This window comes from Schistosoma haematobium, chromosome 3, assembly GCF_000699445.3.
Source record: "Schistosoma haematobium chromosome 3, whole genome shotgun sequence".
Classification (NCBI taxonomy): domain Eukaryota; kingdom Metazoa; phylum Platyhelminthes; class Trematoda; order Strigeidida; family Schistosomatidae; genus Schistosoma; species Schistosoma haematobium.
The window spans coordinates 20,836,721-20,980,899 of record NC_067198.1 but is presented as its reverse complement, the minus strand read 5'-3'; the positions used below and the strand labels follow the sequence as shown (position 1 = coordinate 20,980,899).

The 144,179-nt window shown below is 32.1% G+C and overlaps 2 protein-coding genes across 3 annotated transcripts; one reads left to right on the top strand and one right to left on the bottom strand.

The window, feature by feature from the left end:
* Positions 1 to 27,293: 27,293 nt before the first annotated feature.
* On the top strand, positions 27,294 to 138,040 carry DAG1 (Dystroglycan 1 (Dystrophin-associated glycoprotein 1)). Of its 2 annotated transcripts, XM_051213254.1 has the most exons (19): positions 27,294 to 27,366; positions 49,604 to 49,832; positions 56,549 to 57,116; positions 60,674 to 60,742; positions 64,960 to 65,046; positions 70,611 to 70,695; positions 77,395 to 77,635; positions 79,344 to 79,821; positions 82,969 to 83,019; positions 91,332 to 91,412; positions 95,238 to 95,346; positions 114,717 to 115,018; positions 119,652 to 120,083; positions 125,107 to 125,187; positions 126,082 to 126,190; positions 129,327 to 129,592; positions 131,221 to 131,715; positions 132,715 to 133,149; positions 137,524 to 138,040. In XM_051213254.1, exons 3-19 carry the CDS (start codon positions 56,693 to 56,695, stop codon positions 137,913 to 137,915), a joined length of 4,137 nt encoding a protein of 1,378 aa, XP_051069218.1. In that variant the 5' UTR covers positions 27,294 to 27,366; positions 49,604 to 49,832; positions 56,549 to 56,692; the 3' UTR covers positions 137,916 to 138,040. The 2 variants fall into 2 exon arrangements, with proteins under 2 accessions (XP_051069218.1, XP_051069219.1); XM_051213255.1 differs by lacking the exon at positions 95,238 to 95,346 and having other exon boundaries at positions 131,221 to 131,706.
* On the bottom strand, positions 123,036 to 123,506 carry MS3_00005229 (uncharacterized protein; the record flags this gene model as incomplete). Its single annotated transcript, XM_035731620.1, has 1 exon — positions 123,036 to 123,506. One exon carries the CDS (start codon positions 123,504 to 123,506, stop codon positions 123,036 to 123,038), a length of 471 nt encoding a protein of 156 aa, XP_035585735.1.
* Positions 138,041 to 144,179: the final 6,139 nt, after the last annotated feature.

The following is a 144,179-nucleotide window of genomic DNA, read 5'->3' as shown; positions in this document are numbered from 1 at the left end:
TATTTAAAAAGTTAAATCGAAGTTTTATCTAATGATCATAACTTTTGAACTGACTATATTTTATCTGTGAGAGATGGAATAAACGATTCTGATTGTAATACGATAGTAACCTTCAGACACTTATATCATTTTTACTAAATGGCTATTTTGCACAATGATCAATTTATTGACAATAAAGCACTGACATGAACAGTAACTAAAGTAAAAACGACAAACCAATAAAAACTTATTCATAAAATAGTCTTGAATGAGAAAAAAAACAGAATAAAGCAAACATCTAGACTGTATGTATAACAAGAGCTATTGTTCTACAGTGATATCCAGAGATCTATGACTATCCAACACATTATGTTAATTTTCTCTCAGTCTAAAGTAAATGTCTGAGTTGAAATAAATTACCACAAAACTGGGTAAGACAATAATTTATGAATGACCTTTAAGTGACGCTAAATTGACCATCAGAAAGTCCACCTACTTATTAGAACTAAATGAGAGTTATAAACCAGTTGCAATTATGATTTACAGTTGATGGTTAGGGTTACAAATTAGATTAAGGGTTTTCATCATGAACTAATATCAGCTAAAATGCCAAAAGGCTATTTCACCAAATGAATGAATGGATTTTGCTCCAAAATTCAAGACCTATTATCTTAAATCTGATTGGTTCGTCCACAAATTATAGTGTCCACCTAAAACTGTTCAATAATTTAACTCTTACAAATTATACTAATATACCATATGATTTCCTCTTATATTGTATGAGTAAGTTTATAGTTTTCATTAAAAAAGTATATAGTTAAATTGATTATCAATACCGATAATCATTAGTCAATTGTTTACCATTTTATTATTTAACTAAGATATTTTCATAAACGACCTTTAAAATTCAATGTACCCACTAAAAAATCGGTTATTATTATTATCAAGTATATCAATTTCCTTCTAGTTGAATAAACATAAAAATTGACCTATTTTTAACAATAACAACAACAGTAACAACAAAAAATGCTTTTAGTGACTATTGATACATCCTGTTTAACGGTGATTAAAAAGAAAAATTTAAAAAATTTCTTTTTTTTAGCGGAAAAATGAAACATACAGAAGAGTTATACTAATATATATTAAAAATGTAAATCAATAATATATAAAGATATAACTATCAAATGCCCATAGGTAATAGACAGAGGTCGATAAAATAAACGGTAATGAACCCAAACAATATGAGATATGAAAAAAAATTGAATATTGTCCTCTATATAACCTCTTTTATTTGTTTTTACAATGACGGTTCGTAATAATAATATTAATAATAATAATAGCTAGTTACAACTTATTTGACTGTTTCTTCTATCCTCTTTGTATACACTGATCTTTATTTATGCTAAAGCTTCAAATTCATTTAACTGTAATTTAAATAAAATCCATATTTAGCCCATATTTAAAAACAATGAAGAAAAAGTACTTGACGACAATTTCATCAATATTTTCATTTATTTTTCTACAAGATTTTTCTATTGGTTGTATCAAAGTTTATAATATCACACGAAGTACACCTCGTTTCAGAGGCATTTAGACAAGTTTCTGTATTAGAATTTCATTGAGATAGTTCAATCAACAGGACAGAAAAAACAGACCAAGATTAGTTACTAATCAGAATTTGATTGTTTGTCAAAATCTATCTTTTAAAGATATTTTTTCTTTACAGAGATTATAGTTTATGAGTTTTTGTAGATATTATTCTTAAGTAACATGGCTTATACTGATACTGTTCTCCGGAATTTATAGTTTCATTATAGGAACATCATCCTACCGAATATGTTCCATGTTTTAAATCCAAAATTTCTGGGATTAAAAACTCTTCATAAGTAATAAGCTTTAAAAAGTATTGTTTTCTATGCATAAATTTAATGATCCACTTAAGACCAATAAACACAAACCATTTTTGAGAATTTAGGGGTTGATATAATGTATGGGAAGATTGGGATTACAGTTAACAATTACCCCTAAAGTACACCATGTCTGCCTGCCTCTAATAGAAAGATATTATATGTAGTAAAAAGTTAATAAAATAAAATGAATCATGAAAATATATCCTGTATAGTTGTTTGTAGTTTAAAGAAGTCCTATGAAATCTTTTAATGCATGAATTCGGAGCATATATGTGTAAGCATGAACATCATAAACTATATTTATTGATCTACATACTAAATATCGTGTATACTGACTATCTGTCGAATAGTTCTATTCTATTTTTGTTCCCCATTTTTTTAAACATCTAATTATATCAGACATTAATTATCTTAATTTTTTCAATGTAAACACACCTTCACTAACTTTACTTAAGCTTAGAAGATATTTTGATGATAAATAAGTCTTCACAATTGATTGATCACTGGATGGCGATCAATGTCATGCGTGTCTAGTCCTTATTAGTGCAGATCGAATGCTATCGACCATGTTACAATGTGGTCACCAGCCTAGATGACTCGACACTGCGTACACTATTGTGAAATTAGATGGTGGTTGGAGGTAGTCGACAGGAAACCCTGGACCCGGGTTTCGATAGCATTCGATCTGCACTAATAACGACTAGACACACATAATTGTGATTACATCTCATTTCTACAGGAGGTCGGTCGCGGCTTGGATAGCTCAGTGGTAACGTCTCTGACTGTGAAGCTGGGTCACACGAGATGGAATCCGCCAGGGAGCACCAGTTCCCTCAAGATTACAGGTACACCTTGCTGATGAGTGCCAAGTAGCACGAAACCCGGGTCTAGGGTTTCCTGTTGACTACCTCCAATCACCATCTAATGATAAATAAGTCTCTATAAGTTACTTTTAATATAAAGATATTACTTAATTGATTCAATGCTTACTAAATTTCATTATTCTCTTGAAATATTAATCTGTTAATTTGTTTGTTAAATATTTCAATCTTAATATGAAGTATTCGAAGCTATAATTCTAATTACTATGAATGATATGTTTTATGATATAAAACTAATGAAAATTAAACATGACCATTATATGATATTATGAATTCCAAGGAAATGAAAATAAACAATTAACATTTTGCTTTATCCACATAGAATAGAAGTGTTGATACATATTAGAAAATGTCAGCTTAATTGAAACTTTAAATGTTACATTGTAACTTAACCTTAAATTTCATTTTAACTATACAAATAACTATGGATATATGCATCAATGACAAATGATATAGACATTTTGTTTATATGTTTTGTTATTGTTGAGATATGTATAAAGGCGAAATTATTGTCAACTCTGTTCATTTGTTACAATTCATTATCAGAATTGTCATTGTTTTTTGTCCGAGATTTTTTTCTCCAATTCGTGTGACATTTTTTGTTGTTGTTTTGCTTTTTTTTTTTGAAAACTTATTTGACAAGGTAACATACTATTCAGAATGACAAAAAGCATAGTACCTTGAAATTGCATTGTAATGCTTCACTTTGAAAAAGGATATTGAAAACTCCTATAAGAAATAATCATAATGAAACTATTTATTATATAATCTGTCTATAAAGAATTATGTTGATTGATTGAGATCATGACTGAGATCATGAATCGATCAGTGTTAGACTGCCATTGAAAACTTGGAAGCATTGGACGGTCATTTCGTCCTAGTATAAGACTCCTGCGTAGTGCGCGGGATTCGAACCCAGGGCCTTTGGTTTCGTGCGCAAATAGAACGAAATGTTCGTCCAGTGCTTCTAGGTTTTTAATGGTAGTATAACATCACTTGATTCATGGTCTCAATCAAAAACTTAATCTCCATAACCCCAAACTGACAAAATTTTATCATGTAATTTCAGTTTCACTAATTCTTCTATTGAGTTTTAAATTAATTGATAATAATACATAACTATGATGATTATAGACAGCTTTTTATGTAACTCTATAAGCATAAATCAGTACAATGAAATTGGGACTGTTGCCAACTCAAGACAATTTATTTTCAAATTTAACGTCAAGTATACTCTCTAATGATTTGAAATCCTCCCACTCATTATCACTATAAATAAAAATACTACGCAAATTGGAAAACTTATTCCTTTGATACCGAGCATAAGACATTTCTCGTGATAATACAACAATTAAAGTCTATATAATACTCCTATTTTGGTTTTAGTTTATTTGAGGAACAACTGCTTAAATCACGGAAATAAGCATTTTATGACGTCAGTTAAATAATTATCCCTATACGTAAAGTCTTTAATATACAGAATTAGATTGTTACGTAGTAAGATTTTCAAGTTATCTAAAACACTCTGAATATCAATGATATTGTTGATTGAGTAAAATTTGATCATATACAGCATGAATGTTAAGTTAAAGCTTGTTAATAAGATTCCCATTTGTCATGAAATCAGAGTTATAATTTCTAAAGTAATGAAACTTTATAACCACTTTTTTTCATGATCATCATAGAATTTCTTTACAAAATGCTTAGATTGTGCATCTTCATCTCTAGTGTTAGTAGAAATCACCTACAAGTGATAAATAAATATTACTGTGTATTAACTGTTTTTTGGTGTAATCATTTTTCTCGGGTTAAAATCTCAGGCTTATTTAAATTATCAGTTTCTAGGAGAACTATCGAAGGATCTAACTGCTTAAATCGTTGCAACAACAAACATCCTAATGTCGTTTTCTCGTCACCACCATATGATGAACTTTTGAAAACGCAAATATTGATTTGGACAGTGTATGTTCTTTTCTTCTGCAAGGTCCATATCATTCTGACAAGCGAGTTTTAAAATGCATGGGATTTCAGTGTTGTATATTTATATTGTTAGTCAAATATCGAATGAAAGTTTGACTAGCGAGAGGTTTCGATCTCATAAATCTTATAATTTATTGGCAACTGAGCTTTAAATGAAAAATTCTCATACAAATTTACTTATATATGTTTTATATATATTGTGATTCTTTCTGATTTTCTAAATAAAATGTCATGTACGTCGTACCATATATCCATCCATTATTCTTTTCTTTTTGTACTAGAATAATAAATCTAGACTGTCAGAAAGTTATTCAGATAACCTGGTTTGTATCTCACGTCGTAGATTCATAACGGCAATCCTTTTATGTATATCTTGACGATTGTTATATTGCGTATTATTTGCCGACGCTGTGATAGGGTAGAAAAAGAGGTTAGCTTATGACAAGACAATGATTTGAACGAACGTTATACAGGATTAGGATCTGTAGTTTCATCATTATTCTTCGGTTGAGGATAAACAAATAGTGAAACTCAGTGACATAACATTTAATCCAATATGACTCAGTATAGAAACTGTTAGTGGTCCTACTGTAGTTTTATCTTACATTCTTTAAGAAAGTAAGAGAAACCTTTTCAACAGAACAATTTTCTTTTGTTTGCTTTTTTCAATGCTGGACGGTTACTTCTTTTATAAACTATTCACGTTAACTTATTTTTATCTAGTTATTTACTCACTTTCATTATATTCCTTCTCCTTTCTTCGTCCTTGCATAATTTCATTTTCTTATTTATGTAGTGCATTTATATCTTGATGTCTAGCTGTACAAGTATCTATATGCTATCAACAAAAAACGGACTATAGATATTTCTGTTTATATATATTTCTACTTGAAGATATGATCGATCACATATGAACTCAGATAGAAATAAGGGTTAAAGTTACCGCCAAAATATAAAAAATTTTTTACTTAACTATTAAAAGTATATTTTATGGGCAGACAGGTAAATTTCCAATGAAATTCACTATTGTCATTGTATAAACTAGAAATTTTAAGAACAAGATCGAATAAATAATTGATCACTAGTATAGGGGTTGTGGAGATTATTAAGTTTTTGATTGAGATCATGAACCGATCGATGTTAGACCATCACAATTGAAAACCTGGAAGCACTGGATGGCCGTTTCGTCCTATTGTGGGACTCCTCAGCAGTACGAAACGGCCGTCCAGTGCTTCCAGGTTTTCAATTGTGATGGTCTAACATCAATCGGTTCATGATCTCAATCAAAAAAATAATGGATCATATTACAAAGTTTAATAAACTAAGATGTAGTTCATTCATAATAAAAATATTAATTTAGATGTACATTTAAATATAGCAGACAAAGTAAGCCTATTCAGGGTATTCACGTGGGAAAAATGGATAATAATAATAATAATAACACCTAGCCAGTAACATTGATCCTATTTATAAAAATTTGTCACTGTGTATTTGTGAATATATATTTTCATAGTTGAAGGAAGAAATAATTAACATAATGCAACCTATTCATATCTAATCAACAATGAGTATTGCATTGACATTATATTAACTATTTTCAAACATTTTATTTAAGTTCTATCGTTTCTCTTTTACTTATATGAAACATTTATTTTATTCTCTTCATATTCTGTTCACATGACAACTATTACTATACGACAATTCCCTAATGTTAGGTTGTTTTTTTTTTTGATTCACGTATATTCTACTGATTATATCTTACCGCCTTGCAACAATATATTTTCACACATAGAACAAAAGTAACATATACACATACAATTGTTTCAATGTTTTAATCAGTCGTTTTGTCTACACTTAAATTATAATCTACACCAAGTCCGTTACTTTTTTTACCTTTCGCTAACATTAAATAACCTAATCGCTTATAGTTTGTGACAATTTTTTGAATTAATAATGATAGAGTTTACAAAATAAGTGTTCACTCGAATAATACTTGTTTCATTACTATGAAAAATATAAGTAGTACGTTACTATACATGGACGAATATTACACAACTATAACGTCTCATGAAAAAAAAGTAATTAACAATCAGTAATTGTAAAAACATTTCTGTTCTTTGTTTAACTAATTTAAATTCCAGTAACAGTTTTATGTGGTGAAATTAATAACTGATTGTTAAGGATAAATTCGAATATAATAAGCAAAGATGGTCAACGCACATCAATTACATCAATGTACATTGATACTTAATCAATAAACTCGAAGGACTTCTCAAAGAAAAGTTTGTTGAGTGAATAGTTAGACAAAATAGCAAATTATGTTTTCAACTTTACAAATAACTGAGACAATCTCGACGAATATAATGAAGCGTATTGACTATATTAATGTAATCCACAATAAATAATAATTCACAATTATTTAATTTTAATGATAACGACGTTATTGATGTATTGAACTATGATTAAGTAAATGAAATGTTATTGTTAGTTATAACAATTTTGTTCTCATAACATAAGTTGATTGGTTTCACATGATAGTTGATTGATTGTTTAGTTGTGAGTTGATCAAGTCTCATGAGAAGATGCTTTTGCTAAGAAATAAATCTTGCTCTAATTATCGTTTCTTTTTCTTTAAAGTCAAGACTTGTGTTTTTTTCATAAAAGAAGAATTGTATTATAACCAATCTGGGTAAATTATGTAGTGTAGACAGTTGTCATTAGATAAAATATATACTACTCAAATAGAAAAGTGTTTTTTTCTCTTTTATCAACGAATAACACGGTCACTATACTGATGTCACTTCTTTATTATATAAGTAGTAATCAACGAGAAACAGTTTACAATTGGAAGTAAATTATGATAAAATCCACTTAAAGCATATAATTTTCTGGTTGATTTACTTATTTGCATAAATGAACTAAGACAATAATACGTTAAATGATTTGAACATGATATATTTTCCCAAAAATGATTCCAACTTATAAATATAAGCTAGGGATATACACATCAGATTACTAGTAATAAGTCAATGCACATGCCAGCGAAGAAAGAATTACTAGGAACTATTTGTTTTAATGAACTTATTAGTTAAATTAGGCGTTCGCGCACAAGACTGAAGGTCGTAAATTAGAGTCTTGCGTATAGGATCTTGGATGTACACTGCTGAGGAGTCCCATGCCGGGAAGAAACGGTATTTTAGTGCATTCAAGTTTTCAATGGTGATCTAGCTTAGATCGTCTAGTGACTTCAACTGTGAAAATACCACAATCTACACAAACCCCCAAACTGAAGAAACAGAATTACTGATAACCACTTGTCCTCATGAATCTTGTCAGTTAGGTTATTGCGCAAACATACACATTATACAAAAATAAATAGGAATTTTATTTAAAAAACTTATGAACATAACTCGATTCTGTACAAAAGATGAAATAAGTAGTTTTGTATTATTACTGAATCCGACTTCATAATCAAACAAAAGGTATTTAGTATTATGTGGAATATTACTGCTATTACTAATGCTACTACTACTACTACTGCTCTTTTAAAAGTAATGTGCAGCACAATATCGTTTTTAGATGTTGGAGCGTTAACTGAACAAGCAAATTTCATACTGGAACATAATAATTGTTTATATACTATTGCATAAGATTTCATAGTTTATATCACGGACTAATGTTAGACAGTTACCGAAAGTCAGGAATCAATGGACATCATTTTTCTTCCAGTAAGGGACTGCTAAACAGTTTACATGAACAAACAAGTTTTATGAAAATTTATCCAATGTAATGAAGTACCGAAAAATTCATCTTCCTGTTCATCGAGATAATACGATCGTGTAATCTACCTGAAATGTTTTCTGATCATGCTTTTCAGAGGAGCAATGAAAGCTTCTCGACTAAACCATTCAGTTCAGAATACGAAACTCCGCCAAAATATAATCATTCTTAATATGTTAAACAATGAACTGGATGTTTCAAAATTATCAAGTCAAATCTTAGTACTGATCCTTACAATATCTGTGTAATCTGTAGTGTTTTTGACTAGGTTAAACATGAAAACTTCTTAAAATCAACATAATATATTGTGTAATTACATCATTCATCAAATAACTATTACAAAAGATCCTATTACAAGATTATTAGTTGTTTACAGATTTATTGTTCTCTTCTCATTACTAAATAACATAAAGTTTTTTTCTCACTCGTTAAGCATAGTTTTGTCAGATTAACTGGTATAAAGCTTCTGTCAACCCCCATATATATAATTTTTTCTATTTGTGATGGAAAGCTCATATATAAGTACACATACCTATACACATATATGTTGTATAAATGTTTACTTTGATCCATTGTTAATTTTTGTACACAATATAAGTATGACAAATAATTTCAAACAAAAAAAAGCAACCAACAGACATTGAAGAAATGACTGAATAAATGTGTATGTTTTCTACATGGTAGAATGAACAGCGATAGATTAATAGAGTTGGAAAATGTATATACTCACAAATAAACCTAAATAACTGAATAGAACCTCTATTCCTGGTATTATCATCGTTATTTGTGTTGAAATAGGTCATATCAACACTAGTTATATATATATATACCCATATTTATATAACGGAACCGAATATATAAACAGGGAAACATTTTCCCACTAATAATCAAATGAATGAAATCAAGGGAAAGTGAATTAAACACATCATAAACATCAGTGAATTGTTTATATTGTTGTTTTTCAATTTTCTTTATTTATTCGAGTAACTCCCTTTGTTCTCTATACACATTATTAATGAATAGGAGAGTATTATATTATAATTCATTCATTGTAATAAATCATCTCATTAAAAAATAAAATAATGTAATAATTAATTTTTATTTGTTTTGGATAATAGTAATTATTCACATACCATACTATAGAACTATAGTACAGTATATATATATATATATATATATATATATATATATACTACACTATACTGTACTATAGTTCTATAGTAATCAGATAGTTATTTTTCAGTGGTTTCTGTTCGATAGCTTAACTTATCAATATCATTAATCCAATCGTCTAAGTGATACTGTAATAAACAATAAAAATCTATAGTTTATGATATGAACGAATATGAATTAAATAGATTTTATTTTGTTTCCTTTAAATTAATCTAAATACGAATGAATCTAATATATATCAATCTTGTATAGTGTGGAGTAATCTTCAACTAGTTTCAGCAATAGATGATTATATGATTGACTTGCTTGTAGATCTATAATATCAATAAATTAGCTTTGATATGATGTTTAAAATAAAAGTGATAATAATTATGAAATCAAGTTGATACTAAATGTAATTTCAATCATAAACATTAAAAGAATACTGATTTAGAACAACTAATATAAATAAAATTCACCATTTGAAGTGTTGTGATAATGTGAAACATTGATTGAATACAATTATTTAAGATCATGAATAAATGAATGTTAGATCACCATTAAAGATCTGGAAGCCTTGGACGGCTGATTCTTCCTAGAACGGAACTACTTAACAGTGCACATTCCTGATCCCGCACGAGGGATGCGAACCCAGAACCTTTGGTCTTGCGCATTGACGCCTAACCAGTTCTGAAGAAACGCATACTAGAACGAAAAGGTCGTCTAGTGCTTCCAGATTTTCAATGGTGGTCTAACATTGATCGATTCATGATTTCAGTAAAGAACTTAACAATCTCCATAACCCCACACTAATGAATACATTTAGTTTCATTTTAAACATTTTTAATATTTTTTGAACTATTTCTTTTGATCATCATTCTAACTAAAACACCACTTGTTTGTTCAATATAATTAACGATAAAATTAAATTAATACACTTTATTGGAATCATTTAAATATTATACAACTAACCTTATTTAATTTTAAATATTGTCTAGTTTAATTGTAACTTTCAAGATTTAAAGTTATTCATTTTGTGTTATACTCCTAAATATTAGTCAATAATTCACATATTACAGTAAATCAGTTACTTACTTGCTTACTCCTGTTACCTCTCGTGGAGGAGCATAGGCCACCCACCAGCATGTTCCATCCAACCCTGTCCAGGAAAATCCTTTTAAGTTGTTTCCAGTCCCTATTCATACTTTTCATATAGACTTCCATTTTCCGACGCCATGTGTTCTTCAGTCTCCCTCTTTTTCACCTCCCTTCAGGATTCTAAATGTGGGCTGGCCTCATGATGCAGTTTGGTGATTTCCGTAACGTATGGCCTATACACTTCCATCGTCTTTCCCTAATTTCCTCTTCAGATGGAAGCTGGTTTGTCCATGCCCATAGTAGATTGTTGCTTATGGTATCCTACCAATGGATACTGAGTATCTTGCATAGACAACTGTTCATAAATGCTTGTACCTTCTTGATGATGGTTGTAGTAGGTCTTCAAGTTTCAGCCCCGTACATACAGTAGAACTGCTTGACTTCCGTATTTAGGATTCTAACGTTAATGTTGGTTGACAGCAATTTTGAGTTTCATACGTTCTTCAACTGTAGGAATATTGCTCTTACTTTTCCGGCCCTTGCCTTCGCATCTGCATCAGATCCCCCTTGTTCTTCGATGATGTTGTCCAGGTATGTGAAAGATTCCACATCTCACAGAGCTTCTCCGCTAAATGTGGTTGGGTTGGTGTTCTCTGTGTTGTATTTGAGGATCTTAGTTCTCCATTGTGTATGTGGAGGTCTACTGATGAAGAGGCTACTGATGCACTAGTTGTTTTCGTCTGCATTTCTTGGTGTGTATCGGATAGAACGGCCAAGTCACATGCGAATTTCAAATCGTCTAGTTGCATCTAAGCTGTCCATCGTATCTCATGCTTCCTCTGAGATGTGAAGGTCTCTATAATCTGGTCAACGACCAAAAATTAATCAGTTAATCAACAGATATTTCACCTAGTGATATTCGCCAACCTGCCATCGCTAATTATATTATTGACAAGTAAACAATTAACAATTCATACGCTGATGGGTTAAACGTAATAATTATTAGGCACAAACACATAAAGTATTGATTTTAATTGTTAAAAATCAAAATCCTAGACACCTAGGTAAGCTCGTAATGCAGGACGAAACGGCCGTCCAGTACTTCCAGGTTTTCCATGGTGGTCTAGCTTCAATTCACTCATGAATTCAACTATTACATTTCATGATGGTTGACAGTTTTAATTAGTAGTCAGTTAAGTGAATTGTTTGTTAGGTTCATAAATTAACTGGTAGATTTAACACCATATATATATGTATTTCTACTGGAAATAGTCAAATTAAACAATGCTAAACAATATTTACAAAACTGTAGTATTTATTTATTTGTCATTGCAACAGTATGTATATGGTTGCATTTTCGTTTGACAACTCACGTATTCCTTTCTATTGATATGTGTGATTAGTAAACAATATTAAAAAAAGAACTAGCTGATGAATAAATGAATGATTAGATTTGTGAAGTCAAAAACGTAAATAAACAGTCATTTATTTACTGAAATATAGAAATAGGTTTGAGTTAACAATCAAATCATATGATCTTTTTTTACCCTTGTCAAGACCTAATCAATTTAGGGTGTTTATTTTGCCTTGGTTACTTATTTCTTCTTCGTCACTTATACCCGATCCTATCTTGAACTTTATAAGATGCATTTCTGTTGCTTTATGTAACTCATGCATACACGTTAAATATTACTATGTATAATTTATCTTTGTCAAAAGTTGTATCAACCGTGAAATTTATTATAAATGTTGTTATATAAATGACCAATAAATTTTTTGACAGCTAGGTTTGACAAACACATGAATTGGTCTATTGTCATAAACTTTGATTTTTGTTTTGCAAAAGAACTGTTAATTAAGTAAGCTTATAAGTAAAAAAACAATGATCAGTATGGGGTTATGGAGATTGTTGAATTTTATTGGTCGTTCAGTGCTTCCAGGTTTCAATGATAGTCGAACATTGATCGGTTCATGAATTCTCTGGAAAAAAAATCAGTTGACGAGGCAAATTTTGATGTAATATTCTTTATTATATATAACTGTAATGAACAGTGCATTAATACTAATAATATTCAAATATACACAGTGGCTAATGATAGGATAGAGATCTCGAAATCTATTATTGGAATAAATATTTAGTTCCTAAATCAATTTTATAAAAATATCCTCTATTTCAAATGACTTCTCGATGACATTTTTTTATAGTTTAGAAGTGATATCTGTTATGAGGGCTTGAAGACTAGAAGGTTTAAATGAGTTGGATTTGAAAAAGATGTAGGTCACAGAATTCTAAATAAACTATTTAAAAGACTTCCTGTTTATCTCAATACATAAAGGTCTCACAAGTAATCTTTTTTGTAAGGCAATCTATGGGCACTGTCTCGGAATCAAGGACTAAAAACAAATAAACATGTTACTATTAACAATTTATTACCGTGAACACCGGTTGTCAATAAAAGAACGTCATAGTCATATTGTATTAAACCCGCGTTATGATAAGCGAACCAGTCTACATGAAATTTAACATAACAAGATGAATGGAAATCAAACAACAACAGTTTTTTCTAAAACATTTTATTTATGTATATCACTGTTTACGTATTGGTACAACTAGAAATATAAAGTTTATGTAATTCCATGGAGTCGTGCAACTGACTAAACAGACTTAATTACCATACTTCTTGTTCTCCACTGAGAATCAGTTGACCTTTTGTTTAGCTAATATTGTTTATTTGAGCTACCCATTATCTTCACACAACGTTTCAGATGTGATATCTTGGTAATCAAAGCGTAGCTAGTTCTTAACCTCAAATAAAATCTGTACACTCTAGAAGATGTTTAATATAGTTACGAGAAAAATGGATAACTGTTACTTTGCCAACTTATGGTGATAAAACTTGTTATCTGACTAATTTTAAGTCAGCTTTTATAATCTGCTATTCTTGTCAAATAAGAACGCATCCTATGTTGACCAACATAAATGAATATTGATATGTCTTATCCCGAACAACTCGTCAACATTCACACGTATCATAGTTTTAAATAACTGTTCGTTTCACTGTGCATTCTGGAATTCATTAGTTACTATTTCCATTTCAAATAGTCGTATTTCCCATATTATATTTAATTACACTGCAACGAGACAAGTTTTGTGTAACATATCCATCGAAACATAGGGATAGTAAATGAATACTAAGATATTTATCCATTAGTAAGGAAATAGATTATCTAGTGTATAAAGCTTTAGTCTGTATTCTTTTCCTGTTGGTTTATTGTCTTCTTTTCTCTTCGTTGTCACTGTTATTCTTATTGTTTTTGTATTTACTGGTTAGCTTTGATTATTACAACTTATTTTCATTTCATATTCAGGTCATTTCCTTAATCTTTTTTAATAGTTTATTACATAGTCAATTTGATGTTGAAAAGAACATAGATAAATTATCTCAATCAAGAATACAATGTGATTGACAGTGAAAAATACTACGATTTTATACATTGAATTTCTACAGTACATCCTTTTTCCATTCTCTCCATTTAGTTTCGTCAATTTTTTTAAATTACCAGATAGTAAGCAAAGCTAGTTATAATGTTAAGACATAAAGGGAGGAAAGAGGGTAGTTGAATTTCCTGAAAAAGTATACTTATGTGGTTCATGCTATTTATGTTGACAGATAAAAGTAGTATGTAACACAAATCAGAAGTAGAATGCATACCGGCAGAATATTGAGAAGACTCGATTGAAGAGAACAGAAAGGAAACGAAAGGTTACTGTAATAACAACAGAATTATAAAGAATCATGAAGCATGTAAGGAACAACTGATGGATGTGCAAATTATATATTTATAATATGATTTTCATATTTTGTGAAAGTACTCTGCAATTTTACATGAAACAATAAAATTGGTTTTCCCCACCTGAGTTCGTCATTCACTACATATATACGCTACCTTATTAGATATGATGAAGAAATTGTTCAGTTTTTCATTTTCACTGACGGAATGCTTATTTTAGTAGGTTTTGCAAAGGTAGGTCAGGATATATATTTCTAGATGAATATATATATATATATATATAATTGATTTGTGACCTCTGTTACATTCATATAGTTCTTGGTGCTGATCAAATTCTATCGACCAAGTTGCAAATAGCTCACTAGTATAAGTAACTCAATATCACATGTAATATGATCTGACGTTAGGTGGTCAGAGACAATGAACAGGGAACCTTTCTGCATTCTTACATTCATCATTATTCTGACATGATGATAGTAAGATTCAACTATAAAATTATTTATACCATTTGTATGACAGTATATAAACGCAATCAAAACAATCAGTATCAGTAGGAAGATTCAACAAACCAATACGAAAATGTGTTAAATTTCATCCCATTTGTACAAGCTAGTGGCTATCTGAACTCAGTAGCTAAGTGGACAACGTGATGATATTTGAAGTGAACTGTACTGGGTTCGAGTCTTGGATTGAAGATGAACTCTGAAATCCAGGTACATTCCGCTGACAAGTCTCAAACAGGATGAGACGCACGTTTTGGATTCTATTGGTAGCAATAATCTATTTTTGCTTACAATCAACTATTGTCGATTCAAACTTTTATAATCTTTACATTTCTGATAAAGCATAAGATCAAAATTAATACTTCGATTTCTTTGAACAATAGTCTCAGAGTTTAATCTTCTCCTTAAAATAGCTTTAAAGATGAAAATAGTTTATCAGATAGATAAAGCAAAATTAACATCAGTTATTAGTTTTATATTATCATAACTGATAAATCTTTACTAATCCTCTTATAATAAAATAAATTTGAATATATTAGTTAATGTTATAAGTTATCATCACTTGAAACGTCTCAAGGAATGTCTCATGAATTCTACTTTAAGATATAAGTATGTATATTAAATAGTTTAGATTAAATAGATTTTCTGTTTAATAATCAATATGTGCGTAATTAAAAAGTTGATTTGAGAGCATTACAGCCGGACGGTCTATTTGAATAACTGGGCTACTTGTTCTTGCCATCTAGATATTTCAACAATTAATCTGTTTCCTTGTTTGTTTTAACAGATCATTACGTCAATTAATTGTATAACCTATTCATTTGCGTTTGTGAAAAGTTTACAACCTTTCACTATACAAGTTACAAAAATTTACAAACAGAGACATCGAGTTGGCTGGCAATGTGCATTGAAAAGAATGAATATTATTCAGATGTCAACTTCTGAAATGCTAATATCCAACTAGCGATCACTCAATATTTGTCGTGAATATCGATTATATGTAATTAACACTTTATTCTAACACTAGGACATAAAGTTCTTCCATCAATAATAAATACAAAAACTTAATATCAGCGTATCTAATAGAAACCTTCAAATTATATAACTGAATCTAATGGTTACACTAAAGCTCATAATATAATTTTTTTTCGAGAATAAATGAAATCGTATAGAATGTAGGAGAAAGACTCGATTTTCTTTGATAAATTTCTTTAAATGCTTTGGTTCTACCTACCACATGTTCATCTCTGACTAAATGTAATAGGACTGAGCTGTATATTGATTTAGTTTGACCAATTCAAAACCACGATGCTATATGCTCTTTAACTGGTCTGCTAAGGCTAATAAAAATTTAATTGAAAACAATATGGTTCGCTTACATAAGCTGTTTTAATTCACAATGGGAATTGTTATTACTTTATTAATTCTCTAATGGGAAATAAACAAATTCACATTCAATGGACAATAATGTATATTATTATTATTTTCTGCTTAAAATAACATGTCTAATTAAATTATCGGTTCATGATCTCAATAAAAAAACTTACCAATCTCCACAACCCCTAAACTGATAATTACCATGTGCTCACTGGTGACTAGCTTCATGAGAAAATTCTCGGAGTTCTGGTGAGAAACCGTGACCAGTGAAGCTAATCCATGTCTGGTAGAGATAGGTGTCTACCTCAGTACAATGAAAGATGGCCACGCAACTACGTGGATTGGTTGAGGTTAGACATTAACACCATTGGATGCCAGCTCAGTGGTCCAGTAGGTGAAGCGTCCTCGAGCGAGACTGAAGGCCCTGGGTTCGAATCACGCAGGGGGCGAGGTCGTGGACGCGCACTGATGAGGAGTCCGACAATAGGACGAAACGGCCATCCAATGCTTCCAGGTTTCTAATGGTGGTCTAACATCAATTGGTTCATGATCTTAATAAAAAAAACTTAACAATCTCCACAATCCTTAAACTGATGGATTATCATTATTGGTTTATGTAAGAAGTGAACCATATTATATTTTATCCTCTAGTAGAGTTCGTTTAATAATGATCCAAACTCATTAAAATTGAAATTTCATGATTTTCATCAAAATATCATATAATAATGTTATTCAAGATTCTCATTGTTTATTTGAGAGTAACAACATATATAAATGAATCATAACATTTTCGATTAGATTGTCATCGAACTTGACTTTAACATAAAGTTTCATTCATATGGATATACGGAACCAGTCAATGTGATTTATAAGTCAATGATTACAATAAAATAGATTGCATAACTATATATATATATATATATATATATATATATATATATATATATATATATATATATATATATATATATATATATATATATATCTTGTACCTTTTATATTAAAGTAAACCCTTATGATGATCTAATTGAAAATACATTTGTTTACTTATATATGTTGTTCTAGTAATGTAATTACCTTTAGCGAAATAATTTTAAAAAGAAAACCTTTGTTCATTTAAACTACTTGTATTAGACAACAACTATACTGAGTTTTAAATTAATCTACCATTGAAGATAACATCAACTTGGCAAATAAATTACCCTTGAGAGTAATTAAATTATTATCTATCCCAATAAATGAAATGTTCTATTTAATACAGGACAAATATATTTGAAATTTCACAAATGAAAACACTAACATAATTTTATTTAAGTAGTTTATTATAAGTAGATAACAATTTATTGATATTGAACTCCACTGATTAATCTTCTGAAATATGAAATTTAAAAAGAAAGATTCTCAAAAACGTATTAGTAGTTGAATCTATAAGATTTATGATATAATGTCAAATTCTTCATGAACACCATAACGCTTTTGTATCTACTGGCAATGAGAAAAAATAACTAACATATAGACTTCTAGCTAAACCCCTCAGTAAGAGGCAGAAAAATAGAGAATCCTTTTCAATGTGATTGTAAACATTTAGTGGTTAAGTGCTCGCGCGCAAAACCAGTAGGTCCTGGGTTCGAATCTCGCAGGGGGCGAGGTCGTGAATGCGCACAACTGAGGAGTCCCACAATAGGACGAAACGACCGTCCAGTGCTTCCAGGTTTTCCATGGTGGTCTAGCTTTAACTGACTTATGACCTTAACCATTGAAATTACTATAATATCCACAAAACCCATCTGATATTAAACATTTATTTGTTATTATGTTTTCTCAATGAACATTTTAAACAGAGAAAACTTATTTTATGAAAATAAACATTAATCAGCATAAAATGTTTTTACAAAATACGAGTCAAAATTTGTGTTATGAATTTAAGTTGCGGTCGATTTTTACCCTGTGCTAATTGTTGTGTCCTTGACTGGAAAATTAGAGAGCAGCGTACTTATCGATCGATTACAGTGACACGTAAACACGAACGGACGGCCTAGAGTCTCGATTGGTCTCGCTTCCCTGTCTAGCCCAGTCAGTTGAGTCCAGAACACAAGCCACAGCCTCGGAGATATGAATCATTATATTTCAAACATACTTTTTTTATATACCAATCAAGCATACCACATCGTACCATAAAAATAGAAAACATTTTGTACAATACTCAACAAGTGAACAGATATCGACCAATAGGAAATGTCCATTTAAAATCGAAGGACACCATTGGACTTAACATGATAATTATTGGTCTATTCCTCCACATCCACAACAATTTGAAAAGTCTGTTGTGATTAGAATCGTTTAAAAAATATAAAAAGATTACATAATAAGCAATATCATGTACATAATTTAAGTGCATAGTTTATACATGACTGAACAGTATCTATACACATACACAATTTCCATGAGAAGTATTTTGAATGATAAACATTTCCAAAATATATGTATGTTGCATAACTCCGCCTGCAGCTCTTATAGGGTTGCTGCCGGTCCCATGCCCGGGTAAAGGAGGAGGGTTGGGCATGGGGTTAGCGTCCCCATCCCGTAGAAAACTAACTCGCTAAAAAAACGCTTACCAGAAAAAATAATCCAAACCATTTTAACTCTGCTCTGGGAGTTAGAAGGTCTTTATTTAGAAGAATTATGACGCTTCATGGTGAAAGCCGAGTTCCTTCGGAAGCGACGAGGTCGATGCCCCTTCTAACAACCAGAGCAAAAATTTTTATAGGTACATGGAACGTTCGAACAATGTGGGAAACCGGGAAGACCAGTCAAATATCAATGGAAATGAGGAGATACAACTTAGCAGTACTGGGAATCAGCGAAACCCACTGGACCCAAGCTGGAGAGAAAAGGCTAGCTACGGGAGAGATGCTGCTTTACTCCGGTCACGAAGAGGACAATGCTCCACACACTCAGGGAGTCGCTCTTATGCTGTCCAAAGTAGCACGAAATGCACTTGTATGATGGGAATCTCACGGATCCAGAATCATCAAAGCATCATTCAAAACAAAGAAGGAGGGGATCACAGTGAATATTATCCAATGTTATGCACCCACCAATGATAGCAACGACGAAATTAAAGATCAGTTCTATGAGCGGCTGCAGTCAATCATTGAGAAATGCCCAAGGAAGGACCTAACTATTCTGATGGGAGATCTAAATGCCAAAGTCGGAATAGACAACACTGGATATGAAGATATTATGGGACGACATGGACTGACTGGGAGAGAGAAACGAAAATGGAGAAAGATTTGCAAATCTATGTGCATTCAACAAATTAGTCATAGGGGGCACAATATTTCCACACAAACGTATACACAAGGCTATATGGATCTCATCGGACCACACTACAGAGAACCAAATAGATCATATTTGCATCAACAAAAAATTCCGAAGGACAATGGAAGATGTGAGAATCAGGAGAGGTGCTGACGTAGCTTCAGATCACCACCTAGTTGTAGCCAATTTGAAACTGAAGCTAAAAAAGAACTGGACAAGTGGACAAACAGCAATACAAAGGTTCAATACAGCCTTCCTTCGAGATACTGTCAAACTCAATGAATTCAAGATAGCTCTCAACAACAGGTTCCAAGCCTTACAAGATCTACTGAAAGAAGAAGAAACTACTATGGAGGACAACTGGAAAGGCATCAAGGAAGCATTAACTTCAACGTGTTAAGAGGTTCTCGGTCTAAAGAAATACCATCATAAGGAGTGGATCTCTACAGAAACACTGGACAAGATCAAAGAAAGGAAGAACAAGAAGGCAGCAGTTAACAACAGCCGAACACGAGCAGAGAAAGTCCAAGCACAAGCTGAATACATAGAAGCAAACAAACAAGTGAAGAGGAGCATTAGAGCCGACAAGAAGAAATATGTGGAAGAACTAGCAACGACGGCAGAAAAAGCTGCTAGAGAAGGAAATATGAAACAGCTTTACGATACAACGAAGAAACTATCAGGGAAATACAGTAAACCAGAGAGGCCGGTCAAAGACAAAGAAGGCAAGCCAATCACCGAAATTCAACAACAGCGTAACAGATGGGTAGAATACTTCGAGGAACTCCTGAACAGCCCGGCTCCAATGAATCCACCGGACATCGAAGCAGCACACATAGATCTTCCTATAGATGTCAATCCACCAACTACGGAAGAAATTAGAATGGCCGTCAGACAAATCAAGAGCGGGAAAGCAGCAGGACCCGACAACATACCAGCTGAAGCACTGAAGTCAGACATCAAAGTAACTATAAACATGCTTCACCTTCTATTCAAAAAGATTTGGGAGGAGGAACAAGTGCCGATGGACTGGAAAGAAGGACACCTCGTCAAGATTCCAAAGAAAGGAGATCTGAGCAAATGTGAAAACTACAGAGGCATTACACTACTGTCAATACCAGGGAAAGTCTTCAACAGATTGTTGCTGAACCGGATGAAGGATGCAGTAGACGCCCAACTTCGAGATCAACAAGCTGGATTCCGTAAGGATCGGTCGTGCACAGACCAAATTGCAACACTACGGATCATCGCCGAACAATCAGTTGAGTGGAACTCATCACTATACATCAACTTCATCGATTATGAAAAGGCATTCGACAGTGTAGATAGGAAGACATTATGGAAACTTCTTCGACACTACGGAGTTCCTGAGAAGATTGTCAATATTATCCGGAACTCATACGACGGACTACGGTGCAAAGTAGTGCATGGAGGACAGCTGACAGATGCATTCCAAGTAAGGACCGGAGTCAGACAAGGCTGTTTACTCTCTCCCTTCCTCTTTCTTCTGGTGGTCGACTGGATTATGAAGACCTCAACATCTGAAGGAAAACACGGAATACAATGGACAGCTCAGGATCAATTAGACGATTTGGACTTCGCAGATGACCTAGCCCTCCTATCACGTACACACGAACAGATGCAGATGAAGACAGCCAGTGTAGCGGCAGTCTCTGCATCAGTAGGCCTCAGCATACACAAAGGGAAAACTAAGGTCCTCAAATTCAAAGCGGAGAACAGCAATCCAATCACACTTGATGGCGAAACTCTGGAAGATGTAGAGTCCTTCACATACATGGGAAGCATCATCGATGAACAAGGAGGATCCGATGCAGACGTAAGGCGAGGATCGGCAAAGCAAGGGTCGCATTCCTACAATTGAAGAACATATGGAACTCAAAACAACTTTAAACCAATATCAAAGTAAGAATCTTCAATACGAACGTCAAGGCAGTTCTACTGTATGGAGCTGAAACTTGGAGAACTACAACAACCACAATCAAGAAAGTACAAGTATTTATAAATAACTGTCTACGCAAGATACTCAATATCCATTGGCCGGATACCATCAGCAATAGCCTTCTGTGGGAGAGAACAAACCAACTTCCAGCTGAAGAAGAAATTAGGAAAAGACGATGGAAATGGATAGGACATTGCTTACGCAAATCGTCAAACTGCATCACGATGCAAGCCCTAACTTGGAATCCTGAAGGGAAGCGAAAAAGAGGAAGGCCAAAGAACACATTGCGTCGGATAATAGAAGCAGATATGAAAACGATGAATTACAACTGGACGGAGCTAGAAAGGATTGCCCAGGACAGGGTTGGATGGAGAATGCTGGTGAGCGGCCTATGCTCCTTCACGAGGAGTAACAGGCGTAAGTAAGTATGTATGTTGCATACTTCAGTATAATTAGTATATACACTAAACGAAACATTATCAAATATGACTACTCAAAATGATATGAACTACTGATTTTTTGAATAGTATACTTGTTATCATTGTACTGTTTTCTAAAAGCAAAACAAAGTAAACAGATATAGAAAACAGGTATCTAGTATTATAATCAAAGACGGGTTTTGTGGATATTATAGTAATTTAATAGTTGAAATCATGAGTCAGTTCAAGCTAAATCATCTTGGAAAACCTGGAAGTACTAAGCGGCCATTTCGTCCTAGTATGGGACTCCTCAGAAGTGCGCACCCACGATCTTGCCTCGTAAGATTTAAACCCAAGACCTATCTGTCCCACGCGTGAACGCCTAACCCCTAGACCATTGATTTGGCCGGTATCCAACTGTGTTATTGTGTAACTTCAACCAATCAACGAAATTGAACTGTACATTATCTCACAACAGATCCGTTTGAAATCCAAAAATTGTATTCATTTTCCAACTTTTCTAATTCTCTTGATTTCATCAAAGATCATCATAATTGTTTCAGTAATTACTTCAAATACATTATTCTAAATTAATCAGTGAAGGTTTTTTGTAACATCATTTTCTTGACAAATAACAAAATGGATTTAGTGTTTGAAATGTTTTTTAAAAAATAGAAAACTTTTATTCATTAGCTTTTGAAATTTAAGTTAAACTAACTTAGGTGTCTGGGAAAATCCATTACTGGTTAACTTTGTTATCTGAAAGTTATTCATTCTATCCAACACTATTCAAAACCAATATTGAATTTAAATATATTCTTTTAAATGGAGTCCAACATTTTACTTAGAATTTATGGATTAAGTATGCATTCTTATTTCTGCTAGATACTTGAACAGATAATATTATAAATAGAATCAATGATAATATTTATAAGATTAACGAAACGATTAGTTCGGAATAGATAGTATTGTAGTGGACGAGAACACAAGTAGGGGACAACGAAATGTACTTTAATGTAACATTACAGAATGTCTTAGTAAAATCTGAAAACCATACAATAAATAATTCATTTACAAAATATCAGTCAGTCGTCTCAGACTTGATTATTTTTTCGTTCATTCTATTTTCTTCGATTTTCCTAACCTTCTACCACTAGGTATTTCACTTTCGATTGATGATACATACTACGTATATCAGTCAACATTAGTGACACACATCATAGTATCTCATATGAGGGATATGATTTACTTCAAACGAGTTAAAAAGATAATACTCTGTATTTTAGTGGCCTAGACTTGTTTTTCTCACATTGTATTACTTGTGAATACTTACTTTAATGAAGTCCTGCAAATTCTGAACTTATGAAAATTTACATTTTCAAAAAGAAAATGAACTTATAAAGATAGATCTATTGATATGACAAATTAAAAAAAAAACTAGCAATAGAAGATTTTATAAGCATAAATAGATAATGGCTAGTAGCGGAATCCAGGACGTGCGTTTCGTCCCATTTGAGACTCGTCAGCTGGATGTATATAATGCATTTATGCCAATATGAGACTGATCAATTACAGTCCTAAATAACAGTGGGAAGATACAAGTAACCAACACCAAGTGAATTTAACAAAAGATTTTCCTGCGATGAACAAATCAAGATTTGTATTATTTGAACGTAAAAATGTAACTGAACAGCATATTCTATAACATGAATCCAGGAGCTTAAACAAATATAAGTAAATTGAAACTAGATTAAAACACGAAGTTCAGTGAAGGGATCTCTTTTCAACGAATTTATTATCAAGCTGTACAATCGTATATATATGAAAATTTTGTTTTTGTAAAAGTACTAATTCCGTGAGGAAATGTAAACACAGTTAATAAAAAGGGTTATAATACTAGATTACGTAATACGAATAATGACAATAGATTTAGTGAATATAATAAGATGATGAAAATGTTTTTGTCATAATAATCAAAGGTCATAGAGGTGTAAAAAATAAATAAGGTGATATGATGAGCATTTACGAATAAAATAATGAGAATATAAGACAGATGCAGTAAAAAAAATAATAATAGGATAATCAAAATAATTAAGGCCAAGGTAGCGATAATGATAAGACGTACTTCTTTTGTATGCATAGTTCTGGTTTAAGCTCCTGGATGGTAAGAGCTTCGGCTATTTTTAAGAGTTGGATACGAAGAAATCTGGGTAGATTTGAACGAATCATATAAACAACCTTAAAGTCAATTTGTGGATCTGTAGTATGGTTATAGTCGATTAGGTGTTCAAGTATAGAACTCCTAACTGATTTCCTTTCACTAGATGTAAATTGTGGGTGTTAATGCTTGAATCATGACAACGCAGTTTATTGAAGTATTATATATATATTTTTTTAAACGTTGCAAATTATTAACCTAATATTATTATTGGTTCCCTAAAGGCATTTGATTTATAATAAATTTGCTTTAAATTGAATTGATAAAAAGCAATGAAAACTGATTTGTATTTTGAGCTTTGCAAAACGTAGATTAATAAAACTGTTCATATTTAGGATGGTGGTTGGAGGTAGTCAACAGAAAACCCTGGACCTACGTTTCATGCTAATTGACGCTCATCAGCAAAATGTACCTGTAATCTTGAAAGAACTGATGCTCCCTGAAGGATTCAATCCCGTGCCACCCAGCTTCACAATTAGAGATGATACCACTGAGCTATTTGTACCGCTACTGACTTCCTGTATGACTGAGATGTATTTACAATTGATTAATAACTGGGCGGTGATCAATGTCATGTATGTCAGGTCTTTATTAGTGCTGATTGGATACTATCAACTACCTCCAACCACCGTCTTATCTCAACATAGTGCATGCAATGTCGAGTCACCTAGACAGCTGGAGACACTGCAACTTGGTCGACAGGATTCGATCTGCACTAAGAAAGAGCTGGCACACATGACATTGATCACTACCCAGTGATTAATCAGTTCTGTCTATATTTATTCATTCAATAAACTTTGTAGGTATTTACATTTGGTTTAAGGAAATTCATTGTATATGTCAGTGAAATAGTAAAATCCAGTTCAATCGTTCAAAACAATAACTGTTTATTTAAAAGAAATTAATTATTACATATAACTAACAAAATCAGTTCCTATTGTTATAGTGAAAAAATGTAAAACAAAAATTGCTAAGGTTTCATCATTCTTAATTTTCGATAACATACGTTGATTTCCGAACATAACTATACTAATCATTCAACGTAGACAATAAAAAACATTTACGGAAATAATAAATTAATATGATATTGTTATATAAGTGAAAAGATTAAACAACCTCAATGATGAGGTCTGTAATTAAATGGTAGTCAGGGTAGATAATTAATCCTAACTACATGTTTTTGTAACTCTTGAATAGACTATACTTTAGGTAAAATAATGAAATCAAATCACTACATTGTGTACAAAAATAGGTTTTTCTTATTTAAAGTAAAACAAAATCAGTGTCATGGAATGTATGAACATTAGGGATTATGGATTTTTATCTAGATCTTTGTGCCAGTTACAAGAATTTAGACTGAATTTTGTTTCATGGATTCAAAACAATTCACTTATCAACTAGATGATAAAACTAGAAAAAATGATATAGTCTCATTATTTTAAGTAGAAAATTAAATCTTTCTATCATTATACTTATTAACCTATTGATAACGTACATTATCATAAAAGACTTATTATTTCTTACATCGAAATAGGTAGTTTTATATTGGAAAGAATTTATAATTTTCTTCATATGAACTGTTTTTTTGTATTTATAGTTTGATTATATTGTGAAATCGAATGGTTAGAACTGAAAACTGATTATAGTTCTCGGTCATTAATAAGATGATTTTTACATTAAATGTAGTAAAATTAGCCTAAATGAGAAAGCTATAATCAATTAGTCTACTGGAAACTATATTAAAAGTCTAAAACTACAGTGAAGGAAAATTGAGATAAGATGGTGGTTGGAGGTAGTCAACAGTATACTCTGGACCTAGGTTTCGTGTTACTTAGCCGACGTCAGTAAGGTGTACCCGTAATCTTGAGGGAAATGACGCTTCCCGATCTGCACCAAGAAAGACCTGACATACATGACATTGATCACCACCCAGTTATCAATCGAGTGTTAATACATCTCAGTCTTACAGGATGTCATTAGCGGCACGAATAGCTCACTGGCAACATCTCTAACTCTGAAGCTGGGCGACACGTGGTCGAAGCCATCAGGGTGCATCAGTACCCTCAAGATTACAGGTACACCTTACTGTCGAGTGCCAAGTGGCACGAAACCTAGGTCTAGGGTTTTCTGTTGACTACCTCCAATCACCGTCTCATCTCAACTTAGTGTATACAATTTCAAGTCACCTAGACTGCTGGTGACATTGCAACTTGTTCAACAGAATACTATCTGCACTATGAATGACCTGACATACATGACTTTCATCAATACCCAGTGATCAATCAACTGAAAATTGAGGTACATAATAAATGTTTTTTAAAAACAACTATAAAAAACCGACTTGTTTTAACTTCTGTAAAATGAATCTTTTGTAAATATTAGTAACTACACAGCTAATAATATCCTCATATATTTTTTATATCTTTCTTTTGGTTTTTACTTTTCTATTTTTTTCTTTGTTGTCGACAGGATTTCTGGAATTTACCCAATTGTATTCAATTCATTTCAACTATGAATAAAACTGAAAAAATCAATATAACACTCAATGGATTATGCTTTCAATGTGATACAATAAATATAAACAATCACTTATCTTTTAATGAAAATGTTACACAACTTAATAAACCAATATTTAATAAATCAATTGATTATAATTATGATTATGTAATTTATTTAAATAGTTACCATGTAAATACTCATTTAACATTGAATATTCATTCTACTCATTCAAATACATCATTACATTATGCATTAGTTAATTATAATAAACATATATCAATGAAATGTTTTAAACAATCACCAACATTATTATTATTTATATTCAATGTACAAATATGTAATTTAAATTATATAGAACGTATTGAATTAAAGAATATGATAACAATATTTATGGATTTAATCGATATTACATATTTTAATCATTCCTTAATTGGATCTAATCATGATCATGATAATAATGTTCATTTAATTTTAGAATCATCAATAATTTATGAAAGGTAAGAGGAATCATATAATTATGATGAATTATAAAGAGAACAAATCAGATTTTGGATTTTGGTGCGAAATTCATTCAATTATTTGTTTCAATAGTGTGTTTGATATTTTAGTTGATATCAGTTGGTGATGAAAACCATAAATCTAAATCTTAATCCTTATTATCAAATGTAAATTAGAAACCTTATTGTTTCATACCGGTTTATAACATTATTTAATCTCAGTAAGTAGGTGGACATTTTGAAGGTTAATATAGATTCACCCAGAAGTCATCCATAAATAATAGTGTAAGCTTAGATTTTTTTGTTTTGTTAATAATAATTTCAGCGGTCAGGAGTATTATTACCTAAAAACGTTATTTCATCTACTGTATATTAGCCACATAAACTATATTTTGAATCGTTTAAAGATGCCCATCGTATTAAAAGACTAGTATTTGAACGTAGAATATTCTTTCCGATGAATTCTCATCACGTTCTACAATTATATATCTAAATTAATAACCCGAAAAATGGTCAGTTTAATGACAAAGTAAATCGTTTAAAGCATGGGAATTTAGGATATACTTTGCCATTAACCTGGCCATTTTTCGGATTATTAATTTGGATATATAATTACTAGTATGTTTTTTAAATATTTGGTCATTGGATAGACTGTAATCATCTATGTCTTCATTATAAACACATTTTATGTATTTTTAAATTACTAAATGATATTATTCAGTCAAATGTACTCACCTCAACTACCAATTGTTAAGCATAGTATAAGCGAAAAAAATTATTAGCATGTCATAATAACAGATAAGTTTTTTGTTGCAAATACATTTTAATATTAGAACTATAAGAAATACATGATTATAAATAGACTTGTATAACTACTCATTTTCTCAAGAAAACCTTTACATATCTCGATTCTATTGAATCGATTGATCGAATGTAGGCAAGTCAATAGTTGAGAAATGTTGACACTTTTGAATGCGTACCACATGCAAATTTATGCTTTAATAAAAACAATTAAGACGATAAAAATAATATTGTGTATATGCCACTGAAGATGATGAACGAAGCTTTGTGTTTTAAGTTATCACTTAGTCACATTTTACAGAAATTATTACTTCCGGTCATGGTATATCCTTGTTTCATGTTTCAATTATATACTTGGAATATTATACAATCAACAATGAATTTTAACTATTAATAGGAAATATTTCCATTCACGTATTAGCTGCATAAAAAGATTCTTGAAAAAACCAATACAAAATATTTGAGATTACTCTTAAATACTAAAGTAAAGCACACTTATAAAACAATACTGCAATGCACTGTATATCGTCAAAGCTTTATAAAGTTATTCAGTGTTTCTTTTACTCTAACTACATATTTTAACTTGTTAAAATATAAAATGTTAAAGTTTTTCCTATTAAGTAAAAACAAAAGCTGTTTTCGCTTGCTAATCACTTTATTAGTTCATATCTGAATGGGTTTTGTGGAGGTTTTAGAAATTTCACTGGTTGAAATCATGAGTCAATTGAAGCTAGACCATCATGGAAAACCTGGAAGCACTGGACGGCCGTTCCGTCTTAGTATGGGACTCCTCAGCAGTGCGCATCCACGATCCCACACCCCACGAGATTCGAACCCAGAACCTATCAGTCTCTAGATACAGTCTTCTATTTTAAATATACATATATATCTTCCGTAAAATAGGCAAACTTATAGATTACATACTCCATTTGCAAATGTTCCATCAATTGTCCCAAGCTTCATCGTTCCTTCATTGATATTACAATTATTCTCTGTTTACATTCTCAATCTCTTGATCAATTTTCTTTGATCATTCTATCAACAGAAACAGTTTAATGTTTGAATCTATTTAATTGAAACGTATCTCTTTTAGTTATAAATGATCTTTAGTGTTTTCACTGATTGAAATCATGAGTCAATTGAAGCTAGACCATCATGGAAAACCTGGAAGTGCCGGAAGGCCGTTTCGTCTTAGTATGGGACTCCTCAGCAGTGCACATCCACGATCCCACACCCCACGAGATTCGAACACAGGACCAATCAGTCTCGTGCCAGGCGCTTAACTAACTAGACCACTGAGCTGACCGGCATCCAACGGTGTTAATTTCTAACTTCAACCAATTCACGAAGTTGCGCCACCATACATCAATGTATTCAGTGAGTCGATATCTCACAACAGACCTGGTTGAACTCCACTGGTGACGGCTTCTCACTAGAACTCCAGTAGTATCTCTTGAAGTCAGTCACTGTTGATGAGTCTCATACTAAGAGGAAACGGCCGTCCAGTGCTTCCATGTTTTCCATGGTGGTCTGACTTCAATTGACTCATGATTTTAACTAGTTTATATCTTCCTAACGGAAATGTAGACATTAATAAGTAGTAATTTTCCAAAGTTTCTTCAAATTTATTTTAATTTCATGCAAGAATAAGTCATGTGGAATTCAATCAAATTTTAATTACCTATAGCGTTTCATCTCTTAATAAACATGTAATAACTATGAATGCATATGACACTCAAATAAATTAGAAAACAAAACAAACAAACAACAAAACAACAACAACAACATTAAGTTATAATTTTGAAATTCATCCCTTTTATATCATTAAATTTTGTTTTGAACAATAAAAAAATTATTTTTGTTTTTTGAAGGTCATAAAACTTTTTTGTTTATTGTTGTTATTACTGGTATTGGATCGAATATGTTAATGAAAAGTAGCAAATAAAATATAACCACCTCAGGAGAAAATGACAAAAGAGGCAAAGTTACACAGAGAAGGCTTAGAAATCTTCAAAAGAAGACAAAAATCATCTAAACATATATATATTGTTTTAATGTGTTTGACGTCAGCCTAAATCGAAGCCTATTCGAAGCAATTAGTATCTGATAAATTTGCCTCGTGTAATAAGAAGACGATTATCAAAGCTAAATGACATATTAGCGCAATATATTTCGAACAATCTAACCACACATATACTTGTAAGAACATTTATATATAAAATTAATATATCAGCTAGACTAGAAGTGGAGGCTAATAGGGGACAAGGATAATAAAGATAATAATGTGAAAAACAATTTGAAGCCTCATCACGCCAGAAAGTTTTTCAATTATTTAAAACATTTAAGAATTTAATAGTTGAATTCGTGAGTTAATTAAAGCTAGATCAAAATGGAATATCTGTAAGCACTGAACAGCCGCTTCGTCCTACTGTGAGACTCATCAACAGTGCAAATTCACGATCTCGCCTCCCAATATTCGAACTCAGCACCGATCGATCTCGCGCGTGAACGCTTAACTCCTAGGCCACCAAGTTGGTTTTTTGTTAAATCAAAATATACTTTAAAGCAACAAATATCATCTCTACGAGATAATGCTATTTTATTGAATCTATTATTTTTCATCTTTACCTAACAGTATGATAATTATTAAACAACTTAGAAATCTGGGTAAGATTTGAAGAGTTTTTCTTTATGATAATAAAATCCTTACATTCCAGACGTAAGTCATTTCATTAAATCACCTGGCAGTTGGACCAATTAATTCTGACTCAGTGGTTTGGAGATAAATCCTAAAAGTTCAAGGGTTGGTAACAGTGTCTACTGCTACAATATCGGGAGAAAAAAACTGTCCAGTGTTCTCTGGTTTTCAGTGTCTATATAACTGAAATCAATCCATGATCTAGATTGTTAACGAAATAAAAGATCCACATGAACAACTTAGCCTTAAAGAAAACTTTGCGGATTAAAAACAGATTATTTCAGTCTTTTCAGTTTCTCCGCCGCTTTATTAAATTGTAATATTCATTAGACTGTTACTACCTAGTAAACGTCCTTAAAATCAATTCATTATAATATCTTTATTTGTATGAGTAACCTGTTGTAGGCAGCTTAAAATAATGATTCGGTGATTGACATACACTGATTAATGCAAGGTTTTCATTCATTAGTTCATTGTCACATACTTAAGTACATAAGAAACCAACTACTGATATATTTAAGATAACGGCATGTATTTGCGTCAAAAGCATTTTCCATGACTTGTAATTTTGAAAGTGCAACGAAATAAAAAACAATTTTTTTGTTATAAATGTAAACATCGATTCGATCCAGTGAAAACCAGTTTTATCTCAACATTGTTTGAGGATACATAATAATAAAACAAGTGCTAAGTTAGAAAAGTTGTATGATGTAGATAAATATTCAATTCTGAAATCGAGTATTCAAAATCATTCTTGTATATATAAATGTGGTGCATCTTACTTATATTTAAAGACGTAAGTATTATGTAACACCAATCAGAGATAGAATGCCTGGTAGCGGAAGGTTGAGAAGATCGAATTCAAGAGAATGAGAATGTAAACAGAAAATAATTGTAATATCAATGAAGGAACGATGAAGCTTGGGACAATTGATGGAACATTTGCAAATGGAGTATGTAATCTATAAGTTTTCATATTTTACGAAGATATATATGTATATTTAAAATAGAAGACTGTATCTAGTATAAGTCTGATAAAAGAAACTATAGACTGTTTTCAAAAAATAATATATGATTGATATTTATATCTGATAATGTAATACGTTGATTCTAGCTCTCGTGATTCATTTACCTATATGCATTTATATAGTCCTCATTTTTTGCATGATTACCTACTATGAAATAATTAAAATGAATAAATTACCACAGTCATGGAGACTAGAGATAAGACAGCAAAAAATATTTTTCTAACATGAAAGAAGAATTAGTCAAGTAATTTGAAGCAGTATCTTAATTGAATATCCTTACAAAAATTTAGAGCAACGATGAACATATAAAAAAATGATCTCTCATAAATGACTTCAAAACAAGTCTGAGAAGTAGATTTGATCAATACCATCTATCTGATAATATAGACATACGTATACGCACTTTAGTAATTTCAACTTCAGATACTACAACATAGGGTTACCTTTAATATTTACACACACACTTTCACTTTAATTAATATCACTTTGAAATGAAAATTGTCTACCAATAGTTCTTGATGAGTGAACATATCATAGTAAAACGTAATTTGAAATTATCTTGTGAACTAGGCACTTTCCTATTATTGTCAATATTTCAGACACATACCATTATTATATGTGAAAATTATATTTAAAATAATCTCAGCGATTGAAATTTAAAAGAATTCCAACATTGGATCCAGATATCTTGTCTGGACTTCTTCAGGGTAATAATCAAAATCATCAAAAAATATATAGCTTTTTAACAATCAAATCAGATCAAATCTATACTGTGTTATCCAATTATATTTGGATGTTGTTCTGATTATTACCCTGAAACAAAATTCAGACAAGTTATCTGGATGAAATGTTGGAATTCCTTTGAATTTCAATTGCTGAGCTTATTTCAAATATAATTTCACATATAATGACTTCCCTATACTCGGTGCCCAATTTTTGTCAAAATATTCGTTCTAATCTTGACGAATATTTGCATAAACATACTTATCTCAGACTTATACTAGATACAGTCTTCTATTTTAAATATACATATATATCTTCCGTAAAATAGGCAAACTTATAGATTACATACTCCATTTGCAAATGTTCCATCAATTGTCCCAAGCTTCATCGTTCCTTCATTGATATTACAATTATTCTCTGTTTACATTCTCAATCTCTTGATCAATTTTCTTTGATCATTCTATCAACAGAAACAGTTTAATGTTTGAATCTATTTAATTGAAACGTATCTCTTTTAGTTATAAATGATCTTTAGTGTTTTCACTGATTGAAATCATGAGTCAATTGAAGCTAGACCATCATGGAAAACCTGGAAGTGCCGGAAGGCCGTTTCGTCTTAGTATGGGACTCCTCAGCAGTGCACATCCACGATCCCACACCCCACGAGATTCGAACACAGGACCTATCAGTCTCGTGCCAGGCGCTTAACTAACTAGACCACTGAGCTGACCGGCATCCAACGGTGTTAATTTCTAACTTCAACCAATTCACGAAGTTGCGCCACCATACATCAATGTATTCAGTGAGTCGATATCTCACAACAGACCTGGTTGAACTCCACTGGTGACGGCTTCTCACTAGAACTCCAGTAGTATCTCTTGAAGTCAGTCACTGTTGATGAGTCTCATACTAAGAGGAAACGGCCGTCCAGTGCTTCCATGTTTTCCATGGTGTTCTGACTTCAATTGACTCATGATTTCAATCAGTGAAACTACTAATAATCTCCACAAAACTCCTGATCTTTAGTGTATTCATTTGTTTATTTATAGAAATTCACTGATCATTAATATTATGTCTTTGTTTTGTAAAACATTGTTAATACTTAACATTTATATTATTCTCATGAGAAATTAAACATCTGAGTATGTAAAACATACTCTCTCTGTTCAAATCTTTGTCATTTTTATTTTGTTTTGTTAAACTTATTACATAAACCAATAGTAAAGGGTTATTGGTTTTGTTATTAATTGTTTATATTGGATTATGTTAATTTATTTTAATATTTATTATAAATATATGTGTTGATCAACATTATTGTTAAATTGCTTTGTCTCAATAAACTATTTAGGTTCAAAATAGAAATGAAATGAATCAAAATATTGTTGTAGAATAGGAAAAATTCTGTTTTGCACTTAGTATTGTTTGCTTGTATCAACGCATTGTTGATCAGTCTGTTGTTGACATATGTGCATCTTGTGAGGATTGCCTTGATATTGGCTTAAGTCATAAGCTTTATAAACAAAGATGGAATGAACATCAACTGTGAGATGCAGGTACATTTAGCTAATGAATCTCAAATAGGTCAGAACCGCGCATCCTTACTTAAGAAGTTAAAATATTTTTTTGCACTAACAAAACAATTTTGAAGTGATATAATCATAACGCAACTGTAGTCTATTGTTACAAAAAACCACATATTCATCTACATAAACATTCTTATAATTGAATAAATGGTTTGAGATTAAGCGTACACCAAGTATATAAGAGATACAACAAATAAATATGTTTTTTTCTGTAAAGTGAACTCAATGAATAAACTTTGAGTAATCCCAGCGTCTTTTCTAGCAAACAGGTTGGAGCTTCATCAGGAAAATATACAAAAGAATTTCAATTGTTTATGTGCAGTTTTCTCATACAAAGTATTCATTTACAGTGGTTTAGACAAATGAAAGTTAAGTCTGCTGATTTCTTGGACGAGGATCAATTCATTAATAATGTTTCATCTAAATGTGGATTAATTTTGATTTAGTTATCTATTCTCTGAAGAAGTGGCTTACACTGAGTCACGAAACGTCAGAAAATCTAATTTTTATACTCATTAGGGTATTACAAATATATTAATTTATTTATAACAATCCACTCAATACTCAATTTATTCGATCTGTCAAGTCAAACCTTGATGATGATACTTATTATTATTAGATTATTATTATTATCAGATTTCAATATAATTCTGTCAGAACTAGTGAAATCCTTTGACATTTTATTTAGATGCATCATTTAGATGGTGGTTGGAGGTAGTCGACAGGAAATCCGTCAGGGAGCACCGGTTCCCTCAAGATTACAGGCACACGTTTCTGACGAGCGCGAGGAAGCACGAAACCCGGGTCTAGAGTTTCCTGTCGACTACCTCCAACCACCATCTAATCTTACAATAACGCACGCAGTATCGAAGTTACCAATACTGGTGGCCACATTTCATCATGGTCGATAGCATTCGAGCTGCACTAATAAGGACTTGACACACATGACATTGGTCACCACCCAGTGATCAATCAATTGTGAGATACATCATTTATTACACCATTGTGTTACTGATATGATAATTTGTATCTTAGTAAATATTAACGTGTGTTGTTAAGATGTTTCATTTTAGTTAACTTGCAAACGTGTCAACTGTTAAACAAATGTGGTTTTTTTGTTGGCAGTACTGCTAGTTTGCAGACTGTTATGTTGGTAACATTTTAAAACAGAATAAGGTAAAGTATTGTGCTTTTACACATAGTAATATAACATGTAATTGATCATTGAAATGCATCACCGAATGTATTTTAGTTCAAATCATTTGCTGCATAATAAACAGAGAACAACTAGCTAATAACTTGAAAATTCCTATATCTAGAGAAAAATTTAATCTCATACTGTAGTCAACCGAACACGGGTGAGGACAATCGAATGTATTTAACACAAAATTACAGGACTTGTTAATAATATCTAACAATCATAAAGTAAATGCTTAATTTTCAAAATGTCCATCGGTTGTCTCAAAATAACTCAGACTTCATTGTTCTTGCATTTTCATACAAATTGCATCCTGTTTCCATTCTTTACTGTTCGATCCTCTTGTTTCTCTGCTGCCATACCTTCTATTCACGAATAACATCATACACTACTTATGTCAATATAAGTAACACACACTACAATACCACTGAACATTAAATGTTTTTCCTATTTCAAAGCAGCTAAAACAATATATATGAATTCCGTTTTGTTCTTTACAAAGATTTCTATTTTAATCCCGATGATAATATATCGATTGGTGAATAATTGTTAAACAAGTTCCTTATGTTCTGATGAGAAACTAAGACAAGATCAAGTTTTTACTTTAAGAAATAGATAAGACTCAGTTAAGACTGAAATAAGTATCGTCAGATTTCGAATTACTGATTTCGAAGTGTCATACTTACGTAAGATCTACAAGTTTTCTGTTCGATTTCATAAGTTTCTAAAGGAGCACTTTGATGAAAAATACCATACTAGTTTATAATAGATCATTCCATGTTTTTTGACTACCATCAGTTCTTTAGTGTGAGTCAACCAAAACTAATTTCAAATTCAAGATCCTTAGACTATGCAAATGATTATCAGAAACATGCATCAGCTGGTTAGATATTTATGATTTTATCAAAAAAAAAATTAGGATTTTAATCAAGTTTAATGATTAATATCTCGTTGAATGTAATATATATTTAATCAGTTCGTAATCCACGTATTCTTCTAATTTAAACTGTTTCAGAACAACGACAAAGCATTTAGCGTATCATTTTTATTATCTTTAATCGATTGGAACCAAAGAATACATTTAAATTACAAAAGATGGTTATATTTGTCATGCCAAGTATCCAATACGTTGAATGTTTATCCCTATTCATATATCTTCAATTATCCTGTAATATTAATAGTTTAGTCACTATTATTATTATCATCATTATTGTCATGATTATCTCCTATCATACAATTCAATTTTACATAGCCGAAATTGAATTAAGTTATCTTTTCAAAAATGGATATTTTTTTACTATAATAACCAATGTATATTTTATAATTAATGATAGAATGTCGTGATAATTTATCAAATAAGAATCATTTATCTGAATATGGATAGTTTTAAATGAATGTTCAACGACTTCATTTAGCTAAATTGTTTTTATGAGCTAAGAAACAAAATTAATGTCTACAACTCACTATTATCTAGTTGGTTTTAAGTTAGTCAGATAATGATTTTGAAATATCATAACTTTCAAGAGTGTTTATAAGTTATTTTAGGTCTATTCAGAATAAATGGATTTGTCGTCTTTCAACTATTACTTTTTTGTTGTTGGTTATATATGTGTATATTATTATAAAACTAATGCGATTTCCGAAAATATGTTATACCGAAATTACCAACAGTATTCACTTATGATAGTTGTTTAAACAACTTTTTTTGAAAAGGAGGGCATTTTTATTTTACTTGATGAAAAACTCACCTAGGATTTTCGACAATCCAAAGCAATTCCCAGTTTTCTGTAGCTCAATTAAGAAGTAACATTAATACTTATACAAAAATGAACTAATTTGTTGCCGACAAACAAGTTTTTTTAATTTCAGTCTCAAGCAGTAGTAAGTAAAGTCGTTTGATATGAAATCATCATAATATGCCTAATCTTAAGTCATAAATATTTTGTCATATATCTTGAAGGATTATTAGCCTATCGTAGATTGAGATCATGAATCCATCAATGATAGACCAGCACTGAAAACCTGAATGCACTGAAATGGGTTTCTTAAACAGTGCTCATCCACGATCCCCCACCTAAGATTCAAACCCAAGATCTTCCGTCCTGCACGCGAAATCTTAGCCTCTAAATCACTGAGCCGGCATCCAACGGTGTTAATGTTTACCTTCAACCGATCTAGTTCTAGTGAGAAGCCGTGACCAGTGGAGCTAATTCGTGTCGGGCAGAGACAGATGTCTAATTCAGTACAATGGAAGATAGTTGCACAATTTCGTGGATTGGTCGAGGTTAGACATCAACACCGTTGAATGCCGGCTTAGTGGTCAAGAGTTTGAGCGTTCACACGCAATACCGAAAGCCCTGGGCTCGAACTCTGCGAGCGGAATCGTGGATGCACACTGGTGAGTCGTCCCACAATAAGACGAGACGACCATCCAGTACTTTTAGGTATTCACTGGTGGTCTAACACTAATCGGTTCATGATCTCAATCAAGAACTTAATAATCTCCACAACCCCATACTAATAATCCCTGAATAATCTAATTTTATACTCAGAGTAAATATATTTTCTCGTAATATCAGTGGTTCCTAATGAATTATCTCCATTATTACTTTAGTTTTATAAGTTTCTATTCAAATAAATGTAGGTTTATGTTAGAAAAGAAGTGGTTTATTCGTAATCAGTTGACAAAATATTAGACATGTCATTCATTATAAATCTTTCTATTCAGATACATTGTTATAGCTGAGAATAGTTATACAATTTTACATGATTATTAGATTATTAGATGCTCAATTACTTAGAGATTTACTGACTAAATCATAATATTCAAGAACATATTTATATGAACTTTTCATTATGAAAAACTATAAGAAAAGAGAGACATTACCTATTTAATGTAACAATTATTTTGTTTTATTACTTATTGAATATTTCCCTCAACTATCCTTTTTGTTTCTGCCTTGAGAAAAGAAGAATCAGAGACGTAATAGAAAAAAAAGCAAGACTATTTTATTATTCATAATCATGTGTTATTACATAAGTGTAATCTACACGTGAATATTCATTTGTAATTTTTATAGAATAATAATCCCATAGAGTATCGATTTCAACAATAACAAAAAAAAACAGAAACAAAATGCGCGTTCTGAATTTCATTGCGACCCACCATTCATTTCTGCTTATCATACTTATGACTTAGAGAAATATCGAAGTAATCCACATAGGATATACATATGACAATACGAGATTGATTGATTGCAATCGCAAATATCAATTAGATGATTGAAACAACTTATACGAAATTGAAAAAAACAAACAAACAGAGAATGTTAGTTAACTTAGCATTATGTAACATTAGGCTTTCCAAATTGAGTAATTATGATAATCACTCTACTGAATGAATAATAAATCGTATATTAGGGTGAAGTATTACACTTAAGATATTAAACTATGTGGATTTGTTTTATACATTCACAATGAATCAAGTATGTCGTACAAAAATGTCCGAGAGATAAAGAAATTTCTTTCAGAATAAAACTCTTAAAATATCTTTGACTGATGTGTATTAACTTCTTAATTAAATTGATAAACTGTGATTATGAGTGTTTCATACATATTGCAGTATATTTAATAATGAATGAGACTTACATTATCTTAACCGAAAAAGTTACCTACTTGTTTTGTGGCTGCAACCAAACATTGGTCGTCTCATTATCATTTATTATAGATAACATCAGCTCAAAGGTAATGAACTTGAATTTAGCTTGCTGGTTCCATCCAACCTGAGACTAGTCAATCAAATGTGTAGATATCCCGGCGTTGATATTCATACTGAAATGTGAATCCAGTACAACAAATTATGCCCTAAACTACTAAGTTTAGAAGGAATCGATAAGTTACATTCGTTTTGCAAATGTGTACAATTTCATTAGATAGATCATTTGAATAAACTACAAAAACCATTTTGCAAAGATTACAAATAAGTTTAGTTAAACAACGTTAGTTGAAGTAACTGGTTGAAGTGAACATCAAATTAACTTCCTTGATTGATCCGTTTATATTGGTTTAAAGAAAGCATATTTTTGATGGAATTATAGGTTGTTTTACAGTGGATAAGTAGACGAATATAATACAGCTTTAACTTATAAGGTATACAATCTGTTATAAAAAAATTACGAATTTTTATTGTACATCATATAAATGTTGAGTGTAAACAAACTCTTTGTGATATAACTTAAATACAACTTTCAGAGTAGGTAAATTAAGCCAGAAAGTCAAATAGGGTAGGAATATGATAGTCAGATCACTTCTCTGAAAATGTATAATCAAGTTAGTTAAAATAGTTGAGTGAAATATTTATATGTATATTATAAAAATGTCTCTGAATCTTCTCTATATTCTACCAGATCAGCTGTATATGTATACTTTTCAATCTTTCCTTGGATAAAAGAAGCAACAATCAATTAATTTGTCACTAGATTTAAATTAGTAATTTAGGCTTAAGTTAAAACTTTTCTGTCTGGTGATTTGTTAAATTCACTTCTTTACATTCTTAGCATTTATTTTACAGTGTTCACAGAGGATTGATCATTCACGAGCAATTTAAAACGTATACTATATGAATAACATTCCTATAAATGATACAAAACATTAAGTAACTTTCAAACTAATAAGTCAACTCAATTTTACTAAATAAGAATTACATTTTCCATAAACCTAATTAATTTGTTAGTTTATCGAGCAGTGAAATAACCAAGGAGTTTTTCATTCATTATCATAATTTGTGTTGTTTTCCTAAGTGAATGATTTCCATTATAAATATAAATAGCGAAACAAGTGAAAAAAATATCCATGTGACTCCTCATAGGTTAGATTTCACCATCAATATAAACATGGAAATTATTAAGAAATATGGTAGGTTGGATAGTTGATTTATTCTTGTATAAGAACCCACAGCAGTGCATATTTACATATCTATCAGAGACGGGGCTTATGAACTTAAAACTCTTGGCAATAAGGTTCATAAATGGAATAAATTATAAATTCCATTTTGTAAAGCTGATAAACTTAAAAGACAGTGAAAAGTTCATGAGAAATGATTATCTTTAAATTATCGACTATAAAATAGTTAATACTTTTGCGCTTTTTAATTGATAGAATAATTTAATAAATATCTTTCTAGATTGTTGTAAAAAATAATGTGTTTAAGATTTTTGGTTGAGTTCATGAATCGGTCAATGATAGACTACCATTTTGAATCTGGAAGGTTTGGCCAATCACTTCGTCGTATTATGAGACTCCTCAACAGTGCGCATCCATGATCTCACTCACGAGTTTCTGACACAAGATCATTGGTTTCACACGTGAACACGTAAACTCTAGACCACTGAGCTGGCCAGCATCCAATGGTGTTAATGTTCAACTTCATTACTAAGGATTCCCATACTAGAACGAAACAGTCGTCCAGTGCTTCCAGTTTCTCAATGGTTGTCTAACATCAGTCGATTCATGATCTCAATCAAAAACTTAACAATCTCCACAACCCCATACTAAATGTTTAAGATTTGTTGGCAATAATAATTACTTTTTAAGTCATATAGATAACTTCAAATGATGTGTGCATTAACTTTGTTGTAGAGGTATATATGCATCTAAAACCACTCTATGTCGAATCAACTGATTTACAGAAATATAAAACAGTTGATATAACTGTTTGCAAAATATTTATATATTGTAATATCATTAACAAAATATTTTCCATCATATATCTCCTCTCACTGTTTCTAAGCAATACCGAGTCACAAGAAATCTTAATCTCTGTGTAACACAATAGGTCAAAGTAGGCTAGGTGAGATTTTATACAACCAGTTGTTACTTGCCATTCTCAGCTAATAATATTACTAACCAGTACATATAAACAATATACTTTAAAATGTCTTAAACACTTTAGCCTTTGATTATGAAAAGTTTGTTAGATCTGATGTAAATGCAAATTTATTTAACCCATAACATACTCGAATATCATTTTTTTTTACTGAATATTTGACCACTGAAGAAAAATCAAATGAAATGATACTTAGGCAACTTATAGGTGACCACATATAGATCACAAGCTGATTTGAAGCTAATAAGACACAAATTATATTCCAATTTAAAAGATTAAATACATCATCAAGTGGATCTAACTTTTAAAAACATTCATTGGAAGATGATTTAGTCATCTTTGCTTGTATTTTTTTTTTACCTTCTTTTGATGTTCTTTTTACAGAAAGCTTCTTTATACTCTCTTGGGAAATTTAATCTGTTTGTTTAGGAAATACGAATTCACATCAAGAGGACTGAGAAGAGAGAGAAATTAATTATTTAATAAATAGAAAGGATTGATTAGATGAAATATGTAAATTGTAAACGAAAACAAAATCTACACTCATCCAAGCTTAAATTTGTAAAAATAATACGTTTTGCTTAGTTTGTCTATCTACTTTCATTCTAAATAGTCTGCCTTATTATATGGTATTAGATGTCCATACATTCAGACTTATTCTTATCATATAGAATTCATTGAATTTTGACAGCTCCAAACTGTAGAAAATGTCTATCGTATGTATCCTCCTCCATGAACCTTTCACATATAAGTATATCTAGATAACTGATCATATAAAAAGAAAGAATATGACCACTGATTATCATGATTTTAGATTACCAATGAAACATGGGTTAACGATTGATATTCTTAATACATCAATGTACACAGTAGATATAATATAACAGTCCGAGATTTATCAGTACTAATTAAATACATATTTACAAATAAATATTCAATTACTAACTTAGTCTGTGATTCATTACAATATGTATAATAATAATGAATATGATCCTTTGATCGACTATGAATAAGGTGAAGCAAAATAAATACATCGATCAAAGAGGTAGAGTGTGACTAAGCTTAGAAGCAAATCACTTAATTTTTGTGTTATTAAACGCAATTAGTAGCTATAATCACTTTAATTCAACGATATTTACCAAACGAGGTATAATTAATCGTGGATGTGCACTGTTGTGGAGTCCCATACTAGGACGAAACAGCCGTCCAATGCTCTGAGATTTCCATGGTGGTCTAGCTTCAATCGACTCATGATTTCAACTATAAAATAATTAAAAAAAGCCAATACAGGTCACATATTTTGAAATTTTCAAACACTGAGACAACATTTGTAGAGTAAAATAGATTGATCTTACTTTATAGCTTTTCATCAGTCACAGACAGTCTAGCATGAGATTGGATGATTATAATCATCAGCAAAAGTTTAACATAATTAGTCAATGATGTTAAGATGAATGTTTTAGAAAATATCCATGATGTAAAGTCATCGAACAAAATGAATTCGATTTATTCTGGAATCTTTTTTTTTATTCCTTGATTGTTTAAATTTATCAAGGGAACTGACTACATAATATTTCTTGGGCGTTTATTGGACTTATTGGTGACCGCTATGTGACTTACTATTCTCAAGTTATTCTCAGTCTATTAGTTATAGTTTCTCACAATCATAGCCACATTTTGCTTGAACTTGTACAAATGTTATTTTCTGTTTTATGATGTGACGTAGTCTGCTTTTGCTTGTATATAAACCAAGTATGTCTGAAATATATGAATCGATAAAACAGAGGCTGATATTGGCGTTCTGGACTTAACAGACAGGTGTAAGCGGTAAAACGACTAATTGGAACTCTAGACTGCCTTTACTGATGTATGTGACATTAGTTTGGTTTTCTAAGGAAATAACACTGTTTATTTTCAATTTTATATCTAAAAGGTATATTTATATAACATTACATTACAAAGTTAATCTGTAATTATTCTATTGTTTGACACTCCATGAATTATTTCGCATCTCTGAAATAAAAAGATGTCATCATACTATAAGCACTTCATTTGTTCTTCAATGCCTAATACCTGTATGTGTATTACAATTAATAATACAAATAATTTGATATTATATTTGCATATTATATTAGAGAAATCTACTAGAAACTTGACCAAATTTAAGTAGCTGAAAAATTCCTATCATAATAAAACACCGATATATGAATAAAGAATATACTTTTCAATAATTTCTCATCAGGTTCTACAATTATATATCCAAAGTAATAATCCAAAAAGAATTATAGTAAATGAAATTTAAATTAATGAGGAGTTATATCCACCCTTTTTAAGTGTTATCAAAAGTTTTGTTACTATGGTAAAATTATTAGTAGAGAAATAAATGAGGTTGATTGAATGAAAAGTTTTTTTATTACTAAGACATCAGCCTACTGATATGCCAAGGATCAAATTGATCAATTAAAGTTTTCTTGTGAATTGTAAATGGTCAAGTATTTAATAAAGATTATTTTTAAGGTTTACCGTAAAACATCCATATTTCTAGAAAATAAGTAATTTTTTTTAGTATAGAGGGATAGTAGAGATTATTTTGCCTATAGTGTTCTTTATAGACTAATCAGACTGATTCCTCAATAGTGTGCAATCCCATACTAGATCAATAAAGTGATCTAGTACTTGCTAGTTTCAGTAGTTGTTTAACTAAGACCAGTCCACAATGTAAACAAAAATGATTAACAGTATGAGATTACATGACCATCTACCATTGTCTTCGGTTTGTAACTGCCTCACATCCGACACGGACTAACAATTAATATTCTATTTGAATTTCTTAAATAAATAAATCCTCCTATTTGTGAAAACAGTTTCTTAGCAACTACCTAATATTGTGTTCTCACAATGTAACTCACTATAAATCATTTTGTATTATTATGATATATTTATTGCAATGATATAGTTAAATAGAATGGAATTTTCAGAGCCAAATTACACATTAATTATTGTATTATTTGTGCTTACTTTTACATTATAAACTGAAATGATAATCTATAAGTCAGGATGTTTATTTCAATTTGTTTTAAGTATCAAACTACTAATCAACATAAATTTCACTATAACTTAGTCATATTCTATATTGTATCATTTTATGTTCAGTTCTATATGAATAATGAATATTGATAAATGATTCTTTCCTCTGATATTAGAATACATATAAATCATGAATATCACTATACTAAGTTACCGGTAACACTAATACTACTTTTATAATAATAAGCTGTTACAGTAACAGTGTATCAGAAAAAAAATTAGGTGTCGGCCAAAATAACTCTTTCCATTTATCATTATTATTATTCTTAAAACTGTTATGATTAATATTTGAGTAAATCGATTAGCTTTGTCTAACAGCTGTATGGACAATAAGAAATTCACATGGAAATTTATGATAAGAAAAGGTAAAAGAGAAGAAAGAAATGTTTCACATTATCCATTAGTTTAAGTTCTAACATTTTCTGTACTCATCTTTTGATTTAGACTATTCAACTGGACAATATTAATAATAATATAGATTTCTTTTATAAGAATTAACTATACATTTAAGGCGGTAGTTATACATTAGGTTATAGGAGATAAACGTTCCGAAACGAAACAAATAGTATGTGAAGTTGACATAAATAATCTTTTAAATAAAGAGCATAAACTTGTATTCAGATAATAATATATAGGTATTTCGATAATGTAATGAGATGAAGTTTAATAGAATTATGTGATATACTTTCGCAATACATTTTGAACAATCTGACCACACACATATACTTGTTAAGACATTTTTTATATGAAAATTAAAATGTCAACTAGACAGGTTATAGGTAAGCCTTAACAAAGAAAGAAATAAAGTACACAAAAACAATGTGATAACCATTCTGGATAATAAATCAATATTACCAGGGTGGGTTAAGAGTAAGAGCAAATTGTTTTTGAACGAATAAAGGGGGTTTCAGTTTCTGTATAGCCAAGGCTTCAATAAACCTTACTATACATCTTTGAAGGCTTTTGTACAACACAACAAGTGATGACTTGATGTCAATCTTATGACCAGTTCCAATCAAATGTTGCACAATGGACGCAGACGTCTGTCTATCCTATGATCTTATTCGACCATTGGAATTCATTTGTTTCTGCATCCATTTTGGTATGTGTTCACCCACCCTTAATTGTGGATCACGACTGCTCCTTCCTATGTACGTATTTCCGCACATATTTATCTAAATAATGTTTTTTTTCAATAAACATTCATTGCTGGATAATATATCCATTTTAATATTTCTTAAAAGGAAGCACATCTTTAAACGATCTGTTCTTTTAAAAAGATGCAGCAGTTATTATTGGAGTATAGTGTAAGCGCAGTTGTTTCACAGATTCTCTTTAGTTGTTTACGACACGGAAAGAATAATATTAACTGTTAAGAAAACGTTTATATATTATATGTGAGAAGAGTTTTCATTGGAACTGGATTTGATATGTAGATGTTTATCTAATGAAGGACAGCAGTAATGGAAGAATTGAAAAGTTTGCTCGAATAATTGTCTATTTCTAAGTTAAATATATGAATATTCTGGAAGAAAAAAGTGCGGCGATTTCAGAAGAAGGCTTTGTAGAAATGAGAGATTAGTTTCACATTTTACATAATAATTAAATTAGAAAATAAAAATTGAGTACCTGATTAAAGCTCAAATAAGAAGTAGGGAATAGAAAATTATAGTTACGATCATGGAAAAATGTGGTATGTAACCAACACTTGTAGCCTAGATCATCAAGGATTTTCTTTAGCTGAACAATTAGAACCTTCATTTTTATCCTCTACAGTTTAAATTAAATCCAACTTGTGAAAAATTATCCAAATTTTACTCACCAAAATCTTGGCTTAGCAACCTCCTTGTCACTGATAAAAATAGAGGCAGCGATAAATGCCACATATTAGGTTTTAGAAACACGTATTGTATATAACACTGTAAGAATCTGTTTAGCTAATAAGATTTCATGATTAAGGATAAATGCGTAAAGATTTCAATGATGGTTGACTTCATTGCTAAAAATATCTAAGACTCTTATGTTTGTAGATTTAAGACGTTCAACTTAATAACAGATTATAATCAATAATATTGATGACATCAATTGATAATTACTCTTCTTCAAGGGCTTAGAAACGTATCAGAAACAATGAGCATCAAATGAAAGTACGCAGTTGCAATTTATCTAAAATCATTTAAACATTGTCAAAAATGGTATATGCGTATGTTGAGATTTCATGTTCAAAAACATAGTTTGTGTATTTATACTAGAGGTGTGATCATAAAATGATTGTAATTAGGCATTATAAAGGGTTATAAATATCTATTTTAACTATCGAATATTTCATTTTTTTTGTTAACACAACAAAATAAGTGAACCCTACTAAAAAGTGATTAGATATATGTGGCCACTGAATTAACCTTAAGCAACACTCGACAACAAGTCAATTTATAAAAAAATTATTTAATCCATTTATTTACTAGTTAGATATTAAAAATAATTCATTTTCATAATATATAATTCGGTATGTTGTCAGTTTATTCGGTTCACATTCACTAATTGTTACTTTATGCTGATTTAGAAATTTACATTGGTGAAACTAGAATTTATAAATGACCTTTAAGTGATACTATGGTAACCTTCAGAATTTCCGTCTAGTAACTAGGAATAAATGAAAGTTATAGACCAGTATGAGGAATTCGAATCATGATTTCGCAGTTGATGGTTAAGGTTAGGAATTAGATTTAGGATTTTTAACACAAATTGACATCAACCAAAATGCCATAAGGCTATTTAGCCAAATGGATGAATGAATTTCGTTCCAAAATCCAAGACCTGTTACCCTAAATCTGATTGGTTCATCCATAAATTATAATCTCGCCTATATTTGTAAATAATTCTTAATGTAAATGTGAATTAAACAGACAAGCAGTTATACAAAATGATATTACAAACAGTATCAACTTTTTTCATTCAAAACTATTTAACCAAGAAATTAAAATATTGATTTGAAGCCTCAATGTTATCCGCATAACATGAGAAAGATTATTATGATTCCGTTTAATAAAATTGGTACATATGCGCTCACTAATGACTGGCTTCACGAGGTATATCCTGGAGTTCTAGTGAGAAGCAGTGACCAACGGAGTTCAACTAGGTCTGTTGTGAGATAGTAACTCACTGAAGACAATGGTGGATGTGTCGCTCAATTTCGTGGATTAGTTGAAGTTAGGCATTAATACCGCTGGATGCCGGCCATCTCAGTGGTCTAGTGGTTAAGTGCTCGCGCGCAAAACCAGTAGGTCCTGGGTTCGAATCTCGCAAGGGGCGAGGTCGTGGATGCGCACTGTTGAGGAGTCCCACAATGGGACGAAACGACCGTACAGTGCTTCCAGGTTTTTCATGTTGGTCTAGCTTCAACTGACTTATGATCTTAACCATTGAAATTACTCATAAATTTGTTTCTGTAAATTTATGGTACTTTATTGATTAGTTTTTACAGAACCAATTGGATACATTGATCATGAAGTAAACAATTTATTTTTATTTTTAGTGTAAAGTAAACAATTAAATCAATTCTATTATTAGAAAAAAATTTCAATGCATCCAATTTCTCCTTAAAAACAAACAAACAAATCTTTTAATTAATCGAATCATAACTGAAACAATGACAAATACTCAATTTCAGTTGACAATCCATTCATTAAAATGTTCATGTCCAGTATATCGGTTAGTATACTGTGAAGAGTTGGTTAGAAATATAAACAAATTTATATTATTCTTCTAGAAATCCATAAATAAATAAATAAATAAAAATTTTAATCAATACTGTCATTGTATAATCTATGTTACTAACGAGGTCTTATTCAGTAATGAATAACCTAATATAGAAACAAAACAAACTGAAATAAAAATATATTCATATACTTTTAAAGAATTAATTACATTTAGTAATATAACTGAAAATACTGGTCATTTTGTACAATGTTAAATTATTTTTTTACACCCCAAAAACAAGATATACTACTGAATAAATATAATACTATTACATTAATTAATATAATAATAATTCTTTTTATGATGTAGGAAAGTGACGTTCAGTTCATCATCATTAAACAATTTCATTCTGACATATAAATATAATGATAAACTATAGTTAAACTAATGACGAACAACATACATATTCAATATAATATTGTATATTTGTGTCATAAACAATTTTCATTTGTTTGTTTTTTCTGTTCAAAACTAGTTTACTTTCATGTAAAGTACAGCTCTACAAAATGTCTATATCTTTATTTGAGTTTATAGGAGAATTTCATAAGAATGATGAAATACTTAACGTTTTATTTGTAAAAAATTGTTTATAAACTGTAATTGCCATAAAATTCACTTAATGTTGTTTACTTGTATTTTCCCATTGTTAATTAGGAGTGGGATTGATCAGTCTCTTATTAGACCACTGAGCCGGCATCCAATGGTGATAGTGTCTAACGTCAACCAATCTACGAAATTGTGCGACCAACATCCGTTGTACTGAGGTAAATACCTGTCTCTACCTGACATGGATTAGCTCCACTGGTCACGGCTTCTCACTAGAACTACGAGAATTCCCTCACGAATCTAGTCACTAGTGACCATATGTTGATTACTAGTACAGGGGTTGTGGAGATTATGAACTGGAAACTCCGGTTGGTTAAGCGTTCGCGCGCGAGACTGAAGGCCCTGAGCTCGAATCCAGCGTGCGGAATCGTGGATGCGCACTGCTGAGGAGTCCGACAATGGGACGAAACGGCCATCCAGTGCTTTTAGGTTTCAAAATGTGGTGGTCTAATATCAATCGGTTCATGATCTCAATCAAAAACAATCGTTTTCAATTGATCAATAAGTGTGCAGCATCAAGTACTTCCGAACAATTCTTCATTCATTCATTTAGTGGATAAATGCGGGATTTAAAAACATAAAAATCACTAGGGGTTTCATTTCTGTGAACATGCCACTGTTTCTCAACCAACTTGATGGATAAAAAAAAGTGAACCATGTGAAAGTTAGAGTTTTGAACTGAAAATCTCAGTAAAAACTAAACTTTATTATTCATTATTCACTTACCTGACACACAAAAGATGTTCGAAAATGTATGTATGTGTTACCGAATCACAGATACGTATAATATCTTAAGTCAAGTCCTAAAAATGAATTCATTATTTACGAAACTTATTTTATGTGTTTCATCTTTTTTTCTTCACTTATTAGGAAATTATCCATATTGGCTAGCGCTAAAGCTCATAATTATATCAGAAATTCTAAATCAAATTTTTCCCAATTAATTAGGATACAACATATTGGATGTGGTATTATACCTGATCATATATTGAAAATATTAACTGTATTAGAGAAGAAATTTCAGATTGGATTGATACCAATTTGGACACTATTGAATAATACAAATTTTACTCGTTTTGAGATGTTTAAAAATATCACGGTAAGAAGTATTATTGAATTACACTTGCAAATCATTAATTCATTCTTCAGATATTTATACATTTACTTACTTACTTACATACTTGCTTACTTACGCTTGTTACTCCTAATGGAGCATAGACCGCCGAACAGAATCATCCGACCCACTCTGTCCTGGGCCTTCCTTTCTATTTCCATCCAATTCTTGTTCATTTTTCTCATGTCTATTTCCATTTCTCGGCGTAATGTGTTCTTTGGTCTTCCTCTTTTCCTTTGGCCTTGAGGATTCCATATGAGGGCTTGTCTTGTGACGCAGTTGGGTGCGTTCCTCAATGTGTGTCCTATCCACTTCCATCGCTTCTTCCTGATTTCTTCATCCACTGTAATCTGGTTTTTTCTTTCCCACAGTTGGTTGTTGCTAATAGTGTCCAGCCAACGGATCCGAAGTATTTTGCGTAGACAACTGTTAATAAATACCTGTATCTTCTGGATGGTGGCTTTCGTAGTTCTCGAAGTTTCCGCCCCATACAGTGAAACTGTCTTGAATTTATACATTTACAGTCATTAAATGACTTTGATAAGAATATTTTAACAAAATATATTTTATCTGTCCGAAATAGTGAATCTGTCATTAATAATTGAAGAGTTAACTGGTCGATTACAATCGTATTGTTCGTGTAAAAATATTCTGGTTCCAGTCGTTAGCACAATTATCTAAAATAAATTTCTAGTTAAACTTAGATAACAAAAGTTATGTCATCGAAAAGCTCTTCATGCCAGTGTGTTATCCTATCATAAATCACAAGTGATATACTGAAAAAAAAATTAAGCACAACTTTATAATTTGTTCTTTTTTAATTGATCAGATAATTTCAACTCGTTTCGTATTTAAATATCTGGTAACGTCTATGTCATTTCTGTCCTACCACAATATTAAATAACCATTGGATTCATTAAATTGATTTATTTGTAAACAGAATACTCACGAAATTAGGTTGACGTTCAGTGGTATTACACTGTTCTTCTTCAAAACAATTAATACCAGGTTTCAGATTTCCTACCTAAATTGCAACTGATTTGGGAATGTTTTTAACTATTTCAAGATATGTTGACCCATAAGTGGCGTTCAATTTGACTTTAAAGAAGAATAAATGAGCTTAAACGGAATTGAATGAAACTTCGATAATTTTCGAATCAATTTAATACTCCTTCAGACCTTTTTCGTAGATGCTTCAATACTATGAAGTGGCTAGGTGGTTTGAGTAAGATGCAAACCAACTGATAAGTTGTCTTCTTGTATGATGTCAATAAAGAAATAAAAATAAACCAATCCTTATAACTATTGATATAACAATGTTTATATTCCTACTTTGAACATTTAATCAATTTCCGAAAAATTGGTTTTGCCACTTAATTTCTTTCCACTTTTCTATGGCTTTTTTCCGTCATGATTATATAATTATAGAAAGTATCAACAGTCAAGTATGCCACTAAACAGAATCTCATTCAATGATATAAAATTAATTTCACGGTAAAGTAAACATTAAAGATGGTGAAATGATGAACTCCCGTGTATTAGTCAAAATGATAGTAGTTTCGGGTTAACTTATAACTCATACGATGATTCATCAATTGTTTTCTCACTCACGTTCTTTGAAACGTTCTTCATTCTCTCATATCAGATTTTAATCGATTGCACTAACGCTGGAATTTTTTTTAAGGCATGGGATTTCTGGAGACTATACAATTTTCATTTCCTAATTCTTGAGCTGATCTTAGCCAAATCAATATCAAAATCCTAGAAGTACTGGACGACCATTTCTTCCTAGTATGAAACTACTGAGTAAGGTTGATTTGCGATCCTATACACAGACAGTGAACCTCGGACATTCGGTTTCGCCTACGAACCCTTGAACTCTATTCCAATGAGCCGGCATTCAATCAAGTTAATGCCTAAATACATTCAGTTCGCAGTATTACAAAACCCTCATCACTTCCCTGTGATAGACAGCTGTCTCATATCCAACAAAATTGAACTCTAATGATCACGTCTTCTTACTATAACTCCGAAAATTGCATCTCGAATGCTTTTTGTCCATGCTTTATTATTATGAGCCTTGTTATTTACATCAGTATTTGGGAAAACGTTTCTACTTCACTCACTTTAACTAACTAAGTTTTCATAATTCCTTTCAGATTTTTACATCTCCTTGAAACTAATCAGACCGAAATCAAGGAATAACTAACATGGTAATGATTACTTCTCAGTGGTAGATTGTATTAGAGGGTAAACCCTGACTTAAAGATCACTTAGTAATAACCTTATTGCGGTTACTAAAAGTCAATCGTGGTAGCGCTTTTGGCATCAACATTGAGTGATGTTAATTTATATCCCTTAAAGGGTATTATTACCACCAAAAGCATGTTTAATTCTTAATAAGGGGTTTAAACCATCGAAATCCCTTCTTCTACAGTTACTTATCGATGACTGCCAACTATATGACACTAAACAATAGTTAAATTGAAAATAGTTTTGACATACATACTTAGATTACATCCCATGACATATGACAAAACTTCTTCGGATAAAATATTAATTTATAATGAATTGATTTGTTTAATAAATATTATTTGCTCTCATTTTGATCATTTAGGTATAGTTGAAATTCCTATTTTCATAATAATCCTTGAACCCCCAAATGTCATGGTACGGCTGAGAATCGGGAGAGTCAATTCTCTCTCTCGAAATGCTCTCACATGGCCACGAACACACAACCACTGCCAAAGAAATCCTACTCACTACCTTCTCGTGTCGAGGGTGTTGTTTACGAAACTGACAGAATGAAAAGATAATGTCTGGCGCTTTAACTGGGTTGGTGGATACGGAAGATTCACCTAGGGGAGTTAGAATACTCTGATTCCAAACGACTGGTGCACATGGGCTCTAGGATCCTGAAGGAACAACAGGCATATGAACCAATTATTGGCCACCGGTTATCTTGGGGCTGCATCACCTGACGTCGCTCCATTGCCTTGTGGATCAAATTTTAGGTCAAAGGCTCCGGGTGTGGCCCCTTAAGAAAACCACCTATTTTGGTTTGCGCACTCGAGCAGTATCCTAGCCTCCTTGTACCAATGTTTATGCGCTTAAATAAATAAATAATCAGAAGGGGTTTGTGGAAAGTCTAGAAATTTCACAGATTGAAATCACGAGTCAATTAGAGCTAGACCACCATAGAAAACCTGGAAGCACTGGAGGGCAGTTCCGTCCTAGTATGGGACTCCTCAGCAGTGCGCATCCACGATCCCGCACCCCGCTAGATTCGAACCCAAGACCTATTAGTCTTGCGCCAAGCGCTTGACCAACTAGACAACTGAGCTGATCGGCATCCAACGGTGTTAATTTCTAACTTCAACCAATCCACGAAGTTGCGCCACCGTATACCATTGTTTTCAGTGAGCTGATATAATCCTTGACAGAATAATGTGTCATATAAACAATATCTAGCAGGATAAGATCGAAATGGCTTGAATTATATTTCCCGTTCTTATCCTTGTTTATTTATTCATTAACCAAAAATATGTTTTCTAGTGATCATTTGTCAATATAATAATAGGGTCATAAATTCAATTATTATTATTATTATTATTCAAACAATCATTCTGTTGAATGAATTTGTCAAATTAATAGATATCAGATTGAAAATGAAATGATCATATCAGAAAAATAAATAGACATAATTAATTTTCATTAATTATATTGATTAAATTATTTAATTGATTATTTTCATTATATAATTGAATCATTAATCTAGGTCATGTATTAATTTACTAGTTTGTTTACTATGATACAATTTATCTATCATATAATTGACATTCATTTCAGTGGAAAAAAATGTAGTCATAGATCTAGGAATGAACGTGATCGTAGTTCGTTTTACAGCCTTTTGTAATATTCAATAAATATGGAGTGTTCCAAAGATTCTCATATTCCTTCATTCTATTAATAGGTTAATCCAATGTATTATGGTGTAATATTTAATGATTTTATTTCAGATTCTTTCATAACATTCAACGGGATTTACTACACTTAAGTATTTACAGAGGTTAGGTGTTGATAGTTTCCTATGTTTGAAATGAAATATTTAGTGTAAACAAAATTTTTATATTAAGTACTCAACCATTTTTCCTCAAATGAACGGGAAATACCTAAAACATAATTAACACCATACACTTACTGAATGTTGAGAAATTTATGGATAACACCACATGGTGTAGTGTAGTTAAGCAATCAGAATAGTATTAGTTATTAATGTCAAGCTTTCCAAATGATGGTCATTACTTAGTACTTAGAATAAAGGAATAAACATAGATAAACTTTAAATTTATCAATTCATTTATTCAATGTCTTTTTATTCTAAATTTAAATTAGATAGATTGTTTTGTTTATATGAGTAGAATAAGACCAAACTTTAAAATGATCCAGAATGAAACAAGATTTTACATGAATGTAATTTATTTAGCATCTTTGAAATTTTCAGTTTCGATCAAATAATTAAATGGTATTGTACAATGGTTTCAAGTAGGTAGATTGTTTACTGATTGTTATCGAAATATACATTTCGGTAATTCCAAGTACATGATCATCAACTTAAATCGCGTTGGTGAATAAGGGAATTAAATAAGTCAAATACGAGAATGGATTTCGAAAGCGTGTATTTCATACAACCGTTGATCAAGACGACCAGAGAAACGAAGCGAATAAGAGAGCGAAACGAAACAGATAGGAGAAGGCATTTGAGCCGACTCGCTTTAGCCAAGAGTGAATCGATATTTATTGTCAGGCGAAAATAAGTTACAGACATGTGATGAGTAAGACAAGAAATACACACACATGTACTTACATAAAAAGTCAAGTGTAAAATATGTGGCTGAGATGAATGAATATATTGATCTGTCTAGAGGCTAGAATAATCTATATGGGCTTGACATAGAATACCAGCCTCTACAGATTCAACTGATTTCAGATTTCTAAAATGTGTTTACTTAATACCTATAATATACGTAGTATCCTATATACCTGTAAATTATTGTTAGTTCAAGTGAGATAATTCCTCATCTGTCCCTCTTCTGATGTTCTATAATGACTGAAATAGAAGTAGGTTGAGAGATAAGAAGGATCTGACTTTAAAGTCGTTGATTCTTTGCGATGTTATTAAATGTTAAGGCATATTGGTTGGAGTTTGAAGTATTTGGTTATGTATATCAGCTGACCGTTTCGAAAGTAATAGCAGTGGTGCAAGTGTTTCAAATCTTACATTAAATTTTGAGCACTTATTCAAACTTCCTATTCTCCAACTGAATTTATTTTCGAAATATGTTTCACATGTTTATTATAATCGATTATATTGTATTTTGACACTTTGATTCCATTTCTTGTCATTTGTGCTGATACTGATTTGGATGTGTCAACCAATTCAGCTGTGTGCTAAATACTATGTTGTCTATAACTTATCGACTAGTTTAATCTAACGATAACCCTAAAATATCCCTCGAACCTATTCAAAATTACATTAAATAATGTATCAAAAGCATGCAACTATGTAGTAACGTTACATCAATCCTCTTGTCATGTACAGTAAGATTTTGCACTAACTCCTTGCACCGTTTCTTGTAGAGCGTTCCTAGCTTTCATTAACTGAGCTCTTGTTTTAATGAGTAGAATGTTCTGTTTTTGCTTTAATTTCGATTTAATTCATAATACATCATAAAAATATAATATAAAGTCCGGTAATTTGATATTTATATATACACATCTAAATCATTTTCTTCACTACAAAAATCACATAAATTTCAATTCATATTTTAAATGCAATCCCGCACCCGATGGTCGGATCTAGGACCTTAGGTCTCGCATTCAAACACCTAACATCTAGACCACTGAGCCGGCACATAACGATGTTAATTTCTATCTTCCATAGATCCATAATCTTGCGAAACCATACATCCATTGTTTGAGGTAGTTAACTGTCTCCATCTGAAAAGATTGGACTCCACTGGTCACTGATTTACACTAGAACTCCGGGAGTTCCATCTTGAAGCTAGTCACTAGCGAGCACATGATTATTATCAGAATGAGTTGATTTTGGACAATAATATTTCAAACAACACTATCAGATTTTTGTATATATAGTTCTTCCAAAATATTACAAGGTTTAGCATTTAGATAAATCTCAGTAATCTATTCGAGTGTGTTTCCGATTAAATGTATTATATTACCTCGAAATATTGGTAGAGTAATGTTTTATGATCATTAAGAATTTGGATGTTATCGAATTCAGGCACCAATATTTCAATTAATTATAACGTTAACCCGGAAAGAAATACAAAATCAAAGAAGATATTCGCCTTGTTAAGTTGTACATTTGAAATGTAATTCTGAATCTTATATACAAAGAAAGTCGTTTGAACCCACTTTTTCAGTTACTATGATGTTTACAATATCCGTTATTGTTAGACAGAACAAAACGAAACATCCCCGTTTACTTTCTGACATTTATTTTTAGTCCGTTTTTAATCATTTGTTATCTGTTAGGTAACTCAGGCTTCAAGTTTTATGAACTTATGACACTTAATAAATAAATATTTTATGTTTAATCTAAGAAACATTATTCACCTGTTTTTAAGCTAATGTGTTATTCACTACTTCTATGATATGAATATACCTTGATTAACTAGTTGGCTGAATGGATTGTTGGTGATCTAATTCATAATTCTTTGGATGATGCAACACAGACAAAACAAGAAAATGTAAAACGATCTCTTAATAAACGATCTGCAGTGTCGTCACGTGAAGCTGGATATTTAGAAGAAGGTTCAGGAATGGCTTCGTTTCAACAATTTTCAAAAATGGATTATCGTTCATTTTTAGAGCATTCCAGTTCTGATCTAATACATTCGAATATACCAAGAGTTAAAAATTATATAACACCAATAAAAACAACAGTGTATCAAATATCTAATGTCCAAATACCACAGAATACATTCTATGATCTTCAAGATGGTTATACACAAAACCTCAAACTTACATTATACGCTTCAAATAGCGAAAATATTTCATATATTGAACTTAAGTCTATGGAAAACTTGAATCAGGCTATCGGTGAAGAGATTACACGTGATATAAAAAACTGGGTATCGTTTGATCCAAAGAATCAAATTATACGACTTAAACCATTACCAGACCATGTTGGAAATCATACATTTATTGTATGTGCAACAGATAGGGATCAGAATAGAGCGTGTGGTAAGTGAATAAATGATTACTGTCCTCGTTTTTTCATACTTACTGATGAAAATTAAAGTTGAATAATTGTCAGATTATTCTTCATTCATTGATTGTTATGTAATAAGTGCATTCAACCATAAAGAATGTCATCATTGATTATATCTTAACTGTACTAAACTTTTCGTATACTCCACAAATCACTAAGATTTGTGATTGTTTTTTTCTAAACAAGAAATTGACACACAAATTAAACTATTCATGCGCTATAAGACAGACTATACTGAAATATCCAACGTTCTATGAATTAATTTTGTTTTTGATAAAACATAAATTGTAAGTTTCAAATAAAATGATACGAAAATAATCAGAGTTAACAATAGTTTTATAAAGTCGAAGTGTGTTTGTATGTAAATTTACGGCATATACACTTCCTAATTTACAGACTTCCGAAAGTTATTCAACAAAACACCCTTGAAATAGGTTATTATTGATGTCATTCAATAAAAATGTCATATCTTTAATAAATGACAGACCATGGTATATCAATAGTTACAATTACATGAACAAGTGTAGCGACTAACATGAAAGCAGATTGTCTATAAGTCATAAAGCATAGTGTAATTAAAAGTAGTATTTCAATATAAATAGGAATAATCAGAATATTATGTCAGTAAAAATTAAACAACAGGTAGGCATTAATACTTAAAGATTGGGAAAACGTAATTCAACTTGAAAGAATATAATAATGTTTAGTAGCTTAGGTTATCCAGTTGACAAACTAATATCAAAGAGGCAAAACGAAATTCAATGAAAGGGAAACAAATCAAATTTATATCATTGGATGGTTTTTGATAAAGGAGATAAATCAGTCAATGTATATCATAAACATCTAAATACTTTATCATGTTAATGTATTTGTATTCATGACTTAAGAATTTTCAACTATGAATATACTAAATTTCACTTAACGCGAATTATTGATTATCACAATCAGAAATGCAAGTTTGTAAGATTAGGTAATTATGTTTTTCCGCTACATTCAAGGATTTCAGCATGAAAAAAAGGTTATAAAATACTGATGATTCAACTAACATGTCTTGGTGTATTTCAGTTTAAAAGAAAATCGATAATTTTCACATACACATAAATCAATAGACTTTACAAAAGAGTTTCATTGAAATTGGAATATCTTGTACAGGACAAGCTGTTAGTCATATGTAAAGAAATCCAAATAGTTTACTTCTATTTAAAGCTTACGTTGGTGATATTGTTTAGAAGAATAATTATAAACTCCACAACTATACCATGTAGTTCAGAGAACGAAACTCCACCAAAATTACCCAGCTGAGTTATACATCTTCGACACCATCTCTAAACACTATAATATATATACATATGCACGAAAATTGAAGGATAACACAGTAAGCACTAATATAATGAAACCTGACTGTTTAGTTCAGTTTCTCTTTTCCTAACGTCTGCTAATTAAAAGTTATCGAGCAGTGCGATAAAAATTACAAAACCGTCATTTCATCAACTGAATATATTCATAGTTTTCTGGTACTGTAATAAGAAAAACGTGTAATATTAGTATAAGGTGTTTTGCTAAATACAACAGGACTATTAAACTTTAATTTGCCAAAATCTTTACTCAACATAAGTAATTCATCAATACCACTACGATACAACAATACGAAGTATAATTTGATATTGATCTTGTGGTAGATTCAATCATTAAGGCAATTCTTATAAAATAAGTTGTCGTTTACTCCTACGAAATAGCATAGTAAATAAGATAAGGAAGAGATGTTAGCCACCTTCTATTGAAATCATAAACTGGTCAATGTTAGACCACCAGTAAAAACCTTCAAGCACTGGATAGTCGTTTCGTCCTTATTTGGGACTCCCCAGAAGTGTGCACCCGTATCCCGCAATTGAAGATTGGTTGAAGTCGGATATTAACACCGTTGGATGCCAACTCAGTGCTCTAGAGGTTAAGTATTCACAAGAAACTGAAGTTCCTGGGTTCAAGTCTCAAGTGCGAGATCGTGGATACGCGCCGCCGAGGAGTCTCAAATCAGAACGAAACAGCCTTCCAGTGATTGAAGGTTTTTCATAGTGGTCCAACATTGATCGGTTCATGATCTCAATAAAAATTCAAGTCTCCACAATCCTATTCTGATTCACCTTTTACCTTAAGCAATTTTCTACTCTAATTTTTTAAATTTTCACAATCTATAGTCCAATTTAAAATAAATCGTAACAAGAAATATACTAATGAAGTTGTGTTCAAGCGAATAATTAAATAATCATACTGAATAGACCATACATTTCATATAATAAAAGAAGAGTTAAAGAGAATTCTGTCAATCGTAACGATGGTTATATTATTATTATTTTCATTTTTATAACTAACCTAATTGAACTGGGTCAGTTAAAATAGCATGATAGAAATGCTTTTGCTTTGATGAATAAGAAACAAGAGAGAAAAAAAAACTGATAACTATTCTTGAATTGAAATTCCAACCTAGGCTTATTAACACTTTTATGTTTACCTAAGAAGCGAAAAAAGAAGATAGTTTTGCTTTGCTTTTTGAAATAAATATAAAGATTTAAGGGAAAAATATATTAGTTATTTGGATATATTAATGAATTATCATAGCAGATTAGTTAACATATCCATATATTTTGTTTTGTGCTTTGTTTTGATGAACATAGAAAATAATTTGGTTTTTCCTTCAAAGGAATTGTTTACTGAGTTGTTGAATTTGCCTTATATAATAGAAATAATTTTCCTTAGATTTTATAGAAATTTGTTCAAATAACAATGGATTTGAAATGTTTTAATAAACTGAACAAATTTTGTGTTTAAAAAATGATGTAAAGAATTAGAAAACATTTAGTAATGATCGTGCAATATGGTGGATTGATTGAGAGTTAGGCATTGGTACTGTTAGATCCTGACTCGTTAGTCTACAGGTTAAACTTTTGTGTGAGACATTGAAGATTCTATGTTCACGTCCTTCGTGCCGAGTTATAGATGGGCATTGTTGAGAAAACCTTTGTTAGAAAGAAACGGCCATCTAGTCCTTGAAGGTTTAAGATTTCAATGCAACATCAAAGAATATTTGGATCTACCTAACTCTTCAATTCTTCTCAATAATTACTGAAATGAATATTGTAAATAGTTCTAGACAATTTTTCAAACCCTTTATAGGAACATGTAGTCTGACAGATGATCACTTCTCGTGTGTGAGGAGTTTTACATAGCCATTGATTTTCCCATAAACTTAAGAGAATGCACTCATAAAATGTTCCTTTTAAAGTAACGTTATCAAATTAGTGAAGTCTAGGTTAATTTACTTTGATTATCAGAGTATATTACTTCCAAATTTATTATAAAACCTTGTGTCACTATTTTCTTGAGAACAAAGCCGTTTGATTAACTTGTAACATTTAAAAATAGAGTTATACACTTATACATAAAAAGCCTTAAATGATAAACTGGAATTTCAAATAAATGTTTTAGTAAACCAAACCCTGTTTACCATCTTTCATATTTTTCTGCATTTTAGAACCGTTTCAGATAATTGTGAAGCGTCCATCACCTTTCAGAAAGAACTTTATTTTACGTATACCTCCAGGTTAGTTAACAGTTTTTCAATCATTTTCATTTACACAAAAATAAACTTAAGAATCATTTTCAATTTAGAAACATTATAGACGAAATTAGTTTAAAACTTACCCTCAAATTGTATAAAACTCTCAAGCACGTGTACGTCACGTTTCATAATTGCAAACCAGATTGATAAATAAAAAAAACGCTGGATGGTTAATTACGTTACACATATTATTATTATTATTATTATTATTATTATTATTATTATTAATGGCTTTATTCAATATTATATTTTGGTACAATATAGAATTCTCAGCACAGGGTATTTCAACAAGCTACTTACGCAACAACAAAAATAAGACAGTAACAAATAAAAAAAGAAATAAAAAAGGTTTTAAAAACAAAACAAACAAACAAAAACCGAAGAACTGTACAACTTTTAAAATTAAAGACGTGTTAAGAATGCAGGTTATTGACTAGGTTAACTCTAACAACCTGTTCGTCACAGAGTGTAGCTGCTAGGTAAGGTATTATAGAACTTCTATATTTTTCTTTGCGTGCATGGATTTTAATGTAATCACGTCTCGTTCCACCAAAAGATATACAAGGAGAAAGATATAAGTGAAGGGGGTGGTTAGTATCTGATAAAATAACACCTGCCAGGAGTTTGCATGATTTTAAATGTCTATCCACAACAATATTAATTATGACCACGAAAGATTCACCACACATCTTGCTAACTGCCTTCAGCACTCTTCGCAATACAGCAAAGTCTTTTCTCAAAAGCCCGGGAAAGAATAATGGAGAACAGTAAAGAATAATAGGTAATATGCAAGAATTGACAAATTGTAAAAGTAAATGACGAGTAATTCCAAGAGCATGCGATCTCTTTATGTCGTAGGTCAGACGGAAAACCTTATTCGATAACATTAAAACGTGGGAGGACCAAGACAGATCAGAGGAAAAGGTGACACCAAGATAATTGACCTTCGACACTGAGTTTATCAAAGAGTCTCGGATGGTACAAGCATTATGGGATCTCAAAATGGTGTTTATATTCCGTTCATGTTTCATGCTAAATTTAACAGCTTGACATTTAGACGGATTAGGTATGAGACCATTACCAACAGACCAACAATCAATACGAGACAAAAACTCATTCATTTCTATGGGACGTAAAGAGGAAGATATAGGCATACATACAGTGAGATCATCTGCATATTTCAAAAAAGTGTTATCTGTGGAAGATGGCAGATCATGCAGAAAAAAGGGAAAAGATGAGGTGAAAGAACAGCTTCTTGTGGTACACCTTCATGAGACAGTAGAGACTCTGAACACTTTCCTCCAAACGCAGTGTACTGTTCCCTTCCAGAGAGGTAGGAACATAGCCAGTTGGTTATCTAGCTGTCAGTGTTGACGCTGATTAACTTGTTAATTAAACGTTGTCTTGGTATAGAATCGAAAGCTGAAGTATAGTCCAGAAAAGTACATCGAACATACTTCTTACCCTTTTCTAAGTTGAACACTATGTTGTGATGCAGAACTTCAACAGCATCTAAAGTGCTTCTTTTGCGTTTGTAAGCAAACTGATATGAATCGGTATGCTCTTTTATCGCAGGCTGAAGTGGAAGTATTAATAATTTTTCCATTGTTTTGAGGAAGGGTGAAGTTATTGCAATAGGTCTAAATTTTACATTCTTATCACCAGATGCTTTCTTGGGTATAGGAATTATCTTCATCTTTCTCCACATTTTCGGTATGAGATTAGATGAGAAGGATCTGAGAAGGATCACCAGTGAATATTTAACAAAGCAAGGACAGTATGACTTTCGAGAATAGTTTCGTTTTATTTCAAGAGACGCAGAATATTTGACTTTTCATAACTTATCACGGTTTATTATAGTGTCGACATTAGAACATCCAGATCTCTAAACACTGGTAAATTAGCTATAATAAGAGTATTTTCCTATAAACTTTATCAAGAAAACAAATAGTATTAATGGTTCATTTATAGACGGAAAATTACATAGGAACGCCCTTAAGTCTTTCATCTCGGTTGATAAAAATGTAATTGTTGAAACACATTCTTATTAAGAAAACCTCGAGGAATTAAGATTTACTGAAACTCTGTGGGAAATAAGTTCCAAACGTATTTTAAAGAAGAATACTGGATTATTTATATGGCGTAGATTTTGAACCCAAATCAGTTTATGGAATAACATGATCCTCACTCAATAAAATCATAGTTGTGTGTTTACTCTATTAGAAAGTGTTATATCATAACTAAACAACTTTTTCTTTCCTTCTTAGTTATCACTGATATCACGATTAATGTTTTTGTATTTTTTGAAACTTGAATTTTCACAATGTTATCTAACATAAGAGTAATCCTTTCTTGAGTAATAATGTACTTTTACGTTTCAATCAGTTTACTCGGATCTTGTGTCGAACAGATAATCTTTTTCATATTCGTCAGAGGTTGATTATGGAATAACTATTCTCTTCTTCTCAGTCCATTCTCAACCATTAAATTTGTAGGGATGTAATGATTTTGACTCTTCATAGTTCAATAATCTCACTGTTCAATAAAGCACAAACTTAGCTTGTGAAAGTTTAACTTAACTTTCAGAATGTGTGAATAGTTTAAAACAAATGAAACAATTTTAATTTATTATATCACGATATATTCTGCTTTGATTAAGATACAAACGTTTTTCGTAAGAAAAGATATAAGAACTATCCAGAGATTGAGAAAAACAACCTTTTTTTATTATTGTGAAATAATCATGTATTGATCATCCCTAAAAGCATATTTCCTCCCCATAATGATTGACACTGCAATAAAATATACAATTAATATACGTGTACATATTCATTGTATTTCTTTACAGAAACGATTCTGTATGACATAGAAAACAATAGTTATGATTGACGTACATTCCCATTCAAAATAAAATTTCAGTTTTTTCATAATCAATTTTCTATCTTTCACTGATGATTTTAACTCTAAACAATTTTCTATATTAATTCACCTCCGATATTTCTAAATACAGCCTATGTGATACTTTACTCAAAATTCTGGTTCTAAATTGTTCAATATTTCATAGTTGAATTCATGAATCAAGTGGAACTTGATCACCATGGAAAATCTGGAAGCACTGAACAGCCGTTTTGTCATAGTGTGGGACTCCTCAACGGTGCGCCTCCACGATCCCGCTCACGGGATTCAAACTCAGGACCCATCGGTTTTGCGCGCAAACACTTAGCCTCTAGATCATTGACTCGGCATTCGAAAGTGTTAATGTATAACTTCAACCAATACAGAAAGTTGTGCCAACTATTAAATTACTAAAATCTTCACAAAACCCCCATCTGATAATATTCAATATTTACCATTTACATTATGAATCATACATACAATAAAAAGAATGAGAAAAATATCAATTTTATTGCATTTTATATCTATGTCAATCTAATGATCAATAAAACTAAACAACTATTGTATGATATTTCTTTAGCTTTCTAATACATCTATAGGTATCATTCACAGTGAAGTCAATATCTATTTTCTTCTAAACTTTATGTTTGGTATTTCTCATTGAACAGACGTTTAGATTATCAAACAGTCAAGCGATTCACTCTGTATTTCATAAAAATGTGTTTTAAATTAAAATCTAACTGAAACATTAGGCTCTCAAAGGTTGGTTAACTCAACAGTTAATTTAATGCTGTAAAAAAGCTTTTATAATCTATGTTATTTAGTCATATCTCAAACTAACTTACATTAAGCAAAGTCAAACCTAGTAATGTGTTGCATACCAAAGTAGGCATTGTCGGCTGAAATGTGATTAGAACTGATAATTTGACAAACGAACATTGAATATTATCTAGTCAGTAGATCAATGTAATACCATTAATCTATTTATCAATTAATTAGGCTTATTCCAAAGCGAAGAAGAGCACTTATCAACTCACTCAAATGTTGAGAACAATAAAAAAACATAAAGTACAAATTCTGTACAACCCTTGATCTACTCTTTTTTAGTTGTCGTATCCGTAATCACTCTGTCACTTGTTATTAACATTATTGATGAAACTAAGTTATCAAAAATTAATGTTTCTCCCTATTTTATAGAAATATTAACTTAAACAATATTGTAAAAGTTTGCTTCTTAACTGGAATTCTATTTTCTGGTTACACAATATTTCCTTTTCAACATTTTTATAAAAAATCTTTTCAAGGTGTATTTTGGTGTTACCAGATACCTATTTATTGGTTCAAAGAACTTAAAACTCTTTCATTTGATAAATTGGATTTGGAAGTGAAAGGTAAGTAAAAGGTATTTAGATTTTATGTATTTTATTAATTGAATAATAATTTTTTTTCTGGCTAGCGTTTTTTTAGCGAGTTAGTTTACTACGAGATGGAGTCGCTAACCCCAACCCCAATCCTTCTCCTTTGTCCGGGCTTGGGATCAGCAGTAGCCCCATAAAGGCTCCAGGCGGAGTTAACTAATTAATATTGTTACAAACAATTATTAGCGACAAAATGAGTACAATTGATTTCATACGATCCAACATAGTTTATTCATATTTGTTATTTTTATTAGACTTGATGATATCATTAGGGTGTTATGAGTTAGCATCTATTAGAACTCGTAGCAAAGTTAACTAGTTTGACCCTACTTGTATTATAATGACTGATAAGTCTAATATGATTCAGTATTATTTGCTGGTGCAAATGGATTGTACGAACACAAATAGTAAATGCCTTACTTATTTTCTATCATTTTTTATTTATTAAATGCATATAAAATCTGATACACCTGGAGACCAGGAATAAAACGCTCTAAATAAAATATATTTCAAGAGAAATCAATTAATTATATGAACAATAATGGTATGTAATAGGAGATACGGTTTAATAAACAATACAACTGTGAAAGATTTTATCTAGGTAAAGTAATATCATTCATATTTTTAGAGAATGTAAAAGGAAAACTACAGCAAGACTAACATTGACTTCTACTCTAAGCCTCATCTACCAACATCGCAAGTCACTGTGCTGCGCTGTTTTTAGGACCTCAACCAGGAGTCGTGATGGACTGAAAAATCTCAGTCCCATACAGCTACCTTTCATACTATAGTGCGAATTGATAAACTGAATACTTTTCCGCTTTTTCCATACCAATCTCAGCGTTGACAAATAAGGTAAGATGTGAAAGTCCTGAGACAAAATTCGTAGAGCAAGTTTGGTGTTGTAAAATGATGACACCAAATGAATTATCATCACTGAATGCGATTACATTGCCAAAATTAAGAATTACTGACATGGTGATGTAACTGGGTGTCAACCATCTTTTGGAGACAATGATGGTCAAACACAGATAGTTATAGAACATCTTTAACTAGGAGAACTCTGGCTTCGCTATTCTGAAGTAGAACTGTATTCAGTGACCTGACAGGCTAACATCACAAAGGTTCTATAGATGAAATAGATTACCAAAGACAGCTCTTGTCTTCATTATGTGTAGACTAATTTCACCAGGCACTCCACCATCTATACTCAAACAATTACACAGACGCTTTTCGACTGCTTCTAGCAACTTAGACTAAAGGAGCACAGGTCCCCACCAGTCTTGTTGCAATACTTTCCATTTAGATGATGAGAAGTGAATTCCATAACTACGGACATTTATTAACAAATAAATACTTATACTTTTTATAATCAATCTTATGTTTGTAAAGCAACTATTTGTCTCTTACAACTAAAAAGCTATTTAGTTTCTCAAAGGCTTGAGAATAAATGTTGACTTTATATTAGGCTGCGTAGGTAAAAGTCTTGATAGCCTATAACGTCTTCAAATAAATGACATCATCACTGAAATAGACTTAATAATTTCTTCATATTAATAGTAAAATTACTGGGAGATTTAAAAGATCTTGCTGTATTTCATGAATATTTTAACAGAAACTACCACTAATATCAGTATTTTTTTTTCTAATAAACAATACCAGAATTATATGATAGAAAGAAATCATTTTGACACTTTAGGCGGCGAGACTCTAATTTATGGACGAGGCAGTCAGAGGCGTTTTAGATATTTCAAGGTTACGGCGCCAACTTCAGTGCTTAATGCTAACGTACGATCGGTTCACAGGGAATTTTGTACAAAACGTGATAACTGAGCGGCTATAACAAATAAAACAGCGAGACTATAATTTGTGGGCGAATCAATCAGATAATAAGATAATAGATCTCGGATTTTAACGCGAAAGCCTTTCATCCATTTGGCTAAATCAATTTCTGGCATTATAGCTGATGTCAGTTAGTGATGAAAACCCCATATATAATTCCTAACTAAGGCAAATTACGGCAATTATTGCGAACTGGATAATAAACGTACCAGTAACACTGGCTGCAGCCAGGTAGTACATTATATATGGATGTTTGGAGAGCGTACAGACTCCTACGTAGGCTTGGTTATAAGCATCGTGTCGTTATCCACAAGTAGAATTTTGTGCACTCAGCAACCGGAATGCACATAAACAATATCGAAGCTATGTGATCGAGGCTGAAAGAGTTTTTGAGACTTTATCATGGCTCCAGAGGCCGACTATTTTGTAGGCGTATGGATGATTTCCTCTACTGCATGCATTACGATTTTAGAACCTCTGAACCTCTTTCTAACCTCGACAAGTTTTTAAACCACGTATAAGAAGTGCATCCACTTTATTTCCTTGGTTTTGTATAACATCGTTTTACTCTATACAGAATGTTTTCTGATTGGTCACTTAAGATTCGTTCAAAGGTCGTCCATAAATTAGAGTCTCGCCTTTTATGCTATTTTGAACCTATTATTAGTATAGGTTTTGTTTCTTATAAAAAGTATTAAGATTCTACCTTAGATTGTTAATGAATATTACTTCTTTCATATTGAGAACTCACTACATTGAAACTACAGTATTCGGAGTATTTCAATGTTTTGCAAACGTTGTGTGACATAAATATATTTAAAAGTTTACAAATAATTAATCAGAATATTTGATTCATTTATATTGATAATTGATTTTCAAATATAAAACACATCAAGATGGTTTCATAATATTTTAGTGATCCCACTATCATTAAATTAATCTCTATCAAGGAAATAATCATTAGGTATTAAATGGATATTGCAAAATCACTTTCTTATTATGAGTTTTATAACTCATGAAATACATTTCGCCTATTAAAAAAGTACTGTAATTTTTTCATTTATTTGAAATTAAACATTTAAAGATGTTTTTTTCCATAATCAGTAATCTGTTCATTATTTTTTAACATTAGGATTTATAGAAAATTCTATGTGTTTTATCAATTTGAAACCACACATCGAGTGGAAACACTTTTTGTTTATACTCAAGGTGATACTTACTTACTTACATACTTAGGCCTGATACCCCTCGTCGAAGAACATAGGCTGTCCACCAACGTTCTACATCAAACTCTGTCCTGGGCAATCCTTTTCAGTTCTTTCCAGTTTTTATTCATCCATTTCATGTGTGCTTTTAATTCCAGGCATAGTATGTTCTTTGGCCTTTCACTTTTCCACTTCCCTTCAAGATTTCAAGTTAGCGCTTACTTCGTGATGCAGTTGAGGATTTCCTCAATCTATGTCCTATCAACTTCTGTCATCTTTTCCTGATTTCCTCCTCAGCTGTAAGCTGGTTTGTCCCCTCCCACAGAACGCTGTTCCTGATGGTATCCGGCCAATGGATATTGAGTATCGTCCGTAGACAGCTGTTTATAAATACTTGTACTTTCTTGATGGTTGTTGCTGTAGTTTTCTAAGTTACAGCTCCGTACGTACATTAGAACTGTCTTGACGTTTGTATTGAAGATTCTCACTTTGGTATTAGTCAACAGTTGTATTGAGTTACATACTTTTTTCAACTGTAAGAATACTGTCCTTGCTTTGCCGATCCGCGCCCTAACGTCTGCATCCGATCCTCCTAGTTCAACGAAGATGCATCCCAGATACGTGAAAGAATTCACCTCTTCCAGAGTTTCTCCAACAAGTGTGACTCGTTTGGTGTTCTCCATGTTGTATTTGAGGATCTTGGTTTTTGTCTTGTGTTTGTGAAAGTCTACTACTGCAGAGGCTGCTGCTACACTTATTGTCTTCATCTGCGCTTGTTCGTGTGTATGGGATAGAAGAGCCAGGTCATCTGCGATGTTCAAATTGTCTAGTTGCATTCAACCTGTCTATTGTATTCTGTGCTTTCCCTCAGATGTAGAGGTCTTCGTAGTCTACCAAACCACTAGGAGAAATAGAAAGGGGAAGAGTAAGAAGCCTTGTTTGTTCCAGATCCTTACTTAAAATGCAGTTGTCAGCTGTCCTCCATGCACAACTTTACACTGTAGTTCGTCTTATGAATTCCTGATCATGTTGACTATTTTATCAGGTACACCATAATGTCGAAGGTGGTTCCATAAACTTCACCTATCTGCACTGTCAAATACTTTCGCATAATCAAGGAAGTTGATTTATAGTGACAAGTCCCATTCAATCGATTGTTCAACGATGATCTTTGTTGTCGCGATTTGATTTGACTCAACTTGATAGTTTCTTAAAATTTATTTCGAAACAATTAATTGATTTATTGTAATCACTTGACATTTAATTGCTAGCAGCACTACAATATAATTACAATGTTGTTATAACTGTAGATAATTATTATCAGAGTTACGTTTCAGTTAGTGGTTAAACATAGATGTATGTTTTTGTTTTCAGTTTATAAATGAATTCACAAGATTTAGATAGTTAACTAATGTGAAAAACTATCAACTACTGTGTAAAAGCTTGTCCACATAATACTAAGGTAGTAGAGACCACGTACAAATTCATGAATTACAAAGCCTACTTTTTCAAATCATCTGGTAAACCAGGTTTTATTTTACAGATTTATGTCAGTAAAAAATTTTTCCTGTCGTTCCAAATGTAAACATTTACTTTAAAGTTCTTGAGAGGCCGTTTTAGTGCATCACTATAGGCTAATATATTCGATCCTTGGAAAATTCTGATTACTTTATATAACTTCGTTAGATAACTGATATGATGGAAAGAAAAGTTAAGTCTCGATTGAATTACTCATCATGAGTTTTATTCAACATTACTTTCGTTTCGATTCAATGTAATGATTACTCAATGTAGCATTTGATTTGTTTTCCCTGTATGATATTTTCTTCTGTGTAATATACGATATTCTTGTATTCAGTTGACATGAACTATGCTCAATAAGTGATTTGTTATAACTGAGTATGTGATTTAATCCTAATTATTAATCAAAATGGGTGTACAATCAATATATAGGCCAGTGTATTTTAGACTATTGGGATTCATTATTATTATTATTATTATTATTATTATTATTATTATCGTCGTCGTCATAGTGTTTTGGGGCTAATAAATCTTCACTCATACCAGTCTTTGTGTTCTTACTTTCGCATCGTGGGAATCGCAGAGGTCCCTGTTCCGAGTATAAGTGATCAGCATTTTTCCGGCACAGCAATCAGCGACGACCAGATATAACAATTACGACGACCACATATAATCATAACTCATAAACCCCTACTATTTTATTACAGACTACTAGAGATGGATTTAACTATGGATAAGATTGCACAATTTAAGTAAATAATATCATTGAAAAGAGATCTTTCTTTATCTCAAACATCTAGATTACATTAAAAATTGGTTAGTTTTTAAAAAAATACCTTTCAAATATACAACTGTTATTACGAAATTGATGGTCTAATTTGTAACTTCTATGAATTCAACTTGTAAAACATGATAATTATTTGTTCTAAATAACCTATTTCATTTTTTTTCTAAAAAACTATCTCTTAGGTGATTCACCATTTTCATGGAATGTCCAAACTGGAGAAGTATGCGTAATAAGCAATTTGAAAATATCACAAATTATAACACTTTTGTAAGTTAAATAAATCTAATTTCCTGGTTAACTATATATTAGACAATTTTAATTTTCTATTAAATAAAAAGAAAAAAAAACAACTTTCATCAGAAAAAAAAGATAAAGTGGAAACAGTAACAAATTCTATTTTTGTTACTTTATAATGGTAATAATCAATAGAAATGATCAAATAATTTCGGAAATCAGAAGGGGTTTTGTGATTTTAAAAATTTCACTGATTGAAATCATGAGTCAATTGAAGCTAGACCACCATGGAAAATCTGGAAGCACAAAACCCCTTCTGATAATAATCATCTGCTAACTAGTGACTGACTTCAAGAGATACTACTGGAGTTCTAGTGAGAAGCCGTCACCAGTGGAGTTCAACCAGGTCTGTTGTGAGATATCGACTCACTGAATACAATGATGTACGGTGGCGCAACTTCGTGGATTGGTTGAAATTAGACATTAACACCGTTGGATGCCGGTCAGCTCAATGGTTTAGTTAGTTAAGCGCCTGGCACGAGATTGATAGGTCCTGCGTTCGAGTCTCGCGGGTTGCGGGATCGTGGATGCGCATTGCTGAGGAGTCCCATACTAGGACGAAACGGCCGTCCAGTGCTTCCAGGTTTTCCATGATGGTCTAGCTCCAATTTACTCATGATTTCAATCAGTAAAATTTCAGAAATCCTATGTTCAATTGAAGTAAATAGTATATTGAATAGAATATTAAAACCATCATATCAGTTGAATAAATATCCATGTTGTTTTTTTAATGTGAAGTTTATTCAACATGTTTGATAACACTTCAAATGTAACAGAAAAAATATTATCTTCAAGAGATTTTCTTTCAGATTAAGCGTTCATGAATAAGACCGAAGGTTTTGATTTTGAGTTCTGTGTTATGAATCGTGGATTTGCACTACTGAGGAGTTTTATACTAGGATTAAATGATCATCCAGCGTTTATAGGTTTTCAGTGGTGTTTTTGCTTAGTTCGATTGATGAATTCAACTATTAAAATTACTCAAATCTGCACATATTCCCATTGTGATAATCTTCTTTATCATTTAGACTACAATGACAATGAATAAATAATCATCGTTGATACTATGTCAGATAACAGCTTTACTCTTGTAATCACTTACCAGACACACAAAATTATGATCTATGGTATCTCTTAAATAAGTACATATTATTAAACTAGTTCACTGATTCTCCGTGGGAGCTAGCTCACTGGCAAAATCACATTAGAAAATCTAAAATATTTACTTTTTATATAAACATTTTTTAATAAAAATTTGAAATCGGGCTCCAAGTTTATAGATGACATTAAATGTGAAAGTTGTATTTAAGCAAATGCAAGTTATTTCAACCTTTTGTCCAGCAAACTGGTTCGAACCTCTTTGTCGGAATATGCCAAATCGAAATGATCAAATATTAATTATTTTCTTGATCGTTACCAATGGTTTCGTTTATTCAATGAATTCTAAATAACAACAATATACTGATCCACACAAACTCATTCACATTGCACATTGTAAATATATTTGTTATATCTTGTGGTAGTGTGCCCCATTAATATATAATGTAATGATACCGTCAATTAGAGAACAGTGAATTATCGGCCGGACCAATGACGCATAAACTCATACGAGCAGTCTAGAGTCGTTATCGGTCCTGCTTCCTGCCTAGCCCTGAGATATTAATCATGTATTTCAAACATACAGAGTTTATATGCAAACTAAACAGACCACATCGTGCCATAAAATAGAAAATAATATCTGTACAAGATCTAGCCACAAGTGGATGTAAATGTGAGACTTTATATCATAGACCGGGTATAAATCGTATAATAATTGTCTATGAGTGAAAATAAAGCTTTTAATAAGAGGAACATGAATATGCTTAGTTTAACTATTTAATAATTATACAACAAAAATATATGTATCATATTGATTCATAAATAGTTCTCAAAAGTTACCATTCATAATTCTCGCCAGGATAACACAATATTTTACATCTAACCACTCATTATTTTACTATCAACATTTAAATATAATTGAATAAGATTTTAACTTAGTCTTGTTTGTAAACCTTATTTATCTTTGGTAATTTTTATTTCGGTTAGTGTTATAGAAAAGCTTTAATCAGTATGCTGAGCAGCACTTTGAAACTATTTAAATTTCAACCACTTTTGTTCAAAAGTATTGTTTTACTTTCAGTATTTGTTACTCCCTTTACCTCGTACTTCCCTTGGTAAATTGATAATCTTTTCGTTTAATAACTTGTTATTTTGGATGTTTCTCTATCTGCAAGTAATTGTTTACATAGATTTTTTCTGTAAGTTTAAGTATTTTTATAAATAAATCTTACTGTCATAACCAGTTCAATGGCAAAGATGTATGAGTGGCAGATCTACTAGGATTTTGAAAGATTAGTTCTGTTAACATAATGTAAATGATTGAGATCATGAACCAATTGATGTTAGACCACCATTGAAAACCTGCAAGTACAGGACGACCGTTTCGTCTTATTGTAGGTCTCTTCAGCAGTGCGCATCCACGATTCCACTCACGGAGTTCAAACCCAGGGCTTTCGGTTTCGCGCGCGAACACTTAACCTACTGAACCACTGACCCGGCATCTAATGGTAATAATGTCTAACATCGACCAATCCACGAAATATCGTGACCATCTTCCATTGTACTGAGGTAGACACCTATCTCTAACCGACACGAATTAGCTCCACTGGTCACGGCTTCTCACCAGAACTCCGAGAATTCCCTCACGAAGCTCATAACTAGTGGACACTCCTCAGCACTGCTGAGGAGTCTCACAATAGGACGAAACGGTCAACCGGTACTTCCACGTTTTAAACGGTGGTCTAACATCAATCGGTTCATGATCTCAATCAAAAACTTAACGATCTCCACAACCTCTATATTGATAATAACGTAAATGAATATATACTAGAATGTTATAAATTTTAAGGGTTAAACACAGAAATAAAACGTATTCTGTATCTTTTATATTGTTTTCACTTAAAATAATCTTTTTTTATGAATAAACGAATAACTATGAAAACGTATTCTCATCTAAAATGTGTTCTATCCAGTGTATGAAACCAAGTTTATCCTATATAGTCAAGAAAAAGTAAAATATTACACTTTAATAAATAATAAAATTGTGAATAATGTTTATTTACTAGAAAGAAAAAGCAAACTTAAAAATGATTTCTCTCTTACTCTACTCGTCATTAGAATATTAATGTTGAAGAAGAAAAAATATATTTCGTTCATTGTTTATGTATACTGAGATGCTATGGTTACCAGTAATGTACATTAATAATAGATCATTCGTATACATGAAATATAAAGAAAATTACTAATTAAGTTATTGGTTCAATGAAAAAATTATTTCTTTACTTTTATAAATTGTTAAGAGGCAAATATTTTTTGTGATTGATTTTTACATTATTTTCTATGTGGATTGGTTGAAGTTAGACATTAACACTGTTGGATGCCGGTCAGCTCAGTGGTCTAGTTGGTTAAGTGTCTAGAGCGAGACCGATATGTCCTGGGTTCGAATCTCGCGGGGTGCGGGATCGTGGATGCGCACTGCTGAGGAGTCCCATTATTTACTTACTTACGCCTGTTACTCCTAATGGAGCATAGGCCGCGGACCGGCATTCTTCAACCCACTCTGTCCTGGGCCTTCTTTTCTATTTCCATCCAATTCTTGTTCACTTTTCTCATGTCTATCTCCATTTCCTGGCGTAATGTGTTCTTTGGTCTTCCTCCTTTCCTTTGGCCTTGAGGATTCTATGTGAGGGCTTGTTATGTGACGCAGTTGGGTGCTTTCCTCAATGTGTGTCCTATCCACTTCCATCGCTTCTTCTTGATTTCTTCCTCCGCTGTAATCTGGTTTTTTCTTTCCTACAATTGGTTGTTGCTCATAGTGTCCGTCCGAAGGATCCGGAGTCCCTCCGGGGGCCAGTGCCGGTCCCAAGACCGGATAAAGGAGGAGGGTTGGGGATGTGGTTAGAGACCACATCCCGTAGAAAACTAACTCACTAAAAAAACGCTAACCAGAGGAGTCCCATACTAGGACGAAACGGCCGTTCAGTGCTTCCAGGTTTTCTATGGTGGTCTAGCGTCAATTGATTCATGATTTCAACCAGTGATACTTTCTATGTGGTATAAAGTTCTTGTTATAGATATAATGAAAAGTGTTAACCAAAAAAGAACTATGTCAATTTTTAATGGGAAATAATAAAGATTATTCTTGTAGACGGAAATACATGTAAGATTACAAGTGTTGAAATGATTAGTATTTACAAAAAAAAACACAAACAGTTATTTAGATTTAGTGGTACATTATGATCTTTATATTTCAAAGATAAAGTTTATTGATGATTCCAGTAAAACTAATGTTCATATTCTTTTGATAAATATCCAAAAGATTAAACTATAATGTTTTATCATTTCGTTGGTTAGTAATTAAGAGTAATATTTGTATTTTTTTTCTTTAAATTGTAAGAATGTGTAAAATAATAAACATTTGTAAAGAATAAAAGTAGAAAATTAGTAGAAACTATATTTTGAGAATGTATGAACTTATATCAATATCAATTAATTTAAAGACAGTCGATACTAGAAGTCATGATTAAAAATATGATGTAATATTACTCACTTACTTACGCCTGTGACCCACAATGGAGCATAGGCAACCGCCGCGGCCCGGTAACATCTCTGACTGTAAGGCTGGGTGACAGGGGATCGAATCTGTCGGGGAGCATCAGTTCCCTCAACACTACAGGTACACCTTGCTGACGTGTGCCAAATAGATGCACGAAACATACGATGTAATATATTTAAACTTATATTACTACACTTGATATTTAGTCATATTCTAGATTTTGAAGAATCATCTAATTACTTATAGTCAACGTAAGACCTTTGAGGAATATCCAACAGTCCAAGTTGCTGAAATCTAAATCCAATACATTGATTTAGGGAATTATTGAGATGAAAAACAAATGAGGTAAAGTATTATCACAACATGATAAATATACTTAAAAATGAACAAATGAGTTCAGTAAATGACAATCAATAAATATTTAGAGATCAGAGATGAATACAACTATTTCCCTCAAGTTAATCTTGTTCAGTTCCACGTAAATTCTCCAAATAAGAAAAAAGACTACGGTAGAGATAACAAACAGTCCCCACTTATCGGGACTGGTCAAACTATCATTTAGTTTAGGAATGATACAATGTTATTTGGACGAGTGGGAATCTGGTCATGCATAACATGCTACATACACATGAACAGATTCATTGTAGCTTCCTCATCAACCGATTTGTTGTTTTTAACTGTCAGTAAACATGTAACATCTAAGTTACTGAATTAATGTTTCAACTATTCTTGTGATAAAGTACTTGCACCGTATACATATGTTCTATCCATCTAGGCCATGTTTTATTAATACAAAGTAATAAGAAGCAAACTACAGTGCAGTATATTTGTTTGCTAACGGACAGACAAACATGTTTTTGTCAGGTAACACAATTCGCCGCAATCCAAATGAGAGCTTGATGTCCTCACTAAAACTCTGTCAGCTAATAATCCACCAAGAATTATGAGACTCATAAGATGAGTAATAAAACCAGAACATTCGACTATTTAATTTTTTGTGGTAAGAACAAGCACTAACACAAACTCGTTCTGATGTTGTATTTTATATTTCAAGGAAGCGAAATAAATTCCAAACTTTCTTTCCTTATGATTCAAGAGATTTAGCAGACATTAAATTTTGTCAGCCTAAATGAATTGTATGGTGCGTGTAATTTACGTTGATGGATAAACCACCGGTGTATTCATATAAAATTTTAACTATCATAAGATTTTTAAGTCGCAAATCATTTCGGTCAATTAATTTTCAATAATGTGATTTATTTTAAACATGTGCTTCGATGATTGAATATATTTTTTAATGGTTGGTTGTTATTACGCGTGATATACCATTTCCACTTGAGTGATTAAATTTATAAAAAGTAAAATTCCACATTTCTCTCAGAAATCCCACTTTATCAAATAGAAAACTACAATCATTGATAGAACGTATGAAGAATCCAATAAATACTAATTGATATTCTCTCGTTTTGGGACATCAGCAATTATATCTTCACCAAAATGGAGCTTTCAAAATCGAATCTACTTAAGAAAATTTAATATTTCCTTAATTATTTATTTGTTATATCATGGATCCACAAGTTGTCTAGTTTGCTTATGATCTATTGAACGAGAACACATGTGGGGAACAATCAAATATACTTTGATGGAACATTACAGAATATTTTGGTAAAATCTGGACACCATACAGTAAATACTTTATTTGTTGTTCCTTCGTTTCTATACCAATCACTTTATATTCTCGTTTTCTTCTATTTGGTTTACTCAACCTTCTGCCATCAGGCATCCCACTTTCGATTGGTGTTACATACTGCTTATTATTCTATCGACATCAGTAGCACACATCACAATGATATATACATATGTGTATATGTTAATTTAGTTTGTTTTTAGAAGAATTTAATCAATATAATATTTATTTATTTGTATGTTCTATTCTTATTTACATAACCGAAGCCTTCCATATTAGATCAAATTATTAATTTCATTATTTAAAATGTATATTATTTATTTTAAATTAGTTTTCATGCAACAAATGTTAAACTTGCTCAAAGTGTAGAAATTGAATTTCGTTTATCGGCTAAAGTTCCATCAGTTCAACTTTTGGTAACCAATACTAAATTACGAATGAAATTTCAATGGCCAGAGAAATTAACAAATTATGAATTAAATACACTAAACAAGATTAATTTGACTCTTGCAGAAACATTACAAAATCGAATTAATCCTGAAGTTAGTTCAGAGAAATTATATATATATGAGGTAAGTGTTAAACAAAATAGGCATAAAAGATCATTCAAATTTTCAAAATATTTTGGGTTACTGATAGGAGTGACGAGACTATAATTTATGGACGAGCCAATCATATTTAAGATAGATCTTATATTTTGGCGCGAAATTTATTCACTCATCTGGCTAAATACCATTTTGACATTATAGCTGAAGTCAGTTAGTGATAAAAACATTAAGTCTAATTTCTAACCCTAACGTTCAATTGTAAATCCTAATTCTAATTCTCCACACTATAATATAACCCTAATTTAACCCTAGTAAATTGGTGGATATTTTAAGGTCATTTTAGCGTTGCTCATAGGTCGTCCATAAATTTAAGCATCAACGTAGGAGTAATTGTTTTCCTTTAAAGTAACACAAGCTTTATTGGTGACTATCAAATGATCACTAATTCCTTGTTTTTATGAGATCAGATTGTTTCTCAAAATATATGAATCGAATGTGATAGCTTTAGCGCAGATACCGTGACAGAGTAATTGCTACTTTATCGCAAGTTAGGTTGAATGTAAAATAACAATATTCTAAACCTAGTGTGTTAGTTGAAACAAATACTTACTTGGGGATAAGTGTGGAGATTTGCTGATAACTTCTATAAAGAGTCTAGAATTTTGCTGGCATTCTTTCATGTTCAGCTTGGTGTTTATTCACTTAGGTAAAATATCTGAGAGTATGAACATTTATATGATAATTGCTGAAAGCTTTTGAGAGATCTTATTTATTGATTAACATCCGTTGAAATATCACTGAAAATCATGATCTACTGGATAGCTGTTTCGTTATGGTACATTTTTCGCCACGGGAACGAAAAAATAGCTCTACCTAAAATAGAGTGATTTTTCTGGTTTTCAGTGTTATGTCAACCGATGTCAGATATCAGTTAAAAGCGCCTGCGAATTATCATTTTAAACTTCATGCACTTAATCGAAATTACTGAACATTCTTCTTGTGATGGTCAATGAACCAATTTAAATCAACAGCACTGATGATTAAACCCTGAGTTAACGTGATATTATAAGGAATGGTCTTATCAAATTGTACATACACTTGTATCAACGTAGCATGAGTGACCGTTCTCATGCACTATCACATTACTGTTGTTGTTCTAGTTCAGACAATAATAAAATTTCATGTTGGAATTAAAAACAGCAAAAAAAGTAAATGGTGATGAAGTTTTGGAACTCTATCTGGTGTAATAACTCATATTTACGTTAACAGATTAATAATAAAAAGTTCATAAAACATTGTAAAACATAGAAGCCTGTAAGTAAACTAATGCCATTAAAGAAAATCAACCGTTTTTGTTACCTATTCATTGACTGCATTAATGCACTTAGCATTACGAATTTTATTTCAGTGTTCAAATCTTGATTAATAAAGTTCAACCGTGTCGCGTGTGAAACAGTTATCTACCGTAGGTACTGCATGAGGGTTGGAAATTATCGTGAATTAGAGTCATGCTTATTGTTGGATATTGGCTCAGTGGTCTGAAGGTTGAGCTTTCACAAGCGAGAGCGAAGGTTCAGGTTCCTAGGGCAAGTGCTTTGACTAGCGAACTGATATCAAATAGTGTAATTTCTTTAATTACTCCACTTTTATTTTCATTATGTAATAGCAAAGTAAATAAAAATAGACTCATTCATTTATTTTATCTATTAATCTATATTTTGTAATTTATTAGATCATACAATTTAGAATTCCACAAAATGAATCTGATATAGCATCGTTTGAATTAGATTGGATATTTCTACCATTAGGTTTACCAAATGACGGTGAAGAAATATTTCTTTTATCTAATGATTCTGCTATAACTAACATTCACTCATTTCAAATGATGCAAAACACAAATCTACATAACCTTAATCAACCAATAAACATTTATGTACAATCACATAATATACCGAAACTTTCTAAATTATTAACCGATTGTCAATTATCTAATTTGGATAAAGCTGAAATTACTCTACAAAATAATAAAAATTTATTCATTCCCTTCATATTAGAGTCTGTAAAGTTGTTAAATTTAGAAAATTCAGCTTGTTTTCTAGCTAAAAAAATAACAAAACAATTAGAAGAACAAGCATATTCAGCTTCTCAACGATCAAATGAAATTGGGACAAATTTAAGTAGATGGTCAGACAGTCATTTGTATATGCCAGGTAATTCAGTCATGTTGGGATTTTTTCAATTATATATCCTAATCAAGAGTTTAGTTTTGCAAATTATTTGACTAAAATTTATATTTTAAACACCTTACACTCCTTTCCTATTCTTGGCACTTAGACAAACTTTTGGTAGAAAATAAAATATTTCACATAATCATTGAATAATAAAGAGTGAACTGAAATGCTCCACAGTTCTTTATTTCCAAAACCGAATACTCCAACTATTTTTTTAGCCGTGTAACATCTGAACGTCTTTTGAATTCTCATTGAGTTCAATGTCAGAAGTAATTTCCCAATTGATAAAAACAGTTCGCTCCACTGACCGCTGTAATTATTCATAGTGGTTTTGGAAAAAACTTTGTCTACTTTAATACCATACTTACGTGTTTTCATGCTAAAGTATTCCAATCTTAGGCCATAAAAAACATAAATAACAAAGACACGTACATAAGATTCTGTAGTATGTAAGAAAAATACCTACTTATTAGCCTCTGAAAGCACAAGGAAAACGTCTCAATTCAATATTTTTACTACCAATGATTTTTATTGTTTTTAACCATTATATTACTTGACAAACTTCTAGCTTAACAAAAACAATCATTTGCAATCAAATTAATCGAATAATTAATTAAATCTGCGATAACAGCGAAATAGACCGATCTACCTACTTTCCAGCATCTTACATAATATGTCCACTGCTATTCTTCTCTTGACATTTCATTTATCTTCATGACATCATCACCATTAAACAAAATGCTTAAGTAATATGTAAATTACTTTGGACTCCTTTCGATCAATTCCTTTGAAGTATCCAGAATTCTACCGACTATGCATAGATGTTTGCTATAATTATTTTCGTATTCATCACTAATCATTTGTGAAAAGAGATGGTTAAATCTTAATATCCATGATTTTCTTAACATCTATCTCATGAATGTTTTTCTTTCTTAAAACTTTTCTGTTGCAATATAACAACAAAATGATAAAGTAAACAGAGCATAGAAATAAATAAGTAAAATGAAATTCACAACGAAAAAAAACAACCAGTTAAAACTATAAGGTGTTAAACCATTTTTATTTTCTCATTCGTATTTATTACAATCTCTCTATCATCCATATACGTATATTCCATTCACTCACCTTTATTTTACTGTTTCACTGAACAAATTAAAATTGGAAAAGTGGACAACATAAAAGAAAGTGAATCATCTAGAAATTTAAAAGAAAAAAAAGAGGAAAACATTTTTGTTGAAAGATAAAAAAGATACGATGACGACGATAAAGAGAGAACAACACGGAGCAATAATAATAATAATAATAATAAACAAATAAAGGAACAAATAAAAAGAAGTAGAATGTAAGGTCATTCATCTAATTTTCTAAGGTCACTACATTTCTTTTTCAATATGCGATTAACTGTTCATTTAAATTTCTATCAATGAAAATGATATTTGTTTTAATCTTCTTTATTAAGTCTTCCTGTTTTATTGAAATATTTCATTAAATAGTTATAGTAAATAATAAACTATTTTTCGCTTAAAAAAATAAATCGAACTACTATTTATGAAGTAAAGATGGATGGTGGTTAGCAGTGGAATACAGGATGTGCATTTCGTCTTATTTGTGACTCGTCAGCTGAATGTGCCTGCATCCCAGAGTTGATGTTCACGCCAGGACTCGAACCCAGTACTATTCGCTTCAAACGTCATCGCGTTATCCACTTAGCTGCTGAATCCTAATAGTCACCTGCTTGTGCGATGGGGTAAAGTTTAAATTCACTAGATGTTGTTTTACTTGTATCTTCCCATTGTTATTAACGACTAAAATTGATCGTTCTCTTCTTGGCATAACAACGGACTTAGTATCTAAGTAGACAACGCGAAGGCGTTTGAAGCGAATGGTACTAAGTTCGAATCCTGGAGTGAACAACAAGTCTGAGATGCAGGTACATCAAACTAACGAATTCCAAATAGGATGAAACACGGGTCCTGGATTACACTGATAGTTACTATCCATCTTCGTTTAAAAGCTTGTGACTTAAGGTTATACCGAGGCAATCCGCACAGGATGCACATATGCCAACAAGAGAATGAACTTTGAAGCTACACAATCAGTCGAGTTGTGCAACTTATCAAATGATAATTTGGTTGTTGTTTTTTCGCATTAAAAAATGGTTTTATAATGTGTAAAACCTAAAAAAACTAGAGAATATTCATAGCTTCAAACTATTTTGACGTAGTTACATTTCTTGAGTATGTAAGAACTGACAATGAAATAAATTTTCATTCAAAATAATAAATAATTTTTATTTAAATAAAAAGTTTTGTATTTCATTTGCTTTCTGACGACAATTGATGGCGTCGTTTAAATTAAGCATAATAATTTGTGTTCATGGATCGTTTGATTCTGATTTATGTCTATACATTTTAGAAAAAAAGTAAACTAATAATTCCGTTTTTATTTCAATTGAAGCATCAAAATACTTTACAATTATTGTGGAATTCATTTCATGCCTAATAACACTGTAACTGTATCACTGATAACACGTTTACTATAAAATCACCTTAATTGACCATTACAGCTTACAAAATGTATATGCCAATGTAAAGTATAAGATTCACGAAATGATAGATAGCTAGATTGACAAAAACGAAACATTTGTCAAAAATGGACTGATGTTTACATACAACACATTTATTGGAAATGTTTTCACGAATGAATGTCATCGGAATTTGATTTCCTGAAGTTTTAATAAGAAGACTTGAAATATCTAATCAACAGGGTAAAGAGCGATGTAGTTATTCATGATGATCATTTCAAATCACGAATCGGTTTAAATTAAAAATGTAAGCCATTCAAACCCAACTCTGTGATCCAAATTAATCGTATTCACTACAAAACCTCGAAGTCGTGTTTTCGGTACTTGACAATGTCATAAGTATGTACAGAAAAGTAGCACTGAAATAAGGACAAAAGTACAATGAGATCATATCAAAGCTCGAAACATCATCCGAAGAAATGGTAGTATAACGTAGATAATCAATATTTTCGTTTAGAATAAATCTAGTTTATAATATTTTAACTATCCTTCAGAACATATTATTTATACACAAATCTTGTATTTGTTCATTGTGTTTACAGCGAATGTTCAATTTATGCCAAATGTGATACCTAACTTCACTGTTATTGCGGGTGAGTATACAATTTCGTGTGTGTGTGTTTTTTTGCAAACTTATTTACAAGATCATAAGCTCACAGAAAATATTAAATTTACCAATCATTACCATTACTGTCCAAATAAACTTTCTAAAATCTATTGACAAACATGTTAAGTTGAACAATGACCAAACTCAAAAACGTATTATTAAAGTTTAATATCTCGCGATAGATAGTTTTCCATGGTTAACATGTTAGATGAACAAAATAACTTGCAAAATCCACATTTATGTAATCTAGTTAAATAAACTTGAATTTAGTATTTTTTGAGAAAACATTTTCTGTTTCTAGACTGTTGTTTTCCCTTCTTAGGAATTTGGTTTTACATTGTTGATACACGTATGTTTTAGTTCTGTTTTTTTCTTGTTATTTTATCCTCAAGAAAATTACAAGCATATTTAGACACGAGAATAATGTGCTATGCAGTTTTTCTTCTTGATAGTGAAACAAATCTTCTATATGTAACCTGACTTATGTCTCCAGTTAGTGGATAAAAAGCAGTATCGTTCAGTATCATTAAAGTCGGAGTTTGGGATTGTTAGCTTTGTAATCAAACATATCAAATAGCAATAACGCTCCTGCCTTCATTATAATCATTCCTAGGACTGATGAGATACTATTTTACAATTTATTAATCTATATATCATTTCCAGTCTTTACTTAATCCAATATTCTAGATAATTAAATTTACTAATGATTAATGATTAAAACGTTTAGACATTATCCATCATTCTCCCTGTTTTATAGTAGTCTCACTGAATCAAAATAAACACAGTTATTTGATTCTAAATCAAGGGTTAGAAATTTCAATTTAATCTACTGAATAAACTAGATTTGAAAGTTATTCACTCAAAACTAATTTATGCTTGAATTTGAATACACATACATTAAGTTTTATTACAAAAAGTGATATTATTGAAATAAACCGCTGTTTTCATTAGTTTTAAACTAATTACATAGTATAATAATAATAATAATAATAAAATTTGTAATATTCTAACGAGGAGAAAATTGAATTTCGGATGTCTTTTTTTTTACTTTAATTTTGTTTTAACCTAATGTGGTATTTTAAATATATATAATCTGTCAAATTTTCAAACCTTGATAACATAACATAATCATAGAATATTTTGAAAACGTTTTATCCAATCAATAAAGTACATACCATACATCTAACTGTGAACATTCAATGGTTGAATTCATGAGTTGATTAAAGCTAGACCACCATGAAAAACCTAGAAGCACTGGAAGGCCGTTTTGTTGTAGTATGGGACTCCTCAGCAGTGTACATCTACTATCCTGCCTCACGAGATTTGAACACAGGACCTATCAGTCTCACCTCTCGGGAGCTTATCCTCTAGACCACTAAGTTGGTCAGCATCCAGCGATGTTCATGTATAACTTTAACCAATCCACAAAGTGAACATTTAATAAATTACAATTCTTATAATAAACCTGAAATAATACAAACAAACTATTGAATACAGTATTTCTCATCAGATACATATACAACATTTAAAAAGAAGAATGTAAATTGAAATATGCAAATTAACTGCAATTTTCTTATGTGATTCTATTAGGTATAAATTATCTTAGTAATAAATATTCTTAACCAAAACATAAATTAATGAATAATGTGAATTATGCTGAAATAAACTATAAATAAATGAATCTATTTGTAATATCCCAATGAGTAGAAAGATTAGATTATCTAATGTTACGTAACTTAGAGAATAAACTGTTTAAATGTTGAGTAAATGAAGTAATGAGATTAGATATTATCGCGTCGATTGTACAAATGTAAGATAAGCGAATAGATTTTCAGGATATTATGCTTAGATACAAATATTCTTTGATATTTTTTTTGGACTGAAATGTAAAATAAATCTAGATATTACTTTTTAATAAACTCAAACTACCTTATTTTGTTTTAGTTGCAATTTTATTGTTCTCAATTCCAATTAGTTAACGGATTAGTAATTTACCAGGTTTGTACTACTAATTCAGTGTTTCTTAAGTGCTAAGTAAATAAGATGAGCTTTCAAAATTTAATTTGCTGTTTTAAGAAATTTTCTACATATATAGTTATCATTTCTAATAATTGGTGTGAATTATTCGGGCAATTACATATTAAAAGTACCATAAAACAAGTACATTTTCCTTTCTTAAATGAAGTTTACATAATTAAATTATGAATCTAATTTGTGTCTTCTAATTCACCACGATATATTCAGCTTTTTGCTTCAAAGAATACGTCATAAAATAAAAGATAGAAAATAGTCTACGGGACTATAATTTATGGATGAACTAAACAGATATAAGATAACAGGTTTCGGATTTTGGCGCGAAATTCACTCATCCATTTGGCATTATAGCTGATGTCAGTTTGTGATGAAAACCCTAAATCTAATTCCTAACCTCAACCAGTAACTGTAATTCGTAATTGCAATTCCTCACACTGGTTTATAACCCTCTTTTCATCCTAGTTATTAGGTGTGCTCTCTCAAGGTCGCTCACAGGCTATCCATAAATTATAGTCTAACTAAATAGTCTCATCTGAAGTGTAACTACAGTTTTGTATATTTGATTTCATGATTACGATGTTAGCTGTCTCAAGACAAACAGTAAGAAACGATATGCAGTGATTGTATGCTAACTAGTATTCCTTGATAGATCTACAATCCTAAAGAAACTAATGTTTCTCATAAGAACATTAAACTTTCATGTCTCATTTCTGATACTGTTTATTTAAACTCAAGTCTTATTTTTAATTATCATTAATTTAAGACTGAAAAATCAAACATTCTATTTGACAGAAATATATGCATACATTAGTTTGAATAGCTAATAAACTCACCGTATACATAATTCAAAAGGATGTTTCCTATTTAACGATAGGTTGAATAGATAATCCAATATATATACCTTCGTAAAGTTATATTTATGAATATGGTAACAAATGTGGAATAAATACTAGTTGAAAACTAATAACAATGTTGTGACTTCAGTTATCAAAACTTCAACTTAAATAGCAAATGTATTCATAAGATGGTTTGATTATCATGAAATTGGTTGGAATCATGCTATCGCTAAGATCATTGTTAATCACTCGTCAACTGATTTGATAATAATTTCTTGACAGTTTATAGATACATTTCTAATGTATTCAGCTAATAATTTTACTCTTTTGAGGAAATTCATCCAGCACAAAGTATTCAGGATACTTTTTTTAAACTTTTTAACCATATGTAATCCCAATTTTAATAAGCAAACGTCTAAGCGTACAACGTTTTTTATTAAATGAAATATTACTGAATAATAGACGTGTACTAAATAGCAACTAGCTCTGAAATGAATTTCCGAAGATTTTAGTGAAAATCTATAATTCTATTGAACTAACCAAATTGGAATTCAGACATTTGATCACAAATGTCATTGATTGACTATCATGGTATTTCTTTAATAAGGTAGCTAAAAATGTGATTGATTTTCTTATAGCTCATTAGCTCGGTGGTTTGACGTACACAATAACAAATGCGAGCTTTCAGTTCTGATCCTGCTTAAGGCTGGAGATTTATCACTATGGAGCTTCAAAATGGACTTGAATAGCCATTGCTACTTATCTGTTATTCTGTAGTTATCTAACAGAAGTCAGTTCATCTTGAAGTGTATTTGAGAAGTAAACAAACTTCCACCGACCAAATAAATAAAAAGTGCTCTAAATAAATAGCAAGCTTCACTAATTATTTTGAAATTATAAAGTGATGTTGGGATAGAAAGATTGTAATACAATATACATGATATGATATCTTTGCAATGACAAACGGCATGAACTTATTTACTGAACAATAGCACATAATTCTAGATGAAATATCATCTGTTTATTTACCATATCAAGTTGACATCATTAAACTACAATAACAATATTCATGAGAGCTAATTTAAAACTAAACTACTTGTATTACAATCCCGGTATTCAATGATAATTAATTCATGTGTTGATTACGAAGCCTCATCATATGTAATGCATTTAGTTATCATTTGTAGCTCCATGATATAATGAATTGAATTTCATTTAAGAATATTTTTCGTTCTAGCCAATTTTTTTTTCAATATCAATACCATTCATTAATATACATTTCTTTAGATAGATTTGTCACCATGGCAACGACAGCGAACATGAAATTAAAATTTAACCAAAAAAATAACTTGAACAATTTAACTAACTAATATATCAGCTAAATGCAGGAAATATATCTTTTCGATATATATATATCGATACTCAAGACAAAGCATTAACTAAAAGGATATAATAAATAATATCTATGCATCTGACACAACAAAAATGAGGACTGGATATAAGTTAATCAAACCGTAGAAATTGTTCCATTTTATTTTTGGTTTCCTAGTTTGATTTACCTTTTTTTTCTCGTCAGATAACAGTAATAATTTATGATCGATCAGATAAATTTCCTTTAGACTATTTCCTGTATTCTGTTTCAAAGTCATAAATAAACAAAATAACCGACCACACTAAAAGTAATTTCCGTTTCCTGATTTGATTTTTAATATAGTGAAGATTTAGTACAAAACTGATTGATTTAATAAATAAATAAAAAAGTAACTAAAGCGTAAAAAAATAAAAACCTTATAGAATTCCCATAGGAAATATGATTTAGACACTTATGCTATAGTTATGTGTATATATACAGCTCAACACTTTTTAAGTAACTATACACAATCAATGGAAGATGTTTGTACTGGAAATAAGAAAATAGAATCGATTCATTCATTCTTTAAATATTCCTTTCATTGTTTTCATTCATTGAACTGCAATGATTTGTAACTAAACATGTTTACCATAAAATGAATATCATTTTGTTCAATTTTATAGTCACGCATAGTAATAGTTAATTTCTCCTTTTTGTTTGTTTTGTTTATTATTAATTTTTTCTTGTTTTAAATTTGCCTTTAACATTTATACACGAGTTGAAGTTGTTAGTAGACAGGTATGAAGTTTTTTTTGTTCTTTTTGCTGTTGTGGGCAAATTATAAAATAAATATTGAAGGTATTTGATGAAAACGAAAATTTATTTAGTAATGAACTTCTGTCACTATATACGTGCAATACAATAAATATATAATGGATATTATGGTGAACAGTAACCATTATAACAAGGGTATCATATATAGGTGAGACTAAAATGAACTACCTGTTTAATACTATGAATATAAGTCTGTTGTAAGGATTATCGATTGTATGTAACATTTTACTTAGAGCATTGAGTAAACAATACATATCTTTCTAATAAGAAGATTTAGGTAGGATGTACCATATATTGGATATTGAATGCCTAACATTTTTAAATTATCTAGATTATTCATTTCTTTTGTTAACTATATTAGTTTGAAAAAATAAGTAGAGTGATAATCATACTAAATAAGTATATCTAGTATAATATCTTAAGTTATTCACCTTATAACTAAAATAAGCCTGGAACAGTAATATAAAAACTGAGATTCTATACTTTTGAGAATTTTTGGTTAGAAATTCGGCTTTTCTATCAATAACAGTTGTGGAGATGTTTATTTTTGCAGAAAATATTCGGTTTATATATTTTATAACTAAACGCTCTACATTCCTACTCACGTGTTTGTACATAGGGTGTTTGCTATTGTTTTACTCTTTCAACTTTGTTATTAAGGTTATTCTGTTTAACATGTTTATTGGTTACTGATCAAGTGCATTTAGACGATATGAAACCATTCAACAAGTCCTTTAAAATGAAAGGTCTTCTAAATATTATAAAAAAAGATTTCCGGAAAATCATCAAGCACTTAATGAGTCCCAGGTGTGAGACAATGCCTCATTTCAAGCATTGTAAAATTACTGAATATTTTAACCATCGAGCATTTGATGAATTCGTTTCTTCAACGACTAGCTAGCTGACTACAAAATATCAGCACGGTTATCAACGTCTCTTTTGGTGTTTACAAAGTGACGTTATTCAAGACGCCATCTGCATTTTCTACTGTTATGCAGAGGTCCATTCTCTTCTACTGCCAAATTTGAGAAACAACTATATCCGATATTAAAAATACTCTGGTATATATAGAATTTCGATATAATCATTTAATGAATTATGCCGAAGTTTAATACACGTTGTTAGGAAAAATCGTATAAGTTGTGTAGACTGTGATCAGCCACTTGACTGAATGTAATTATTGTATCCAAGTAATGACTAATCGCCAAAGTCTGACATGTTAACGCAATCCTAATGAAAAACCTATCTAGAGAAATGAAGACTAATCATTAAAATTAACCATTTTATGTAACAAAATGATGTACCCATATATTAAGTTGAATATTATTTGTGCACAATACGTGTTTACTACCTTCTAAAGTGAATGGGTGGAATAGAATGATCTAAGAGTAAAATTAACAGTGATTAGTAGTAACTATATCAATAATTTATAAGGTTTTTAGATGTTAATATATTTCTTTCATTTACCTGAAGTATATTAGAAAATTCGTGATTAGAAATTAGGAATATGATGAATTGGAATCACTCACAACTGTACGAATGAATCTGATCTTTTTCGACTACATCTTATTACTCTTTTGACTGTTATATTTTTGGATTGGTTGAAGTCAAACAAAAAGATGTTGGATGCCAGGTTAATGATCTAAAGGTTAGGCGTCTGTGCGCAAAACCGAAGTTCTTGAGCCCAATTCTCGCTTGCTGAATCGTGGATGTATACTACTAAGAAGTATCATACGAGGGCGAAACGGTAGTCCAGCGCTTCTAAATATTAAACGGTGGTCTAACATTGATCGATTCATGATCTCAATAAAAAAAACACTCTCTGTTTATTTTGATAACCATTCGAAATACATTGACTTTCCTTTCATATCATGTTGCAGAGGATGATCACATAATGCAAAGTACTTTTATGCATTCTTTTTTGAACATTACAAGTAAAATCTATTTAAAACTACGTACATCATAATCACATAATCGAATTGTGTTTTGATAAGTTAAAAAATAAAAACAGTTTCAAAATCAACATATTCCGTCCAATAACCCAACAACAATGATGAACAATAATAACGATGAGCATTTGCAATTTATACTAAGAAAAGAATAATCATTAAATGAATTTATTATAAAATCAATGGGAAAGTATAAAGAATTATTCACGATTTATCCCCAGTCACTTTTCTGTACCATTGAAATAAACTTTATAAATTTACAAAAATAAATGTTGATAAATAGAATGATTCGCTTCATCAGTAGAAAGTGTTTTCTCTAAATTATATATATTGAGACATCGAAAATGAAGAATGTATTTGTTAAACTTCAAATTCATTCGCTGAGATTCTATAAATACATTCTTCATCTTTAGTGTCTCATATAAACTCGGTGCCCAAATGCTATGAAACTATTTAATCAAATCAAGACGAAATTTCCCATATATATATATATATATATATATATATATATATATATATATATATATATATATATATATGAGCTTTAGTTGAAAAAATGCTGAATTTTGGGGTATCCAGACAGGATTAGAAATGAAAGGTTTATTAATTTATCTCAATTGATAAACATCATACTAGAGTCTAAGCTTGACAATGATATTGTTTTTAAAAAATGTTTCTATAACTGTGATCCATCATTATGTATCTTTCATTAATTAAACTTCATTACTTGATCAATGGTAATTAAACGTGATTCAGTTGATCGTGAGTAATATAGTTAAAATGTTAACTTGTAATGAATAATTTACATTATAATGACTGTTTAGTTAGATACTGTCTCATTTTGATAATCAATGAGTAAATTGTTTGTTTTTATTCGTCACTATACTTCTACTATTATTATTATCATTGTTAGATCAACATTAACTCCTATTATAGTAAACAGTACCATACCTTTTTTCTTAAGTAATCTAATACACATTTTCTCTAAATTAACATTTACTCAATTGATTAATTATTCATGGTCAGAAGTAGGACTTACTAAAGGGAACTCAGATTAAAAACTAATAATAATATTAATGGTAATTTAATGCATGATACGAGGACTTGTTAAATACATTAATAAATCTATGAAACGAACATTAATAATTTATACATGACTTATTATTTACATATATGTATAAGATGTTGAATAGACATTGTTTTAGTATCATGTTAAGTTCTTTCCCTTTGTAACAGTAATTCATTCAATGGACTAGATTATTTTATATAATTTTGTTTCTTTTTCTTTTATCAGGTTTACGATTCAAAAAATCTATTAATCCAGATAATGTTACTCCATCTAAAAGAATTCAATTTATGGAATTAAGAGATGCATGTAAGTCGGAGAAAGAGGTTGTTTATTATTTTTTTACCGATATCTTTCAATTTATTTATGAATATGTCAAAGATAAACATGTTATTTGTCTAGATGAAATGATATATATTCATAAGAAAAATAAAGTTAAAGAAGGTGTTTGGATTAAGTGACTTGATAAGATGCATGTAAAAATGGTATAATGTAATGGATGTTGATCCTATCTTTGATTTCTGATGAATTAGTTATTACAACTCCTTATTCTATTACTAATGTTCGGTTGTTTGAAAGATATCTAGCTGAGGCGAATTAGATAAATTAAGTAAAACCGATTGAGACATGCTGTAACTATGAATAAATACGTTTTGAATGTCATTCTATGTAGAGCAAAATTAGCATAATAAATTGGAGCGTAAAACCATTAGAATGATGATGCTTTTAACCGAAATAGATTTGAATAATACTTAGTGTAAGGAATTTCTGTGGTTAAAACAGACTCAAAATTAGCAAAAGGTAGTGAGAAAACAGTAGGTTTTAAACAAACTAACGCTCGTTCGTTTTTTAAACGTCTATTTAAGCCATGGTTGATAGCTGTTCATACTTTTAGAAATGATGGATATATTCGTGCTTACCTAATATCACCGAGTTAAGACCCGACGGCTCACATTTTACTCCATTTAGTATCGATGTAGTTGATTTCACATGTTAAGGTTTCCCTTCAAACACTTTAAAATCTAACCCCACTTCACTCATCACTGAAGACAGAATCACTTTATGATATAGATAGTTTGTATAACTATGCATAATTTGAAGATTCCCTTCACTGAGAGATACGTCAGATTTTAAGCACTGACACACTGAAAAAACATAAATCCCTTTAAGCCACCTGTTTTATTCTATCCATTATAGTAACTGAGAAATTTTGTTATTATCAGGAAGGAGGTTTTGTGGAGATAGTAGTAATTTAATAGTTGAATTCATGAGTCGATTAAAGCTGGACCACCACGGAAAACCTGAAAGCATTGGATGGCTGAGCAGTGTATATCCACAATCCATTTTGCGGCATTCGAACTCATGACTTTTGAATGCCAGCTTAGTAGTCTGAAGGTTAGGCGCTCGAGCGCTTCACCAAAGGTCCCGGGTTCAACGCTCGATCCGATGAGCGATGTCGTGGATGCGCACTGTCGAGGAGTCCTATACTAAAACGAAAACGGCTGTCTAATGCCTCCAGATCTTCAGTGGTGATGTATTACCAACCTATTCATTATCTCAATCAAAAACTGAACAATCTCCACAACCCCATACTACTGAAATTGTAAACTTTACTTTCATTTGGATCCGACTTTTTCTGGATCGTTAGCTTTTTAAAATGCCCAAGCGTCACTAATGTTAATCCTATCATGAAACATCAGGTTACAGAATTTTTTGATGGCTAACTGAAAGTCATCTAATTTCTAAAAGTAACGGTCAACCATAACTAATCGAGATTAAGGTTGACATGACAATCCTTTAGTCATGTGTTGAGAAATTCGAATACTTCACTTCTATCTGAAGTTTGTGTTAATGATATTATTCGAAATAGCAGTGAAAGCTTCACAACTAAACTACCCATTTCAGAGAAAGAAACTCCAACAAAATTATACATCTGAGCTACAAACCATTGCCACCATCTCAACGAATCATTCCTTTGTAACTCAGTTTTTGGTAAGCCTTTGTTTAGCCTGGAAGTCCGTATTGTTCTGGAAGTAGCATGTAATGCACTGTGTCTGTACAAAAATGAAGTAGAAAAAAATAAGATAAAACGAGGATGTGTGACTTATTAAGTGCATAATATATACTTTCGTTTAATAACGAAAACAGTCAACAACAATTAATGATGACATAATCGTAAAGCAAAGACAATTTTATAATTGTGACAAATAGTTAGAAGTGTAAGTTTTTCAACACTTCACATCTCAACTATTTAACTACAGTAATATTTCCAAGTGCATTCACTGATATACTTACTTACTTACTTACTTACTTACGCCTGTTACTCCTCGTGAAGGAGCATAGGCCGCTCACCAGCATTCTCCATCCAACCCTGTCCTGGGCAATCCTTTCTAGCTCCGTCCAGTTGTAATTCATCGTTTTCATATCTGCTTCTATTATCCGACGCAATGTGTTCTTTGGCCTTCCTCTTTTTCGCTTCCCTTCAGGATTCCAAGTTAGGGCTTGCATCGTGATGCGGTTTGACGATTTGCGTAATGTATGTCCTATCCATTTCCATCGTCTTTTCCTAATTTCTTCTTCAGCTGGAAGTTGGTTTGTTCTCTCCCACAGAAGGCTATTGCTGATGGTATCCGGCCAATGGATGTTGAGTATCTTGCGTAGACAACCATTTATAAATACTTGTACTTTCTTGATGGTGGTTGTTGTAGTTCTCCAAGTTTCAGCTCCATACAGTAGAACTGCCTTGACGTTCGTATTGAAGATTCTTACTTTGATATTGGTTGAAAGTTGTTTTGAGTTCCATATGTTCTTCAATTGTAGGAATGCAACCATTGCTTTGCCGATCCTCACCTTTACGTCTGCATCGGATCCTCCTTGTTCATCGATGATGCTTCCCAGGTATGTGAAGGACTCTACATCTTCCAGAGTTTCGCCATCAAGTGTGATTGGATTGCTGTTCTCCGCTTTGAATTTGAGGACCTTAGTTTTCCCTTTGTGTATGTTGAGGCCTACTGATGCAGAGACTGCTGCTACACTGGCTGTCTTCATCTGCATCTGTTCGTGTGTACGTGATAGGAGGGCTAGGTCATCTGCGAAGTCCAAATCGTCTAATTGATTCTGAGCTGTCCATTGTATTCCGTGTTTTCCTTCAGATGTTGAGGTCTTCATAATCCAGTCGACCACCAGAAGAAAGAGGAAGGGAGAGAGTAAACAGCCTTGTCTGACTCCGGTCCTTGCTTGGAATGCATCTGTCAGCTGTCCTCCATGCACTACTTTGCACCGTAGTCCGTCGTATGAGTTCCGGATAATATTGACAATCTTCTCAGGAACTCCGTAGTGTCGAAGAAGTTTCCATAATGTCTTCCTATCTACACTGTCGAGTGCCTTTTCATAATCGATGAAGTTGATGTATAGTGATGAGTTCCACTCAACTGATTGTTCGGCGATGATCCGTAGTGTTGCAATTTGGTCTGTGCACGACCGATCCTTACGGAATCCAGCTTGTTGATCTCGAAGTTGGGCGTCTACTGCATCCTTCATCCGGTTCAGCAACAATCTGTTGAAGACTTTCCCTGGTATTGACAGTAGTGTAATGCCTCTGTAGTTTTCACATTTGCTCAGATCTCCTTTCTTTGGAATCTTGACGAGGTGTCCTTCTTTCCAGTCCATCGGCACTTGTTCCTCCTCCCAAATCTTTTTGAATAGAAGGTGAAGCATGTTTATAGTTACTTTGATGTCTGACTTCAGTGCTTCAGCTGGTATGTTGTCGGGTCCTGCTGCTTTCCCGCTCTTGATTTGTCTGACGGCCATCCTAATTTCTTCCGTAGTTGGTGGATTGACATCTATAGGAAGATCTATGTGTGCTACTTCGATGTCCGGTGGATTCATTGGAGCCGGGCTGTTCAGGAGTTCCTCGAAGTATTCTACCCATCTGTTACGCTGTTGTTGAATTTCGGTGATTGGCTTGCCTTCTTTGTCTTTGACCGGCCTCTCTGGTTTACTGTATTTCCCTGATAGTTTCTTCGTTGTATCGTAAAGCTGTTTCACTGATATACATTCCTCAATAAAAATATGATTAGATAACTTAATTCAATTTCTAAAAAAATATTTTTGTTTTACATAAATTTAAAATAGATGGACTCATTCTTGATGATTCTAGTTGGATGACTTTAACATTAGACAATTCACACTTAATCGGTTTACCTCTTAATGAACATGTACGAAAACAGCCATATTTATTTAGGTAAGTTCTATTTATTTAAATGCTTTGATTTTACCATGAAAAATATTAAATATACTTTATAAATGTAATTTATGTAAAAAGTAACACTGGACGGCTATTTCAAAATTACCTTAAAATATTCACAACAGTGAACAACTACCATCCTATAGTATTCAAGAATTTCACATTTCTTCACGGATCATATATCTTGGAGTCAATGAATAAGGATCATGTTAAATCAATATATGATACATGAATTGTTCATTCGATTGCATGTAAGCTGATGAGTATTCATTACAAAAGAGTTTTTAATTATGAAAAAACAAGACAATTGTCTTCAACTTTTTAGTAGTTATACGATTGATGTGAACAAAAGATGAAAATCTCTTTCAAATTATATGATCTATACGAAATCACTTTATGATATGACGTATTTATGTCAGGCTACATTATTGATTAGGTAATTATATGGGATAGTATTTTAAATACATTATTCAAATTTATTCATTATTATTGTACTCATAAACAAATTTATGTTATGGGTTCGAATCCCTGCGAGCGGAATTGTGGATGCGCATTGTTGAGAAGTTCCATACTAGGATAAAACGGCTGTCCAGTGCTTCCAGGTCTTCTATGGTGGTCTAGCTTAGTGATTTCAATAGTAATCAAATATTCATAGATTCAAAAAGTATGCCTACAACACTCTGAATCTATAATTATTTTTAACAGTATTTACATGTAGTTCTATTAATATGTATCACTTTACTGTACACATCTTTATTGTTATTAAATTCACAACTAAGTGATTTTGAGCTGAGATGTTATTCTACCATGAACATTTTGCTTCTATCTAACTATTAAGTAAATAATACTAACCTATTCAGTGTTCAATAGTTTAACTCAATAATATTACATAATCCAGTTGAAATCAAAAAGTTATTTTAGCATATTTAAATGTAGTTCTAAAAAATAAACATTCCAATTAAGGCAAATAATTTATCCACAAGCATAATGAAATTTTCATACATCAATAACAAAGTTAAAAGAGTGTTGTTATTTCTTTTGGAGAGGGGATTCTAATATCAGTAGAATTATTTCAATTATCAAATAAAAACGATTCATGATTCCTCATGATGTTAATAATGAACACTTGAATAAGAAGTACACTCTGCCAGTTATTCAAAGAAAATGTATTAAATTTATTAGAGTTATGTATGTCCAAATTATAGTTCATAGGAAATCTAATAATATTTTTTAAATATATAATGGATATGATAATAACTATTTAACAAGATTTATATCTTAGCTTTGTTGATGTTAAGTACTGTAATTGATTAGTTTCTTTTGATATATGTGTATTCTAAGTGTATTGCCTAGATGTTGTTATATAGTCATAAGTTTTAGTGAAGTTTGATGTTGATTGGAAGCATATTCCAGAATGTCGGTTTCGTTCTAATCGCAACATGCCAGTTATATATTCAACCATTCGAGTGATGTTGAGATATTGAAATATCCAGTAGATATGTTTTGAATAGGATAAAACGTGTGTATTCAATTACTTATCTAACTAATATCTAACTTTCTTAATACTATAATTAACAGAACTGCTATTAGAGTAATCGTGAATGATAGAGCTGTCACATGTCTTCACAACTTTAAGTGTCTATGAAAGTTTAACTAATTCTAAATGAGTTATAACTTCATAAGTTAAATTATTTGATTAGCTTTTTCAAAAGTTAAAAATGCTTATTTGTCGTGGATTATAAGGTAATAATTTGTTCATTATTTGATAAACAACGAGAAATACCTGACATACATAACATTGATCAACACCCACTTATCAATCAATTGTAAATACATCTCAGTCATACAAGAGGTCAGTCGCGGCTCGGATAGTTCAGTGGTAACGTCTCTGACCGCGAAGCTCGGTGACATGAGACCGAGTTCGTCAGGGAGCATCAGTTCTCTCAAGATTAAAGGTACGCCTTGCTGACGAACGCCAAGTAGCACGAAACCTAGGTCCAGGGTTTCCTGTTGACTACCTCCAACCAACATTCTATCTCAACATAGTGCACGCAATGTCGAGTTACCTGGCCTGGTGGCAACACTTCAACTCGGTCGATAGGATTCGATCTGCACTAGGAAGGACCTGATATAAATGACATCGATCAACAACCCGTGATCAATCAATTAGAAATAAACTACGGATATTTTGTTGAAAACAGTCGTTTATTCAGATTTTCAAAGTAATTCAAGTGACGTTCAAGTATCTTTCTATATACAGATATGTAATCCACATCTTGACAATTCATTCATTAAGTCAAATGTCTAACAGAGGAATTTATTTATTCTAACACTCAACAGTAATCAATATCATGTAATCTAATCTTTTTAGTATTAATTTATTACAATTAATAATTTAAGTCACTCGATATTGAAATACACCTGATTGTTATGTTATCTGAATTAAGGCAACTAATGGATAACCAGTAGATAGAAATTATCAAAGTATATTTACATGGTTAAGCAAATTTATACACTTTGCAAAACAACCTACTTTTTTAAAATAAAATCTATTATTCATCTCATCTTCTAGTAATGAAAGTCAATTCGCTATAACACACAATACGCTGGATTGCATATACGTAACTTACTTATGCCTGTTAACCCACCCACCAGCATTCTCCATCCAACTCTGTCCTGGACATTCCTTAAAACATCTTTCCACTTGCTATTCATCCTTTTCATTTCTGCTTCCGATTTTCGATACAGTGTGTTCTTTGGTCTTCTACGTTTCCGTTTCCCTTTAGGATTACGAGTTGACTCTTACCTGGTGATGCAATTTGATGATGACATCCTATCCACCTCCAACGTCTTTTCCTGATGTCCTCTTCAATCGGTTTGTTCTCTCCCACAATAGGTTTTTACTGATGGCATCCGATCAAAGGATATTGAGTTTCTTGCGCAGAAAATTCTTTAGAAATGTTTTCACATGTTTTATGATGGCTGAGGTAGTTCTCCACGTTTGAGCCCCGTACAATAGAACTGTGTTGACGTTCGTATTGAAGATCCTCAAGTTGATATTTGTTGACAGTTATTTTGAGTTCCATATGTTCTTCAATTTTAGGAATGTTGTCTTTGGTTTGCCAATCCTTGCTTTCACATCTGCATTAGATCTTTTTTTCATTGATGATCTTTTCCACATCTTCCAGAGCTTCTCCATCAATTGTGACTGTGTTGGTGTTCTCCATGTTGTATTTCAGGAACTTGATTTTTTCCTTGTATTTGTGGAGGCCTACTGCTGCAACACTGGGTGACTTCATTTGCACTGTATACTTAACTTGCATTGAATAAATGTCAGGCTCTATTCAGCACCGAAGCAAAGTGACAACAGGGATAGTTTCTCTTTTCTTTCATAGTAATCTTATGTCACTGTAACAGTGTAAGTAGCTGAATGGCCTCACTTAAACCCAGATATCTATAACAAAGTTCAAATTTATTTAATAAAATAATTTTAAGAGAATGTGTCCAATCAAATTTATATAAATTCACTAACTTATTTCATGTAATAAATACAGTCGTAGATTACATTGTTTCCATATCAATGAATAAGATGGGAACTGTTAAATACCATAGTTGGAATAATATGAAGCACTGATAGTTTTGATCCTGATAGCTTCATATTAAACAATTTTGTTATATAAGTGAGGAAGTATCAATACACTTGAACAACTGCGGACACTCATTCGATTGGAAAAATGTGGAAATCTTGGACAGAGGAAATTCCAAAACACCAGAGAATTTTTAGAAGCCTGGCACTCAGGTCAATCAGCAATCAACAAGCACATTGAAATCGATCCAATTTATCAACGAATGAGGAAAATTATGCACAAATATAGGAACAAAAATCAAACCAATGGGAGACACAACCAAAACAAAGAAGTAAACAATGACAAATTTAAGGTCAATAAGAATCAATCAAGGTCGCGGTGTACAGAACAAACTTTGAAACGCATATAGAGAAATTCGAACACCTCACTTCTACCTGAAGTTTGTGCTGACGATGTCGTTCAGAAGAACGATGAAAGCTCCACGACCAAACCATCCAGCTCAGAGAACAAAACTCCATCCAAATCATCCACCTGAGCTACAAATCTTCACCATGTCAAACCATTTTATTATTATTTGTCATAATGGAAATATGATTTTATCATCATCATTTTTGGTCTGCGAAATTTGACATTCTATGTTATGACATATTTTCATTTTGATAGATTTACTAAAACATAAAAGAAACATTAATTCATCCTAAATAAATTTTAAATCATTTTATATTCATTGGAAACTGTAGTTCCACAAATCAATAAATTACGTCATGATTAGATCATTTTATTTGGATCAAAATGACATTGTAATGAACTACCTAGAAAGTTGTCTAGAAAGACAATAAAAGTTTCACAATTAAACTATTGATTGAAGAGTAAATGATTCTTAGCAGAATATTTGACCACAATCATCTTTTGTATTTGTCCATAATTTGTTCTTGATTTAAACTTATCTTAGTAATCGTTAGGTTTTTTTGTCACAGTATATGTTAAAATATCTTCCAGTATTCTCAATTGTATAGATATCCTATGATTACTGTTTGTTTGTTTGTGTAATTAACTTTGTAGCCCTAAAACATGTCTTGACATGTATATTTATAATGAAAATGTACAATAGATATTGCGCAAGTACATGACAAATTCAACTTATTATTACACTGTTAAATAAGTGACTTTTTAACACTTAGATGAACAATGTCTTATACATCATTTTAAATTGTAAACATCATTTGCGTTTCATTTAAAAAGGTCATTTGGATTTATGTTGAGTCTTGGAAACATGGTATAATCTATCACTTTTATTTCGATTCAAGTCATTGTTTTAATGAAGCACTTGTACCCTTGTACTTAGATTTACAATAAAAAAGTTTACTGATGTAATATATATATATATATATATATGGACAGCCCTTTCTTCCTACTGTGGGACTCCTCAACAGTGCGCATCCACGATCCGGCCCGCAGGACTCAAAGCCAGGACCTATCGGTCTAGTTTCAGTTGAATCATAAACTCAACTACTAAATTACTATAATATCCATTAAAACCCCTTCTTATAATCATCATCATATGCTCATTAGTAACTGGCTTCAAGAGGTATTTCCTGGAGTTCTAGTGACCAGTGGAGTTCAACTGAGTCTGTTGCGAGATAGTAACTTACTGATGACAGTGGTGGACGGTAGCGCAACTTTGTGGATTCTTTGAAGTTTGACATTAACACCGTTGGATGCCGGTTAGCTCAGTGGTCTAGAGGTCAAGCACTCTTGCGCAAGACCTATATGTCCTGGGTTCGAATCTCGCGAGGCGGGATCGTGGATGTGCACTGCTGACGATTCCCACACTAGAGCGAAACGGCCATCCAGTACTTCCAGGTTTTCCATGGTGGTCTAGCTTCAATTGACGCATGAACTCAACTATTAAAGTAGGTTTCTACTGATCACAAATCAATAAGGAATTTTATTACTAGTTCGTTTGCGATAAACTCCAGCAATAACATTGATAAAGTGAATTTTTTTAGTTACATGCATTTGTTTTATGCAATTAATACTGTATTTAATAAAATTCATTTTATTTGTGTACATATTTTATAAAAGATAAACTTAAGAGTGCTCATTTTAGGTCTAAGTTACTAGTTTGAAATGCGGATCCAAATAATCCAACATATAAACTGTATTTTTATTGAGTTTAAATTGTTTAGCTGACAAGTCATTAATGACATCAAACATTTTTAGCGAGTATTTACAAGACTGATACAGTGATCTTAAGGAAACTTGAATACAATAACTCAGTTTTGACGTTCAAATTATTATAAAAATACCACATAGATTGATTAATAAACTCAATGAATGGAAATGTTGGTGCAAACTTTGATCATGCCTTTAATATTGTAACTTTTATATTCTCATCCGTCCGAAATGAAATTATATTTGTATCTGACTGAGCTGTTAAAGCACTTAGATAAACTACAACCTTGAACAATCTGACTTCATATCCAGAACTAATTTATACTTAATTCTTTATCACCATTTAAAAGGTAGTTGTCAGTAGCTAAGGCTATGTTATCTACTTTTACCAGTGAACACTTGTGATAAATTTTCAGACAGACTGTTTTTTTGGCCAAGCTCACATTTGCACATGGCTTAAATTAAATTTCTAGACGTTGCTACTGTTACATTACTTCATATTATGTACATGAATGATTTGAATAGATGCTTAATTATATATTCATTTATGTATCTCATTAATCAATATACAAACCTTATCAAGATTCAAAAAGGAACGGTGTGATATAACTCATGAAATCAGATGTAGATATGTAGTGAACAGAACACGAGTGGGGACAATCGAATGTATCTAACACAAAATTACAGGACTTGGTAATAAAATCTAACAATCAAATAGTAAATACGTAATTTGCAAAATGTCCATCAGTTGTCTCATAATGAATCAGACTTCATTCTTCTTGCATTTTCATACAAATTACATTCTGTTTCCATTTTTTACTGTTCGATCCTCTTGTTTCTAAGCTGCCAGACCTTCTGTTCACGACTAACATCATCTACTACTTATGTCAATATAAGTAGTACACACCACAGATAAATTAAGAATTTTTTACTTTGTCAATATTACCACACTACAGAGAACCAAATAGATCATATTTGCATCAACAAAAAATTCCGAAGGACAATGGAAGATGTGAGAACCAGGAGAGGTGCTGACGTAGCTTCAGATCACCACCTAGTTGTAGCCAATTTGAAACTGAAGCTAAAAAAGAACTGGACAAGTGGACAAACAGCACTACAAAGGTTCAATACAGCCTTCCTTCGAGATACTGTCAAACTCAATGAATTCAAGATAGCTCTCAACAACAGGTTCCAAGCCTAACAAGATCTACTGAAAGAAGAAGAAACTACTATGGAGAACAACTGGAAAGGCATCAAGGAAGCATTAACTTCAACGTGTCAAGAGGTTCTCGGTCTAAAGAAATACCATCATAAGGAATGGATCACTACAGAAACACTGGACAAGATCAAAGAAAGGAAGAACAAGAAGGCAGCAGTTAACAACAGCCGAACACGAGCAGAGAAAGTCCAAGCACAAGCTGAATACATAGAAGCAAACAAACAAGTGAAGAGGAGCATTAGAGCCGACAAGAAGAAATATGTGGAAGAACTAGCAACGACGGCAGAAAAAGCTGCTAGAGAAGGAAATATGAAACAGCTTTACGACACAACGAAGAAACTATCAGGGAAATACAGTAAACCAGAGAGGCCGGTCAAAGACAAAGAAGGCAAGCCAATCACCGAAATTCAACAACAGCGTAACAGATGGGTAGAATACTTCGAGGAACTCCTGAACAGCCCGGCTCCAATGAATCCACCGGACATCGAAGCAGCACACATAGATCTTCCTATAGATGTCAATCCACCAACTACGGAAGAAATTAGAATGGCCGTCAGACAAATCAAGAGCGGGAAAGCAGCAGGACCCGACAACATACCAGCTGAAGCACTGAAGTCAGACATCAAAGTAACTATAAACATGCTTCACCTTCTATTCAAAAAGATTTGGGAGGAGGAACAAGTGCCGATGGACTGGAAAGAAGGACACCTCGTCAAGATTCCAAAGAAAGGAGATCTGAGCAAATGTGAAAACTACAGAGGCATTACACTACTGTCAATACCAGGGAAAGTCTTCAACAGATTGTTGCTGAACCGGATGAAGGATGCAGTAGACGCCCAACTTCGAGATCAACAAGCTGGATTCCGTAAGGATCGGTCGTGCACAGACCAAATTGCAACACTACGGATCATCGCCGAACAATCAGTTGAGTGGAACTCATCACTATACATCAACTTCATCGATTATGAAAAGGCACTCGACAGTGTAGATAGGAAGACATTATGGAAACTTCTTCGACACTACGGAGTTCCTGAGAAGATTGTCAATATTATCCGGAACTCATACGACGGACTACGGTGCAAAGTAGTGCATGGAGGACAGCTGACAGATGCATTCCAAGCAAGGACCGGAGTCAGACAAGGCTGTTTACTCTCTCCCTTCCTCTTTCTTCTGGTGGTCGACTGGATTATGAAGACCTCAACATCTGAAGGAAAACACGGAATACAATGGACAGCTCAGAATCAATTAGACGATTTGGACTTCGCAGATGACCTAGCCCTCCTATCACGTACACACGAACAGATGCAGATGAAGACAGCCAGTGTAGCAGCAGTCTCTGCATCAGTAGGCCTCAACATACACAAAGGGAAAACTAAGGTCCTCAAATTCAAAGCGGAGAACAGCAATCCAATCACACTTGATGGCGGAACTCTGGAAGATGTAGAGTCCTTCACATACATGGGAAGCATCATCGATGAACAAGGAGGATCCGATGCAGACGTAAAGGTGAGGATCGGCAAAGCAATGGTTGCATTCCTACAATTGAAGAACATATGGAACTCAAAACAACTTTCAACCAATATCAAAGTAAGAATCTTCAATACGAACGTCAAGGCAGTTCTACTGTATGGAGCTGAAACTTGGAGAACTACAACAACCACCATCAAGAAAGTACAAGTATTTATAAATGGTTGTCTACGCAAGATACTCAACATCCATTGGCCGGATACCATCAGCAATAGCCTTCTGTGGGAGAGAACAAACCAACTTCCAGCTGAAGAAGAAATTAGGAAAAGACGATGGAAATGGATAAGACATACATTACGCAAATCGTCAAACTGCATCACGAGGCAAGCCCTAACTTGGAATCCTGAAGGGAAGCGAAAAAGAGGAAGGCCAAAGAACACATTGCGTCGGATAATAGAAGCAGATATGAAAACGATGAATTACAACTGGACGGAGCTAGAAAGGATTGCCCAGGACAGGGTTGGATGGAGAATGCTGGTGAGCGGCCTATGCTCCTTCACGAGGAGTAACAGGCGTAAGTAAGTAAGTAAGTAAGTAAGTAAGTAAGTAAGTAAGTAAGTAAGTAAGTAAGTAAGTAAGTAAGTAGTAAGTAAGTAAGTGAGTAGTAGTGGTAAGTAAGTAAGTAAGTAGTAGTAAGTAAGTAAGGTAAGTAAGTAAGTAGTAGTAAGTAAGTAAGTAAGTAAGTAGTAAGTAAGTAAGTAAGTAAGTAAGTAAGTAATATTACATCTAAGTATTGAAAAATAAATACAGATAGGAATGTCATGCAAAAAAATACTAGGTACTAACAATTATTGGTTTTTATTTATAAATAACCATCATTTCTATGTTTTAAACTGTCAACTGTTCATATTCTGCTGATATTTATGTAAAATTATGCTATTCCATCTTTTTTTTAAAAATTTGATCCTTCTGAATGAATGATCCTTCAGATTAATTTACTGGAAATATTCAGTATTCTCTTTATGTAATTTCATTGATAAAATATACACTTATGAATGTATTTATGAGTATGATGGTGAAATATTTAGATTTGACATTTTTAACTCATATTTTATTATGAAATACATTTTACAATTAAATGTGTAATGGTTACATTAAAGTTAAAAAAGAAGTAGGTGATTTGATTTTGTTACCTGAATGTTTAAGTAGTTGTATTTACACTAGATTATGGTGAGACTATAATTTATGGGTAAATCAATTAGATTTAAGATAGCAGATTTTGAATTTAGTCTCAAAATTCATTCATTCATTTGATTCAATATCATTTTGACATTGTATCTAATGTCAGTTAGTGATGAAAACTGTAAATCTTAATCCTAATTCATCACACTAATCTATAACTCTCATTTAACCCTAGTTATATTAGATGGATATTCCAAGGTTATTTTAGTATTGCTTAAAGATCGTTCATAAATTATAGTCTTACGTTTTATACATTTAATACATTCAAACAACTGGTTTTTAACTCATGACTTTATTAACATACACATACTGGAATGTATTTTCTACGAATATTTAATACTTATTAAATAATAATTTGTGTTAAGTAGATGATTTATTACAGATATTATTCATGTACTTTAGAAAAACACAAATTGTAATAATTATTGACATCAAAACATTTGTAGACATAGATTACTTACTTACTTACGCCTGTTACTTCTCGTGAAGGAGCATAGGCCGCTCACCAGCGTTCTCCATTCAACTCTGTCCCAAGCAATCCTTTCCAGCTCTTTCCAGTTGTCATTCATCTTTTCCATATCTGCTTCTATTTCCCGACGTAATGTGTTCTTTGGTCTTCCTCTTTTTTGCTTCCCTATAGGATTCCAAGTTATGGGTTTGCCTCTTGATGCGGTTTGATGATTTGCGTAATGTATGTCTTATCCATTTCCATCGTCTTTTCATAGTTTCCTCTTCAGCTGAAAACTGGTTTGTCCTCTCCCACAGAAGGCTATTGCTGATGGTATCCGGCCAATGGATGTTGAATATCTTGCGTAGACAACCATTTATAAATACTTTTACCTTCTTGATTGTGGTTGTTGTAGTTCTCCAAGTTTCAGCTCCGTATAGTAGAACTGTCTTGACGTTCGTATTAAAGATTCTTACTTTGATATTGGTTGAAAGTTGTTTTGAGTTCCATATGTTCTTCAATTGTAGGAATGCAACCATTGCTTTGCCGATCCTCACCTTTACGTCTGCATCTGAACCACCTTGTTCATCGATGATGCTTCCCAGGTATGTGAAGGATTCTACATCTTCCAGAGTTTCGCCATCAAGTGTGATTGGATTGCTGTTCTCCGTTCTGAATTTGAGGACCTTGGTTTTCCCCTCGTGTATGTTGAGGCCTACTGGTACAGAGAATGCTGCTACACTAGTTGTCTTCATCTGCCCTTGTTCGTGTGTATGGGATAGAAGGACCAGGTCATCTGCGATGTTCAAATTGTCTAGTTGCATCCAACCTGTCTATTGTATTCTGTGCTTTCTCCCAGATGTTGAGGTCTTCATAATCCAGTCGACCACCAGAAGAAAGAGGAGGGAAGAGAGTAAACAGCCTTGTCTGACTCCGGTCTTTACTCGGAATGCGTCTGTCTGCTGTCCTCCATGCAATAATTGCACTGTAGTCCGTCGTATGAGTTCCGGATAATATTGACAACATTCTCAGGAACTCCATAGTATCAAAGAATTTTCAATAACGTTTCCCTGTCTACACTGTCAAATGCCTTTTCATAATCAATGAAGTTGAAGTTCAATGATGGATGCCACTCAATTGATTTTTCGACGATGATCCGTAGTGTTGCAATTTGGTCTGTGCACGACCGATCCTTACGGAATCCAGCTTGTTGATCTCGAAGTTGGGCGTCTACTGCATCCTTCATCCGGTTCAGCAACAATCTGTTGAAGACTTTCCCTGGTATTGACAGTAGTGTAATGCCTCTGTAGTTTTCACATTTGCTCAGATCTCCTTTCTTTGGAATCTTGACGAGGTGTCCTTCTTTCCAGTCCATCGGCACTTGTTCCTCCTCCCAAATCTTTTTGAATAGAAGGTGAAGCATGTTTATAGTTACTTTGATGTCTGACTTCAGTGCTTCAGCTGGTATGTTGTCGGGTCCTGCTGCTTTCCCGCTCTTGATTTGTCTGACGGCCATTCTAATTTCTTCCGTAGTTGGTGGATTGACATCTATAGGAAGATCTATGTGTGCTGCTTCGATGTCCGGTGGATTCATTGGAGCCGGGCTGTTCAGGAGTTCCTCGAAGTATTCTACCCATCTGTTACGCTGTTGTTGAATTTCGGTGATTGGCTTGCCTTCTTTGTCTTTGACCGGCCTCTCTGGTTTACTGTATTTCCCTGATAGTTTCTTCGTTGTGTCGTAAAGCTGTTTCATATTTCCTTCTCTAGCAGCTTTTTCTGCCGTCGTTGCCAGCTCATCCACATATTTCTACCTGTAGGCCTTAATACTCCTCTTCAGTTGCTTGTTTGCTTCTGTGGATTCATCTTGTACCTTCACTTTCTCTGTTCTTGTTCTGTTGTTGTTAGTTGCTGTCTTCTTGTTCTTCTCTTCTGGAATATTGTATAGGGTTTTGATAGAGATCCATTCTTCATGATGATGCTTCTTGCGACCAAGAACCTCTTGACACGTTGAAGTTAATGCTTCTTGGATACCTTTCCAGTTGTCCTCCATAGTAGTTTCTTCTCCTTTCAGTAGATCTTGTAAGGCTTGGAACCTGTTGTTGAGAGTTATTTTGAACCTGTTGAGTTTGTCAGCATGTTGAAGGAAGTCTGTATTGAACCTTTGTAGTGCTGTTTGTCCAGTTGTCTGGTTCTTCTCTAGGTTCAGTTTTAAATTGGCCACAACTAGATGGTGATCTGAAGCTATATCAGCTCCTCTCCTGGTTCTCACATCTTCCATTGTCCTTCGGAATTTTTTGTTGATACAAATATGATATATCTGGTTCTCCGTAGTGCGGTCCGGTGAGATCCATGTAGCTTTGTGTATACGTTTGTGTGGATATATTGTGCCTCCTATGACCAATTTGTTGAATGCACACAGATTTGCAAATCTTTCCTCATTTTCGTTTCTCTCTCCCAGTCAGTCCATGTCGTCCCATGATATCTTCATATCCGGTGTTGTCCATTCGGACTTTGGCATTTAGATCTCCCATCAGAATGGTGATGTCGTTTCTTGCGCACTTCTCTATGATTGATTGCAGCCTCTTATAGAATTGATCTTTAATGTCGTCATTGCTATCATTGGTGGGTGCATAACATTGGATAATATTCACTGTGATCCCCTCCTTCTTTGTTTTGAATGATGCTTTGATGATTCTGGATCCGTGAGATTCCCATCCTACAAGTGCATTTCGTGCTACTTTGTACAGCATTAGAGCAACTCGCTGTGTTTGTGGAGCATTTTTCTCTTCGTGACCGGAGTAAAGCAGCATCTCTCCCGTATTTAGCCTTTGTTGTCCAGCTTGGGTCCAATGGGTTTTGCTGATTCCTAGTACTGCCCATTTTGTATCTCCTCATTTCCGTTGCTATTTGACTGGTGTTCCCGGTCTCCCACATTGTCCGGACATCCCATGTATCTATACAATTTGTTGCTCGGGTTGTTAGAAGGGGAATCGGCCCCATGGCTTCCGAAGGAACTCGGCTTTCATCATGAGGCGTCATAATTCTTCTCAATGAAGATGCTTCAAATCGGGCACAGTTTAAATGGTTTGAATTATTTTTTCTGGTTAGCGTTTTTTTAGCGAGTTAGTTTTCTGCGGGATGAGGTTGCTAACCTGATGCCCGACCCTCCTCCTCCTCCACTCGGGCTTGGAACTGGCAGTAACTCTAGAAAAGCTACAGGCAGAGTTAGACATAAATTACCATGCCATTATTACTTTATGAAATTAATTGCAGAATTTACAGGAAAAATGATGCAACTTGATTTAAACAAAGTTGTAGTATCATTCAATAGTACAAGAACAAAAAATATAAAAATAGTACAGTAAAATAAGAAATTCAGTATAAAACGACCCAAGTTGCACACGTATCGATGATTCATTAATGTCACATTGAAATTCTACTGTTCTATCAACTTAAAATAAGAGAATTAGGAATATTATTAAGAAGATCGTAAATATCATTATCAAAGTTTGACTTGATAGTTTCACGCATAATGAGTACTAGCTAGATTATTATGAGTAAAATAACAATAATAATAATAATGACAGTAATAATAATATTAATAATAATAATAATAATGTTTTAGGGACATCTCAAATGATTAGAGATTAGATTTACTGACATTTCACAACTGAGTTTAGGTAGCTACTTCAATCAGTCAATAAATAACTGAATCAAATTAACACACATTTAAGTAGTATAGAGAATCAAAAACAGAATATATAGTTCAATCAATCTTAAGATTGGAATATGTCAGCTCATGTCACCGTCATGTCATTTTTGGTCTAGTTGATTCTGTGTGAGACATCATCACGTGTATTTATGTGTATGCTAGTGGATGTGAATGATATGAAATTTGTATTGTGAGGGAGTGGAGTTTAGATATGAGTAGATACGTGTTCATGTTAATGTTCTGAGAGATGAATAAAAATAAAAATCATTGTTCGGATATATCGTTCAAGTTGGATGAATGGTCAGGCTTTCTGTTCTATTGAAGATAAAGGGATTTAGCATCATATGAATCGCATCACCTAATCATCTTTCTTTATGGTTGATAAAAAATTTTCTAAATTATTTTTATACTTTGAATGTTGATTTAGTGATTGTTGAAGATATCATGTACAGCTACTGTTTGTTTGACTGTACTCCCTCACATTATAAATTCTTTATCATTCACATCCACTAGCATACATATAAATACACGTGATGATGTCTCACACAGAATCAACTAGACCAAAAATGACATGACGGTGACATGAGCTGACATATTCTGATCTTAAGATTGATTGAACTATATATATAAATGTGCATAAATAAAAATTATATATATATAAAAGTAGAAAAGTTAAATTTTCTGACGTTTCGCGACTCAGTGTAAGCCACTTCTTCAGAGAATGTACACAAATTTCCGCTGTTCAAATGTTTGTCTCAAGTAGTGTAAACTATTAGTAGTTTAACATATGAATCATTAAGACAAAACTCATTACGTAACTTATTGGCAATCTAGAAAACCATTCACAATCTCTTTGAATGAAAAATATGATTCTTAAAGTATTACCATCCATCCATGACTGATAAATATACACTTTCCTTGTCATTATTCCACTACCACCATAGTATATTTGGAGTTATTGCTGAACTATACTCTCTCTTATAGGCTCTTCATCCTAGCAGAATTCCAATACAAAAAAAAGCATTTTTTTAAAAGCACAATTTTCTCTTCCAATTTGAATACACTTCGTAATGAAAATCATTTCTTTGATTAATTTGTAAACAAATTAAGTACACAATAAATAATGAGTGTTTTAGAACAACCAATACTGAATAATCTCAATGAATTTATTACAAGATCTTATCTCCTTTTATATATTGAACATGCAAAAGTTGTTTGTTGCTTACTTTAACTAACACCCTCAATTATTATTTTGTTTTGTTGTGAAAAGATTGTGTACTACTTGTCTTCCTCTTTTTTTCTCAACATTTCTTTTTAATGTTCTATAACTAGTAGTATATATTAAATCAACAATTAAACATGTGTGTTTTCCTGCCATTGATTATAAATAGAAGAAAAATTAGTATGAGAAGGGGTTTTGTGGAGATTGTAGTAATTTCAATAGTTGAGAGCAAGAGTCAATTGAAGTCAGACCATGTTGGAAAACCTGGAAGCACTAAACGGCCGTTTCAGCCTAGTGTGGGACTCCTTAGCAATGCTCATTCACGATCCCACCTCGCAAGATTCGAACCCAGGACATATCGCGAGTGCCTAATAACTGAGCCGGCATCCAACGGTGTTCATGTCTAACTTCAACTAATCCACGTGTTATGTTTCGTTATTGCTTGAATGCGATTACTGATGCGTCTTACTCGAACGAACGAAGGATCAATGATTCAGCGACTCGATAGCCTATTCTGGTCCGTTGTCCCCAACTCTGCTAACTCGATCAAGAAGTCTGGGTAAGGTGTAGAAAGTGTGTTCTACAGACAACAGCAGATAACAAGTCAGACAGGCAGATCAGATCAAGCATACAAGTCAAGCGTATTTATACAAATATTTACAATCGATATTGTCATGGAAGATTTTTGAACATTAATCAACAATTGACTGCTATTTGAACATTTAATCGATAGTTCATCAATTGACCTATTTGTACATTTAATCGATAGTTCATCAATTGACCTATCTGCACATTTAATCGATAAGTAAATTACAAAATTTGAGTTTTGGGGATCTATCGTCCCCAACACCACGAAACTGAGCGACACATCCATCACTGTCATCAGTGAGTTATCTCACAACTGGTGCGGTTGAACTCCATAATAAAGAAAAAATTTTAATACCTTTTTAAAGAAGTTATAATAAGGTTGGAATATATTCATCTAAACAATATTATCATTACTGTACTTATAAAAATAACATGTCAACATGACATGAGGCAATTTTGCATAGAAGAAACATAAATGATGTACTAGTTATATGTAATAAGGATTTTAAGGTTTCCCTGTTATTAGACAAACTCACTGGGGTTCAAAATGATATCATGATGACTTATGAAGCAGAAAATAATGGCCAATTGTTCTTTTTAGACATACTTTTAAGTCGAAGGGAGGATGTTACTATAAGACGGTCAGTTTATAGGAGACCAACTTGGACAGGGCAATACTTAACTTTCCATAGTTTCTGTCTATTGCAATACAAGAGATTAAGTGTCTTTTTAATAGGACTAAAAAAGAATTTTCATTGCTGACACGGTTGAAAAAGATGGAACGTTGCTGACTAACACATTAGTATCAAATGATTATCAACTAGTTTATTAATAAGTTCAAAAGTCACTTAATGCCAAGACCTCTTGTTTATTCGATTCCAAAGAAAAAAGTTTATATCCATCTACCATGCTGTTCAATCGGTTGTGATTGAAAAGTCTAAGCCCATGATTCGAAATATTTATTGTCAGCTTACAAGTTCACTATAAATTTTCAAAGAAAGCTATCAGTATATAAGTAATCAGTTTAAGTAAGAAAATCTGATATATTTATCATCATAGTCTAATCTTAGTTAAATAAGTCTTCGAAATCAGAAAGCATTGAATAGCTTTTATATCGGAATATGGAACTCCTCAGCAGTGCTTATCTATATACAGACAAAATATTTTTCTGTTCAGCTAAGAACAGTTCATGATACTAACTATAAACTTCAACAGTCGTCACCATTCGTCACAGCAATAAGAAAATCTTTATTTCAGCTGAGTTATAACTGAACAGGTGAAAGATTTACCTGAAAATATGTTACATTTTAGGAAGCAATATCTTTCAATGTTTTTCTTTCATAAAGATAAAGATATATATATTATTTCTCAACCTATAAAGGAATAGAACACATAAGTAGGACAGGGTAGTGAATTTATTCAAAGTAACAAACTTTATGAATTCAATTAAACATAAAAAATTTGGATAAAGTGAAGTTTCAAGCTCCTTTGTTTTTAAATTTTTATGCGTGTAAAATTGTAAACTGCAAAATTTTCAACACTATTTAAAAATTAACTTAATTTTACTTCAATGATACCTGAACAAGATCTATTGAGAATAAATGTTATTAGCTTTATTTGATAACATTTCTGTTTGATTTAAGTAAAGAATTCTCCGTATAAAATGTGTAGTATTACAGCAAATTCACGTCTTACGTACAAATAATTTTTGAGTATTCGAATAGTGTATATTCATAAGAAAGTTCTTCCGGTAGTAATCAGTAGTCTGTAGTGGCTGAGACTATGTCAACCTCACGTAGGTTAATCTAGCCTCTGAACAGACCAATCTGTTCTTCTCAAGCTACACCTACTCCCTTATTAACCCTAAATTTTTTATACGATCCTATATATATATGTTAATTACTTACCCTATTCATCATGTGTTTATAATTTATTTCTGTTTGACTACAAATATCGATTAACTCTCGATTAAATTGAGTCTGCCCACATGTCATCTCCGCTTCTCTCTTTCCTCTCCGCTTCCTTCGTTTCGTTTCCCTGATTGTCTGTCCAGATCAATGATTATGTGAAATACATGTATTCAAAATTCATTATCGTATTTATTTACTTAATTTCGTCAGTCCCTAACGTGAGTTAAGTCGATGATTATATACGAAGGTAACTGGGTTGTATATTTCAGTAACAATCATTCATATGATCTAATTGGAGTCAGATATCGTATCACCTAAATGTCAACAACTGTCATTCATAAACGCTTTTGATCAGTTTTACTCAAGTTATATATTTCCATAACATGATGTTCGGGACATGGATTCATTACTAATCACCTCTTGTTTGCCTAAAAGTCAGACAAATAATAAATTTTACCTACCATTATAGTAATGATTCCGTTTGTATTTAGTGATAACTACAAAAACAATAGGTTATATGCTTTTTAGAAGTGTAGATAAGTACATAATCAATCGGTTAAAACAAACCTAAAACGAATAAATTTATTTAAAAATTTCCATAGAATTTCGAACTACAAACCATAGAAAAGTAATAAGAATCTATGTGTCTGCCCAGCTTAAACTTCACATCAGGAGAAAGTATTGTAATGTTATATCATCATCAATTCAAATGAAATCTGTTTTCAAACTCTTTATACAAAAATGTATCTGTTTATTTAGTCTAGCTGATATTTAGCTGTTACTATTTGCTAATAGCAAATATTTACGAATATTCTTTATTTTCCGGATATACTAATAACTGTTTTGTAGAATTACAATATTTAGTTTATCGTTTCAAAATATGCGTTTATTTAGTTACTAGTGAACTGATAATGAACGGATTTCATGACTATGTTGATATGATTATGAGTTCTCTTGTTTGTTTAATTTATGCTTCTGAATTTATCTAAAAATTAATTCATAACTTCCTCATATCTGGCTTGTTTTGTAATTCAACACTGTCTGACGAATTGTAAGGGCAAAGACGAGTTTAAGGGCATTTAAATAATCTAATTGATTCCACTGACTGAAATCATGATTCAAATGAAGCTAGACCACCATGGAAAACCTGGAAGCACTGGACGGCCGTTTCGTCCCAACGTGGGTCTCCTCAGCAGTGCGCATCCGCGATCCCGCACCCTGCGAGATTCGAACCCAGGGCCTACCAGTCTCGCGCCAGGCGCTTAATCAACTAGACCACTGAGCTGACCGACATCCAACGGCGTTAATGTCTAGCTTCAACCAATTCACGAAGTTGCGCCACCGTACACCATTATCTTCAGTGAGCTGATATCTCACAAAAGACCTGGTTGAACTCCACTGGTAACGGCTTCTCATTAGATCTCCAGGAGTATCTTTTGTAATTCAACACTGTCTGGCGAATCGTGAGGGCAAAGAAGAGTTTGAGGGAATCTAAATAATCTAATTAATCACAAACTAATATGTTTATAAGGTCACTTTATTTATCCACTGTTTTAAAATTAATATAAATACAGAAACGAAAGTCCTCATCTTAACATAAATATAAAGAAGTATGATAATAAGTCTAGAATGGCATCCAAACGTACATTCTAGTCACAGAAATACGGCAAACCTTTAAGAAACTTTTTCGAAGAATAAATGTAAGAAAAGTTAAAATTATAGATGATCGTAAAACACTTTATGTGATAAATATATTGTTTATTTTAAAATGTTGTATTTCTTTTCTTTCAACCTTAGACTTTATATTCATTCCGTTGATCAAAAAACACCTATTACAATTGGCTTTACAGTAGAAGTACAAGATTGGTTTGATACTATGAGAAAAGATAAATCCTTTCAATCAAATCATCGTGTTCGTTTACGCATTTTACCATCAATTCAAACGTCAACTAGTCAATCAACTGAAATATGGCCAGTTAAACCATCAAATTCATTAAACTATAGATGGAAACTTTCAAATGCAATTGATAAATTTCTTCATCCAAATTGTTCACCACCTTGTAATCCAGACGTTGGTATCTGGCAGATAACACAACAAAGTAAGTTGACATTTATTTTATTTTATACTAACGAATAGTAAATGATTCATATAACAACTATCTTCCTTAAATTAAAATATGACGATTATTGAATTAGTAAGCAAGTGAAAGTTCATTCTTATGATTTTCAATTATATCAGTTCACAGAGAAGCATAGGAAAATTTTATTTTTTTTATTTTATTTGAAAGCAAATAATTACTTTGAAAAATTTCAGTAAGCTGTATGTTACAGCATCAAATTTCAGTTTTTCACATTCTAATGTTTATGAAAATGAAACATATTTATACACATACGTTTACTGTGTAGAACTCCGTTTAGCTAATATTGTGTTCAGTCTGTCGAATAGAATTAATTCCTAACACTGATATTATATAAATAAATATGAAACTGGATTATATTCAATTCAACGTCAAACAAGTTATCATATTACAAATGTAAACAAATAAGGAAAGTGAGTTACTTTATTTCAATGAAATATATAGTTCACTAAACAAATAGATCACAACATTATTACTATCATTATTATTATTAGTAGTAGTAGTAAGAAGAAAAAGAATTTGTTCTTTCTGTTGTTGATATTCAGAAAGAGTTTGATCAGTTTTCTGTTGTCATATGACATTCTTGGACAGAGGCCTTTATACTGTTTGTATTTACAAATTTATTGTATTTCTTGGAATATGATAAGTTAAATCTAGAGTGTTAATTTACTTCTGCTTGAGGGATTCCACCTGGACATATCTTCAACTCTGTGTTGACGTTTTCACTGAGTCTCAAACCCGGTTCTTATCGTTTTCAACTAAAATCTGTTATACCAGTTAGTGGCTTTTGTGAATCCTCAGATGATTATCATTTAAAGAGTTAGATAGTGAATTTCAGTCTCATTCATAAAATATTAACAATAAGATTAGGATATATCTAGTTGCTGTGTCCCAACTAGTACAAAATGATTATTGTAGCTTCCACTATTAGATCCAACTCAAAAATATGATGAATAGGCTAAACTTCAGAAACTTTTCAAGACACCAATTTCCTTTTTTTCTGGGATGTCTTCCATCTGTTACTTGATTTCTGCACTTTACCCCAGCTACATATAACTTTTCCATTGGTTCCTATGGCTAGTGGTAACTAAATATCATAAAAATCTAATGATTATTTGTTTATCTTAAGACAAGACACAAGACAATGTATCTAACCCAATCATATAAACTTAATCTAAAATAACTTTCACTTAAAATTATTTCTCCGAAACTAAAGTATATAGTAAATAATTTGGTTGTTAACTTACTTTGACATTGTATCGGTAAAACGAAGTCGTGGTAGTTAAAACACTTTACCTAAATTAATTACTAAACAAGTAGAAAATACTGAAATACACATCAATCAAATACTTTGCAACTAAACAATCATTGATAATTTTTTTAATAATTTCTTCTCCTCTCCATGATACGATGGTAGAAAACAAAAATTAACTATGAGAACATTTGTTGCTTCTCAAGGAAACTAAAACAGGTTATTAAAATATCATGTTGAAATGATTACTATTGACAATTCATTAATTACGGAATGGTGACCAATGCCATGTTTGTCTAGTCCGAGTTATATGAATCAAGCTGGATAGTAGTCACTAGTCTAAATAACTTGATATTTCATGCACTGTGTTGACATTCTAGGTGGTTGGACGAATGCTAACTAGCATGAAAGTTCAGTTTCTGTCAAATACCTCCAACTATCTGACGCATTAACATATTGTACATTGTGTCAATCCACGCACATTAGTGATCTTATTGAAAGTTGATCTATATAATTTGGTAAGCAACAAACGTCAGATAAATGTTATATCAGTTGCTACGCAGGGACTAGTCATTGGCAAATACATCAATCCTTCAGGAGGTTGTTTGAAGCCAAAATAACTCAGTAGTAAAGTCTCACACTGTAAAACTGAGTGATGTTGGTTCGAATTTGACAGAGAGCCTGTCTTCTCAAGATTACACATAACGGTTGATGGAAAGTACCAACTAGCACAAAATCTAATTCAAGGTTTTTCTGTACACTAACTTTAACAACATAGCAATATATATGACTAATCATACTTTTAGCAAACTTCACTGAGTCTTATTCGAACACTGGTGATCATTTTAACCAACACAACTAAAAAAGCACCCCCTAAAATCTTTGCACTTGAAAGTTTAACCGAAGCTGTTCTTTTTATGAATTGCAGTTATGTAAAAGAACATGAGACACCTTTAAGAACTCTTCCAAACGAATAAGCATGAACTACTTTTTCCAGAAATTTTGAAGACTATATATTACTTCAAGTGTATAAAGAGGAAGACAGTGTATTCAGAATTCTAGTAAACTCAACTTTCTGACAATAAACCGAAACGGAATCTGGAGATTAGTTAAAAAGACTAACGTTTAAATGGACTAATATGAATGTTTCTGGTTACTTCGGTTTTATAACATGTAATTTTATTCAAATCAACCTCTTAAAGGAAAACTTTTTATGGCGTTTATAACCCAAAATGATACAAAGAAACGCGTTTTCAAGCCTACAAAATGCTGATGGTTTGATAAAATTGTTATGGAGTTGAATATTTTGTCTAAAATAAAATAAAGAACTTTAATTAATCCCCCCCAACCAAATCCTTGTCAGATTTCGATGAAGATACTATCCAAAACTGCTATGAAAAACAATTATCCGATGTTTCTTTCAAAGATAGTTCAGACTTTTCATTCCTACTACAAATATATAGATAATGACCTTTTAATTGATTTGTAGATCATAAACCTCAAAATCAAGTACATTTTTAAGGCTTTTAAAAGAGAAACAATTTATTTTACGAAAAACGGTTTTGATCATAGAAAAATTATCACAAAACATTGATCAGTATGATACCTAAATATGCATTAGACAAAAAGCTAGGAAGATGATAAATATTACTTGGAAATGTTATATCCTAGTGAAGATTACATTACGAGTAACGTCTGAGACTTATTAATGGTCTATTATTATTTATATATTCTGATGGTATAAATATTCGGTAACTAGATTATTTATATCTATATTCCCCTTGTTATAAGCTTTATTTTGACCTATAGTTTATTATTGTACGATTTACGATTCTTAAGCTATGTTCGGTTTATTAACTACTGCCTCCCACGTTCACAGCCACTTTTTGGCTTTATTGTGTACAAATGTTATTTCCTATTTTATGGTGCGTTGTGGTCTGCTTGATTGATATATAAACCCAGTATATCTGAAATAAGTTATTCGACTCGCATATTGGAAGCTGGCATTTGTGTTCTTGACTCAAGTGGACGGGCTAGGCGGACATAGGACCAATAAGGACGCTAGACTGACCATACCGGTCGAACGTCATTGGTTTGGCTCAGTGCATAAAACTGTTCATTGTCTTTATTCATTACTGTAGATCATACAATACAGATGAAAATATTTCTCGATTCATAAAATTTTCTATGATCTCTAAGTGCTTACGCCAGTATAATCTATCATTTTTGAGTAAAATGTTAGCTCAAATTACAGTGTTCCGTTTCATTCTTGTTATGAACAATACAACAAAATCAGATTCATAATTGTATCTGTTCTAAGCTTAGGACGATTCGCTCTATTCATTCTATTCTTATTAAATATCTGTTTACCCACCGTAAAGAAAGTATTCCGTAATCACGACGTCTTCTATTTAAGTTCAAGTTCATCTAACATAATGTTTATAAATAACAAATAAAGTTAATCTTCCTATTGTACATTTATAAATAATTTTCTTATCAACAGCATGTGAAAACTAATTAATATTAATAAACCAATTCATTTCATTACTGAATGTATTTCAGTGATAAATCAATAAGTATTTATCTACTGAACTTATCTTGCATGGTTTTAGTATCCAAAAATTATCATCGCCAAATCAATGTACTTTGATTTTCCATTATGGTGAAATCGAGAATGCCGACCAGTTGAATACTGTTTATCTGTATAAGGTTGTGGAGATTGATAAGTTTCACTGAAATCATGAACCACCATTGAAAACCTGGAAACACTGGACAGCCGTTTCATTCTTATATAGAGCTTTTCAGAAATAATTATCAATATAGGGTTGCAGAGGCAGTTACTCAATCGAAGATTATTGCGCAACGTCATAAACTGCTTAAATCTAGACATTAACACCGTTAGATGGCGGCTCATTGGTCTATAGATTAGGCGTTTACATGAGATCGAAAGTCTTGGTTTCGATTCCCATGTGCGGGATCGTAGATGCGCACTTTTGAAGAATCGCATGCTAGGACGAAACGGCCGTCCAGTGTTTCTGAGTTTTCAGTGGGATCTAACATCGGTCTGTTCATGATTTCAGCGAGTACTGTTTATTAGCCCATAATATATGGAAATGTTCCTCATCACATTGATAACATCAAGCTTTTCAGTCATTTTTAAAATTAGTGTAGGTAATAATTTGAGCATATATCTCACTGACATATCACTGAAATAAGATAAATAATGATGTCTTTGATGTATATTGTACTGTAAAAATGGTTAATTTTGATAGTTAAGGTACTTAAAATCTAAAATTTCATTCCCAAATTTACATAACAGCTCATTTTCCGCTCTTTTTTCAGATGTAAACAGTCTATCAGTCACATGGGCTCAACTTTCATTGCTTCAAGAACAAGGAAAATCGCAAACAAATATACCAGATGAAAATTTGTCTAACTGTCCATGGGAAAAATTTGATCATTTACAAAATTTACTTATTTTTGCACCAACTTTAGTTTCAGCTCAGAAAAATCTAGGTCTTGTCACTGGTCTTGCTAACGATGGTCAACTCTATCTATCCCCTTGGTCAGCACCTTCGAATCATTTTAGAGCACACATCGAATCATCTGAACTTGGAATAGTTGAAGCGGCTGTAGTTGATCGTATGGGAAGTTGTGCACGTCATACTAATAAGTTCGAAGGTCAAGAACTGGTTGGACAATCAATGCAAAACAGATTCTCTTCATTCTCAAGTTTAGATAATGATGTGATTATGAATTTCACAGTATTTACGGGTACGTTTAGAATCATGTTAAATGATTTGTCATTTTTACGTATATAATGAACTGGGAATTCTTAATTACACACTTTACATAATGTATATTAAATTGTGAAAAATGTCTTGATCAATAATGAAATAGCTTGTCTTAATACTGGATCGAACCGTGTTCTAACTAATATTTTTTTGTTTGAATGATTGAGTAACAAAATGATTGACATTAGAAGTTACATAAAGCATCTATAAATTTTCACTTCATCAAAATACTCGGGTTAGGTGCACTCTTTAAAAATGAGGTTCGTGATATGAATTAACGCAACTATAATTTTAAAAAGCTTGAATCATTAATAACAAATGTTGCATAGTTTCATCGATAAGTGAAAGTAACATAAGGCGTGTCATATAAATTACAGTTGGTAACTGCATATCATAACAACCAAGGCGAACTACTAACAATCTTATAGAAAATTGCTGATATAAAACATTATTGATAAACTAAAAACGAAGGTCCACGAGTATATAGACTTATTGTTGTTCCGAGATTTGGCATCATTCTAATTTAAATATTTTCATCTGACTATCAACTAATAATATTTGAAAATGTAAAAATTAAATTTTATTTTTTATTATGAAGCTAATAATTCTTTTTGTTCGGCACCGTATAAGATTGGAACATTTAGACCTCTGAGGATTACTGTGAAACATTTATGACTACCTAAACAACGTGCTAATAGATCAATAAGTTATTTTAGAATGAGTATATACATATCATACCTAAGGAGAAATTCTTAAATTGTTTTACGATCGTACTGGTTCTTAGGTTTTATTGTCTATTTTGCCTAAAACGTAAATGAAACCTTTACGCTTAAATCACCTAGAACAAAAAACTCAATTTCAGTAAAATAACGAATCGCTTTTCTGATTTAATAGGATGGGTGTAATTACCATGTATTTACTTACTTATGCTTGTTACCCCTCGTAGAGGAGCACAGGCCGCCCACCAGCATTCTTCATCCAACTCTGTCCTGGACAATACTTTCCCGTTCTTTCCACTTGCTATTCATCCTTTTCATGTCATCTTCCAATTCTCCACGCAATTTGTTCTTCGGTCTTTCCCTTCTCCAACTCCCATCAGGACTCCAAGTTAGTGGCTGCCTCATGATGCAGTTTGATGATTTCCGTAGTTTATGTTCTATCCACCTCCTTCAATCGGAAGCTGGTTTGTCTTCTCCCACAGTAGGTTGTTGCTGATGGTATACGACTAACAGACATTGAGTTGATTGTGTGGGTGATTGGTTAGAAATACCTGTACACGTTTGACAATAGCTGTGGTAATTCTTCAAGCTTCAGCTCCATACGTACATTAGAACTGTCTTGACGTTCGTATCGAAGATCCTCATTTTGATATTGGTTGACAGTTGTTTTGGGTTGCATATGTTCTTCAACTTTAGGAATGCTATCCTTGCCTTGACAATCCTTGCCTTTACGTCTGCATCCATTCGTCCTCATTCTTCGATGATGCTTCCAATGTACTTGAAAGTTTACACCCCTTACAGAGCTTCTTCATCAAGTGTGATTGGGTTGGTGCTCTCCATGTTGTATTTGAGGATCTTGTCTTTTGCCTTGTGTATGTTGAGGCCTACTGCTGAAGAGGCTACTGCTACTCTGGTTGTCTTCATCTGTATTGGTTCGTATGTATGGGATAAAAGGGTCAAGTCATCTGCGAAGTCCAAATCTTCTAATTAATTCCGAGCTGTCCATTGTATTCCGTGCCTTCCCTTAGATGTCGAGTTCTCCATAATCCATTCAAACACTAGGAGGAAGAGAAAGGGGGAGAGTAAGCAGCCTTGTCTGAATCCGGTCCTTACTTGGAATGCGTCTGTCAGCTGTCCTGCATGTACCACTTTGCACTGCAGTCCGTCGTATGAATTCCGAAAGATGTTGAATATTTTCTCAGATACACCATAATGTTGAAGGTGATTCTACAAGATTCTTCTATCCACAGCTAAATACTTCCCTATAAGCAAGTAAGTTGACGTATGGTGACGAGTTCTATTCAATCGACTGTTCAACGGTAATCGGTAGTGTCACGATATGATCTGTGCACGACCGGTCCTTACGGAATCCAGCCTGTTGATCTCGAATATGGTAGTCTACTAAATCTTTCGTTCTGTTCAGCAGCACTCTCGTGAAAACATTTCCTGGTACTGATAGTGGTGTGATGCCCCTTTAGTTCTCATACTTGCTCGAATCTCCTTTCTTCGGCATCTTGATGAGGTAACCTTCTTTCCAGTCTGTCAGTGACACTTGTTTTTCCTCCCAAATATTTTCGAATTGGACGTGCTTCGGTTGATCCATTTCCAGGTCTCACTGCTTCCCCACTCTTTACTCGTCTGCTGGCCATCCTGACTTTTTCGATGGAGTTGCAGTGAACGAGAACACAAGTGGGAAAAATCGGACGTATCTGAACACAAAATTACAGAACGTCTTAGTAAAATCTAAGAACCATATAGCAAATACTCCATTTACAAAATATCAATCAATCGTCTCAGACTTTATTGCTTCTTCGTTTCCACAGCAATCATTCTCTGTTCTCATTTCCTTTTCTCCGATCTTCTTAACCTTCTGCTACCAGGCATTTCACTTTCGATTGATGATACATACTATTTATATCTGTCGACATGAATAGCACACAGCACAGAGTGACATCTATAGAAAGGTCTATGTGTGCTGCTTCGATCTCTGGTGAATTTAATGGGGCTGGTCTATTTAAGAGTTCCTCGAAGTGTTCCACCCATCTGTTCCCATTTTCTTGAGTTCCAGTGATTGACTTTCCTTCTTTGTCCTTGACCGGTCTCTCTGGTTTACAATATTTCCCTTCTGGTTCCTTCGTTCTATCGTAAAGCTGTTTCATATTTCCTTCTCTTGTAGCTTTTTCCGCCGTCGTTGCTAGCTCATCCACATATTTCTACCTGTAGGCCTTAATACTCCTCTTCAGTTGCTTGTTTGCTTCTGTGGATTCATCTTGTACCTTCACTTTCTCTGTTCTTGTTCTGTTGTTGTTAGTTGCTGTCTTCTTGTTCTTCTCTTCTGGAATATTGTATAGGGTTTTGATAGAGATCCATTCTTCATGATGATGCTTCTTGCGACCAAGAACCTCTTGACACGTTGAAGTTAATGCTTCTTGGATACCTTTCCAGTTGTCCTCCATAGTAGTTTCTTCTCCTTTCAGTAGATCTTGTAAGGCTTGGAACCTGTTGTTGAGAGTTATTTTGAACCTGTTGAGTTTGTCAGCATGTTGAAGGAAGTCTGTATTGAACCTTTGTAGTGCTGTTTGTCCAGTTGTCTGGTTCTTCTCTAGGTTCAGTTTTAAATTGGCCACAACTAGATGGTGATCTGAAGCTATATCAGCTCCTCTCCTGGTTCTCACATCTTCCATTGTCCTTCGGAATTTTTTGTTGATACAAATATGATATATCTGGTTCTCCGTAGTGCGGTCCGGTGAGATCCATGTAGCTTTGTGTATACGTTTGTGTGGATATATTGTGCCTCCTATGACCAATTTGTTGAATGCACACAGATTTGCAAATCTTTCCTCATTTTCGTTTCTCTCTCCCAGTCAGTCCATGTCGTCCCATGATATCTTCATATCCGGTGTTGTCCATTCGGACTTTGGCATTTAGATCTCCCATCAGAATGGTGATGTCGTTTCTTGCGCACTTCTCTATGATTGATTGCAGCCTCTTATAGAATTGATCTTTAATGTCGTCATTGCTATCATTGGTGGGTGCATAACATTGGATAATATTCACTGTGATCCCCTCCTTCTTTGTTTTGAATGATGCTTTGATGATTCTGGATCCGTGAGATTCCCATCCTACAAGTGCATTTCGTGCTACTTTGTACAGCATTAGAGCAACTCGCTGTGTTTGTGGAGCATTTTTCTCTTCGTGACCGGAGTAAAGCAGCATCTCTCCCGTATTTAGCCTTTGTTGTCCAGCTTGGGTCCAATGGGTTTTGCTGATTCCTAGTACTGCCCATTTTGTATCTCCTCATTTCCGTTGCTATTTGACTGGTGTTCCCGGTCTCCCACATTGTCCGGACATCCCATGTATCTATACAATTTGTTGCTCTGGTTGTTAGAAGGGGAATCGGCCCCATGGCTTCCGAAGGAACTCGGCTTTCATCATGAGGCGTCATAACTCTTCCTTCAACCCTAGGGCAGAGTTTATTCTGGTTGGCGTTTTTTCAGTAATGTTGTTTTCTACGAATCGGGGTTGCTAACCCGATGCCCGACCCTCCTCCTTTACCCGGGCTTAGGACAGGCAGTAACTCTAGAATAGCTACAGGTGGAGTTAATTACGATTTACATCAGTATTATTATTAGTCATACTTTTAATTTAACATATTATCTGTCTTGTCCACCCAGTTTATCATTGATTTATACATTTTTGTATCAATATCATAAGATTCTCTCTACTCTATGCATACACTCATGCTTCCTGGCATACAATATTAACATTAACATAGCGTTTAGTCATTTGTTTGAACATTAAAAATTAGAAAAGCTCTGTAATCTTAGGTACCTGTTACTATTGCGGAGTTTTTATATTAGAATAAACTAGTTGTGTAATATTTATTGATTTCTAGTGATTCTCTAGTTGACTTCAGTTCATAATAAAAATTATCCTCAAAATACATGAAAGACACTCATCATCATCATCATCATCATCATCATCATCATCATTTAATGTATCTACCTTCAGTGTAATTTCGTTCTACCATAACAATTCAAATATTCGAACTTAACATTTCTATTTATTTTAATAAAGCTTTGATGATGATAAGTTATTGAATTTGTGATAGTTTATTAAATTAGGGGGTTGTTTTTTTGTTCTATACACGAGGTATAGAAGAAATTGTGAACTATTTATCTGAATACAATAAAACTTTGTAATTAAATAGTGACTATAAAAGTGTACACATATTACAAACATTGAATTATCACTAAATTTTCCCTATATTAACTGTTTTATTAGGTGAAGGTTTTCGACGTAAAATAGTAAATGATGATACTTTGGCAACAATGTCTCGAGGCAATGTTCATTTATATGATATAAGTAAGCAGTAATATTCTTAAGCATTTTGAAATTTTATCATATTCTTCAGCTTTGAAGTACAGAATTCTTGAAAAATATATTTATGTCTACTTGGAGGATGATATTCGATAATTTTGATGTTTGATCATATTTCTTTAAAAACGTTTGGACCAAATTGTCAAGCGAAACGTTGGGTTTACTTCAAATTCATTCTCTGAGATTTTGTAAATATATTCTCCCTTCCTAATATTTGAAGAATGCTTTTAATGAAAGAAACTTTCATTTAAGTCTTAGAAGTAACCAGTATACAGTGAAAATGAAAGTAAATGGAGAGTAGATAGTAACTATTTTGAAATAGTTTCCTTTTCTTGTATACATCCAAATTTGTAGTAAAGTATCTATCTTGACTAGTAAATGAATTGGTAGTGAAGTATCATGCATAATAAAAAGTATTGTTTTCGTATACTGAAAATATTACGGCAACATGATCCAGATCATGTATACTTCATAAACTATGAAGAGACCACAAGACAATATTCTTTGTGCTAAAATTATGTGTATTGAAGTAAGTTCTACCGCTAAGGTTGATCTGATTATTACGTTAGACATTTTGATTGAACCAGTGAAGGGTTCTATAAGCATCAAGTAGAAATAAGTATCGACCTCAGACAATGGACGAAGCGTCGTGCAATATCATGGGTCGATTGAAATTGGCCGTTAGATCGTAGATACGCACTGCTGAGTAGTCCTATACTAGGACGAAACGGCCATCCAGTGCTTACAGGTTCTTAATGGTGGTCTAGTTTAAATCGACTCATGAATTCAACTATTAAAATTACTTTGTGCAAAGTTGAATTTTTGATCAAATGAATAAACATAAACTATCCTATTTTTTTTCATTTGTTTTTCCTTAAGGTGGTAGACAAGTAGGCTCATCACATTGGATTGGTTTAGAGAAAGATAAATCAACAATATTTGGTATCATTATTGGCAATTCTGTTCAACCATCAAGTCATAAATTTCAGTAAGTTCTAAAATGATACATATAGTTTTAATTATTCAACAAATATCTTTGTAGTGATATAGAGGGATTTTTGGAGGTTGCATAATTTTCATCGTTTAAATCTCGAACTGATCGGATCCAGAGTCTTGAATGCATATCACTGAGGAGTCCTGTACTAAGACCGAATGGCCGTCAAATGTTTCCAGGTTTTCAGTAGTGGTTTGGCTAAGATTATTTCGTGATTTAAACAATAAAAACGTTTCATGATCATAGGCTCTGGTATAGATTAGTATATTTTATAACTTATATCACGAACTGATTTAATTTAAACAGCTACTGAAAACTAGAAAGCACTAGACAACAATTTTGTTCTAGTATGGGACTCCTTAGCAGTTCAAATTCATGGCTATGAATGGAGACTGAACGCAAAGCTTTCATTCTTCTCAATGACTGATTAGGCTTTCGGCCAGTGAGTTGATGTTCAATGTTTGACATGTTTAACTTTAATGAACTCAAAGTAGTGCTCAACTATCATCTACCACTCTTGGTAACACCTACCTGACAACTGATACTGTTGAAATTCACTGGTCACAGCTTTCAACTAAGACCAGTTGATGATATTAACTACTTAATCTGAATGTATTAGTTTCGTTGAAATTAGTATTTCCATGTAAAAATATTTGTTTATAAAACTATTAGAAATATGAAGTAAAAAATAAATGAGTTTACATCATCAAGTTTACATGTGACAAAAGTGTTTTAGTTGACTTGACCAACGAATTATTAGAATTATAATGGAATTCATCACAAAAATGTCTTAAGCATTTTGTTAAATCATTGAATAAAAGTACAACAGAATAACTAACTCGTTAAATATTCTAACAAAAACTACTAAAACGGAACAAGACAAATGTTTGTTCTTGCCCTTTTTAATTAATGATTTTATCTTATTCTGCTACGTTCGTTGCTCTTCTTCTAGTCAAATTTACTGCGTAATTTCAGTCTACTTCCAGAGTAGAATAGCTATATGATGATGAGGGTAAAATGTATATCACTTTGAGTAACACCTATCTCACGTTATCGGATTATGACATAAATTTAATTGTCACATATAAAGAATAAGTTGATAGTTGTTACTATGTAGTTATTGATTTCTTCTCTAATGATTTTTTTGTCATCTCTTGATGTTTCCTATGAATTTGTCTGATCCGATGGCAATTCATTTTAAAAATTCAAACAGGTTGTATAATTCTGATATGTTTAATAAATTTTTAATCTTGATACTCCATTAAATAATAACCCAAACTAGCATATAAAAATAACAATTAAAGGTAAGCTGAGGCGATAACGCGATTGCGTTTGAAGCGAACGGTATTGGGTTCGAGTCCCAGAGTGAAAATCAACTCTGAGATGAAGGTACATCCAGCCGACGAGTCTCATATAGGACGAAACGTGCATTATGGATCCCACTGCTAGCCACTATCCATCTTTGCACATAATACTTGTGAATTAAGGCTATATCAAAGCAACACGCACAGTATGCACATATGCCAATAATAGACTGATCAATTGCAGTGCTAAACATCAATCGGAAGATCCAACTAAAACAATAACAAAACCCTTTAGCGATTGACTTCAACTGAATATGAAAAGTCGTATATTCAGGTTTCATGATTCATCACTGCTAGTTGTAAATGAAAGTTTATCACATATTCTTATCATCAGAGTAATATAACTCTGATACTTTGGAAGTACTTTTAACTACTATCTCACCATTTTAAATATAAATCAGAAATTATTCAATTAAAACATAAAACTTAAAAAAACTACCATTTTTATGCATAAAAAAGGAATACCTGATACAAATAGTAAATAATAACTAATAATAGTTGTACTATTTATTCTTTTTTAATACCTTTGATGCATTTTTATAAAACTCTTCTTTACCACTTAAACTTAAAGTATTTTCAAAACGGAAAAACGGCAACTTTTCAGATTACTTAAAGATAACAAGTAACACGTTGTCATTTTAATAATTTAACTAGATCACAGCAATACATTCAATATGTACAAAGATTTCAAATAGAAAACTCTCCATTAATAGAATTTCTTGGTTGAATAATGGATTTTTTTCTGAAAATTATTACTAGAATATTTCTTTGATGAAATTCTGTCAGGAGAAATATGTTGAGAATTTAGATTTGATAGTTAACATTACAAAATATGAAACACGATATAGACACTACTGAACAACTCGTAAAATTTCATTTGAATAGCGGCTCAGTGATCTAAAGGTGTAGTGTTTGCGCGCGAGACCGATATGTCCTGGGTTCGAATCTTGTGAGGTGGGATCGTGGACGAGCACTGCTGAGAAGTCCCACAATAAGACAAAACGGCCGTCCAGTGCTTCCACGTTTTCCATGATGGTCTAGCTTCAACTGACTCATGATATCCACAAAAACCCCTTCTGATACAAATAGTAATTTAACGACTCACCGATGCTAATGGAAAGCTATTAGATCAGTAGCTAATGTTTCTAGGACTGCCTAAAGATATGATTTTAAAGTGAATTTTTAATAAGAATGCTTAAAAACGGTCGATAGATATTTTTTACTAATCTTTGGAAACTAAAAATGGCTAATAGAGTTTGACTTAGTTACCGATTGAGTCATTTCTGTTACGGTAAACTATTATCAATAATTTACCGTTGATGCTCGAATTTTCCTATAGTTGGTGTTAAATACTGGAACTGACCAATCTCTGTCGGCACTATCAGGGCAATTCAGGATGTACATATTCCAAAAGAGACTGGTGGATTGCAGTTCTTTACATCTAAATCCCTACAAACAAATTACACACTCACTGTGCCTCCAAATGATTGTCTGGTCTAAACAGTTCAATCGACAGTGCTCTGCGACTTTGAAAAAAAGAGCTAATTTCGAGTTGCGGTGTGAGCACTAACAGCGAAATACAGGCATGTTCATCTGACAAGTTTCGATCGGAACGAAACCCTTACCCCGTATTCCACAACCTAGTTACAGTCTAACTTTATTCGAATGCTATATTTTTTAAAAGCGAAATAAAGTTCTATATTACTTTGCAATAACTCAGTAACTTGAAATGTTTGGCATTTATTCTGTGTACCTTTTTATTTTAGTATAACGGATAATCCAGAAAAGAATGTGGGTGTTCAATTTTCAATATATGTGGCTGGATCCAATCCACAACTGCCAACAAATTTCAATCATCGCGTAGTAATGCACTTTAGCGCAGATCATGGTCGACCATGGACAGGAGGACATAGTCTAGTAGATAGATGGCTACTAATTTCAGCTTTGGATGATTACCTTAGACCTCATTGTATGGGAAGCATTATATGTAGAAATGATATGGATATTATTTTACTTACACTTAACTATCAAGGTATGCGAAGAATAGAAATCCGGATCTTAAGTTCAACATATTATAACATAAATGAACTACTGAATTTCTAGGAATAAAGTAATACTCCAAATTTGAGGAAACAATTTTTTAATGAAATCGAGTGAAGATTATACTGTATTCTGAACAGACCAAAGTTGGAAATAGTTACTATCGAATTCAAACTTTGTGCTTTGAAAATGTCATAGTCACTACTAATCCAGAATGTTTTGAATTTAATATCACTTGAGTGGTCGATGAACATTACTGAGTAGTCCCAAAGTAGGATGGAAAACCTGATCAGTTCTCTCTGATACTCCAATCAACCCCCACAAAATTACCTTATTGAACACTGGTCTAATTATTACTTGACACACAAAAAAAGTATTAAAGAGTCACCTTAAAATAAAAATAGTAATTGTCAGTATAATTCTAACAAAGTTTCCTCTGTTTCAATACACCCGATCAAATATAGTGGTTTGCAAACTTATTTTACATAAAATTAATTAATTGAGAGGATTGTATTGCTTTAGTAAATTTAGATGATTCTAAGATCTATATACTTCTTATCAGTTGGTTAGTGTACAAGTGAATTTGAGAAATAATCTGCTGTTCGAAATAGACGAATTTTCAAAATTCATAATCATTTTTTCAAGCTTAAATAATAAATATGCTTGGCACATAAACTAATATGCAAACTATGAGGAAATGTCGATATCATATGGTTAAGGGTCATCAGTTACAATTCCTGTACCTAAGTTATGTGCTGATTGAAATTCATGAGCGTAGATAACATGTAACATTAAAAAAAGGTCTTAATTTAAAGACACAAATCTGAGTCCACTAATGCCTGAATCAAACAGGTTACCTCAAAAATCGCATCATAAAAGGATGTGGGGTTTAAAATATTCACTCATTGATCAGTAAACAGTGTTAATATTACCAAGCAGTCCAGTGATTGAATTTTATCAAACCATTTATAACGCATATGAAAAACTACTTAACTCAATATCACAGAGAGCTTCGTATGCTGATTGACGATTAAAATACATTCAACAGGTTATCGTAGTTATAAACTAATTCATAAAACTTTTGACCATATTATGGAAACTATTCGAACATCAACTTTTTAAAATGTAGTTGTAACACTACTTTAAGATATTCGTCTGATCAATTTTAAAGGGAATACTGAGTTTATTTCACTTGGTATTGTTTACTTGAATTTTCTCATTGATGTTTAGCACTGCAATTGATCAGTCTGTTACTGGCATACGTGCATTGTGTGCGTATTACCTCGATATTGCATTAATTCACAAGCATTATAAAAATTTAAGTAAAGAACGCCAAGTGAATTTAAACTTCACCCCATTGCACAAGCAAGTGGCTATCAGGACTCAGTAGCTAAGTGGATAACGCGATGATGTTTGAAGAGAACGATACTGGGTTCGATTCTGAAAGTGAGCATCAATTCTAGGGTGCAGGTACATCCAACTGACGAGTCCCAAATAGGACGAAACGCGCGTTCTAGATTTCACTGTTAACCACTATCCATCTTTGCTTATACTGAGTCTACTGTTTTATCATTTTACTATATTATTCTTTTTCTTTCCCAAATACTTTTTTCAATATAGCCTCTGGATTTTCTGTTATATGGGCTCAAAAATCTATTTTAATTCTTACTGAAAATATTCATTTAAATAAAACAACAGAATTATTAGATTCTTATACTCAACAAGAATATTGGAATCAATGGTCTAAACATATACATCATACAGTTAAACGTAATATAGATTTTAATCAAATACCTTTACAATTAAATAAACAATCAAAATGTAATAATCATTATGATAATTGTCAATCTTCATTATCAACTATACACTTTACTAAACCTATTTATGAACAATATAAAAATGTATATAGAAATAAACGTCATTTATATACTACAATAAATTGTCCTGAAAAAGAAATAATAAAATTAGAAAATCGTCTTTTATCAGAAATAAGAAAAGATTTACAACAACCATCAATTGATTTTATAAAACATTTAAAAGAAGCTGGTGTAGGTCAATTAGATGAAATACAAATTGAACGACTTGGTCCTTGTATTCAAACACAACGTAATTATGGTTGGTTTTTTTGTTTATGAATATTTACTAGTTTTTTTTGGAATTTATTAAGATTTTATATTATTATTATATTTGTTGTTAATTATCCTAATGCTCATTGAACTATGGAATTCGAAGCCGATAGGTCCTGGTTTTAAAGCCCGGGGAGCGGGATCGTGGATGCGCACTTCTGAGGAGTCCCACGATGGGACGAAACAACCGTCCAGTGCTTCCAGATTTTCTATAGTGGCCTAGCTTTAATTGACTCTTGCTCTCAACTATTGAAATTACTACAATCTCCACAAAACCCCTTCTCATACTAATTTTTCTTCTATTTATAATCAATGGCAGGAAAACACACATGTTTAATTGTTGATTTAATATATACTACTAGTTATAGAACATTAAAAAGAAATGCTGAGAAAAAAAAGAGGAAGACTATTAGTACACTGTCACTTTTCGTTTAATAAGGAATTTCAGAACAAAACAAAATAATAATTGAGGGTGTTAGTTAAAATAAGCAACAAACAATTTTACATGGAGACCGTCACCAGCGAGAATGGTAGGTCCTGGATTCGAATCTCGCAAGGCGGGATCGTGAATGCGCTCTGCTGAGAGGTCCTGCAATAGGAAGAAACAGATATCCAGTGCTTCCAGGTTTTCCTTAGTGGTCTAGCTTTAAATGACTCATGAATTCAACTATTAAATTACTATAATATCCACAAAACCCCTCTCTGATTATTTCTCTTGGTTTATTTTTTAATTTTGGGAAATAACAAAATTCATTCAATGACTATTTCTTTTGCCAATATGGAACAAAGTCATTAGATGCATGATGGTATTGTAATTTACTGGAACTTGTTATTAATCGAAAACTAATTATATTTAATTAACTTTCTATATAATATGTAGTTCATGAATGTGATTGGTAAAATTTTGATAAATACGTCTATTGTGTCTCTTTTATTATTTTAATAAATAATTCTTTGAGTATACATTTTCTTATGTTTTCATACACAGAAGCTCCACCAATTTTCATACCTGGACCTGGATTTGAAGGTAATCATGAGACGTTTATTCCAAATTATGAAAATAAAAGAGAATATAAAGATTTAGTTGATATTGGTTCATCTATATTATCGTCATCATCATCCTCATCATTATCATCGTTATCAACTTCATCTATACAGGATGAAATGAATGGATCAAGAATAATTCTACTTGGGACTCTTTTACCAGTTTGTATATCATTTATTATACTATTATTAGGTATATTAGCATTTGTATGGTATCGTAAAAATGGTAGATCATGTACAGATGGATTAACATCGCATACATCCATTGTTAATAGTGGACATAGTGTTGTAAATCTAGAAACTGAAAAAATGTTAACAACAATAACTAGTCCAAAAAAATTGACAACTAATGGTCGTCAGTCAAAAAATGAAAAACCAGGTGAGTTTGTTCTGTAATTTTCAATTTTTCCGATCATGTGAATCATATCTGATTCTATATCTGGGATATGATGATAATTTTAAGGTTTAACATAGTAGCAAAACTCAACTTCTTTTAATAATTGTCATTTAATAATTAACACTTTGTATTGCTTAGGTTTATGAACATAACACTGGTTGGAATTAGATGAGCATTCATTATTACTGGAACACAGTGAAATAAATTGAATGTGTCCAGTTTAAAGTTATCATCATATAAGACTAATATAGCTCAATGATTTTGTAAATCGAATTAGTGATACTGTCCATTTATTCATTTACATTAGGATAAATTTATATTTTAATTTTTGTATAGAATATTCTTAAACATACCTAATTACTTTGTTTCTGTGTACAGATTCTGGATATGGAGATATAGAAAATACATTAGAAGCTTTATAATTCAGTCCATGTTTTGCTTGATGCATTCTGATGACTATGGGTTCATCTGACAGTCAACATTAAGATTTCCACACTACTGACATAATTTATCAGACAGACATTTATTTTATGAATTATTAACTGACGGGGTGAGACTATAATTTATGGATGACCTTTAAGCGATGCTAGACTGACCATGAGAGTGTTCATCTAATAACCAGGACCAAATGAGGGTTACAAACCTGTGTGAAGAATTAGAATTGTGATTTACAGTTATTGATTAAGGTTAGAAATTATATTTATGGTTTTCATGACGAACTGACATCAATTATAATGCCAAAACTCTATTTAGCCAAATGGATGAGTGAATTTCGCGCCAAAATCCAAACCTGTTATTTTATACGTGATTGGTTCGTCCATAAATTTTAATCCCGCCATGGATAGATAATACAATTTTTTTATTATGCAAGTGATGAAACTGTATCCTAAAGGATAGACGATTGAATGATAAAGTTTACGTTGCTATGCTAAATAAGATAATCCTTATATAATTTTATAAACTGCATCTATGATCATCATGTTAGTGTCATGATTCACCATAGTTAAGTGATAAAATCTATGTTTAAAATTAACCATTACTAAATGTCAACAGTTGAGATCATGAGTCGATTGCAGCTAGACCACCATGGAAAACCTGGAAGCACTGGACGGCCGTTTCTTCCTATCGCGGGACTCTCCAGCAGCGTGCATCCACGACCCCTCCTCGTGGGATTCGGACCTAGGACCAATCAGTCCCGCGCCAGGCGCTTAACCAACTAGACCACTGAGCCGGCATCCAAAGGTGTTAATGTCTAACTTCAACTAATCCACGAAATTAAGCGACACATCCACCATTGTCATCAGTGAGTTACTACCTCACAAATGACCCGGTTGAACTTCACTGGTCACTGCTTTTCACTAGGAATCCAGGATATATCTCTTGAAGCCAGTCACTAGTGAGCATATTTTGATTATTATCAGAAGGGGTTTTGTGAAGAGTGTAGTAATTTCAACAGTTGAGATCATGAGTCAATTGTGACAAATCATAAGTAAAGACCTTGTAGAATCTTCCAGTTCTATCTGATTATAAAAAAACGACATAATAAAGATGAATAGCTGGTATTAACTTTCTTTCTTATAGTAAATTACCTAGAAATTACTTAAAAACATTTAATTGATCAAAATTTAACTAATCATACAATAACCTACATTCTGTTTACTTTCCTTATATTACTAGTTATTGTTAAAGTATAAATAATGGTGAAAATGAAAATCAATTTATTTACACTTCCCTATTTCTTATATAATAATACTGATGTGTAAAGATCGGATAATTAACGTTTTCCTTTGTTATTACATAAGCTTTCAGTAAAAACTAATCATTTCTTCTATTAATCATATGAGCATATTAGATCATCAGTAAGTGAATAATGGTAAAATATATTTGAACAATGGAATTAATTTTGGTTGGAAAAAATATTAGTTGTAAATTGTAAGAAATATATTGAAACAAATTATTCAATATCATAGGTGGTTTTTTTAAGAATTTTTCGACACTTATTAGGTTACTAACCGTTGTATATATACCAAACTGCTGTTGTTTCGAGATATATGATAGATTCCAGAAGATATAAAATATCAGAAAAGGGTTTTGTAGAAATTGTAGTAATTTAATGGTTAAATTTATGAGTCAATTAAAACTAGACCACCACGGAAAACCTAGGAGCGCTGAATGGCCGTTTCGACCTATTACGAGACCCCTTAGCAGTGCTCGTCCACAATCCCACTAGTAGGATGCGAACCCGGGATCTTCGGTATCGCGCGTGGACGCTCAACATCTAGACCATTGAGCCGGTATCCGACAGTGTCAATGTCTAACTTCAACCAATCTACGAAATTGTGCCACTGTCTACCATTGTCATAAGTGAGTTAATATCACACAATAGACCCGGTTGAACTCCACTGTTCACGGCTTCTCACTAGAACTCCAGAAAATACCTATTGAAGTCAGTCACTAGTGAGCACATGATAATTACTATCAGAAAGCGATTTTGTGGAGATTGTAATAATTTAATTGTTAAATTCATGAGTCAGTTAAAGCTAGATCACCATGGAGAAACTGAAAGTATTGGACGGTCGTTTTGACCTAGAATGGGACTCCTTAGCAGTGCACATTCAAGATCCCGCTCGCTGGATTATTCTCTAAAAAATGAAGAGGGGATTTTATGATAAGAATTATAACAGAATTTCAATAACACGAACTTTTCTTATGTTCAAATCAGAAAATATAGTTTTCACAGCATAATTAAATGTACAATCATTAGACATTCTTGTCTAAAGTTATTGTCTGTTAAAACTGTAAACTAATAGAATGCATGATTATTCCATCAAATATAATCAAAAGTTGTTTGATCAAGTTTAATAATCGATTAAATATGATAACTAGCTCCATTGGCCACAACTCACTTGAACTCAAATCGATTCGTGATTTCAATGGAGTTCAAAAGTCTCCACAACCCCTTACTGACACTCATCAAGTGCTTACTAGCGACTAGCTTTAAGTAGAAATTTCCGGAGTTCTAGTGAGAAGTCTGAACCCATGGAGCTAATTCGTGTCAGGTGTGAGGTGGTTACCCACCGAAAATGTGTAAATATTCAACTAATAAATCATTGAGGAAATCTGTAAAAATAAAATAAGGCTTTTGTAATACCATGTGATTTCTACACCACTTCACAGTTAGTTACAGTTATATAATATACCCTTGTGGGCCAGGGTAATTTTACATTGGTTTTCAGGAGAACCAGACACCATCCGGACTTTCACGTAAAAACCCAAACAGTACAGCTCAACCCCGTTTAGCAGAGGAACCAGACACCGCACAGGCTTTAATGCTACAATCTGAATAGTACAGCTCAATCCTGTAGCGCAACCACACAGGTACCAAGCACCCTGGTGGACCATTCTACACCACTAATTTAAATATATTTCCATTCGAACATTAAAAATATAACTAAATTAATATTGAATATAAAAATCAATACCAAAGAATTGATGACGAGTAAATTGACTTAATAATAATAATATATCGGAGTCCAGAGATGAAAAAGTAAGTCAGTCGATTACTAAGACTGATCACATAATGTAAATGTAAATAACGTAAGAGTATATTTGAGTTTAATGATCACTATCTTAGAACATCAATATTCATATTTAAGCAAAGAATAAAGACAATTAATAGTACACCTTTAGTTGACACCGTCCATCAAGTCAAGGTAAATGTAGCATTTGTAACCTTATATCAGCATCAATCTAATTTCCCCTATGCTTTCAGATGTCGTCTCCTACACACAACACAAATTATAGGAATTCAAACAAAAAGACCTTACATTTTGCATCAATAAATATCACTACAACCTCTCAAATTGCTCTCCCCATCAAATTAACCCCACACATATACTTAGACTCTTCATTTATGTTCATTCTTGCTCTTATATGGTCATTGGAAACGATTAACGGATTCTTGAACACAGATCCTATTGCATCTTCGTTAATATGTAATGAGTCTTAATAATCGACTGATTAACTGTTCCTTCTTCATATTTCGGCTTATCATTAGTAATATTAACATCATGTTAATTTACTCGTTATCATTTCACTGAATGATTTTACTTTCATACGTAGAACTAGATTTAATAGTGTTGAACCATGATAAAGAACTAATTTAAGTCGTATTTCTACTAATTTGTACTTGGTTGAAGGAAGCAATTTCACACATACTACTGACCTTATTGTATTTTAATCATAATTATAATCATATTCATAAGAAATAAAATAAGTCCTTATAAATAGATAATTTAGTATATAAATATAAAAAAGGTTATTACAGTTACAATCTGCTATCTTTTTCAACTGTAGACAATATGAACAGTGGAAACACTTCAAATGGATCTGATAATACATGTTTATCCCCTACAAAACCAATGATATTAATTAATGAACGACCACCGTTTACACCGCCGGACTATAATCCAGGATTTACTGACTCCACGGATAGACTACCTATGACACATTTATCTCAATCACAAATTCCATTACAAAATACTAATGAAACAATAATTACTGGAATGATGGATAATAGACAAAATCAGACAAAAATAAGTTTTACTTTACGACCTAATCCATATAGAAATTTACCTCCAGCAATTGAAACAAAACCAGGAATGCCTTCTCCTGCCTCACAAATTCCCTATGCACCATTTCGTAAAATTATGACATTCCCTAATTCATCAACTGATCACAAACAATAGATAGCTATCTAACTACCTATAAGATAAGTGAAAGATTTATATCCGTCACAATGTGAAAATGTATCATACATGTATTATTATTATTATTCTAAAAGAGAACATTTTTCATCTTATCTATTTTATTTTATCTTTTTGGGTTTCATTTCATTTAATCCAATCCGCTTTATTGTTATTTTTTATGGAACCACTGACATTTTTTTCTTATCATTGATTACATATATACACGTACACAATTGACATTTTACTTTCAGTACGAAGGTATCTCATAATGATTATCTTTGAAACTGATCAATTCATTCGGACAAGTAAAATCATGTTAATAAACTAGCCCAGATTGTTTTGTTTTCTGCTTCACGATTCATAAACGCCTTTGTTTATGTATACTTTTTAAAAAAATAATAAATAAAAGATGAATTCGTGTGTAGCGGTTAACTTTAATGCAAAAGTACTTTTTACTATTATCACTGTTTGTTCTGCTTGTTGATAAATTACTTGAAAGAATAAAGAATACTGAAAAAAAAGTTTTTTTCATTTATTTTATGCTCACATTTTTCTTTATTTATCATTGTTTACTAACTTTTCTTTCTTACTTTCCACTAAGTTTGTTCTTTCACAATACTGTACTGTATTAATATGTTTGTTTATTAGTAATCTTTATGAGTATAACCACAATTATGTATATTAAATGTGTAATTTATTTTGCTTAGGTATTTTATTAACTCATTTGTTTAATGGAAAAAGAAACTGATAAAGTTTAATCATTTATTTATTCATTTGTCTAAGATGAATATCGACATTGTGAACAGTAATCCTTTCAATAATCATCCTCTTGTATTCTTCGATCTCCTTAATGTTAAACTTCTTTTATTTAAAATGTATTAATTTTAAAACAATTTTCTTGTATAAATTTCTGTCCAATGGATAAATAAAACAAAACAATGATGAAGATTATCTATTTCAGATTAAGATATAATGTAATACCGATATGATCAATCAAGTTACATTAAAGTACTATCTTCATTCGGAATTAGATCAGTTGAATATGATCTGAAATCTGAAATCCATTTATCATTGTCATCATTAAACTTATATGAAATTTTTTTTTAAATAATCGTTATTTTTAGCTTACTTCCATTCAATGTTCATAAAATAAACAGAGAATGCTTAAAAAGAGTTTAATATTTGCGTTGGGGGGTTTCTTTTCCTGCTTGTTATTCATTTTAATCTGAAGTTTCTTTATTTTTACTCTCATTGTTATTGAATTGTTGTTCATTCTTGTTATTTTATTTATGCGTTCTTCTCTTTTGCTTTTTCCTTTTCTACTTTCTTTCACTTTTCCATATTCACTATTAACTCATAATGATGATAATCAAATAATGGAACAAAAACATAAAAAAAATGAATTTTAACAACAACAAAATATACAATGATTATTTTCGTAACTGGCAGAAAATTAAGAAGCATTGAATAATTGTTCCATTCTTTTTTAGGAATTTAAATCAGTATGTATCCACCAGTTTGCACAAAATGATGGTAAACCTAATAGTATTAGATCTAAACAAAGAAGTTTTAAAAGATACACATTTGTAATGTTAATCAATTTACAAAATGATGCGACTATTTTTCCTACGTATTTCAGTCGGTCAGTAATAACGTAGAACTTTGTACGTACGTACATAAGTTCGAGTAAATGACTTAAACCTACTATGTTTGAGGTTAAAAATCATTTTCCGTAATAGTCTAGTATATTGATAGTACAATTATTTGTTCATGGATTTATTGATAACATCCGGTGTTTTCAGGAATAACTTACTTACTTACGCCCGTTACTCCTAATGCAGCATAGGCCGCCGACCAGCATTCTCCAACCCACTCTGTCCTGGGCCTTCTTTTCTAGTTCCATCCAATTCTTGTTCATTTTTCTCATGTCTATTTCCATTTCTCGGCGTAATGTGTTCTTTGGTCTTCCACTTTTCCTTTGGTCTTGAGGATTCCATGTGAGGGCTTGTCTTGTGACGCAGTCGGGTGCTTTCCTCAATGTGTGTCCTATCCACTTCCGGCGCTTCTTCCTGATTTCTTCCTCCGCTGGAATTTGGTTTGTTCTCTCCCACAGTAGGTTGTTGCTAATATTGTCCAGCCAACGGACAGGAATAAGACAGAATAACATAGATAACAGCAGAAAGATATCCCTACAACATTAGTATATCTAGGAGAAGGCATGATAGTATTGTATTTTTTAAGAATTTTCAATGGAAATCGCTGTCAGCTAAGAAACTATTAAAATTTAGGGTAAACAACAAGATACTCTGAACCTAGCTTTCCCGCTAATTGCTATCCTTCGACAAAGAGTCTTGAGGAAACGGATAATTTCATGAGATGTGATTCTTTCTCACAAAGTATTACTTCCTGAGACAACCATTAAGCTGTCTGAACTGCAACTAAACATATATAATTATCTATTTCTAGAAGGGTTCCATATGACAAATTTCAGGTCACATTCACATAATTAGTAATAAGTTTTGTTCATTTCACTGAACTTGCTTGGTATCATAATAATTCCCAAAAATTTCATAGACCATAATATGTATCAACATTTTGACTGATCAGTTTCATACAAGTCAATAGTTTACATAAGAATCTCAATAAGGTCTCCGTAAAGTGGAATACAGTAATCATAAGCATAAAATAATAACTTAACCATTTCATTCAATCAATAAAATTAGTTTTAAAATTTACTTTTATTTTCTTCTAATTAGTGCATGCTTCATGAAATTATACTAACCATAACAATTACATAATTGACCCTTTACAATTATACGAATCACTCTATCAAATTTAATTGATCAATAATTAGATTAACTATGATCTTTTTCTTGTCATTTAGTAGATATTCTATGTATCATAAATCGAAAGAATGACTGATGTTAGGACTTCTATCTCTGCTACAATAATCACCATAGTCAAAGATAGTTAAAATATGAAAATAATTAGATTACAAGATAAATCAACCCGAATTAATAATTGTAGTAATCACTATTATTTAAAATCATAACTTAACCATTCAAAATTTATTAAACCATGATGAAAGTTAACAAACCTGTTTAAAATAAGATGCGTATATGACAAAAGAGACTAATCAGTTACAGTCCTTACTTCGATTCATTTACATGCATATTTGTACTGAATACAATGATGTAAAGACTTTGAATAAGTTTAAATAAAGTGAAATAAACGATTTTGGAAGTTCACCAGTCCAGTAACTATATTTCTACAATAACAAAAAAGATTGAAATTTGAGCTGTTAAACTATAAATAAGCTTTGATCGGAGAATCGATGAAAACTAGAGAGTTCTGAAGTTCTGTCTTTTTCTTTGTTTAAGCAAAATGCCTATTACTTTAAAAATTTTGAAAAGATTATTGCTCAAAACACATTAAAACACAAAAATTTATCTCTGAAATAGTATTAGAATGATTCGCCCTCCTATGGATTAATTTCTTCTAATTATTGTTAATTACTTAAATCATTTATATAAGTAAAATTCTAATAGAAGTTTAAGATTTTATAACAATAATGAAATTAGAGAAGAAGGATGTATTTGTAGAATCTCAGCGAAACAATCTGAAGTAAATCCAACGTTCCGCCTGACAATCTGGTTCAAGCTTTTTCAAAGAAATAATAATGAAATTAGTATCACAAGGGGTTTTAAGGATATCATATAGTAATTTCAATAGTTGAGAATTCTCACAATAGGACGAAACGGTTGTCCAGTGCTTCCAGGTTTTTCATGGTAGTCTAGCTTCAATTGACTCATGGTCTCAACTATGGAAATAATTAAATTTTCAAACAAATTGCCTATAAAAGTATGAATATGATTGTATTACTGATACAGATACCAACTTTTTAAATGTGTAACTATATTATTAAGTCTATTAGAGGGAATATTAAAATTAAAATCCGAATATATTTTTCTACCCAAATAACAATAAGTATACACTGTGAACATATCTGAGAATTGCTCATTGCAACGATTACTGTCAAATATAACAAATAGTCTAGTGTCTTGTTCTATTTATTTCCTTGTAAATATGAATTTGTTTCTAAATTTCATTTATAAATTTCTAATGTCCTATAGTCATAGAAATGCATTCTGAAGGTTATCGATTTATTTTTCTTCAAAGACTTTGATACTGTGTTATGATCGAAGTAAGTAAGAATCTTGTCATAACACTAATAACATTTCAAGAGAAACCGATTAATCAACAATATTCTGTCACTTTTTATAAAAAATGATCAAGATAATACTGGAAAAATAAACAAGCTAATGATCAGTTGTCACGTTATAAAAAATATGCAGTATCCCTTTAACCGACTTAATATTGTTTCTTTAATTCCAAAGTCTAAAATTCTTTAATTAATTTTGACATATCATAATTGAAATGATATTTATAAGTGTTCTAACTGAATAACACAATAACGTCAATTAAAAGTTCTAAACGAATGAAATGGCATGATTGGTTGTGAGATAATCAATCAGTGATAGGAAACATACATAATTTGTGACTGGAAACAAACTTATTACAATCATGAAAATGTTGAATTTCAGTTAAATGAATTTTAATATGGATGTTAGTGAATTAACGAGAAAGTAAAGAAGCACCATCAAAGTTATGTGGATAGAATGTGTAAATTCAACAATGTCCATCTCCTGTTTGCGAATAATGATTGTAAATTATTATAAAATCAATCAACTGCTGCATGTTCATTCAAATACTGAACAAAATATTCTAAGCGATTGGTGTTAAACAATTAGTTCATTTCGTTTCATAGACATTAAGTTGTGTAGTTCACTTACGTTTTTACAAACATTCATAGTAATATTAATTGTATCCTCAAACCTTCTACTGTCCGTTCAATATGACTATGCTCAAATGTTTTCATCTTAGATGGTGTAATAATAATAAGAAGAAGATTGTCAGAATTATGTGATATATCAGCCTGATGTATTTCGAATAATCTGATCACATAAATATATTTTTGGGACATATGTAAAAACATAAATAAAAATAAGAGGTCAGGTCTGTGATGTTAGGTTGTCCGAAATGTATTGAGCTAACACATCACATAGTTCTGACAATCTTCGTCTTCTTACTAAACCATCAAGCTTCCACTGCACCACAAATACCGCGTAACACGAGTGGAAGAGCGTGAGTTAATCGTGATATGTTTGCACCTGAGAGTGGAGCATTCAACTGTTGGTGAAATCGTATGGTTAGCCTATTAGCTTGTGGGTAGTAGACCGATGTTTGGAATCGTGTATAGTAAGACAACCGAAAGGTCCAGATACAAACTGGTGTCCATGGCCTGTAATGACATTTGAATGGGAGCTGAGGTTTGTTACCCATCGTTCGACGAAGGCGCGAACAACTGTTTCAGTAGTAATGTTCCTGATGGGCGTTGCTTCTGGCCACCTCGTGAAATGGTCTACACACGTTTGGGGGTAAAAGTGTCTAGTTGAATCTGGTACGTGTTCTACCAATTCAACATGAAAATGGTTGAAACGACCGTCGGGAATGTAAAAGAGCCTGAGGGACATTTGTTGTGTCTAATCAATCTAGATTTCTGGAAGTTTGTGCAAGAGCGTGCCCACTTCTCACGTGTTTATTCATATCAGGCCAATAAAATCGTCTTGCTATGAGCTTGTTTGCTGCTCAAACATATGGATGAGAAAGCTTGTGCGACGTGTTGAAGACGTTGTATCAATAATGTTTCGGCACGATTGGACTGTAGATCACCAACGTAGATGATCTATGTTGAATGACTGGAGGCCTACTCGAGTTAGACGTGAATGGTGTGACGAACTAGCTAATTTCGAAGTCACACTTTGCGGTCAACATCTAACTTGGATTACCCCTTAGACGTATCAAAACAATATGGTTGCTTTGAAGACCGCATAACACAAATGACGTTACTGTGGAAATATATTGGTAAGAATTAGTACACAGAAGATAGAGTGACCACCACCGCATGTGCCAGTCCATGGCATACGATAAACTGATGCGCGTTCCTTGTCCTTGACCTTGATAGGGATTGGTGATCTGTTCGATATTCAATGACCCCACTACCGGATGAGTTGGCTAGGGCTCAGTGACATTTCACTGACCCTACAGGACAATCCCTACATGTAGATTTGTTATACAGCGAAGTTTCCATACTTGTCCTCATCTGTTTGACTCCTAGTTTCAGAGTTGTGGAAGATAATATTT

Bases quoted from the DNA above. Each gene is read 5' to 3' on its own strand.
- DAG1 (XM_051213254.1), top strand. From the start codon at position 56,693: ATGGCTTCGTTTCAACAATTTTCAAAAATGGATTATCGTTCATTTTTA. The intron at 70,696-77,394 runs GTAAGTTAAATA...ATTTTAAATTAG, and splicing joins TCACAAATTATAACACTTTT to TTTTCATGCAACAAATGTTA. The intron at 79,822-82,968 runs GTAATTCAGTCA...TTGTGTTTACAG, and splicing joins CAGTCATTTGTATATGCCAG to CGAATGTTCAATTTATGCCA.